This window comes from Homarus americanus, unplaced genomic scaffold (assembly GCF_018991925.1).
Source record: "Homarus americanus isolate GMGI-L3 unplaced genomic scaffold, GMGI_Hamer_2.0 scaffold45698, whole genome shotgun sequence".
Lineage (NCBI taxonomy): Eukaryota > Metazoa > Arthropoda > Malacostraca > Decapoda > Nephropidae > Homarus > Homarus americanus.
The window spans coordinates 4,448,805-4,554,330 of NW_024735554.1; the positions used below are offsets into that span (position 1 = coordinate 4,448,805).

The 105,526-nt window shown below is 39.5% G+C and overlaps 8 protein-coding genes and 1 long non-coding RNA gene across 14 annotated transcripts; 4 read left to right on the top strand and 5 right to left on the bottom strand.

Moving 5' to 3' along the window:
- Positions 1–387: 387 nt before the first annotated feature.
- On the bottom strand, positions 388–7,476 carry LOC121871420 (U3 small nucleolar RNA-associated protein 18 homolog). 4 transcript variants are annotated; one of them, XM_042373697.1, is made up of 9 exons: positions 7,420–7,476; positions 6,511–6,810; positions 5,842–6,057; positions 4,720–4,906; positions 3,808–4,008; positions 3,338–3,535; positions 2,542–2,710; positions 1,678–1,973; positions 388–677 (listed from the first exon to the last, which is right to left on the bottom strand). In XM_042373697.1, exons 2-9 carry the CDS (start codon positions 6,768–6,770, stop codon positions 513–515), a joined length of 1,692 nt encoding a protein of 563 aa, XP_042229631.1. In that variant the 5' UTR covers positions 6,771–6,810; positions 7,420–7,476; the 3' UTR covers positions 388–512. The 4 variants fall into 4 exon arrangements, with proteins under 4 accessions (XP_042229631.1, XP_042229632.1, XP_042229633.1 ...); XM_042373698.1 differs by having other exon boundaries at positions 7,411–7,462; XM_042373699.1 differs by having other exon boundaries at positions 6,511–6,793; positions 7,420–7,444.
- Positions 7,477–8,110: 634 nt separating this feature from the next.
- Positions 8,111–21,263, top strand: LOC121871317 (elongation factor 1-beta-like). The gene is made up of 5 exons (XM_042373537.1): positions 8,111–8,334; positions 12,228–12,442; positions 12,626–12,741; positions 18,603–18,660; positions 19,010–21,263. Exons 1-5 carry the CDS (start codon positions 8,149–8,151, stop codon positions 19,779–19,781), a joined length of 1,347 nt encoding a protein of 448 aa, XP_042229471.1. The 5' UTR covers positions 8,111–8,148; the 3' UTR covers positions 19,782–21,263.
- LOC121871422 (peroxisomal trans-2-enoyl-CoA reductase-like) lies at positions 20,396–28,796 on the bottom strand. 3 transcript variants are annotated; one of them, XM_042373703.1, is made up of 8 exons: positions 28,610–28,796; positions 26,914–27,023; positions 24,473–24,596; positions 24,017–24,177; positions 23,537–23,661; positions 23,218–23,379; positions 22,684–22,798; positions 20,396–20,597 (listed from the first exon to the last, which is right to left on the bottom strand). In XM_042373703.1, the coding sequence occupies exons 2-8, from the start codon at positions 27,014–27,016 to the stop codon at positions 20,509–20,511; spliced, it is 879 nt and encodes a 292-aa protein (XP_042229637.1). In that variant the 5' UTR covers positions 27,017–27,023; positions 28,610–28,796; the 3' UTR covers positions 20,396–20,508. The 3 variants fall into 3 exon arrangements, with proteins under 3 accessions (XP_042229637.1, XP_042229635.1, XP_042229636.1); XM_042373701.1 differs by lacking the exon at positions 28,610–28,796 and adding an exon at positions 28,098–28,251; XM_042373702.1 differs by lacking the exon at positions 28,610–28,796 and adding an exon at positions 28,077–28,251.
- Positions 28,797–37,195: 8,399 nt separating this feature from the next.
- LOC121871423 lies at positions 37,196–63,123 on the bottom strand. Its single transcript, XM_042373704.1, has 4 exons — positions 63,071–63,123; positions 56,331–56,720; positions 38,170–38,233; positions 37,196–37,381 (listed from the first exon to the last, which is right to left on the bottom strand). Exons 2-4 carry the CDS (start codon positions 56,487–56,489, stop codon positions 37,224–37,226), a joined length of 381 nt encoding a protein of 126 aa, XP_042229638.1. The 5' UTR covers positions 56,490–56,720; positions 63,071–63,123; the 3' UTR covers positions 37,196–37,223.
- A 2,947-nt stretch (positions 63,124–66,070) lies between these two features.
- Positions 66,071–68,765, bottom strand: LOC121871286. The gene is made up of 6 exons (XR_006089859.1): positions 68,701–68,765; positions 68,441–68,555; positions 67,976–68,141; positions 67,198–67,304; positions 66,920–67,054; positions 66,071–66,234 (listed from the first exon to the last, which is right to left on the bottom strand). It is a non-coding gene; the product is annotated as an uncharacterized LOC121871286 (long non-coding RNA).
- Positions 68,766–71,065: 2,300 nt separating this feature from the next.
- LOC121871287 lies at positions 71,066–72,893 on the top strand. Its single transcript, XM_042373505.1, has 4 exons — positions 71,066–71,224; positions 71,334–71,501; positions 71,623–71,729; positions 72,233–72,893. The coding sequence occupies exons 1-4, from the start codon at positions 71,134–71,136 to the stop codon at positions 72,533–72,535; spliced, it is 669 nt and encodes a 222-aa protein (XP_042229439.1). The 5' UTR covers positions 71,066–71,133; the 3' UTR covers positions 72,536–72,893.
- A 2,919-nt stretch (positions 72,894–75,812) lies between these two features.
- On the top strand, positions 75,813–79,148 carry LOC121871424. Its single transcript, XM_042373705.1, has 5 exons — positions 75,813–75,917; positions 76,158–76,243; positions 76,373–76,540; positions 77,192–77,298; positions 77,425–79,148. Exons 2-5 carry the CDS (start codon positions 76,159–76,161, stop codon positions 77,722–77,724), a joined length of 660 nt encoding a protein of 219 aa, XP_042229639.1. The 5' UTR covers positions 75,813–75,917; position 76,158; the 3' UTR covers positions 77,725–79,148.
- Positions 79,149–81,900: 2,752 nt separating this feature from the next.
- On the top strand, positions 81,901–98,444 carry LOC121871425 (lateral signaling target protein 2 homolog). The gene is made up of 12 exons (XM_042373706.1): positions 81,901–82,051; positions 84,380–84,526; positions 85,933–86,064; positions 86,533–86,649; positions 87,850–88,025; positions 88,346–88,517; positions 89,992–91,511; positions 91,827–92,062; positions 93,289–93,695; positions 94,061–94,165; positions 94,860–95,057; positions 95,174–98,444. Exons 1-12 carry the CDS (start codon positions 82,016–82,018, stop codon positions 95,306–95,308), a joined length of 3,381 nt encoding a protein of 1,126 aa, XP_042229640.1. The 5' UTR covers positions 81,901–82,015; the 3' UTR covers positions 95,309–98,444.
- A 5,089-nt stretch (positions 98,445–103,533) lies between these two features.
- On the bottom strand, positions 103,534–104,936 carry LOC121871318 (mucin-1-like). Its single transcript, XM_042373538.1, has 2 exons — positions 104,635–104,936; positions 103,534–104,230 (listed from the first exon to the last, which is right to left on the bottom strand). The coding sequence occupies exons 1-2, from the start codon at positions 104,934–104,936 to the stop codon at positions 103,534–103,536; spliced, it is 999 nt and encodes a 332-aa protein (XP_042229472.1).
- Between the last annotated feature and the right edge of the window lie 590 nt (positions 104,937–105,526).

Sequence of the window (105,526 nt, forward strand, 5' to 3'; positions counted from 1 at the left end):
AGACTTCTCACTACTGTACTGTACACCACTTCATCAAGCTCCAAACTTCCACATACAAAGGTAAATAGTATTTGGTGACTTAAGTTTCTAATACACAGTATACTGTAGGCATAAATCAGTGGACTAAGGTAGTATAAGTTGCTATTCGCGGTTTTGCCAATTTGTGCCATTCCTTGGAACCTACAATACTGTATTAATATTTTTAGTATACTGGTAGATTTATATTTTTTACCATTGCAATTCAATTTGGTCACTGAAGTGACTGTTATATCAGAATCTGATCAATTACCACAAAATATAGTGGAACTCTTAATCACTTTCTAATGCAGCAACTGGTATTCTGATGTATCAGCCACCTTGTTGTTTTGGAGAAACAAAATTCAGTAGTATTGAAAGACATGATTTTATTTTCATAAAATGAATCCGAACAAATGTATGTAATTGAAACAATCTGAAAAACTTTCAGAAATTGTCTCTAGTCTGACAACATTGAAGTTTAAAATTATATTTATCTAATAACTTGAGAAATGTTTCAGCCTGTACAAAGGAGCTGCTCCATTATTATTCCCTGCGGCTAAAAAGCCACCTTTAGGGGAGAAATTAAGAACTTGGACTCTTCGTAAAGGATATTGTCCTCCAGGGAAGTTATTGAAGTGTGTCATTGAGGGAAAATGTATCTGTAGAAGAAATGAAAGGGCATATTTTATTATAAACATCTGTACGTATCTTAAATAAGGGTGCTCATTGAAATCAATGTATATTTCTACCATAATTTATAAATGAAAAAGGGTCATAACTGTGGTGAATACCTGCAGACAATACTAATTATCAAACAACCAAGATGTTAATAATAAACAGGGCTCCAATAAAAAATACTAGCAGCCCAAAACCAAGCACCAAAGATATCAGCTAAAATACCTAGAATAACCTGTAGCTTCTTTCATATCTAAACACCTGCAAAACTTTGTATGAGAAGGAAAATATCTCCTTTTTCATTACAAACCACTAGTAACTATATGAATCAGCCCAACCTTAGTCCTGAGGAGGCATGCACACAGCTTATTCCTTGACTAAAAGAGGAGTTGGCTGGGTATATTTTTCCACAGGGAGGTTGGCATCCAGAATACAATGCAATATGCAGTGAAAATAATTAATTGTACAGCTTCAATACTTGATATTAAGTCTTAGGGGGCAAACTGTGACCTTTAATTTCATCTCGAGTGATTATTGGCAAAGGGAACTGAATGAGCTTTGGATTGCCTGGTCACACCTGGCCTATGGGTTTACCAGGAAAACACAGCAAGCTTTGGCATGTACATTCATGGGTCACTCTGAACAGGCTCCAATTTTCACAAATTCATAACACATAATAGGATTTGCTAGTCTACAGCCCAAGGTAGCTGTAACAGACTTGTAGACCTTCCTGAAACCATGTCAAGTATTTTACTCTTATTCAGATGATGGCTATATTTAGTGTTCACAGTTAAAATGAAGAGGAGGTATTTTTTTTTTATTTGCTATAAATATTTCAAGGGGAATTTATAGTACTGTACTGTATAAACTACTGCAAAAACATGGGGAAAATCAGAGGAAAAGAGTGAGGTTTAATAGTATTATATTAAAAATAAAGCCAGTAAACATCCCAAGTGGTATAAAATTAGGAGACAAAATTCTTACCAATTTCATGGCATTATCCACATAATCCGAAGCCATTGCTAAAATTTCTGAAGAAGGATTAAAGGCGAGGGAAGTCACGGGCGTTACCAGTTTATCCAAGATCTTCACTGGTCTTGGTGCTTTGCTCGAGATATTAGCCACGTCATATATGTTGACAATTCCAGATGATGATCCACACGCTAGAAACTGATTGCTCGGTGACACGGCTATACTTGTTCCATCAATACAACCATCATCATAGAACCTATGAACACAGGCACGTGAAGTCATGTCCCAAACAAAGACATCACCACCAACTGAAAAAATAGGTTAATGTAATCATTAAATCTTACAAGATACTGTATGACTTATCTAAATATAAGTCTATAAAGGTTTAATTCAACACATCTGAAAATGAACAAGAAAACTCCTCTCCCTTTTGTAATAACAAGGTGGTTCAAGAGCATTACCCATAGGTGTTTAATATTTCACAGACCACAAATAACATGGTACATAAAGAACTGATTCCATACAAATATGATAAGAATTTGTTTGATCATGAAAAGATTGATGGGTTTAGAGATATATTGCTTACTAGCAAATACTGTTAAACTGATCAACTTACTGTATTAACAAAGAAGCATAAGGGACATAAGTACAGTTTGATCCCCCTGCTTAACTTTGGCAAGGAAAAATAAATCCGAGTGGTAAAAAACAAAAACATTTGAGGATAACCAATTAGAAGTAATGGTGAGAGTAAACTAAAGAAAACAATTGATCAAATGTTTGGAACTACAAAAAGGAATCATTATATAAATTTTTGACTGCATTTGTTAGCAGTTTATCTCTGAACACAAAATTAAAATAAAATGTCTTTTCACTCACTTCCATGTGTATACATCTTGGATCCACTTTCATTAAATGCTGCTGCTTTAACCTCCTCTGGAGAATGAAAGGTATCAATGAGGGAGAGGGTTGTGGCATCAAAAACGTAGAGAAGTCCCTTTGTCCCTACGAACACGAGAAGCTCTCCGTCGGGTGACACAATAAAATTCTGCAACAAGATGATGAGGTACGGATTTAGAGACAATTAAATTGCCTGAGATTCATAAAGAATGGTTGTTTAGGTACAGGTATATATTAATCAGATCATTAGAAATACTGAAAAGTGAGCCACTAAAGAACACTGTACTGTATGTATTATTGCTAAGTCTTTAAAACAAGAAAAATTGTGATTAGCCAATGACAAAGTAATAATCTACACTTCATAAAAAATGGATTGGTTCTGAAACTTTTGTATAATGGGCCATGGAAATAATTAATTATGAACATATCCACTCGGCTTTGTCCTAACAGACACCTTACTCTATTGCCCTAAAAGGAACAACAGGACATCCTCACTGTTCTTAATATAACATAAGCAGGAGGTAAATGCAGTACTGTATGTAATTACAAAAAACCACCTAACCTAAGGGGAAAGAAGAGTTGTCTCCTGAAAAGTATTATCATGTGCAGTACCTAATTAGGGTATCAATGAAATTTCAGTAAACCAGCCGAGAAATTTTATTTTAGGGAAAATATTGTATGAGTACTGTACTGTGTGAAATGACATAAGTACAAGGAAAGGTTCCATCTTGTATAAGAAAATACACTGTTCAAATTTAAAATTATTATTACAAACCTTCATACTACTTCTTTCTTCCGTTTTACTACATGGTATCCTCATTTCTTTGGCTGCCTCCATATCATATACAAAGAAATGACCATATAAATTGGATCCAACAACAAATTTTTTGCCATCTTGCAAGAACTTTGCACATTTTATTGTAAATTTTGGGAACTTGATTGACTGAATTTTATGATTAAGTGAACCATCAACCTGTGGAAGAAAATATATTGCTATTTAATAAATTATTTTTGTAACAAAAAAATACGAGTATTTCAAACATCATTCAAGATACGGCTAGTTTATTACTTAATGCAGGAATATTTTGACAACTACACTTTCTTGATTATTACACAAATACTAATTTTCATATTTAACTTAAAAATCTCCTGCCTGATCCTCTTTATTATGAGACATACATGAATCTAACACTTTTCTCCAGCCAGTTCAACTACTGTATATACAGTTGTATATTTATTTCTTACCTGGAAGAGTGTGGCAGCTCCAAAACTGTTGTTGGAAAACCCAGCTACCAATCCCACCTGGAAGCGAGGGTTAAATTCAACAGCTTTCAACACAGCCCCCTCTGATCTTGATGTGTGGTTCAGATCGTGCAACTTCTTGTACTCTAAACTTGTCTTTGGAAGTTTGCCTGAGGACTCTGCAGATAAGTAATTCCCTGTTGTCTGAAGAATAAAATCAAACATACATGTATTAGTGTATTCATAAACCCCAACACAGTATTATGATCTTTAACAATACATACAGTAATACACCAAGTCACCACACACCTGTAAATCCAGAACATTGTAAGACTGGATTGGTGATTCACATGTAATTATTTTCACATTAAAATTAACCCTGACATAACAACAGTAAAGCAAACATTATATAAGTTAAGTGGTGAGGCTGTGCAGTGTTTGGGGATTTGAAGATACAGTATTCAGTTCAATGATGAACAGCTATTAAGCAGAATAATCTTACAAAAGTCACATAGAGTCACCATTATCAAAAACATCTTACAGATATTTTCCATGCTTGTGTGGGTTAGTCGTGATTACCTGATGGCAGCTCTCCATGCTGCACGGTCTATTGCACTCTCTCTCATCAGGTTCTTTGGAATGAATATCCAATTATATAATGTAAGTCCATGGGAAAACAGGTGTCACATTAAGGAATTTTAAATTACAAATATCTTAAAAGAATGTGACCCTTCTGTAACTCGAGGGATTCCTGTAATTCTTTGTGAAATGTAGGTCACATAAAAAATAGTAGAGTATGTTTGTTACGGACACCATGACATATAAGATGCCTTTACAAAATGAGAGATTAAATACTACAGTACAAGTATAAATAAAAGTGAAAATGCATCAATAACATTAAATCTACGAACTTACACGAGTCATTTCATCATCATCATCAGAGTCACCGGTGAGTTTGTTGTTAAGGTCGGCCCACTCAGGTGTGCTGCCAAAAACCTGACTAAACTTCTCTTGTAGTTTTAGCTCATATTTCACATTAGAGACTTCTCTGATGCCCCTCTTGCCTCGGGCCTTTGTCATGCTGGCACAAATATCCTTAACTCTGTTGGAAGATAACACATTTCATTTACAAGATTTTTATTTAATTGACAGAAGATACAGTATATGAAAAAATTTCCACGATAAAGGCAAAAATACATTAATAAAATTGTATTACCAATCCCATCTTATAATAATAATGCTACTGGAATCATTCTCAATCCCTGTTTTCCTTCCAAAGTTCAGTTTCAGGCTGGCCCTTGGTAATTATATGTCAACAAGGAATTATGTTACTTGTCAAGCATCATTTAAGTCCAACTACATTAGCCAACCATCCTTTTGGGGTGATATTCTTTACTGGTGTCATGATTGGATGACAGAGATAGAGGATAAATACTGGGTGATAAGTATGAAAAGTATAAATATCAGAGTTGTAATGAAGTAAATGTACGTATTTATAATTTATATTTTTTATGTCCTATACAGAAAACCCTTGATTTCCATATATGCTTCATCACAGGATTGGCTGATTTAAAGCAAATATTTTTTTACTCTATGCCCTTTTCTTGGCTTTAATATGTTTTTGATGTTTTTATTACTGTACTTAAAAAAATTTGGTTTTAATAATTTATAGTAGATTTGGAAAAGGCAAATGATAGGGTGATCAGGAAAGCATTGTGGGAGGTATAACAAGTGGGAGGAAGGCTATTAAATGCAGTAAAAGCATTCACTGAGAACAGCAGGGCAACAGTAGGGGGTAAATGAGGAAAAATTTGAAATATTTTAAATAAATGTCTCTTATAGTCTCTCTTGTCAGGTTCCTAGCTTTAAAATTATTTCTTACAACCTCTCCATAAAGTCTAGTCCAGTGGCCGGAACAGAGGACTGATGTGGGATATGATGGTTTGTAACTAAAGCTATATGAGGGTCACAGTGCATATGCCAGTGTAATGGTGAGACTCAATGCCTGGGAAAACAAAACATCCTCAAAAATGTTACCTGATATTATCATCGTCCTCATCTACCCAAGCTGGCTTTCTGGCATCTTTTGTGTCTGGTTGATGAACATCAAAGGGGTCATCAGGAATCATTTGTTGTTCTTCAGTGCTAATTGTGCTATCTGTGGATGCTGCAGGAAGATCTCTAGTCTGAGCCTCTTGGGGAACACTGTGTAGCAGCTCTGCATCCTCTCCAAACAAATCTTTGGCCAATTTCCTAGAAAATTAAGAAAGAAGTCACTGGAATTATCAATGAAGCATTGTTTATGCTTCATTGGTAGCATCCACGAAAATTTACTTTAAATAAAACAATTACGTATAAATCATCTTCCTACAAGCCCCCTCAAAAATTATTAATTTTGTTCAATAATAGACACACATCAACAACCAAAGTCTTTTCTAAAGATGCTGGCCTAGAGGTCTCCAATAATTCAATTGTAAAAGAAAAGGTCATTAGGCCTCAAAAGTTACTCCACACCTCAGCATCTCAAATCACTCTCCCTTCTACTTCCACCAAAGAAAGGCGAGACACTTTAATCTACAAGACCCATGTAAGTGAAATCAATGTGGCTAATCAACTTCACCTTCATTTCATTCTTAACTTCATAAGGTGACATCCTGACATTATAAATCCTGGCAAAACAAGAATAAGCAGTAACTGTAGTCTTACCTCTCCTGTTCCATCAGTTTATCATAACCCAACACGTTTGTTCTGGTTGAGTTTGACATTTTCTTGCGTCTCAACTGCTTCTGAAACTTTGACCTCTTGCTGCCACGTGTGTCCAAGATGAATTTATTTGATAGTAGAGAACGCCCTTTGTCTTTGTTTCTTTTCTGTTTGACACCTTTTGTTTTCTTCTTTGTCATCTTTTTTCCTGAGTTTCCCTTTGCTGGTATTTCCTTAGATGATTGTTGTTGTTTTTTCTTCATCTTTACACTCGAGTCTTAAACATCTGTATTACACAAAACCCTGAATACAAAAAACTTCCATTAGTAATATTCTGTACATGTGTGTGTGTGCATATATACTGTACATATATTAGGTAAGGCAAGAAGGTATTATTTTATTTGGTAATAGTTAAGACCATCTGCATGCCTTAGCTATCTACTATACAACATTTCACTGTAAAATATAAACACTTTACAGTATCTCATAAAATCAATGAAAAATGTACTGTCGACTTTGTGATTTTTGTCTTTCGTCTACAAACCCCAAAATTCACCTGCCTTGTTCATAGTACATTTCTATTAGGTTAGGTTAGGTATTATTTGTCAAGTTTAGTTCATTCATACATATTATACAACGTAAAACATATTGCTCATAATTTTTTTTCCTCACGAAGTACAGTAAGAAAACATTTAAGATCTATGGTGAAATGTTCAAACCTTTGTATTAAATTGAATATTGAGTCTTGTTAGTTTTTAATAATCTAGAGTGAAGATCATATCACCATCGTGTTAGCCATTAGCCAGTCTAAATTCAACTGTATATGGGACATAAGAATGACATCCATTGCTCTGCGAATAATTAAATATAAGCTATTTATCTTAGAAATATGTCTTTACTGACTGTACTCACTGCTGCCTCACATGTCTTCTGATGTACACACACAACACCTCGGACACTCACTGTTTAATTAACTTTAATTTGATACGAATTTCTAAATATTACACTTTTATTTGTTCTATGTGTGAATATTTATGGTAAATTGATCTTTCATATTTTATTAAACTTAAAAATAGATACATTATATGTATTTAATATTAGTTTCTTCATTTTCGAATTAAACCAAAATAATATTTACAGGCTTCATATTTAAGGGGCCATAACCCGCAGACATCTGGTGGTCTTAAGGACACTATAATATTTTTTTCCTAATCGATTTTGTTAAATTTTATTCTCTATATAAGCTTTAACTCAAATTAGATTCGTCACCAAAGCCGTGAGAATTAAACAGCCAACGTCACTTTTTTCAGTTTTTAAAAGCAGTACTCGACATAATATATAAAAGTGAATGAGCTATTACGTCCAAATAACCAATCTGTTAATAGTAATGACAGAAAAACACATGATACAATTTAGTATTAATTCTAAAGGTCATCGATACCGTTAAAATATATATATATTTTCCCTATACAAGAAATTCTAACATATCTGATATGTTTTTGTTTATTTATATATAATTACATACACATATATTATTATATTTGTATCTATGTAGAGTATTGTCATTAGGTTGAGGTAAGACAGGAGCTTAAGTTGTGAGAGTTAGTGTAGTAGACGGCCGCCCCCACGAGGTCTCTCCTTATGGTGGCCAGCTTGGTGTCTCTTCTCTCCCTGGTTGCACGTCAGCTCACACCTCTCTCCATCATGGTTCGTGAACGTACCTTTATTGCCGTGAAGCCTGATGGCGTCCAGCGAGGACTCGTTGGCGAGATCATCAAGAGGTTCGAGGCTAAAGGCTTCAAGCTGGCCGGCATGAAGTATATGCAGGTAAGCTTTTCGGTGCAGCAATGGCGCTAGACCGGCCGGCGAATATCACTTACCTTGTTAACTTTCTTATTTTGTTGTATCCACATGTTTTACAATGTTTCTTCACTATCTTTATATGTATGCCACTGGTTGCTTTAATTGTATATGAAATGCATAATTTAAAGTTATTTGTCAGGGCCTCGTGTGTTAGGGGAAGGAACACGAGGATAAACCTTCAATGAGGAGCTGTGTAGACATGGCCTTCAGTGTGTTGCCGGGGGGGGATGTGAGGCCCTACATGTGCTTGTTAAGCTTGTTGAACGTATAATGTTCGACACACAGAACAATAAGCATAAATTAAGTTGGGGAAAACTAGTCATTAAATTGATTAGTTTTTGTGTTACTTCTATTTTATGAAAGTTGTCACGAAACATTAAACTCTTACATCCTAGAGTATTTCTTAAAACATTTTGTCTGCAGGGCTGTGAAACGAAGAATTTTGGGTTAAAATTGTATACAAAGCTTTTTTTTTAATGCCATTCATCATATAACATGGTAATAATTTATCTTCTGGTACTGTACTTAACAGAATTAAAGTTTATCTACTCGGGTAATAGTGAACAGCAGCACGTGTTATAATGGCCAACTGTAGAATATAAAGGAAAAGAGTCGTGACCGATCGCCCAAGCGGCTAACAAGCCGATCAGTGGCGAAGAGGATAAAAGTAAAAAAAGTAAAAGTAAAATAAAGTTTGGAGACATTGTAACTTTCACTTTTGTTTTTGTATAATATTCCTTACAAGGAAATTCAGGTTGGACATGTCAAAAACAAGTTTAGGATTAAGCTGTTGATGAGCTTGCCAGTGAAAGGAGCCTAACTCTTAAGCAGTCTTCCCAGTGAACTTTTCATACAAACAGTTAACAAAATAATGCTAAGCAACCTGTCTCGCTTAACCAAAAATAATGTATTCCTAGCCTGGGATAGGAAGGTTAAGTTAGGTTAGGTTAGGTAAGGTAAAGTTTAGTTGTTCTGTTTCATGATAATTGATCACTAGCAAGTGTTCCTGGGGGTGAGGACTGAGGGGACACACTATGGGCAAGAAATGCAGTCTGGCAAAATCGCTAAACTAAATTGAGAATTGCAATGAAACCTTCCTGTTTGTTGCAATTTATTAAGAAACCCTTAAAAATCGTCTACAGAAGTGTGTTCAAACGTGGTAGTGTTTTGTTTTTTCCAGTGTATATACACCTAATGGAAGCATTTGTCATTTAGTGGTCGATTAAACAGCCGATAACAACAGCTAACCAGGGTAGCCGTTAATGGTCGGAAAAACAAAAGTACACTGGACCTTCACTTTATAAGAGCAACCCTATTTCTACCCACAACTCATTTTATGCCGAAAAGGTTCCCTATTATACGTTATGTAGAAGATACGATGCACTAGTTTTATATTATATTTCCAAGCCACATTAGTCATGTTCTGTTATCTCATACTGTGCTGTGTGAGATAACAGGACATGACTGGAGTGGTGAGTCACTTACCACACAAACACCCATGCTCTTCATGTCCTCGTTAATAGTTTTATATTTTCTTTATTTCTAACCCACATTCAAGTTTGAAATGAATTTTCCTCAACTTTTATAGCATTACTGTTGACTTTTAGTACCCGGTAGTTGTGGAACATACCCTAATTTTCCCCTTAAAATTAAGTATTCGCTATGTGCAGATTCCCATGATGCGGTGTTGTCGCAGAACGTAACCATAGCATAAAGCGAGAGTCAGGTGTAAAAAAGTTACATTTTCCTCTTTTATTGCCATTTGAAAGTAACAAATACATAAGACTTCACAATTGTTTTCCTAAAGAGTCCCATAACATGCACTGTTAACCTTCTCACTGTAACATTAGAGAGGAGTCGGGACAGATTAAAACATAAACAAATATTAGTGCATTGATTTTAAAGTAAACTCCAGAAAGTGTTCTTGGGCATTGCTTATTTTGTTCTATTAAAGGCCAGATCATAATGAGTTATAATAGATTTTTGAAATGTGGTGGTTTTAAGGAATTTGAAGAGCACAAGTACTATTGGCTTTACACTGCTGATGTTGGTTTGTTACCTGGTTGGAACTGGCTGCCAAGGATCAGTGTGTGTACAGTATCTCGCTATTATATCCTGTGACCCTAACCAACATGACGGGTTTCCTCTGGGTACTCCGGTATCCTCCTGTGTTAATACTGGACAAAGTAACATTGAAGTGATCAACCTCCTAGACTGCTGGCAAATTGATAAGAAAAAGTAATGCTGGAGTGGAGATAAAAACAAACAATCACAGAAGTTCAGATTTTTTATATATTTGTTTTACTATTATACTGTACATGTATTACAAAATATTTTACTCGTTCACTTTTTTCCTTTTGTTGAGGCAAGAAAGCTTTATCTTCAGTGGAGGAAAGTCTGAGAAAAGTCCTGAAGTTAATGTAGGTACACAACCATCTGTTCAGGTAAATGGTAGATCACTTCGTGTTGAGAGACAACCAGTATGGTAATGCAAAATGAATTACCTGGCACCAGGAAACTGGTTCATTCTTGGTCCCAAGGGTTCCAGATTTTAGGGTCTACCTGTATTGCCTATCAGTAGATACAAACAAAATTGGACATATATACTGTATTGATATTTTATCCTCTGATCTAAAGAAATTGGGTTTTGTACAATTTTACTGGGAATGGGGTCTTGTTAAGAAGTACTGTATACACAAGATTCACCTTCACTAGTTCCTATTTGTCAAGGTGTTGTACTGTAAATGTATCAAGAAACTCAGGGTGTACCTAATAGTTTGTAAAAAACTTCTTTTTGGGTTGAGAATTATCGTGAAACTGCACTGCATACTTTGAAGGAATTAATACCATGGTGGACAAAGTCAGGTCATACCATGACTTCTTGGTAGCAACATGCCCACTTCCATCAAACTTGGCATTATTCACAAGGGAAATTTTATTAGTGGATATGTATAGATAAACTTGTAGATCCCTCAATGGGTCCATAGTTGCACAAACAGATTTTCTGAGAAGTACGAATTACTGTACAAGAAGATAATATTTAGGCTTTTAGGGGCTCCGACAAAAAACAAAAGGAGTTTCTATAATTATTGCACATGAATAAATGGTTAACCTTTTCTGTTCTGTATGTGCTCAAATTCTTCCTGTTGCCAGTCAGATGCATAAATTCAGGACTGAAAAAACGTGTGGCATTCATCGGCTAGATTTCTGATGATTCAGTAATCTGGTTTTTAAAAAGTTTAATGCCTAGATTGAAAACTTCTCATTGCAACCCACGTCTACGTCTCAAACTAGGTGTGGTACATGAAGAAGTTACAACAAAAATAGGTGTTCAGCATTAAGCCTGTCTTTAAACAAAATATATGATTGTCTTTGTAATTTCTTGCATACAGTACTAAATCGTGAGTTCATATTAGTGTTAGTATACTGTATATGTATTTTGTATATTTACTATGAAACTAGTTTCACATAGTGTCACTAGCTACCAAGATATATTGTTAAAACTTTTGGACAATAGAAAGTCAACATTATTTTGATTTTTTCAGTATCAAACTTGGCAATCCTAGTTGAAGATGCCAGCTGTATGACTGCGTGTTAATAAAGGTCATTTTAAGTAGAGCTATAGTGCACTGCGTTTCTCTTGATATACTGTACTTGTTAATTTTAGCCCATGTTTGGCCACTACTGTATTATGGTTGAACAGTGTGGAGTTCAGTAATGTCATGTTGAGTTGTTCAGCTATTTGCTTCTGGAAATGGGCACAATACATTGGACACTTGGTATGGAGAAAGAAATTAATACCTAGGATAAACATGACTGAAGAATGTTGATGTACAATTGAAAAAGTTTATCGACAGGCAACAGAAGACCACCTGAAGAAACACTATGCCGATCTTGCCGACAAGCCTTTCTACCCAGGCTTGTGCAAGTACATGTCATCTGGCCCTCTGGTAGCTATGTGCTGGGAAGGTACTGGTGTTGTCACGACTGCCCGCAACATGATGGGAGAGACCCGCCCAGCCGATTCCAAGCCTGGTACCATCCGGGGAGACTTCTGCATTGAAGTTGGCAGGTAGGGTAACCTTTGATGCTGGATGTTGATTGAGTTTCTTTTGAGGGCATCTCATTGTACCCTTTTCTGGGGTTTATGTATGCAACCTATGCTGATTGGCAATTTAGTAAAGTAGTTTGGTGGATATGAATAAACCATACATATGAAAGTCCTTCAGTTGTATAAAAGTTTTCGTTTCCTCAGGAACATCATCCATGGCTCGGACTCAGTTGAATCTGCAAACAAGGAGATTGCTCTGTGGTTCAGTCCTGGGGAACTTGTTAGCTGGACACAGGCCAACGAGACCTGGATCTACGAGTAAGACGTGAGAACTAGACAAAGGGGAGGAAGGGACATTTCTAATTCCATGAGGTGATGTAAAATGGCACTATGTGGCTTAGCTCGCCTGCGACTTATACCCTTAGCCAGTGCCATTCACCCATTGGGACTAGTGCTGGGACCCTTCTTACTCGTGCTTATTTAATAATAAAATTCTTGATTTACTTGGCAGTTTTATTTTGCAAATACCACTCCTTTCGTAATCATCAGGGTGTTGTATTATGAAATGTATCTGACTGAGAAGGCAAGGTTTTTGTACTTGTTCAAATATACTAATGTTAACATGAATACGTACTGAAAATATAAATTTTTATAATTAAAATGAGGTAATGAAACCTCTGAAATTGCCGACATTTAAAAATTGGAGTGTCGGAACTACAGTTGTCCAGAGGATGGAAATGAATTTATGGAAATCCATCAAAATGTCTGCTTTAGCAGGATATCAGCATCAGGCAGTAAAGTACAGTACACTACAGCACTGTACATGTACAGTGTTAACATAAAAAAGATTAATTAATCAAGGTTTATTTAAAAGATTGAGTACTCACAATTTGTATTCAGACCAAGTATATTGAAGAATTTTGAGGTTCCTGTGCTTTCTGTGCAAGTGTATATTAAAACTGATTTTTTTGTACACTGGTGGTTGTGTATGAATAAATGTGCAGTGAAGTGATACAAATTTTGAATATCAAATTGGTTTGCAGGAAAGCCTTTTATCTAAGTTTAAACAGTTTCCAGTTTTGTGCACAATTCATTTACTGAATATTTGTTGATAGTGCATAACATTGGATATAAAAATTGTACAGGTATCCCCAACGTTGAGTGAAATTATCGCTAAACGATAGATAACGGCAAGGCACGAATGGCAAACTGGTCAAGTGGCAGGATGATAAACACGAAGTACAGTACCGTATTCCCTGATAATAATAGTTTGTTATAAAGGTTTCAAAGTTAATCTATTGACTTCTAACACCAAACACACATACTGTATTAACAGTGTGATTCAGAGTTAAATGATTTGGTCAGCCTAATTCAAACAAATTTCAAATTGCATACATCAAAAAAAAATAGCATCATATACAATAATTGATCCACACACACACACACCATCCTCTGGGCAACACAAAACAGTTCAGCCAGGCAGTCCCAGTTCACTCCGATGTGTGGTTGCTGCAATGGTGTGCCATGACCTCACATTGGGAGAGGAAGTGAGGAGCACAGCTGGGCTCATCAGTTATAGCCCACTGCCTCCACAACTACATTCACTTCACACACATAATCTTCATTTTTGTTTTTTATAGTTTAAATTATATTCTTTATTTCCAAGCCACATTAGAGTATTATAATCTTGACAACTTCATGGTTTTATTATATGTAACAGGCCAGCTCCTCCCCAGTTTTTTCCCCTTCCCTATAGAAGTCGAGCGATCATTAAACTTTGTTTACCTAACATCAATCGAGAAAGTGTCAAAAAATCACATGCTAAATTGAACCAAAGTTAAAGGATACCTGTACAGTATACATGCCCTTCAATACTTTGATTTAAGATCAGGCTTACCACTGTGGCCTAGATTTCATGAGAAACTTTGGTGTAAGAATGGATAATTGAGAAAACTTAGATTTAAACCTGTTTCAGAATTTATTTTGTATTGAAGGAAAATACCAACAAAAGAAAATAACCTTGCCTTCTGAGATGAACCCTGTATGCTTTTGGTGTGAAATGTTTTATTTTGCATGTCACATCCAATGAGTTAGTGTTTGACCCTTGTACCTGGCAGTGGCATGAGAGAATGTTGCCTTTGCTATCTTGCTGTCAGGAAGTGTGAAATCTACTCTTAGCTTGCACTGATATGGCTTCAGGTCCTCACAATGCAGCTTTCATTGTCCCCATAATCTAGTGTGACCTGTTGCTGGAACTATTTTTTATGGGGGCACAATTTTTAACCCATGAATGACACATGGAATTTAGATTCGGAAGCTGAATTAAGTTAGTGCTGCTGAGCTCTGTTAACTGCAGATAAGAACCTATCATTTTAAGTGATCCAAACAGGTTAGTTGTAGACCATCATATATTTGAGTTCTGTATATAGTGTCAACAAGTACTTGAAATTGCAATCACCAGAGTAATGGAACAGTATTTTATTTAAATAATTTTTGGCTGTATGCTTTTGGTTCACCTCATTGGAATGAGATATTAAGCAAGGGTGAGCACAAGGTGCTTTTGCAAATAAAAATAATGTATGTAGCTGTTACACTGATTGAAGTTTCAGGGTCTTTGGTTGAATTTGCTGTGCAGCCTTACTCAAGAAGACCGCATGTTCTCTGGTTCTACTAAACGAGGTAAAACCTGTGGCTAAAGATTCTTGAAGATAATACTGTTAATATGTTCAATATGAGGCCATTAAGCAGGAAGGCATGACCTCTTCATCCTGGTACAGAGGGTATGTAGCTTTTGCTTTTGAGTTCTTTAATATGAAGCTTGCTTTTGTTTTCAGTTGTGGAGTACTGTCCATTCCACAATGAAGATATTTATACTGTACAAGGAAATGGCATATCCAGTGGTGATGTTGATATAGTACAAGGCTTAATTTTAGACAAAGGAAGCATAATAATTTGCAATGACTAATTGGTTCATAAAACCACGGCAAAACCATTTCCACACATAGCAAACTAGTATGTCCCTTCACTTATTTCTAGTGCACAAGGTCCATGAAAATAGGTCGCTGGTCCCTCTAGCTGCAATGAAAATGTGTGCTTGACATTGCAAATTTTACTCCGTTCTTTAAAAAAATTCCATTTTATATTCAATGTTTGGTCCAATGGATGTAATCATGGTAGTATGGCAATTCAACCATAACAAAATTACTTCTTTGGTATCTGTATTTTACTGCCATTATCCACACTTGTGTATGTTTGCTGCAGTTACATGATGGCAGCTCTCCCCATTGAGCTGTCTTTTGTAGCCTCTTTATCAGGTTCTTGACTATATAATTTCTTAGTGTCTCTCCATGTCATTCACACATTCTTAACCTACCTCTAGCTGCTCTTCTCACCACATCTAAACTCCTCTCTTGACTCGATTGGTCTCCTCTTCTTTCCACATACCCAAACTTTCTCCATGCAAGGTTTTGTCATTACAGTATTCTCAATACCCTGTTACCCTCTTATCACTGAACAGGGCTTCTTATCTTTGTCACATTGCATATCCACCTCGCCTTTCTCATTTCAGCTCATTCAAACCTGTGTACAGTATGTTGGCCTCTTTACCTGCCAAGTTTCACACTCACACCACCACTAGGTGCATACATCATTCCTTGTTCAGCAACTTCCTAAATACTGTATCATAATTCATAAAAGCCCTCTGTGAATAAATACTGTCATTTTTAATGGTGCTTGGAGATGAGTACAGTACTTAAGACTTTTTTCTCAAGTTGAGTATGAACACTATACTGTACTTGAATGCCTTCAAAAACACCTTTGAAGTTTTGCTAGAGTTTTTATGAGACCCTTTACTTTCATGCACAAGCAGTCTGCATCTAAATATACAGCATACGGTAGTAGTAGTTAAGGCAGTTAATATTAATGATGAACAGGCAAACTGATGTGCAAGACATGTAGGTGGATTGTGACCAAGGCCCTGCCAAATTCCAAAATTTTTTTTTGCTTTGTCAAATAGGTATTGAAGTTATGTGAGTATATCACCCTGAGGTATAAAGATAAAAATTTTGCAGAATCAGACAAATTAAGTTGAAGTGCCAGATAATTTATTTTTTACTAGTGAGGATGCAAATATTGTCTTGTTGAATGTGTATATTTAATTGGTTCATGTCTGCCTTGTTTTAAAAGATGTCATCTCTCCAAAAGTATCGGGCTGTGCAGAGAGTAGAGGAGCAAGATTGATATATAGTACAGTATTGATCATTTTACAACATTACTTGGGTCTGTATCAAAACTTAGGTCTGGTGTTTGTTTATGCTGCAGTCTTTGTGAACGACAGTAAAGGTGAATTTTGCAATGACATTTTACATTACATTACTCTGATGGTTCATGTGTTAAATGGGAATTAATTATTTTTACATTATAAATAAAACTGAATGAGGTGCTGTCATATTCGTCATATCATTCTTTCTTAAAACTGATATATTACAGTATTTTGTATACAAGAAACTGCTTTGACCTTGAGCTTAAGTTACCCAAGTCTTATTTTGGTTTTAGTGCTGAAATATTTGCCAGCTTTTCCTCAAAATATCATTGGGTTTTCATTTCCATGTTTAGCCGTCTCTTATTTATGGCTGTGGTGACGTTTAATGGCACAAGTTATGGGAGCGTTGGTTGCGTGATTTGTATTTCCTGGAAGCTGCTAAACTCCTTAGCCAGATCCTCAGTATCTTCTCTCTCCATTTTCTTGAGTGTCTGTGTTTATCATGAGCTCTCAAACTTTCTCAACCCATTGTGATATTATTTACTTGTTAAATATCATAAAACAAAAATATTGCTCCCACAGCTAACCCACACAAGAGTGGAAAATGGCCATAAAATGGTGGTGATTACACAAGATTATCCTTTGAAAGAAATATTAATATTTAAACTATCGCACTGATTGCCAAAAAAATTAAAGGTCATAGAATACTCGACTTACGACTGGGTTAGGAACAGACGACCAGGTCGTAAGTTGAAAATGCAAAAATAATACATAGAAAATCTAAAATAGGTGTCTCTTTTTCTTCTCAGCACCTCGAGAACTCTCACTTTTACGCTTGCCAGCCATTTTAAAGGGAATTACAAACGAAAATTTTGTCAGTACACAGCTCGATCACTAACGTCGGGACTCTAAAATACGTAATTTGAAAAATATTTAATACGACTGCGGCGGTCGTATGTCCGGGTGGTCATAAGTCGAGAAGTGCCTGTACAGGAAAATAGTATACAGTAAAGTATTGTGTACAACTGACTTCCTACATGTAAACAATGCCACAAGACCAGTTTGTGTACCTGTGAAAGGCAGTGTGCTAGGAATGAAGTTTGATTATCATAAATAATATGACTGGTGATGTACGCCTCCATAATTTTTTTTATTTTTTATTATACAGATGTAGCCAAGTTATTTAGACAAGTAGAGAATCTTAAGTCTGAGAAGCATTACAGGAATGGGTGATGAGACTTAATGCTGCAAATTTTTAGAAAATATGCCTTAGTTGTACTAATACTGATGTAAGGAAACTTACGTCCCAGCCCAATGAAGACATTTCCCCAAGTGAAACTAGATGTTGATAGATTTGGTTGTTTGACAACACACTGAAGTTCTTAAATGACTGAGAAGCTGTATCTTGCCAACAAATTAGTAAAATAAATGTGTACTGTACATCTTAATACATACTGTACATGTATGGTCTGTCTCTTAAGGCTTTGCAAAAGCAATACTGCCTCATTTGAAGTTCTGCTTGGTCTCGATATGTCGATGACTCGGTGGATTGAGACTACAGTACTACAAGGGGCACCTACTTCACAAGCTTGTACTGGAACATTTAGGCAAGAGAGAGAACCTTTATGAATGTCCAGCACTATATTTCAAGCATTTTATGACTGAGCTTGAACCAAACAAATTGGTTACCCTCCCTCCTCTCAATGAGTAATGATGACATTAGTTACAAGTTAGGTGTGATGCATGTAAGAAGCTGGATATTCTGGGAAATTTAAAGGAAATGTAAAATAATGATATAAGTACTCGGTAAACAAATTTATTTTGGAAACGATGTAACAGGATAAATCCTTGATTGGCAGAGTTAACAGTACTCTAATAACTTGCTTTTCACATCATAATTTCTAGTATTTCTTGTTTTAGCAAAAGTAAAAAATAACCTTGATATTGAATATGAAAATGATTGTGGACATGTGTTATGGTGAACAAAGAAAAACACCGTCTAGCACAGTGGGATGACAGCTCAGTTGGTTAATGAAGTCAAAGGTTAAAGTTGATGGGACAAAAAACACTGCAGGTAATCAATGATTAGTCTGCGCCACTAAAATCAAGGGTTAACCTGGGTTTTTTTACCCACACACTTGGTGTGCAAATGCACAAGTTGCTTGGTCCAGGCTTGGTCACAATGTGGGATTTTAGGATCGCTAATCCTTTTCACTTCGTGTTAAAGAATATAGAGTACAATCATTCTTTTGGAGTCCTGCCTGAGTACATTAATGGTGCACATAACATAATATACCCTGAAATACTCGAGTGTAAAAATTTTTCAGGTTAATGGCGTTTTTTGGTGACAAGACTACAGCCTGTGGACTTCAGACTTTGAATGACTTCCTACAAGATCGTAGTTACATCCGCGGCTACACCCCATCACAGGTGGACGCTGAGGTGTTTTCTTCTTTGGCTAAAGCCCCTGAAGACGACTTTTGCCATGTTCTTAGATGGTACAACCATATTAAATCATTAGGTGTTGAGCTCAGGCTAACAGGAGAAAATCTTACAACTATCACTGCTTTACCTGAAAATATAACCAATGAAGATGAAGTGACAAAAATTTCAAATGATTCACTTTTGGAAGATAAAGAGATTACTTCCAAATCAATGAATGATGAATCGAAAGATACGGATGATGATGATGATAATGATGACGACGACGACGACGAGGAGATTGATTTGTTTGGTTCTTCTGATGAAGGGGATGATCGAGAAGCAGCACGAGTTCGAGAAGAACGGCTGAGAGCTTATGCTGAGAAGAAATCAAAGAAACCTGGTCCTATTGCTAAGTCTTCAATAATGTTGGATGTGAAGCCATGGGATGATGAGACCAACATGAGTACACTGGAGGAACTTGTACGTTCAATTAGGATGGATGGTCTCCAGTGGGGTGCTAGCAAACTAGCTCCTCTAGCTTTTGGCATTAATAAATTATCCATTTTGTGTACTGTAGAAGACGAGAAAGTCTCTGTTGATGATCTTACAGTAAAAATATGCGACTTTGAAGATACTGTGCAATCTGTTGATATAGCTGCTTTTAACAAAATATAGGGTTTAATTTTTATTGTAAAATTTTCGAACTTTGTGTTACTAGAATTTCTTTTCACAAACTACTTGTACTATACAATGACCTGGGAACACCAAAATGCATTGTTAGCCATGGAATGTCTTGTTAAAAATAATTTATTCGTGATGTGGACTTACAAATTACAACTGAAATAACAATATTAGCAAATCTTAAAGGCGTGATTTGTTAAAGTAAAAAAAATTATTAATTCTTTTGACAGATTCTGGACATTCATTTTATCTGCAAACTTTCCTTACCATATTTTGACCATTTCTTCTCACTTGAGCATACAGGTTTCTGACATTCTACTAAATACAGAAATTAAGTCCAAAGTGCAGTAATTTATACTAGTGCACAATATCTTTCATAGCTACGATATTATTCCTCTCGTAAAATCTTCCGACTACTGTACTTCTCAACATGAAAGCCTTGTTTTATATTTCTAGTTTTCAAAATAAAAAGAAGAGGTGGAGTATCTCAGACTTGGTAAATTAAACAAGTTCTTCAGCCAAATGTCCATGACAGGTGTGTGCTGTGTATGTATGACAATGCAATTACTTTGTACAGTACTCCAAGAGGTAAATAAGACAACCAGTAATTAATTGTGGTATCCCTTACTTGTTTATATGAATATTACAAAATAGTGACAATTAATGCAAATATAATCTAGAGGTGAGGAGCATCAATTATCTGTAGACCCACTTCAATACATTATAGTTTGCTCTTTGGTGGAACATCATCGCCATTGTCTTCCTCTGAAGGTTTATAGGTCCAGGAATATGCAGGTAACTTATCGTGTTCTGTTCGGGGAATGAGGGAAAATGTATAGAGCAGTGCATGTGAAAATTCTGTAAGCTTATAATATCAAATTTTATATATTTAATATATTTTATAAAGCAAATTACTTGGCACGTGATTTGCAGGGTAATGGAAAAGAACAAACACTGAATGAGATATTACAAAATGCATGTATCAGAAAAGTCACCCATTATATACAATGATTCTGCAATCTGAACAAATGAAGGAAATTACATAGTTTTATGTATTGAATGATTCTTTTACTGGTATATTGCGACGAAAACATATTAAGCATTTTCTCTTACCTTGGTAGTTATAACCTACTTGGTACACTCAACCATACAGGATGTGTAAAATTTTTAAGACCAGGTGTTATTTACCATTCAGATGAAACCTGATTTAAATGCAACATGAAACTTCCTGGAATGTTGATTGAATAATCTCGCAAGGTCGTACTTGCCAGGAAGGTGTGAATATGGGTAAGGATATAATTAAATGGAATGAGGTATTTGAGCAGCTTCATAAAGCTGTCTAATACAGTATTACTAATTAAAAAATTTTCATAACTTTAAACAGTACAGTACTTGTCTTTTTTCATTTATCTGTTTTGTAACAATGCAATCATATACAGATTAAATCATTTGGTATTCAATAAATTACAATCCAAAGCTAATGACTTATACTTTACCCACACTTAATAGCTGAGCTTTTGCTTTCTACTGTGATTGGTGGGTGGATATTATGATGTCCAACTGTCATATGCTAAAGGTATCAAAATTCTTACGTATTATCCTCAAATAACACCTTGTCATCTCGCAGGATATTGGTCAATGTAACCAATATTTTGGGGGGAAATAAGGGTCACATTAAGTTTATTGTTCAACTTGGGTTCTACACATTTTCAACAAGCAGACTTCAGAGGCATGATTATTATATAGCATCCAATTACTTCTGGATGAATCCCACATAACTTAAAATCTGTTGCAAATGTCATAAGAATACCAAAACCAACTAAGATGAAAGGGAGGAGGTAAAAAAAAAAAAAAAAATCTCCAAGTGATGCACCTCCTACGGGAGAACACATCATCCTTACCTGGCATAGAGGGACAACATCTCCACTAGTATACAGTTCAGAGTTCCTTAACCCTGCCTGAGTAATCTAGAAAGTGAACCACAGCTTGAAGATCCTGAGATATCAAGAATGAGGAATTCATATTTCCTCCAGCAAAGACAACCTAGCAGGTCTCAGACACGGTTGAACAACAGTAAAGTACCAAATGATAAAACGGTATCAAACTAAGTACTGTACAGTCGGCCCTTAACATAAGCGGGTTTAGCATACACGGATTTGCAAATACGCGGATTGCTCCGCCGGAGGAATATTCTGTACATTCAAAACGCGTGCCATTCAACCCGCGCGCGGCACAGGACACCTCGCACGCACGCATAGCGGATTTTTAACATCCATGGGTGTATCTGTTACATAACCCCCGCGTATGTTAAGGGCCAACTGTACAGGGAAAATCCATATCCAAAACACTACCCAACATACAACTTATAAAATCGGGGGATAAACACATTAACCTTAACCTTACACATCCTCTGACCCAAAAAAGAATGTAAATAGCTGGGGACAGCTGAAGGAGAGGAAACCAAATCTAATTACTGTAGGTCAGAAAGGTGTGATAAAAGCAGTTATCAATTTAATGTGTAACTTTGATACGAAATGACGTGTGGAAGCAAAACCCATCACAGGAATGGTGGGTAATGTTGGATATTGCAAGCAAATTTACCTCCGGATAGATTTCATGGAATAGTCCCATGAAAGCAAGTCGTCTAATGGAATGAGTTGAGATCTTTCGAAGCTGTACTATTTGAAGAATAATGTGTTGGAACCAACTTTTTATCCTTGAGAGAGAGGCCATATACAGTATTTTAAGTATAATAAACAAAATTTGGGTAGCCTACTTTACCTCTCTAACAAACGTGCAAATATTGCATGTTCACGCACAAAATACCCTTTAACTTCCAAGTGCTGTACAAAATAATCAAGCAGAAAACAACAATACTATCTATGTATTAACTCACCTGGAATTTGCCACATGAGATAGGAGTAGAGACTGCCACCTCCATCAACCTTCAATGTTTCACCCGTGATAAATGAGGCTCCGGGGGACAGCAAGAAACATACTGCACTTGACACCTACGTATAGAAAAAGAGTGATAAGGAAGTTACACAATAAAAACTTAACGAATATCCATAACTAGTTCTACATCATAGAGTAATACCTACTGAACTTCCTCAAACTTGATAGTCATTGTAAATTTATTATGCTGTAGCTACTGTATAAACAACTTAAGCTTTTGGGATTCGGGAACAGTTATCCATCAAATATTTTAAACATTTCTTCAGACTCTGTCAATACAACTGCATTTATTAAAAGGTGTGGAGATGGACAGTGACTGAAATGTTTGGGACAGTTTCTGCAGATGGACACTGTCATAAGAGGTTTGTGGAAATGCATGAGTACATGGACAAAAGAGTAGAATACTGTATCTTGATAACATATACAGTACAGTACTGTAGCATTCTATGGCTACAATTTGCTTTAAACTACAAACCTCCTGTGTTGTTCCAAGTCTTTTTGTTGGAATTCCTTCACGTGCTTTGCTGAAGATGTTTTTATCTTCATAATTTGCAGCTGCTGTAGGAGAGTATATGGAGCCTCCTGGTGCCACTGCATTTACACGCACCCCACTGGAGGCCCATTCCACTGCAAGACTCTGAGTCAAGTTGAATAAGAGAATTTGGAGTGATTTATGGTTAATAAATCACATGAATTCACTATGTTACATAATACAATACTTTACCATATTATTAGATGCATTTTGGGATGACTTCAAACAAATACTGTACACACAACAAAATACAGTACTTTACCTTGGTCAAGTTATCAACACCTGCACGAGCTGCTCCTGTATGAGCCATCATTGGAATGCCACGGAACATGTCAGCAATGATGTTGACAATTACACCACCATTGTCTTTCATCCATTGTTCATGAACTAGCAGAAGACAGACAAAGATTATATATATATATATATATATATATTTAAAAATAACTGTAGGGGCACATGATCCATGTACTGTATATGTATTCTTGTTTCCTGTGTGGTTATTAATGTTATAACTGAATGGTTCCATTTGAGGTAATACACGAGCCATTTTGGGGGTTAAGTGCAGGAGACTACCTCCTCACCCCTCCCTTCAGAAACCATCTTCCTTAAGGGGTAAGTCTACTGTTATACTCATAGATCTCTCAACACAGCTGGCATATTAACCTCTGCCTGGAGGAGGGTGTCAAGCTAAAGAACAATCATACATCTTACATTCCTTGGAAATACTGATAAGGAAACTCACCTTCCCTACACATTAAGAAGGTGCCAGTGAGGTTGGTGTCAATCACAGCATTCCAACCCTTGAGGCTCATGTTGGCTACAGGAGATGGAAACTGACCACCACCATTGTTTACAAGATAGTCTATCCTTCCCATTTCACTTAGTGTTGAGGTGATCAGGTTCCTGTAGATTACATGAGCTTCAGCACATCATATTAGGTTTTTGTAGATAATCAGGCACTAAAGAATTTGATCAAAGTTAAGTTATATTAATCTCAGTTCTGATTTTGTCCAACAGCTGCCATCAAGTAATCATGTGCCTCTGATATTACAGGGTGCTTATTCATGACATTGAACTGCCAAATTATGGTAGTAGGGTAAATACAACTACAGTACCTGAAAACAACACAGTTTTAGCTGTTAATGGTTATAAGATACTGAATTAATCATGAAGGTTTTATTATAATTTCCTCACTTACTTGACTTGGTCTTCTTTTCTGATGTTGCAAACTTTAGCAACAAGTCTACCGTTATTTGGACACAGCTCCTGAACTGCCTCCTTTAACTTCTCCTCTCTTCGAGATGCAATTACAACTTTACAACCTGAAAATATTGACATTTCAGTAAATGATATGCAATGATTTAAATTGTAGGTTTGTATATACAGTACAGTATTGTATTAAGCACAACTAGAACATACAATACCACTCTCATATAATGTTCATGTGATGCCGTCTCCACGAGTTGAAGAAAAGAGCGCCATCAATGTGTTGGCAACAGAAACATAAACCTGGCAGGGGATTGTCGGTGAACTTTTGAATTTGAATGGAATATATTCAGATTCAAAAGTTCACTGTATATTATAAGCATGATAAATTCTGCCATGATATTGGTGTTTATGTACAATGAAACTGTACAGTACTACTAAAAATCTGACAACTTGTGGAACTTTTAATACACTGTACTGTACTTGGAAATACAGTGGTCCCTAGGTTAACAAGCACAATCCGTTCCAGAAGGTTGCTCGTTAACCAAAAAATTCGTTAACCGAAACCATTGTTTCAATGGGTTTTTGGGTAATTGGTTCCAGCTCACCGAAAATTACATACAGTGGTCCCTCGGTTAACGAGCACAATCCGTTCTAGAAGGTTGCTCATTAACCGAAAAATTCGTTAACCAAAACCATTGTTTCAATGGGTTTTTGGGTAATTGGTTCCAGCTCACCGAAAATTGCCTAAATTCAACAAAAAAGGTAGAAAAGTACACTTACTTTGAGGTGTGTATGTAGAAGGCTCCTGGATGATGATGATGGGAATTAGAATGGGGGTGGAGGAAAAGGGAGAAGAGAAGGCATTGGGGTGGAAGAGAAGTCACCCCATGGTGCCATTTCACCCATAAAATTTTAGTTCTCTTGGTGTAATTCAAGATTATTTTCTTTAAATCAACACTGCATTGCATTATATATTGTCAAAATGTAAAATAAATTTCAAAATGACCAATAATTTGACTGGAAACACAGAAAATAAGTGTTTATGTTGAAGAGTCTCAAACAAGATGTTCCTTCCTCTGAACTGGTAAACAAACTGATGCCAAGCTTGGTGTGATGAGTGGCTGCTTGGCGTGCAAAAACTAGCTTCCTGTACTTTAATTATGTTCAATAATTGTTAAAATTACTAAAAAATTTAATATAAAACTTTTAAAATTATTGAATAGTACAACCTTCTTGATACCTGTATTTACTAAAATGGTAAGGAATTTAAGCCCTAAAACCGATTATTTTATTGGCGGACTAATACTACAGCAGGTGGGCAGCCAAATGCAGGCGAAAACATGTTGGGAAAAATTCGTAAGGAATTCGTTAACCGAGGGTTTGCTCGTTAACCGAAGTGAAGAATCTTATGGAAGGTAATTCGTTAACCGAAATTTCGTTAACTGAGGCACTCGTTAACCTAGGGATCACTGTATGGTACCTGTAATATATGCTCTGTAAAGTTAACACTATGGTATTTATTTAATTAATAGTTTCCCTGAATAAAATAAAGTGTTGTATGAGTTTAATGAAGATATTGAAGGCTTAATTAATTTGACCATTATATTAATATAGCTTGGTAACTTGACTGCTTTAAATCATTGTCAATATATACAGAAGTACTTATACACTTGACTACAATGTAAATACTGTACAGAACCATATAGTACAAGTATACACAAAATAAAGCTCTTAATGTTTAGTTAACCCCAAAAATGCTTTATTTTATTCAGTGAAACAGTATTTATTACAGAAATGGTATACTATATATAATTTTAACATTGGCTGTGCGTAAAGCCGGGGACGGTGAGGAAGGGAGATGGCAGCTAGTGTACTCCCTACCTACCTTACTGCTTTTAGCCTTACACATTCATGCTGTTCAATGGACTGTAAAACACCCCAATAGTTTGATTAACAGTCTCGCTGAATAAATAACAATGCAGTACTTATGGGAGGTATACAGGTCAGATTGAAGTTTTATTTTATGATGCAGTTTGAGAATAATGGCCTTGGGAATTTGGTCTCATTCCAACACACTGCAAAGATTACATATTGAGATTCCAGCATATGTGAAGTTGACAGGTTTAAATGCATTAACTTAGAACTAATGTGCAGTTACAGTATAAAATCATAAATTACATCAACTTTAACTTTTATCCTCTTCGCCACTGATCGACTTGTTAGCCGCTTGGGCAATCGGTCACGTCTCTGATTACTTTTCCTTTTCATTTATCTTCTTCACCAAAAGATTGGCTCGCTAGCCGCCCGGGTGATCGGTCACGTCTCTGTCACGCACTGTTGGCAAATACTGGGCATGCATCCTAATGTTGTTACACATCATAGGTCCACATTAACAATCCCTATTTGTAAATAACTGACAAAACAAGTTACCAAGAGTGAGTAGTTCCTCTGTGATGGCCTTCCCTATGCCTGTAGCCCCTCCTGTCACCATAGCCACTTTGCCCTTGAATACTCCTGGACGAAACATCGACATATTGTACCTGTAACACAAGGCAAGTCATTTGTAGTGTTTTGACTGTCTGTACTACAATTACAGTTTCCTGATGACAGAGTATTGGTACAAGAATACTATACATATATCAACACAATGAGTATCTTAAACACGAGGACTACTTTACTGTACATAATTTTTTTCTTCACTATTGGAGGAAAAACATCTTGGTAAATATTTGTGAGGTTAGGTTACTCTTTCTATGTTATTGTCAAGTAAAGATACAGTATACCGTAATGTAGAGGATATTTATAATGTGATATTGTCTAAATTGGAATGATGTATACTGGAGACATTGGCTCAAAGACAAAAAAGAATCATATTAATTATATATTTGGATCAAAATGACAACTATAATTAATAAATTACAATATGAAGGTTGTGGTAATGCGCCAAGTCAACTGTAGTCTGTGGTATATCTATAATGGTAACACTTGCTTACCAGAATTAAGTGTAAATAATATAGTACAATAAAATAATAGAGAATGACAGGATAAAAATGTCTATAGTAAGGCCCAATGCTTAAAACTGGTAGCCCAAATGGCCCTATGCCTAGGTCATTTGGGCATTTTCTTTGGTAAAACTATACAAGAGTGTTATTATGAGCCACTTTAGGAAAATATATCGATATTTTTTTTGCTAAACTTGGAGTTGCAATTCCTCCAAACTTTTGACAACATTCAATAAGTATGAAAAGATTTCTGCTATAGATTTTTTTCCTTTAGTGGCACATAATAACTTGCGCTTTTGTGAACTATTACCGAATTTACTTAACATACGGCAAGTACCGTGAGCTGTGGTGGGGATGAACCACCGAGTGATATACTGTACTGTATTCAAGACTTGGCACTACAGTAGTTCTATTCCCTTTAAAATCATAATTATCTTGTCATTTAGCACCGGGCCTTATTATGATGGTTTTGTTAGTGGTTTATTTTTGTTATACTGACACGTACAATATTACTTCAGTTAGGTTCTGTCATTTTTGCACAGGCCGACAACTCAACTGTTTAGAATATCAGGTAAACTGGCAGTATACTACCTGTAAAATTTAAGTAAATACCTCCGTTGCTTGTTGTTAATACAGTACGTATTTCTGTGTTTCAAACACTAATGTCTTCAAGCAAGTTCTCTGACCAGTTCTTACAGCAGAAGTTTGGAAAGTTCTGTTCCTTCCTGATCTTATCTTGGACCATCTACCAAGTCTCAGAGGTCCGTCATGTAAATTTATATTAAAAGTTTATGACGCCTCAACCAATTTTGGCTGTTAATACCTTAAATTTGTAATGTGTGGTTTGATCCTTCATTTTCTTTGATTATCCATTTATTTATTCGTTTAACTATGGAATTATTAGGGTTGTTATTACAAAAATATGTATTGAATACTATACCTTGACTTGAACTAAAGGATTCTAGTCTTTGTTTTAGACTTACACCATATTAAACATACCATTCGTTGAACTTTCTTAACTAGCTGGTCGTTAATCTTACTGCTGTTAAACTTGTTTAATTACTAAACTTAGTGTAACAACCGCGGAGGAAAGCATATTTGGGTAGTGTATACGCACCACTAACCTTGTTAGTACACCTCACTGAACGGTCTTCAGTGAACACGTCAATTCGCGTTGCTAAACACGTTAGTACTAGTCAACTAAACATGTTAGTACCCATCAGCCGTCACTAAATACATCAGTACACGTCAATACACACCACTAAACACGTTAGTGCACTTCACTAAACACGTCACTGAACGTGTTAGTAGACGTCACTGAACATGTTAGTAGACGTTACTGAACATGTTCGACCAGTACCTTCCTCCGTTATACCAGGAGCTTGGCTAAGATTCGACCCATTGACATTGATCAATAAAGCCACTTCCCCAGCTACTTACCCCTACCACTACGCCCTTTCCCATCACAACCACCCCTTAATGTATCTTTATTGCTCCTCTGAGTCTTTTAGTCCCCATGGAGGTATAATAGGATGACTAAACTTCAGCGGGAAGTGGACATTTCTATCTTCTAAACAGCTTAACTACACTTTGTATGAATACCAAATGTAATGAAAAATTCAATACGTAATTTACTAATACATTTATTGAATGAAAACAATGATATTTTATAGTTTTGAAGACAATTAAAATTAGATATAACATATAAGTTTCCCGCCATTTCACGGGTCAAGAGGGACGCCGGGAGACGAGCAAGGAAACGAGTACAGGCAACAAGCAACTTGGGAAGTGGACGTATTTCAATCTGGCGAGGATATCTACAATCCACTAAATGTCTTCTAGCAACTAATTAGTACATCTCAAGCTAAGAAACCCTTTTTACTTGTTATATCATGAAGTTTATTTAGGCTATCAAACCTGACTGTTGATTCAGGGGTCAAAATGCACGGACAATAGAGTCGGGATAATGTTAAGGCCATTATATTTATAGTGGTTTATTCTTGGATTGTTACATGTAGGAGGCAGGCGTCGAAATTATTATTAAATGCACAAAATGACAAAACTATTTATATAAGCAAAATACTAATTTCGAAAAAAGTGAAAATATTCTGTGAGTGAAATCACTGTTTACTGGGGCTGCTAATGGAGGTTGATAGGGGGGGGGGGGATACTGTACACCTCTGCTGCTTCAGTGTCCAGGGGGTCAGACATTGCTACAAACTGGGTTACGGTCACCACTGGGGCCGAATGGTTCCTGGTGATCTAGGGGGAAGGGGCAGCTGGTGACAATGGGGACGGAGTAGAGAACTATGATAGTGACGCGTGTGGAGGGAAAAAGGGGGTGATGCGGAGAGAAGAAGGAAGGGGAAATGATGGCCACTCTAGACTTTCCAGATCACTTGTGTGGGAGTGTGATCCAATAATACCATCCACCACTACCAACACCTCTCTCTCTCTCTCTCTCTCTCTCTCTCTCTCTCTCTCTCTCTCTCTTTTATCCTGTTTCTCTTGTCATTCTTTTATTTTGGAATATTCTTATTTTGTTACTCTTGTCTCAGTAATCAGTAACCTTTATGACCTTAATAAGATAAATAGGGGTGGATAATAGAAATTAATAAAATAATAAAAACAATATCACGATAAATAATTCCCTCCAAATCATATAGGATAAATGAAGTGAATAATGAATAATATCAGAAGAAAACAAACGTACAGAAATGTGGATAAAATGTACAAAAACCATATATTAGTACAGTCGATAAATGCAATAGTACAAGGCAGAACAATCTTCGAGCAATACTTCCATCTTGCGACTTTCATTTGATCTTTTTCACTGTTTATTCACACTAGCTCGTCGACAAAGTACCTCTAAAAAGTTCAATTTGCTGCCATTGGTTGGAACACGCTTGCTGCTATTGGCACGCTTTCTGTAACATTTTTTATTCATTTTCTTCTTTCTTTTATCCATTTCTGTATCTTATCCTATTTGCTGGTATAGACATATTTGTTACTGATGGCTTTTCAATCCCGCCTCACTCTCGACATTTTGACTAATATTAAGCTATTTTTTTTCCCAGTTTTCTATCATTATGTTTATTTTATTTATTGTCTGTATACTACCTCCCTGTCAATATCCTTCAATAATTAAACGTAGTGATCAAGAAATAAGAATTACCAGAGATATTCAAGGAACTGTAAAAAAAAAGCGGCTAATCTTGAAAACTTTCCACTGACGAACGCGCTTAACACTAGTATTATGTATTTAAGAGAAATTAACACAAATTTAACCTAATATATAATTATAGTGTTATTTTGGTTAGGTGAGATGAAGTTAAGTCTGTTTGTTTTTTCTGTAAAAGTAAATGATTTAGATGTACATATTTAAACATTAGCTATTCATGTTTTCTTGGTTGGTGACAGGTGCTACGTAACCATTTGAATATTGTTCCTCAACCACGCTGAATTTTGTGTCACCTTAAACAGATTACATAGAATAGTAACTGGAGAACTAGTGGACTTTATAGAATACCGTCGGTTGTTAAAGAAAAATCAGGAAAAACAACTTGACCATTTTACGTCAGAACTCGGGTCAAAACTTATGGTACGGCTATCAGTGGTAAGTGACGATAAACCTACTGCATTGAGGGTGTAATTCAGGGCGGAAAAGGTGTAAATATTTGAACGATATCGTCAGTCCACTCATTGTTATTTCCCAGATATTCACGTGATTGATAATTTTGAATTTTCGTCCATGAAACTGTTATATTGAATTACTTAATATTCTGTAGCGTATAGTATCGTAAAAAAAATACCCTCTTAAGGTTTGAATTACAGTAGACACCGTGCATTAGGTTATGTCAGAGATGAGATAACGACCAATTCTGAATTCCGAAATAGCACTACGGAGTTTGTCGTAATCCAAAATACTCAAATTGCTCTGCTTATGTCCGTTGGGTTCTGTTAAGTACGTGATCAGCAACTTTAACATTCCTAAGAGCAGATTATTATTATTATTATTATTATTATTATTATTATTATTATTATTATTATTAGAGTATTAGGCTATTCATTATGGCCTGGTTCCTGCTTTATGTTGTTACAAGTTCAGGTGACCTAGCTTAACAGGATTAAAACAATATAATATATATAAGCATTAGCATATTATGAATATTCAGGATCCCCCACAAACTTACAGGGAAGTCTAATAAGACCTATTTGCATAAAACTTCTTAAATGGTGGAAGCTACGCCGAGTTGAGTAGAATATCCCTAATACTGTACAGTGTCCGACGTCTACCCTAATAATGTGATTTCCTTATAAAGATACTTAACACATGTTTTCCTTCTTATTATGTATAATATATATTGCATTTACGTTTTTATAACCAATTAACGCACGATAAAGTGATTTAAATCGTTAACAGATAAATATTGTTAATGACGTGGTGGTCGCGATAGCCTAGCAGCGTATATATTAAAATTAAACCTGCACTTAAACACTTAAGGTAACGACCTTTCTAAACAACATTCTCGTAACTGTGGAGAAATGAGGTAAAAAGCCACTTAAAAGTTGTCCACGACTCATAAGATTTTGTTTGAGATAATGGATAATATTGTTATGAGGGTCACTACTCGCGCCTGGAGCTAAGTTAATTGTGACAGTATATTACCTAACCTAACCTACCCTACTGGACCACGTCAGGCATGTGGGACCTATTTCACTTTAATTCACAACAGGATTAAAGCTTAAATCCAGATTGCACAAACCTTACGATGGATTATTCCCGAGCCTTCCGTTAATCAAATCCTCCTCTGTCGTGTGCATAGTACTACAGCCGAGTAGTAGGCTGTGATGCATCTCATTGGTTGGTTCTGTCTGTAACGTTAGCATTGCGTCATAGTATATCAATGCTTATAAGACTAATCACAAACACATGCTATTAATTTATACATGTATACATTGGTATTCTGTATATAATTATCTTGCGGTTGTGAACAATTACCATTTTCTTTTACAGCTTACACTGATCCACAACTCTGTAAATGTTCATAGATTGGGAAATAAGGTTGTTGGATATAGTTTGTGTTAATAGTTGAAGCAGGTGTTATAAAGGGCAGGTGAGGAGGCGTGGACCATCCTCCTCAGTAATAATGCACCGGACACAACCCCACTGCCACACGCTATCCATCTTGTACACACATGCTGGCTTCCATGGCTACCTCCCTAACCTTTCTTGACCCCTGGCCCTTATTCCTGGCCCTCATTTATGGCCCTCACTCATGGCCCTCATCCGTAACTCTCATTCTTGATCATTAACCTAATCCATGACCCTCATCTTTAGCCCTGATCCTCCTCCCTGTCCTCTAATATTTGAGTGTGTGTGTGTGGTGATGTTGCCTGGTGATAATGGTGCCTGATTGTAAGGTTAGGTTAGCGTCAGGGTGGTTAATTTTAAGGTGAAATAAGAGAGGGGTTAATCTTCAGGTGATCCTTTTTGGATGTACAAGGGAAATGTTTTTAAGGTAATGGTGGAGATGAAAAGGTGTTCTGAAGTTTAGTGTTAGGCTCTCTCTCTCTCTCTCTCTCTCTCTCTCTCTCTCTCTCTCTCTCTCTCTGGTATCTCATTCCCACGGCCACACACCCACAATAACTCATCTTTATTCTGTGTGTGTATCTCTCTCTCCCTCTCTTCTTCTCTCTCTCTTCCTTCTCTCTCTCTCCTCTTCTCTTCTCTCCCAGCGTCTCCTTGACCATGGCCACCCACGGTTGTGTATCTTTTATATTCAATGTTTATTTCATCTCTCTCTCTCTCTCTCTCTCCCCCTCCTTTACTTTTCATTTTACTACTCTCCCTTTCCTTCTCTCTCCCCCATTCTCCTTGGCCACTCTCATCCTTTCACTTGTGTCCATTGTTTATCCTCCTCCGCCTCTCACTACATCTTCCTCCCCTCCTCCTCCTATTCACACCCCCCCTCCCCCATCTTCCAGCACACTCTCACCCTTGGTAGCTCCACTTCTTTACTCCTCGTTCATTTTTTGCTGAGTGGCCAACAACCAAATTACTGTCAGGGCTGTTATTGCATGACCGCCTCCACCATGGTACTCTCTCTCTCTCTCTCTCTCGTCTCTGTGTCTGGTTCTTCTACCTTCCCGGTTATTAAATTTGATTATCAAAGGCCAACTCAGATTTTGTTTTCATTCGTTAATTAATACACTTGTTGAGGATTGTGCATTAAGGTCTTTATGGATTGACTTTTATTGTACAGTAAAATGGGTTTGTTATAATATCTCTGAGCATTGCGGTATATCGTGTTTATGTTGTCTTCTCGTAAGAATCTTTTTATCTTGTCGAGTGAGGGAGATAAGACCCGAGGCGGTTATGTATGCAGGGGACAATAATTTACGTCCCGGCTGCTGGCAACACTGCAGATGCCGCGCCCCGCTGCCAGACACTGGAGAACGTCAGGCATTCTGAAATACAATACCGTCTCCTTCATGTTAGGGGATAGATAGTATATAGAGGAATATATTTTATTATTATAGCGCATAGGTTATGAAACAGCTTATACTTAAAGTTGGTCTGTTAAGGGCAGCGTGGATATAGTACACGTATAGTATTTGACCATCGAGCCTCAGTTCAAATTCCATTTTTTTTGGGTAGAATTCTTTTTTTATTTTTTATTTTTATTTATTTATTTTTTTAATTGATCTCAATATATCATCATTACTTTAAAATGACGTTGGGATTTCAGTTAATAGTGTAATATGTTGTGAAAAATTCGTATAGTATATATATTTATCAGTAGCCAGCCGTATCACTGTATCCAAGTTAGACTATTTCTCAAAACCAATAATACTTTTGTTTATGTTTCCTCTGTTTATAAAAAGGATTAATGAAATAAACTCTTTCTTCAGAACACAATGTTTATATGAAGCGTGACAACGTACAAACGGAGATATTGGAGTGAAATGGAAATATTGACCAGCTATTGCACCTGGATAGATAGTAACATTATTCATATATTAATTACTATACATTTCTGGGTTTTTTAGACGAATATTTACAAAGAAAAAAAATATATAACATTACATAGAGAGGTATATTACATGCATATAATTAGTGTATAATAACTAGTAATTAAGCTATCTTGAATGTAATAATACTTAACAAATAATGATACAAATTATGATCCTCTATAAAAACTTCAGTATAAAATGGTTAGATATGATTAGTAATTAGTGTTAAGTGAATATATATAAAGTTACTAAGAGAGGGTTCATAAAAATGGGTTACATAATAGATTTAATTGTCAAAGGTTCCTATGACACTGGCTGTAAATAAGCAGATTAAAAAAAGGTGAAACTAAAAATACCTAAGAATTAAAAAAAAAAATATTCCATAAACAATAAAAACAGCATTTGACTTAAAAATATTCAGTTAATGTAAGTTTAGATAATTTTGTCTTGGTAAACATCGATAATTCTTTTAGTTAGAAATATACAATGTAGAAAAATTAATGGAGGGGCGACAGGATTATTTATATACAAGTAACAACGCAAATGACGAGTTCTGCCATGCACTCTACTGTATTCTGGCAACACTGTTCTTTGTAAACATTTGGCACTGCTATAATCAGGATTTTAACACTGTTATTATAGGCATCGTGACACATAGGGGTTGTAACACTTATTATTGAGGTTGTAACAAGGCTATTAAGAGTTTTGTAACATGGTAATTACAGGAGTTGAAGTACAGGTATTACATAAAGCTGTATCTACTGTATTAGGATAATTTTCATTACAGTAAACTTCATCATTACAAAGTTTATTACAGGAAATCTTTATATATTACAGTAAAATTTGATCTTACAGTGTACAGCGAATCGAGTAATTACAGAGCTTATTACAGTAAACTTTTCCATTACAGTCTTTCAATACAGTAAATCGAATTATTACAAAGTTAATAACAGTAAACTTTATATATTACAGGAGCTATTACACAAAGCTATCATATTATTACAACATTGATTACACAATACATAATAATACAAATTCCTCAATAAGAAGGTCTGGGATAATAATTAGCGAACTAGTTTATATATAAAAAATTAAAGAATGATCGTAGTCTCATATATATCATATACATTAACTTCAACATTTTGGAATGGGGTGTCAGCTATTTGGGAAGTGGGTGTCAGCGAGAGGGTGTCAGCGAGAGGGTGTCAGCGAGTGGGTGTCAGCGAGAGGGTATCAGCGAGTGGGTATCAGCGAGTGGGTGTCAGCGAGAGGGTGTCAGCGAGAGGGTGTCAGCGAGAGGGTGTCAGCGAGAGGCAGAGGGTGTCAGCGAGAGGGTGTCAGCGAGAGGGTGTCAGCGAGAGGGTGTGTCAGCTAGAGGTGTCAGCGAGTGGGTATCAGCGAGAGGGTGTCAGCGAGTGGGTATCAGCGAGAGGGTGTCAAGGAGAGGGTGTCAGCGAGAGGGCATCAGCGAAGGGTGTCAGCAGTGGGTATCAGCGAGAGGGTGTCAGCGGAGGGTATCAGCGAAGGTGTCAGCGAGAGTGGGTGTCAGCGAGAGTGTCCAAGTGGGTGTCAGCGAGAGGGTATCAGCGAGAGGGTGTCAGCGAGTGGGTGTCAGCGAGTGGGTATCAGCGAGTGGGTATCAGCGAGGTGGGTGTCAGCGAGAGGTGTCAGAGGGTGTCAGCGAGTGGATGTCAGCGAAAGGGTATCAGCAAGAGGGTGTGTCAGCGAGAGGGTGTCAGCGAGAGGGTGTCAGCGAGAGGGTGTCAGCAGAAGTATAGTAAACCCTCGTTGGCCATAAAGAGCGAGGGATAGTCAGCAGTGGCAGCAGGAGGAGGCGTGTCCGCAGAAATAGGCGTGGCATCAGAAGTAGGCGTGGCAGCAGGAGTAGGCGTGGCAGCAGCAGGAGACAAGGAAGTGACTATACATATATTAAGTAGGAGAGAACTACACAACCTTGGGACATGAAGAGGGGAAAAGACCCAGTGAGTAGCAGGAGCAGGAACAACAGTAGCAGTAGCGACAGTAGCAGGAGCAGTAGCGACAGTAGCAGTAACGACAAGAACAGAGACAGGAATGGGGTGGGTCGGTGGTATGGTTGACAAATGACTAGTAAATTAACAGGGAACAGTAGCAACAGCAAGAACAACAGTAAGATCAACGGGAACTGTAGTAGTAGAAGGAGTAGGAACAACGGAAACACTTGGATTAACGGGAACAGTAGTAGTAGAAGGAATAGGAACAACGGGAAACAGTAGCAACACCAGGCACAACAGTAAGAACAACGGGAACAGTAGTAGTAGAAGGAATAGGAACAACGGGAAACAGTAGCAACACCAGGCACAACAGTAAGAACAACGGGAACAGTAGTAGTAGAAGGAATGGGAACAACGGGAACGGTAACAAACAATGGAAAGGTCAATAACAACAGTAAGGGAAACAGGAAGAAATAACTACAACAGGAGCAATAGGAAGGAGAGAGAGAGAGAGAGACAGAGAGAGAGAGAGAGAGAGACAGAGAGAGAGACAGAGAGATAGAGAGAGAGATGGCAGGTGCAGAAAGGACGGGTATACAGTACAACATTCTTCAACCCTTGCAACAAGCTGGCTGACGAAGACGCTGACGAAGAAGAAGAAGAATCACTCCACAACATAAACATTACACATTAGCAAGCAGATCCACCGCGGTGATTTAGGGGACGGGGAGGTACAGGTAATAAACAATCAACAGCTGAGCAGCAGAAGGCGAGGCATCACAGGAAGCAGGAACATCAACACCAGCAGGAGCAGGAGAGGAGGGGGTGACGCACTGGACGCCGGGTTACAGTTGTCTCCGGTACAGCAGGCGACTCCAGTGTACTTCGTCTTCAGTTTTGTCTCGCCTGTAGGAGGGAAGACAGGTCAATTGAGGTCGTTGCAGGTCATTTTAGGTCACTTGAAGTCGTTGAGGTTATTATAGGTCACTTTAAGTCGTTCAGGTCACTTAAGGTCATTACAGGTCACGTAAGGTAGTTACTGGTCCACTTGAGGTTATTATAGGTCACTTGAGGTCGTTGCAGGTCACTTGAGGTCGTTACAGGTCACTTGAGATCGTTGCAGGTTACTTGAGGTTTTTACAGGTCATTATATGTCACAAGAAAAAGTTGCAGGTCGATTGAGGTCATTATAGGTCACTACAGGTCAGTAGAAGTTGGCTTGCGTCGGTACAGGTGGTTATTATTATTATTATTGTTACTATTATTATTATTATTATTATTATTAGTATTATTATTATTATTATTACTATTATTATTATTATTGTTACTATTATTATTATTATTATTAGTATTATTATTATTATTATTAGTAGTAGTAGTCGTAGATATTTAATTTTAAGGTAATAAAATGGCGGCGAAGGTGTGGCTATTGGGGGAGGATGGAGGCCATTGATAGTAGTAGTAGTAGTAGTAGTAGTAGTATAAAAAAAATCCTCACACATAAACACTCAGCCTTGACAATTTAATCTTCCCGGAGAACCAAGATGGCGGGATGTTGACACTGCTCCCAACTTTTGATAGATGAGGGACCGGATATTTTTTTTTATGAATTTTTTGTTGAAAGGTTTCTTATTATTTTTGTTTTGGAAAGTTTTATTAATTTGTTGAGAGAGAGAGAGAGAGAGTTCACTTACTGTTGGTACACATGTCTTCCGTCCCACAGGCTCTCTTCACTTGGCCGGTTTCCATGTTCATTTTCTGAAAGCGGGAAAAAATTCAACACAAGAATATCAATTAATACAACAACACCTTTTGAAGACAATTAGCATAGGGAGAATATAAACAAGGAGCTTAATTAGACAATTTCGGGTAATATGTAAATCAGCTTCGATTAGAATTTAATTAAGATCTTGGGTCTGGTAGCAGCGTCGTCAGTTCAAAGTCTACGGTGTTTATTTATTTATTTATATCGTTTATTTATTTATTTATATATTTATTTGTTTATTTATTTATTTATATATATATTTGTTTATTTGTGTATTTATTTATTTGTCGTTATATTGACTGAGATGTTAATGGACTAGACAAGTAACTCTCTCTCCTCCGCCTTTGTCATCTTGGCCGACATTCAACTCTCTTGTCAGCTCCTTCACCCGATTTTTATTTTTGCTTCTTGTATTAATCCCCTCGACCAGCCTCCATGTGTGTCTGTCTGTGTCTGTCTGTCTTTGTCTGTCTCTCTGTCTGTCTGTCTCTCTGTCTGTCTCTCTCTGTCTGTCCTGTGTGTGTCTGTCTGTCTGTGTCTGTCTCTGTCTGTCTCTCTGTCTGTCCTTATGTGTGTGTGTGTCTGTCTGTGTCTGTCTGTCTGTCTCTGTCTGTCTCTCTGTCTGTCCTTATGTGTGTGTGTCTGTCTGTGTCTGTCTGTCTCTGTCTGTCTCTCTGTCTGTCCTTATGTGTGTGTCTGTCTGTCTGTCTCTGTCTGTCTCTGTTGTCCTTATGTGTGTGTGTCTGTTCTGTTCTGTTGTCTCTGTCTGTCTCTCTGTCTGTCCTATGTGTGTGTCTGTCTGTCTGTCTCTGTCTGTCCTATGTGTGTGTCTGTCTGTGTCTGTCTGTCTGTCTCTCTGTCTGTCCTTATGTGTGTGTGTCTGTCTGTGTCTGTCTGTCTGTCTCTGTCTGTCTCTCTGTCTGTCCTTATGTGTGTGTGTCTGTCTGTGTCTGTCTGTCTGTCTCTGTCTGTCTCTCTGTCTGTCCTTATGTGTGTCTGTCTGTCTGTCTTCGGTTTTATTTTGTTGAATTTTAAGATTGTTCTATGTCGCTGGTCGTGTGTGTGTGTGTGTGTGTGTGTGTGTGTGTGTGTGTGTCTGTCTTTTTACCGAATTTAATACTTAGTTTAAATCATCGTCGTCAAAGGGATGGGAGGGAGGGAAGGGAAGGGACAGAGAGGGAAAGGGGAGATGAATGGAGGAAAGAGGAGAGGGAGATACAGGAAGGGAAGGTATTATAGGAGAGAGAGATAGGAAAGGAAGGGAGATATGAAAGAGAATGAGGAAAAGAAGAGGGGAAGTAGAGAGAGAAACCAAAGATTAGGTCAGGAGGAAGGGGGAGAGATGGGAGAGACAGAGAGAATCCGATAGAACAAAAACATCACGATAAATAAGGAAATGGGAGGAAATTGCGAGGAAGGGAGGAACAGGGGAAAAATGGATAACTAAGCGGAGAATAAATACAATGAGGGGAGAGAGATAATGGTGATGAAAGTAGTAGATGGAGAGAGAGATGAGAATTAGAATGAGGGGTAGAGGAGAAAATGATGATGGTGGGAATGGTAGATAGAGAGAGAGAGAGACGAGAATTAAAATGATGATAAATGGAGGGAAAATGAAGTAAGGTGATGTGACAGACAGATAAAGAGAAAGATAAGAAGTCAGGCCTCCCGGTGGATGGTTTATTTGCTTAGATTAACATGATATCGTTTAGTGATGATGTGTGTGTGTGTGTGTGTGTGTGTGTGTGTGTTTGCTTGCATGTGTGTGTGTGTGTGTGTTTGCTTGCATGTGTGTGTGTGTGTGTGTGTGTGTGTGGTGTTTGTTTGCATGTGTGTGTGTTAGGTTAGGTTAGGGTAGGTTAAGTCATGAGGTCTTTTTAACAAGGGTTTAAAGCTCCTTCCCGTCTCTGTCTATCCTCCGTCTAGCCCCTGTCCCATCCGTTCCACCCTCAGCCGTCCCCCTACCGTCTTATCCTCACCCCCCTACCGTCCATCCTTCTGTCCCGTCCTATCCTTGCTCCCCTCTTCCATGTTGCTTCCTCTTACGTCCTATCCTTCTCCCTCTCCGCCCTCTCTTAATCCGCCCCTCTCCGCCCTCTCTTAATCCACCCCTCTCTTAATCCGCCCTCTCCGCCCCTCTCTAATCCGCTCTCTCTCTGCCCTCTCTTAATCCGCCCTTCCGTCTGTGCTCCGCCCGTTTCACATTGACTTGACGCCATTTGATTCAAGGCAGAGATGTATTTATTCTTGTAGAGGGAAGGGAAGGAAGGGGGAAGAAAGGGAAGGAAGGGGGAAGGGGGAAGGGGAAGAAAGGAGGGAAAGGGAAGGGGGAAGAAGGGGAGGGAAAGGGGAAGGGGGAAGAAGGGGAGGGAGGTGGAGGAAGGGAAGGGAGGGAGGTGGAGGAAGGGAAGGGAGGGTGTGGAGGGGAAGAGGGAGTGTGAAAGGAAGGGGTAGGGAAGGAGGGAGAGGAAGGGAGGAAGGAAGGAAGGAAGGGAGGGTAAGGAAAGGGTATCAAGTGGCTCCTCCGATCTATAACAATTTACTATAGCGACAACTACCATCTCTCTCTCTCTCTCTCTCTCTCACTGCAGGTATAAGTCCTAGGAAAGTGCTCTATACCCCTAGTCGAGATAAGTATTATGTATGACTCAATTATCCGTAGAGTCAGTATGATGATGGTATAGTCAGTATCATGGGTGAGTCATGATAATATAGTTTGCATCATGAGTCAGTATGATGATGGTATAGTCAGTATCATGGGTGAGTCAGTATGATGATGGTATAGTCAGTATCATGGGTGAGTCAGTATGATGATGGTATAGTCAGTATCATGGGTGAGTCAGTATGATGATGGTATAGTCAGTATCATGGGTGAGTCAGTATGATGATGGTATAGTCAGTATCATGGGTGAGTCAGTATGATAGTCAGTGTAGTACAGTATAGGAGAATATAATGTGAGTGGACAGTTTGGTTGTGTAAGCGACCAGATAACTAAATTATATACGGAGCTGACTAACCCCTTAAACTAGTGTATGAGGGTAAATGGCCCGTTTCCCACCATAGCATAAGGTTCACTTCCCCCTGTTGTCGTTTATTATCAAAGGCAATAAGCTAAATAATCCTTACGTACGCTTCTCCTAAGGTTTATTTCCCTTTGTGTGGGTTTGGGTACTGAGTGGATGTACGAAAATGGTCTTTATGTTGGTTATATACAAGGCTGAGTTTTCCCCGTCTATGAATTTACTATAGAGTGATGTAAAATGTCCCTTACGGTAGTTTTTCATAAGGTTGAATTTTCGCAGTTATTATTAAACTGTTCAGATGTCCTAAACGTACAGAATAATAACAATCACCCTTAAAGATCGATGCCACAAGGGTGAAAATACCGCGGTTATGATTTCATTAGCATATCCTCCCTGTGAAAAAGAGTAAAATAAAATAAAAATATCCATATATAGTTTATAAATGATAGCTAGTTAACATAGTGCTAAAAAATAATAAATATGTATGGGTTATAAGGACGGGAGGGACGAACTGGAGTGATAAAGTCTAGGGTGTTTGGGCGCCACGTTTCACTATCTCCCCACCCTTGTCTGGGTGTTGGGTGCGTGGCAACACCGCCCAGCTGGTCTTCTTGCCTTAGTGTGTGTGTGTCGTTCTTTTTTTGTGGGACAAATACTGATGATAAATAAGAATTGGAAGAGGAACAAGAAAATAAGTAAATAAGCTGCAACAGCACTGTAATAATTTTGGTAGTCACTAAATAGTCGATACAAATTAATTGGAAACAGAATATTTATGATTAAAAAGGAAAAACTCGGAATTATTCAATTAAAAAAGAAAAAAATGTTTATACATGCAAATTAAAGCACTAATAGTGTCTCACATTCACTTAGTGATGTCGCTGATACAAACTTTTATACTTTTACTCCAACTTTCTGGTCAAATTTCATACGAGACATTTTAAAAAGTACTTAGTTTTTAAAGGTTGTTAATATCATTGAATAACTGTTTGTTGTTGTTTATGTTCTTGTTTTTACAGTGTTTTGAAACTAATGTGTTGTATTCTGTTATTAATGCCTTGGTTCCACTCTTGCTTGTCTACACCAAAAATCGTACGTGATTAAGTTGGTTCTATAGGTATTAGTCTGTATTTATATTAATATTCTTGCCAGATTATGTACCATATGTTATCTCAAAGATCTTATTCGGTTTATATGAACAAAAACAAACAAGGTTTATGTCTCTCTTATGAACCGGGGACGGATTACTTCCGGATTATGGGTCACTGGTACAAAAACGGCAACAAGAAGTGACATACTACCAGGCGGAGGAAGATGGATGCTGGCTACAAGAACGCCACAGAGGGAAGCCTAACCATGTCTCCCACTGGTAGAAAACACTAGTTCCCGCGCCTTATCTCACCACTCACGGTTATTTTCAATTTATCCGATGGTCGCTTCTCCCTTTTTTTATTTTTGGATTTCGTGGAAGCTTTAAGTCGTAGAATTGATTTCATGGCTAATAAAACTGGATTTATGTTTATCTATCGGAGCTCTCTTGTATGAAATTTTGTTTTGTATTGGGAAATATTTTAGGTTTGGACATAATAATCGTTTATTTTGGTACAGCGATAAATTATTGTATACTACGCCATATCAAATGGTCTGGTGGGCGTTATTGGGGTTCATATTGGCTGTGCTTATATAATAATTACTTAATTACTTGTAAACTTTAATAAAATATATCACTCATTCATAACCGATTACAAACTCAGCCTTTATGCTTCCTTATCTTCCGTAAGAAAATAGTTTCCAAACGTCTCATGCTGAGTCATGTAATGGCGGCAGTGGCATCCTCAACTGGAACAATGTTGGGAATTTTATCTTCGGCCCAAGAAAGAAAATACCGAGTTGGGAGTGAACGTGACAGTTTGTTTCATGTACAATTGAATTTGATAACTTGACTGGCGGACACGGTACTATTATTAGGGACTATTATTAGGGAATCCATCACACCAACCCGAGATGGGATTGGGCGGGGAGGAGGGGGATGCGACAGGCTTTTTTTTTCTCTCCCAGGAAGATATTGTCATCGTCTCCATATCCCTGCGTTTATAGCCTCATAATGGGTAATTTTTTACTTATTAGTGGACGAGAATAAAGATAGTTTGTTTCCTCATGAATTTGACGTCAGCACGATGGTTTTATGAGCCTTAAAAGCATTCAGTAACAGTAAGTTTGGTTGAAGCGAATGTCTGGGTGTCGTCTGTCATTCCCGTCCAAACTCTGGGCGAATTTGTACCACTTTTTGAGATATGGTGTTTTTTCCCTCACATCGTTTATATATATTTTTGTCTTTATTATGAACTGTGAAAATAAAATACATTGTAAATATAGCCACGTTTATATATTCACATTATTTCCTACATGTACAAAAATCGTCCATGTACGTGCACCAAAAAATCCTCTGAATATGTGGACCAAAATCCTCTCAAATGTGTGCACCAAAATGATTAATGAATATGCATCAAACAAGTCAAATATATATATAGTTAAATCCTTCAAGCGCATGTCACTAAATCCTTTAAATTTATTCTCCAAAATCCTCCAATGTATGCACTGAAATCCTCGACATATATTCCCGCCAAGATTTCCCGAGTATGCGCGTCAAAATCCTTCGTCGACGATATGCAGCAAAATGTTAAGAATTTATGCCCTAAAACTAATTTCCACCATCACAAAAAAAAAAATACGATAAAATTACCCGCTCTCAGACGGCTAAGTGGCGCAGGCCCTGATACGTTCTAGCGGAGATAACGTGGATATGAACCTTATTTTACACCATGTTGTTTAATACTATATATGTGTTATTATTATTGTTATTGTTATTTTATTATTACTGCTATTGTTATTATTATTATTGCTATTATTATTTATGTTATTCATTCCATAACCACGCACTCTTGCCGGGGGTGAAAACAACAATAAAACAGACGCCTCGGGCAAGAGAGCCTTGAAAACAAGTTGCGTACATTATGTTGCTGGAGTCTGGCATATTATACTATATAGTAGAGAGAGAGAGAGTGTGGGTTTATCACACCAGTACTTCAGGCTTATTAGATTAAAGTACGTATAAAAAAATAATATAAAGTAGATGATTTGAATAATTTAGACACACACACACACACAGGGAGAAAATTTGTTGATCCAATATGTAATTTAAAATCATCTTTTTCCATAAGATTTAAAGTAAATGTGATCGTTCATTTCTGACAACATAACGTAATCTGGATATAAACCCATTTTCCCCTAATTCACTGTTATGAAGCATTGCCACACAAGAGTAATATGTAAATAATTTTATGCCTTTGTTACAGACTTACATCTCTGACCCGATATAAACTGTTAATTAATATTCTTTATGAGTTGATTTAGTATATAGAGCCATCGTTAATGTTTACCCTCATGTTAATATTCAACCAATTAAAATCTAGATATTGTTTAATTACATCTCTAATACGTTTATTCCCGTAACTTAGCCTCATACATAAAACAAACTGTAATTATTATATTTTCCTCTGAAAGTTTTTATACAATATGTTGTTTCTTACGGTGGTTGGGAATTTATGAGAGATTCTTAATTAGATTTTATTTCATCGTAATTCAAGATGTTGTGGACGCCATCTTGGGTTCGTTCTGTGAGGGAGTCGGTTGGTTAGATGGATTCACTTTACTTCTTTATTATTGTTATTATTATTGTCTTATTATTATTATTATTATTATTATTATTATTATTAGCGTTGTTGTATTGTTTTTGTTATAGTTTAATTAAATTTGGGTTTCTAATGATTTTGTGGTCGCTGGGTTGAAGGTCACGGGTCATTGTTGTGTAGCCGACCAAGGGAGCCACCGTAAATTTTTCAACTGTTACTAGATTCACCCCCTCTCCCCCCCGCCAGCCCCTCCCAGCTTATTTCACCTGAAGATAAACCACCCTGATGCTACCTGGAGGAATGAAGGTTAGGTTAGGTTATTGGATGATTTTGAAGTTAGTGACGCTTGAACCTGGATACTGTGTTATGGTTCAGTTCTTGTAGGATTTTACGCGCCAAAATGAATCCTTGTCTTAACACCTATCTTAAAATATCTTGTTATAATTAGGGTCTAGTAGGAGTGAGGAGGAGGGTCTAGTAGGCCTGGGGAGGGGTCTAGTAGGCCTGGGGAGGGGTCTAGTAGGTCTGTGGGAGGGTCTAATCGGCCTGGGGAGGGTCTAATAGGCATGGGAAAGGGGTCTAATATGACTGGGGGAGAGGGTCTAATAGGCCTGGGAAGGGGTCTAGTAGGCCTGGGGGACTGGCATAGGACCAGACGCGGTGAAGAACATTGGTTGTGAAGGTTAGTGCAGGCTACAGAGGTCACTACAGTTACATACATTAATAATAAGTCCTTTCTCCTCTAATAGCTGGGTGGGCGTGCGGGCGTGAGGGGACATAGCTTATTAGTATAATCTCCTCGGGTCATATTAATCGCTTAATTTCCATAACTTAAGTGACTCATTTGAGAACGATGACCTATTTACTGAGTAAGATAACACTGTAATCAAGCTAGGTTAAGTCATCGTACTCAAGGGGTTAATTCATCGTAATCAAGGTAGGTTAAGTCATCGTACTCAAGGGGTTAATAACCTTATAATTATAACGGAAACTACTACGTACACACACCCACACACACACACCCACACACACACACACACAAACACACACACCTACACACACACATCCATTATACTATTATTTTCTTCTATTTTATTATTCTTCCCTTATTATCTCATCCACCTCTCACTATCTCATCCATCTCTCACTATCTCATCCACCTCTCACTATCTCATCCATCTCTCACTATCTCATCCACCACCATCCATCATCACCCCCCACCCCTTTGTTCTTCTCCACCAAGAATATAGTTTTTTTTAAAGCCATTATACCGGACGATCATTAATTACTATCTCGGGATAAATTGGAAACTGTTTAGCGTTGTGGGATGGTTTTAGTGAATTATACATACATACAGACAGACGGACATACATACATACATACATACATACATACATACATACATACATACATACAGCACCACCACTACACAATATTCTCCTTCACAAAATCTTATAAATATACACTGTTCCCTCCAGCCAGCCAGATATATCGGTGGTGTCTTGAGGTGGACCGTGTGTGTGTGTGTGTGTGTGTGTGTGTGTGTGTGTGTGTGTGTGTGTGTGTGTGTGTGTCGTGTTGTTGTCACCCCACAAAGGCTTCAGGCATCATAAACCTCAGTGTTCCGACCATTACTGTCTTGGCAGGGGTCACAAGGGAGAGGTTCGTACGTTAACTTGTCCTTGTAATGTGTGTGTGTGTGTGTGTGTGTGTGTGTGGGGTAAGGTCATTTCTAGTTCTCTGGCTTATGATATATATCACCGAAATAAAGTATTAAAAATCTAAACTTAAACTTTTCTCGCTATATTTGTCCTTTAATGCTACTTAGGACACCAAATTATTGTATCTAAAGCCGAGTAAATCCGAGTGAATGTGAATGAATCCGAACCCTGGTGTCGTAGTTCCTTTCTCACTGTGATCTGAATCCGACTTGGTATCCTTGCTGGCTCAGATTCACCACGATTTCATGCGGTATTTTTTTTTATTCTATATTGTGATGTAAGAATGCTTCACTGAATCCGGATTTTCCTCATAAGTTGAGATCGAAGAACGCGTCAGGATTCTGCAGGATTTTGCACAGAGAATTTCCCACCAACTGGGAATGTTAAACTGCCTCATTTAAATCACAGTCGTCAAAGGGTTAAATCACCGTACTTCAAGATATAATGGCGTTGAAATCGTGCTGAGACTCTACCTTAACTCGAAGCATCCTCCTACCCTCTCTTATAAGGGTAAAGAAACGCAGCTGTAGAGGCGTCCGGTCGTGAACGTTTATCTGGTAACACTGTCCTACGGCTATGCTTCTTAGGTTTAATTAATTGATATTATAGTAACTTTTTAATTGTTTATGTAAAAAAAAAATGTAGATTTAGTTTGATGTTATAAATTATATATTGGTGGAAACGTAATTTTGAGCCTCGGTGAAATGTTTATTTTATCTCTGCGACCTGTAACTTGTACCTCTACAACCTGTAACTTGTACCTCTACGACCTGTAACTTGTACCTCTACGACCTGTAACTTGTACCTCTACGACCTGTAACTTGTACCTCTACGACCTGTAATTTGTACCTCTACGACCTGTAACTTGTACCTCTACGACCTGTAACTTGTACCTCTACGACCTGTAATTTGTATCTCTACGACCTGTAATTTGTAATCTACGACCTGTAACCACATCTACGACCTGTAACTTGTACCTCTACGACCTGTAATTTGTGCCTCTACGACCTGTAATTTGTACCTCTACGACCTGTAATTTGTACCTCTACGACCTGTAACTTGTACCTCTACGACCTGTAACTTGTACCTCTACGACCTGTAATTTGTACCTCTACGACCTGTAACTTGTACCTCTACGACCTGTAACTTGTACCTCTACGACCTGTAACTTGTACCTCAACGACCTGTAACTTGTACCTCTACGACCTGTAATTTGTATCTCTACGACCAATAAAATAACTGATGACTGGATTGATGGAGAAATATATGTAATTGAATAAGAATATTTTAATTAAAGACCATTTTCAAGTCATTCATTCATTCAGACATTTTCCTAAGTCAGCCAACAGTTTGAAAATGTTTTTATATTAAAGCGGCCGATAGAACTTTTTCACCAGACAGAAAGCCACTCAGTGAATTTGCACGTGTTAGAAAAATGGGATATTTCTTGTGATATATATAGGTTTCAGAAGGCGTCTGATTTATGTAGGGGAAACGGCCCGGAAAAGGAAAAAAAGGAAAAATATGTTAGAGATGTTGGTACACAAAAAAAGGCCGCCAAAACAGGGGAAATCCCCGTAAATATTGGACAGGAGGAGATGTGTTTGGTAGAGCTCGGCAGCTGTAGGTGGTGGTTCTGGTGGTGATATCATGGCGTGAAATATTATGACCATTTGTTGCAACACTCACAGTGACGTCAACCCAACAACCAGCCAATCAGCGTCTGGCTCTGATGCTATAGGGAGAGCGACGCTCCTGTTGACCAATCTCACGGCCAGTCAACCAATGTTTTGATCTTGTTCTCTTTAAGAGAGATAAAGACTTCTCTCCGTGACCCACATAACGACAGATCCGGCACAATTAGCAGTTTTTAATGAGTTTACTAGTATTTTATGTTTTTAAAAGTTATATTTACTTTTTATACCACTGGAAAAAATTATATATATATTCTGATTGGTATTTTTCATAAAAAACGGAAGCTGTTCAGATTGACGATGACGATAAATATCACGACAACGTGAATTCCCGCCAATATTTTCTCCTCGTTCCAATATTCTGAAGCCATCACAAGCAGGAACGAATTCACGTATTTCTTCTCACACAACTTCTAAAGCCGTCATCGTTGACTATATATTTTTGTACCCTAAATATATGAAGGTAGTACATCATAAAAAAAGACAACCCTGCAGGCTGGGTTATGAAGGTAGACTATTCATTTTGTTTCCCGGAGTGACAGAGAAAGGCCACAAGATTTTTGTAGACTCGTGAATATTACTGAACTAGTATTCGGAGGCGAGCGAGTGGCGCTGTCTGTCTCGTATGTCGCGCTTGCTTACGCCCCTCAACGACCTACACTCACACTCACACACTCTTACGTTTTATTTGTTTTTCCTTTAACTAGAATAGTGAACTAGTGACACAGATATGGCTTCTTAAACGCTCTTGATTATAAAACTTCCCGACCGTCGCCTGACTTGCTCATAACACTAGCAGATGGATTGTTAAAGATTTCGTCTATTTCATTTCCCCATACCTTTGTGAAGACTTGTACTTGACTAACTTTTAAACCTCACTCCAGATTCATTTTAAGTTGAGGAATATTTTAGATACTGTTCATAAATTGGGGTAAAGGCTTTGGGGTGAATTTCTTCCATATTAGAGTGTTGGTGAAGAAACCTTTAAACCTTTGACGAGAATTATTTAACCCTTTGAGGAAGATTTAACCCCTTGATTGTAATGATGATTTAACTCTTTAAGGACGACGATTTAACCCTCCAGGACTTAAAAGGGTTAATTTAAGCCATATTATAATTACCTCAACTAATGGAGCTTGATATTAAGAACTACCATTTATTCTAAAGGCGATCTGGGAGTGGCAGGGGGGGAGGTAGTGAGGGAGGGAGGCAGTGAGGGAGGGAGGCAGTGAGGGAGGAAGGCAGTGAGGGAGGGAGGCAGTGAGGGAGGAAGGCAGTGAGGGAGGGAGGCAGTGAGGGAGGCCGCTGCTTCAACACAAATGCCTCCTGTGACGTCATCTCCCACTTGAGCAATGTCGAGTAGGGACTTTTATTTATTTTTTTATAATGTCCCCAAAGTGACCTTGCGTTTCATGACTTCTTGTATTCAATATAACATTCATAAGAGAGTAAAAAGTTATTAATATCTGTTCAATAAGTAATAATATCACTTAACACTCACATAATGACACTAAAAATGGCCGACAAATTGAACTGAAACTCTACAAAAAAAAAATAAGTTACGGATATTTGAGAAGCCAGAATTATGAGCAACGTGCCTAGGCTTACACAATCATTTTCCTGCGCTAGGCCTATGTGGGTGCTAGTCCCTACGGAGATCCTAAGACATATTGTCGAGTGTGTGTGTGTGTGTGTTTAGGTTAAATTTAGTTAGATTAGATGATAGCTACTGGCCCATCACCAAACATTCCTACATTACGGATAGATACAATAATAAGCCACCACCACTATCACCACCACCACCACTATCACCACCACTATCACCACCACCGCTATCACCATCACCTCTCTTGAGCCTTAACTGCCCATTGACCTCTGACTCCAATGGCTCGAATGAATGGATATCGCCAGGGGTGTGTGTGTGTGTGTCTGTGTGTGTGTGGTGAGCCGTTATCCTGAAGCAGAGGCGAGGGTTGAGGAGTTGTATCATTTTCTTGTTTTTATTCTTATTATTGTAGTTTAATTATTATTTTAGGCTCTTAACCCCTTCTCTACTGGGACGCCATATTTGGTACTCAATTTACCCCGTTGATGAAGCCAGTGTTATTATTAGTGTTATTATTATTATTTCAAACGAATAAAAATAAAAAGAAAGAAAACGTGATAAAAGTCGGAAGAAATTGAAGGCAAAACATAATGTGAAGAAAACGATAAAAAAAAGTTGTCAAATAGAAAATGGGAAAAAAAGTTGGGAAATAAAAGAGAAAACGGAGGCGATATGAGCGTAAACTAATGAAAATACCAGACTTATATACGTCGGCGCGTCATATACCCAGGTCATAAAAAAATGGTCTGAAACAATACACGGAGATAAAACAGAGATGGACTAGAATGATGAGGGAGAAGAGAGAGAAGGAGGGAGGGGGGTAGAAAGAGGGGAGAAGAGAGAGAGGGGGGAGAGAAAGAGGGGGGGGGGGAGAGAGAGAGAGAGCAGAAAAAATCGAATTAATAATTGGGAGAAAGTAAAGAAAAAGTAAATTAGAAGAGAAAATATAAGAAAATAGAGATAGGTTAAGATAGAAGAGAGAGAAATAAGGGACGGTAAGACAGACGACAAACACTACTGACCAATATTGATAAGGTGTCGTAAAATGCATTTGTGAGTTTTATGGGTGGGTGGGTGTTCGCTGGGTAGGTGGTTCGCTGGGAGTGTTTGCTGGGAGGGTGGTTAGCTGGGAGGGTGGATCGCTGGGTAGGTGGTTCGCTGGGAGTGTTTGCTGGGGGGGTGGTTCGCTAGGAGGGTGGATCGCGGGAGGGTAGTTCACTAGGGTGGGTGGTTCGCTAGGGGGAGTGTTCGCTGGATGGTAGTGCCCATAAACACAGCTGTAAACCATCAAACACCTGCCAGCCAACGTTTACAGGAGACCATTGTTTTGAAATATCTTCCATCAGGAGAGAGAGAGAGAGAGAGAGAGAGTTTGCTCATCTCATTCCTTCGTCCATAACAACATGTTTGGGGTAGGCATTAGCGGGAGATCTCTGCTTTCATAGCCTGGGGGAAGAGGAGAGGGGAAGGGAGGTAGGAGGAAGAGGATAAAGAAGAGGGAGAGGAGAAGTGAGGAAGAAGAGGGGAGGAAGGAGGGGAAGAGGAGAAAGAGTAACAAAAACAGGAAAGGGAAAGGAAGGGAGGTAGATAAATAAGGAGGAGGAGCGAGAAAGGGGGAAGAAGATAAGGAGATGAGAAAGAGGGAATGAAGAAGATTGTGGAAGGGGCCGTTTGTCCAGGTGAGTTGCGGTAAATAACATTGGACAGGCAGGTGGAAAAGCCTTATGCTTGCCTCTTAAAGCTGTCCCCCCCACACCTCCTCCTTGCTCCTTGCTCCTTACTATCTCTTCTTCTTCCTCCTCCTCCTCCTCCTTGCTCCTTGCTCCTTACTATCTCTTCTTCCTCCTCCTCCTCCTTACTCCTTACCTGACACACCTACTCCACATTTCCTCACTCAGCACCCACACCTTCAGGTTCACTCAAGAGCCAGGTTAGGAATGTCAGGGTTAATAATAATAATAATAATAACAACAACAACAATATTACTACTACCACTAATACTACTACTACTACTACTACTTCTACTAATAATAATAATAATACAATCGAATTATCAAACAAAATAAAAATAAAAATAGGAATTAACTCTACAAAAATATACTATTAATAACTCTGTAAAATATCAATAATAATACAGTTTTTCCACCTTTACTCACATTACAGCAAGATACAGGACAAATACAGCGTCGGTGGATTAGATACTGTACCCAGATGACGAGGCGGTACAGTAATAGTAATAGCGAGTGTGGTAGGTGAGGTCTTTTAACATGGTGGGGTAACTAACGTAGGAAAAGTGAACTGAGAGACAGGTGAGAGATAGAGAAGTGAGAGACAAGTGAGAGATAGAGAAGTGAGACACAACTGAGAAATATAATCAATTCTGGTCTGAAAAAAAACCTTTCATAAATTTGTATTAATTAAAGTACGTTTCTGTCTGTCTGTCTAAGAATGACAAGGGCCCATTAGAACTACGGGTTTATTAAGGCTCCTATTTGAACTTGACCCTTTTTCCCGTATGATTAAGTTAGGGGTCTGTTAGGACTGGGGCCCATTTGACCAATCAGTCACCTTGGTACCACAACACCGTACCTCAGGCAACCCAAGAGCCTCCTGGGAGTCTCCATTATGCTCCACCTCGAGAAATCCATTAAGGCTCGTCTTATAGGAGCCAGCGGAGTCACTCTTACAGGGGCTCATACAGCACGCCAGAGCCTCTCCTCCCCCTTAACCCCAGAGTCTCTTCCCCCTTAAGCCAAGAACCTTCTCCCCCTTAACACCAGAATCTCCTCCCTAACTCCAGAATCTCCTCCCACCAGAATCTCCCTCCTCCCCTTAACAGAATCTCCTCCCTCCCCCTAATGACAGAATCTCCTCCTCCTTAACTCAACACCAATAACACACCCACCAAGTTAATGGGATTTTGAGATACAGTACAGTTACCCATCGAGAAAATGACGTCCAAATTAAACCGAGACTCTACCTTAACTAAATCTTGACTCGAGGATTAACTTGACGAAGGAACAAGTCAGGATGTGAACTAATGCTTGAGTGATAGTGTGTTAGATGCGTTTATTTATACAGGTGAATGACTGACTGACTGAATAACTGACTGACTGACTGAATTACAACTGACTGAATAACTGACTGACTGAATAACTGACTGACTGACTGACTGAATAACTGACTGACTGACTGAATAACTGACTGACTGACTGAATAACTGACTGACTGAATAACTGACTGACTGACTGACTGAATAACTGACTGACTGACTGACTGGCTGACTCCTCTGACACATCTTTTAAGCTGTAGTGGATGGAAGCTAGTTGGGGGGAACAGATACATTTATTGGAGTGGAATAATGGTAAAAGAAAATGGAGTCTGGTGGTTGTGTTGGAGGATAAGCGACCAAAAGTGACTTACGATTTGTTCATCATACCTGTGTGTGTGTGTGTGTGTGTGTGTGTGTGTGTGTGTGTGTGTGTGTGTGTGTGTGTGTGTGTGTGTGTGTGTGTGTGTGTGTGTGTGTGTGTGTGTGTGTGTGTGTGTGTGTGTGTGTGTGCGTGTGTGTGTGTGTGTGTGTGTGTGGTGTGTGTGTGTGTGTGTGTGTGTGTGTGTGTGTGTGTGTGTGTGTGTGTGTGTGTGTGTGTGTGTGTGTGTGTGTTACCTGGTGTTGACGAGGACCCACACACACTTAGCTGGCAGGTAATTACTCCTACGTACTAAGGTGTCTTGGTGTCATATTCAGGGGGAGTTTTCCTTTTCGTTAAGCATTTTGGTTTTGATGTTGATAATGTGTGGTGGGGGGTGTGTGGTGGGGCGGTGGTGTGTGTGGTGAGGTGTGGTTGGGTGTGGTGTGTGGTGTGGTGAGGTGGTGTGGGTGTGTGTGGTGTGGTGATGTGGTGTAGTGTGGTGCGTATGGTGTGGTGTGTAATCTCCCCCACCTCCCTATTTCCTCTATCTTTTATCTTCCATCACTTCTCTTTCTATTCTCTGTGTCCCGTGATCCTTAGCCTCTCTTTCTTCCCTCCATCTCCTCTCCTTCCGTTCCTTTTTACACCCTCGCTTTTCCTTTATCCTCGCTCCTTCGCTGTTCTCTCTTCATTAATCAACTTCATTGATGTTCAACGCTAATGGGTATCCGCTCCTGAAAGCCTCGGCGTTGATTGGTTGATGAAATGTTAGCTCAGGCGTTGATTGGTTGATGAAATGTTAGCTCAGGGGTTGATTGGTTGATGAAATGTTAGCTCAGGCGTTGATTGGTTGATTAAATGTTAGCTCAGGCGTTGATGAAATGTTAGCTCAGGCGTTTATTGGTTGATTAAATGTTAGCTCAGGCGTTGATGAAATGTTAACTCAGGCGTTGATTGGTTGATGAAATGTTAACTTAGGATATAAATGGTACAATAACTCTCTTAAGGTAGGATTCTCGGACTCTCTAAGGATTCCAACTCCTCTGGGTAAAACTCTCTCTTTATGGAAGTTCAGAGTTTAATTGTCCAGTTGATGAGTCTCTTAATGACGACAAGTATACCACTGTCTTCAAGCACCACTGTACAGAGGTCAAGCATCAGTCTTCACCCACCAGTAAAGTTGTCTTGAGTGGTCCCTAGTTGTCTTGAGTGGTCCCTAGTTGTCTTGAGTGGTCCCTAGTTGTCTTGAGTGGTCCCTAGTTGTCTTGAGTGGTCCCTCGTTGTCTTGAGTGGTCCCTAGTTGTCTTGAGTGGTCCCTAGTTGTCTTGAGTGGTCCCTAGTTGTCTTGAGTGGTCCCTAGTTGTCTTGAGTGGTCCCTAGTTGTCTTGAGTGGTCCCTAGTTGTCTTGAGTGCCGTGGCGTCCCTCCATCATCAAACAGGTGAGTTGCGTCACACTTCACACCAACAAACTTTAGTCGACTCTGTAGGAGTTCCTGTAATCTTGCTAAAACTTGGACGCGGAAATACCTCCTCCTCCTCCTCCTCCTCCCCCTCCCCTCCTTCTCTTCCCCGTCCCCCTCTCCTCCTTCTCATCCTCCTCCTCATCATCATCATCCCTCTCCACCTCCTCCTCCTGATCCTCCTCATCTCATCCTAGAAACTCCCCGCTGTTAGTTCAGTTTCCAAGAAGGATTATTCCCCAAAATCCTCCCAACTACCGCACCACCCACACCCATCACCTCCCGCGCCGTAATAGAGAACATTATCTTAAGGAGGTCCTCTTCTTCATCTCGGGGTCTTCCTCTCCACTAAATGGCCGGCCGCGTCAGTAGGGTTTCCGCCAGACACATGACCACCTGTGACCTCCTGATGGATGTTATCGGTTTAGAGTCATTAATTCTTTGGTAATAGGTGAGAGAATTGGGGCCGTAAATGAGCTCACCGAAGTAAACATTAAGTCAGCTCTGATCTTGGTGATTGTTGTGTTGTTTTCAGTCACAATCAACCCCCATCGACTCTGCCTTCACTGTCTTTCTATCGTAACTGTTCCATCTCGTATAGAAATGTCTCTCTTCCTTTCCTTTCCTCTCCTCTCTCTCAGTGACTTGCTGGACGCCATCACTAAACCTCAGCCTTGTGGTACTGACAGCGCCATCTCCTTGTACTTCAGTCAACCAAAAGGGGTATAATCTCCCTTCATCTCCTGGAAGACCAAGACCAATTTACCTCCTGTGTATGTATGTGGCAGTCAATTCTTGTAAGTCCACATCCAAGAGCATCGGCTTGTCTCTTCCTCCTGCTGGCGATCCATGGCATGTCTACTCCTGCTGGCGGTCTGTATCTGTATCCCTCCCCTCGCCAAGGGCACCGCAAGGAAGATAGGATGTTTTCTTCCCGCAGGACAAGGATATATGTACCACACCCTCTTACCTCCCGCCAGTGCCCACCTCAGATCACAACAGATGATGGAGTGGGGTGGTGGTGGTTCGTCATCAGGGTTACATATTCTTTACGCTGTATCCAAGGCCAGAGATCTCAATTAATCTTAACTAGTGATACTGAACCCTCCCCCCCCTTTTCCCCACCATACTGTGCCAGGCTATACCCTCCTCCCTCCCCCAGTAAAGTCACCCCCTCACCCCTACCCCCAAAAACAAAAACATTATTCCGCATTCTGTTGTCCCTCTAGTCTATACAACCTCAACCTAACTCTATTTAATTCTCCAGGAGCTGTATACTCCTTCCCTGTACCTCTTCTCATGTTAGGTTCCTCCATCTATATGTCGGCTCTACTGAAGGGTGGATATGGGCCCCGTCCCTTCCATATAAGAATCATGCGGTTGCTGCCTTAAACCCAGACACACACACACACACACACACACACACACACACACACACACACACACACACACACAGACCACTACCACCACTAGTACTTACCATACAATGTGTGTCTTGAGGGCCGCAGGTTTGGGATTGACTCAGTTCATATTTAATACAGTTGTTACACTTATAGCAGCGTAAAGACTCAGCCACGCCCGCCATAACCACCACTGTCATCACCATCGCCGCCCACCGCCACGCCCGCACGCCCATCATGGTTTATAGAAATCTCGTCTTTCCTTGTTTCGTTGTGGGGTTTTTTCTTCTTAATTCTATCCTGTTTTGGGTGTTTATTCTATCCTGTTAGTTGGTCTATTGTGTTATTCTATCGCTGTCTATCTTGGGGTTGCTTCTCATCTATCCTGGTTGCTGTTGTTGTCTATCCTGGTCTCTTGTGGTATATCCTGCCGGCTTCTGTTGTATCCTGGGGTTCTCTCGCCTTCTATCCTGCGGAAAATGAGAAAAAGAAAGAATTATTATACATTGAGGTGTGTGTGTGTGTGTGTGTGTGTGTGTGTGTGTGTGTGTGTGTGTGTGTGTGTGTGTGTGTGTGTGTGTGTGTGCTTGTGTGTGTGTGTGTGTGTGTGTGTGTGTGACGTCAACTTATTTATATATGCAGATTTTATTGAGAGAATTTGCCTCGTGTCGGATATGTGTGTGTCGTCCTGGAGGTGTTTTGTTTTGGTGAGGAGGAGAGAGAAGGAGAGGGAGGGAGAAACAAGGAGGAGGAGAAGAGAAGGAGGGGTGAAGAAGAAGAAGAAGGGGGAAGTAGGAGGAGGAGAAGCAGAGAGAATGAGGAAATAGATAAAAGGGAAATAAAAGATGTTGATCAGGAGGAAGATTTAGTAGAGAGAGAGTGTGTGTGTGTTTGTGTTTGTGTGTGTGTGTGTGTGTGTTAGGGTGTACACGACCTAGTTCTGAGGCAGAGTAATCTACTAAGGTTGTGAGCTGTCTGCCAATACTTGTCACCCTGTGCCTGCCTGAGACGGAGATAATATTACTGGTTCGTATAATATACATACATAACATACATACAGACATACATACATACATACACACACACAGACATACATACATACATACTTACATACATACACAGACATACACACATACTGTACATACATACATACATACATACATACATACAATGAAATGTTAATAATATGTTTAATATCTCTTTCAGCGATGAATTTTTTGTAGTGATGAAATAAATGAATAATTTTACACCAATTTGTGGAGGTCTCCCCACGACACTCTCTCTCAACTGTCTTCATTAATCCCTAAGTTCTCCTTCCTACCTCTCCCTCTCCACCCTCCCTACTTTCCTTCCTTCCCCTCAACTCTCCCTACATACCTTCTATCCTATCCCTCCTTCCCAACCTCACTTCTTCTCTCACTCCCTCACCTCCTCCCTCCCTAATCTAACCTTCACCAGCATACCACTCACTCCCCTACCACCGCCCCCCACCCTCCCCCACTTCTCCCACCTCCCTTACTTCTCTCCACGAAAAACAACATATATGTCAGACAGGTTTTACCCCAGGCGTCGCCAACCGGGGACACACAGCCTGATGTAGCAATTCCTTAAACAGTTTTAGTCCCTAAGTGATGTTAGAGAAGCGGCGTCTGTCTGTCTGTCTGTGTGTGTGTGTCTGTCTGTCTGTGCGTGTGTGCGTGGTTGGGCCTGTGTCTGTGTGTCTGCTTTGGATGTCTGTAGGTCTGTCTCTGTTAGTTCGTCTATCTGCCAGTCTGTCTGTCTGTCTGTGTGACTGTATATTTAAAAGTCGTATTATATTGAGTTAAATGTATGGTGTATATTTAAAAGTTGTATTATCTTAAGTTAAAGTCAATTATCAGTAGTGTGTATTGAAAAAGTCGTAATATATCGAGTTTTAGAAAGATTCACAGGGACCCGATACCCGTGTGTGTGTTTACCAGATAGTTTATTAAAAGTTTGCATAATTCAGTGGGATAGGAACTCCGGGTTAAATGGAGGTGTTGTGATTTTTTTCTGTTCTATAAATATTGGAATGATGAAAAAAATATCAGTTTTTTTTATTTATTTTTTAGTTTGATGTTTTTGTTATTATTATTATTACTATTATTATCTTCATTATTTTATTATTGTTATTTTTGTTTTGTTAATAATAATAATAATAATAATAATAATAATAATAATAATAATAATAATAATAATAATAATGACACGCCACACACCCACCTCTCACATACACCAAGCTCCACACCTCCGCCACTAGGGAACCACAAACCATTAAAACACCATTGAAACGCCACACAAGAGAACTACATCCCACTGAAACAATCCTCAAAGGAGCCACATCCCACTGAAACACCACCAAAAGCTACACCACCCTCACGACATAGGCACCACATCCCACTGAAACAATCCTCAAAGGAACCACATCCCACTGAAACACTTCTGGCAACACGAGAGAAGACCCACACCCCGTTGAAACTTTCCACCCGCCCGGCCATAACGTCAAACTAAAAGAATGAATGTGAGGGCCATTTGGGTTGGCTGTCCCCCTTGCTGTTATGTACAAGGTCGTATGTTGGCGTTCTTGGGAGGGGAGGGGGGGGGGAAATCCGCAGTTTAAACCAACACTTAGGAAAACGGATTTTTAAAGACAACAGACCATCACTGTCACATAAACTCCCACACGATACGTACGATAGTTGCTCTTCACTCAGGGCTACGATACTTTCTTTTGTGCATATGATACTTTCTTTTACACGTACGATACTTTCTTTAACACGTACGATACTTTATTTTACACGTACGATATTTTTATACGTTCTTTTGTCGGTTCTCGTGTGATTTTTGCCGGGAGAATTTATATTTGTTGTACGTGTGTGGGAATTATTTATTTGATTATATAGATAGATAAATGGAGAGATATTCCATAACATCTTCATACTAATTCACATTGGTTCAGTATGTATACATAGACTATGCATGGATACATTATACATAAAGAATTCGGGTATACATGGAACCTTCGCCAGAGGGAGTCGAGAGTGAGAGAAAGAGATAGTCAAGAGTGAACGAGAGATAGTCGAGAAAGAGATACTGTAGTTGAGTGAGAAAGAGAGATAGACCAACAGAGAAACGAAGACACGAAGAGAGAGAGAGAGAGAGAGAGAGAGAGAGAGAGAGAGAGAGAGAGAGACTAGTACCATAGGCTGTCCAAAACATTTCCCCCACACACACACACAGCCAACACACACACACACACACACACACACACACACACACACACACACACACACACACACACACACACACACTTCTTTGTTAGTATTGGTCACCTGGAATCTATCCGAGAAAAAGCAGCCAACATCCATGAGCCTCCAGGAAGCACTTATGTAACATACTGCAGGAGGTGGGCCAGAGGAAAAAATTACCGCAGGAGGTGGTGCTGGGGAGGGCATTTCACTGCAGGAGGTGGTGCTGGGGAGGGGCACCACTGCAGGAGGTGGGGCTGGGGGAGGGCACTACTGCAGGAGGTGGTGCTGGGGAGGGTACCACTGCAGGAGGTGGTGGTGCTGGGGAGGCACTACTGCAGGAGGTGGTGCTGGGGGAGGGGCCACTGCAGGAGGTGGTGCTGGGGAGGCACCACTGCAGGAGGTGGTGCTGGGGAGGGGCACTACTGCAGGAGGTGGTGCTGGGGGAGGGGCACTACGCAGGAGGTGGTGCTGGAGGAGGCACCACCGGCAGGAGGTGGGCTGGGGAGGGCACTGCAGGTGGTGGTGTTGGGGGAGGCACCACTGCAGGAGGTGGTGCTAAAGAGGGTACTACTGCAGGAGGTGGTGCTGGGGGAGGGGTAATACTGCAGGAGGTGGTGCTGGGGGAGGGGTACTACTGCAGGAGGTGGTGCTGGGGTGTACTAGGAGGTGATCTGTACTTGTGTTGGGGGGGAGGGAGCATCAACTTTTATATAGTGGTTTAATAACAGCTCATGGAGGGAGGCATTGATGTACTTGTATATATATGTTCTGGTAATAATAATAATAATGATAAAATAATAAAATAATAATACGAATAATAATGAAGGAGAAATTATGCAGATGGTGTTTCTTATATGAATAGCTAATGGTTATTTTAGTCAGGCTTTTATGATAATATTCCTAGAGTGTATAAGTGTAGGGGCGAGGAGAGAGAGAGAGAGAGAGAGAGAGAAATGGAAGAAAAACCAAGAGAATAGAAAAGATCAAGTAAAAAATAAGAGAAAAGGGAAAAGAGGAAGACTGAGACACTAATACCTATACAATTAATGGTGTTTGTGTGTACCAGTTCAGTTCAAAGTATTTCTCACAAGCATTAGGAGAAAAATCATGAACTCTGCTGTGAATTTAATGAACTCGATCGTTTAATGGGATTTTATAAGTTTACTCGGAATTTTGTTTGTATATTTGTATATTTGTTTTGTCTTAGTATATTAGATATCCGCATTGCATATACAGTATACATGCTGAGCCAATGTAATTTGTATGGCGATTTTAGTGAATAATTATGAATGTATATCTATGCATCTATTTATTCATATTTTTCTATCTATCTCTATCTATAGACTTATCTATATCCATCTATCTATCTATCCATCTATCCATCTATTTATCTCTCTATCTATCTATCTAGTTTATGAGTGGTATTAAGGATAATTCTTAAGGGTTCCAGTACAGTTGCCTTATCATTATATTTATTAACAATTAAAAAGAAATATACGATTCTTTTTTTTTTGTATATTAAACCTAAGCGTAAGTCCATATTGTATACTGTATTGTGGCGATGTTTATGTTGACAAAGACAATATGAATACAAACTTACCTCAGCTGGTCGTGGACAAAGCTTGAGAAACACCGCACTTAATTCACTTTCATCAAGACAACTGTATATTTGTGTCTTTAATCCTCTCTCTCTTGTCTTCAGCCACGCCCTTGTCTTTCACCTAGCCATTTGTCTTCAAGATGGCCTACTGTCTTTTGTTTTAACCTCAATTGTTTTAAGTTAGTTTAGTTAGTTCCACCTTTTGTTAAACGTCCAGGGAAAGATAAGATCACAAGGTTTGAATTAGTCATGTTATTATTGTTGTTATTTTTGTTAATGTGTTATCTTGTCATGGTTTGTGTACAGACAGACAGACACACACACACAGAAAAAGACAGACACGCACATAGAGAAAGAGACGCACACAGAAAGACACACACACACACAAAGGGACAGACACACTCAGAGTAAGAAGAAAGATTTGTGAATACCGCAAGAAACTCAACTGTGTTTTAGAGCCCCAAGAGTATAGTGAAACCCAGTCAGACCCAAGTGTAGCCAGACCCAAGTGTAGCCAGACCCAAGTGTAGCCAGACCCAAGTGTAGCCAAAACTAAGTGTAGCCAGACCCAAGTGTAGCCAAAACTAAGTGTAGTCAGACCCAAGTGTAGCCAGACCCAAGTGTAGCCAGACTCAAGTGTAGCCACAACTAAGTGTAGCCAGACCCAAGTGTAGCCAAAACTAAGTGTAGTCAGACCCAAGTGTAGCCAAAACTAAGTGTAGCCAGACCCAAGTGTAGCCAAAACTAAGTGTAGTCAGACCCAAGTGTAGCCAAAACTAAGTGTAGCCAGACCCAAGTGTAGCCAAAACTAAGTGTAGCCAGACCCAAGTGTAGCCAAAACTAAGTGTAGCCAGACCCAAGTGTAGCCAAACCCGTGTGTAGCCAGACCCAAGTGTAGCCAAACCCGTGTGTAGCCAAACCCGTGTGTAGCCAAACCCGTGTGTAATGTAGTGGCGTTGACTGCTGTGGTTGGCAATACAGTATGTGTCATGAGTGGTTGCTCTAGGGTGAGGGAATGGGAGGTAGAGGGAGGAGTGAGGGAAGACAGATGGTTGAAGGGAGGGAAGATGCTTGTGTGGGAGGGAGGAGGAAGTTGGGTGGATGGAGAGGAAGATAGATGTTTTCAGGGAGGAGGGAGGAAGACAGATGGTTGAAGGAGGGAAAGATGGATGTGTGGAGGAGGAGGGAAGATGGTGTGGAGGGGAGGGAGGAAGTTGGGTGATGGAGAGAGGGAAGATAGATGTTTGTGGAGGGAGGGAGGGAAGACAGGTGATGGTTGGAAGGGAGGTGAAGATGGATGTGTGGAGGGGAGGGAGGGAAGACAGATGGTTGAAGGGAGGGAAGATGGATGTGTGGAGGGAGGGAGGGAAGACAGATGATTGAAGGGAGGGAAGATGGATGTGTGGAGGGAGGGAGGGAAGACAGATGATTGAAGGGAGGGAAGATGGATGTGTGGAGGGAGGGAGGGAGGGAAGATGGTGTGGAGGGAGGGAGGGAGGGAAGGAATGTAGGTAGATGGGAGGGAACAAATAGTGATGTTGAATACACTAAATTTCATAATGTAAATCAACTGTATAAACTAGACCATCCGCTGTACTATATAAACGATCAATGAACAAACACCAAATAATAAATTAATAATTACTTTTTCGCGTCTTTTTTATATAAATTACAAAAAAATAATAAGTAATTGAAAGTTATTAACATATTTCTCTTGATTGATAAACCATAAAATTCGTTTAATTAAGTTACAATACAATAGGTCTGTTTTCCCACGATATTCACTTGTTTTATCGCCTTTGGAGTACAGTATTATAACTATTACAGCAATATTCGTGGTAATACTGGCCAGTTTTTTTGTAACACGGGGTCCTGGTGGTAATATTGTGAACGAGCAACACCACAGAGTCACCACTGAGGGAGGAATAAAGTTATTGGTAACACAGACCAGCAGATGTCCTCACCCCACGATGGTCGGCCACATACTGAGTCTTCTGGGAGAGTGGGAGACTGGGAGTGCAGTTTTTAGCGCTGCTGCCTCCCTCCCTCCCTCCTCCCACATCCTTTCTTCCCTCTCCCACGCCAGCATCACCCCCCTCCTCTCTCTCTCTCTCTCACCAAAACAAGTAAAGAAAATGAGACATCCTGCATTGTTATGGTCTTGAACTCCCCTCATTCCCATTCCCGCCCACAAGATTCCAAGTTCGGCTCTAGAAAGTAAAGAATTGTACCCCTCTTGGAATCTGCAGACATTTGGTTCATAAGTTGGTCAGTTATATAGTTTCAAAGTTTGTGTTACTTTTATCACTTCTCCCAACGGTAAGAGGAAGCTTAATGTTATAATAATCATAAGTGGAATATTTATTGTCACCAGGCAGCTTTTGTGTCGTTCTGAATTATAGAGAAAAATAAATTAGTTTTTTTTTTCAGTGTCCCACGTAAAATATTTCGGGGCTGACAGAGACGTCCGGGACAGAAGCCAGATTTAGGAGCTTCTTTGTCCGCGTCTTGACACATAATTATTTACCATTAACTTCCTATATGGAGAATGTGACTATTTTTTATTTACATGTTTAAATATATAACAGACCATAAACCTTAATAATGACTAAAAATGAGGAGTATTACACCTTATATAGTGAAGATATTCCTCTGTTTGAAAGTATACATGAGAAAGATTGACGAGTTGATATTTCCTGATCACTATGGGCATATAATCTTTCCTTATAAACTAAATAAAACTAAACTCCATAACGATAACCTCTAGTAATTAACGCTTTTATGGATGAATTACTGTGGGTTTTGTTTTTTAGTCGAGTATAGAATTAATCCGTTGAGAAGGGTCCAGTGAGGAGCGTCCCTAGCTAGCCGTTGGAGTCGAGTGATGGAGCCACTTGGTCCAAGAGCTGGGTGGCGGGGAATGGATAACACTGCCATTTACGCCCCATTGACCACCAGGAGGCACGGGTCTCTCTCTTCTCTCTCTCTCCTGCTACCAAATGGCCTCGATACTCTACTGAGACTGTATCGATGTATATATATATATATGCATTACGTTAAATCCACTTCAGGGTGTTAAGATGTGTGAAATGTATCGCTCGGAGCTTCATAACATTCGGCAGAGGAAAATGAAGCCAATGGGGGTGAAGTGAGCCAAAGAAAATGGGTATTATGTGAGGAGGGACTTATCGGTTACTGCCAGGTGGGGGTGTGGGGGTGGAGGAGAGAGGGTGAAGAGGAAGGAGGGGGGACAAAGAGAGGGAGGGAGAGAGAGTGGGGAATAGGAAGGGAAGGAGGAAAGAGAGAGAAGAGGGAAGGAGAGAGAGAGAAGCACAACAACACTGGCAGAACATAACTTGAGAACCGTTTGATGCTGAAAGTTGTCTTATGAGCTAACACTACCATGACAGCCACCACTATTGTTGGGGTGAGTGGGGGAGAGGGGAGGGGGGAGAGGGGTGAGTGGGGGAGAGGGGTGGGGGGGAGGGGTGAGTGGGGAGAGGGGTGGGGGGGAGGGGTGGGGGGAGAGGAGTGGGGAAATTGAGACTGAGACAGGGAGGAGAGGGAGAGAGACATAGAAGAGAGGTTGGGGGGGTGAGGTAAGATAGAAAAGGAGATGATAAGAGAGAAACGAAGAGAAGAGAAAGAAAACAGAAGGGCAGATGAATGTTAGTTGTCCGTAGGTGGCTACACTGTTATTGACACTCGTAACTTTACCCACCTCTCTCTCTCTTTCTCTTTATATCTGTCTTTCTTTCTTTATCTCTCCACTCTTCCTCTGTCTCCCTCCTTCTCTCACTAAACCTCATCGTGAGAAAGACTCCAGATCACAGACACTCGATACTGCTCTTAGCCATCTGATAACATAGCCAGTAGTTCTCACCACAATGGATACCTCACTCAGCAGATGGGGGGGGGAAGAGAGAGAGAGAGGGGGGGGGGGGTGAAGTAAACAAACCACGTATTATTACCATGAACGTCAAGAAACCACGTCCCACCACCACCACGCACTCACTACCACCACGTACCACTACTCACAATACGTCCCACCACCACCACGTACCACCACCACCACGTACCACTACCACCACGTACCACTACCACCACGTCCCACCACCACCACGTACCACCACCACTCACGTCCCACCACCACCACGTACCACCACCACCACGTCCCACCACCACCACGTACCACTACCACCACGTCCCACCACCACCACGTACCACTACCACCACGTACCACTCACCACCACGTACCACTCACCACCACGTCCCACCACCACCACGTACCACCACCTCCCACCACCACCCGTACCACTACCACCACGTCCCACCACCACCACGTACCACTACCACACGTCCCACCACCACCACGTACCACTACCAACGTCCCACCACCACCACGTACCACTACCACCACGTCCCACCACCACCACGTACCACCACCACCACGTCCCACCACCACCACGTCCCACCACCACCACCACGTCCCACCACCACCACGTACCACCACCACTACCACACATACTTTCATAACATTTGGAAAATCAAATTTATTCAGGAAAACAGCCAGAATTATTGTTTATTTATTAAATGACTCTTCAATTATAAACTCACATTCTTCATCATTATTTCAGATTTTTTTTAAAGCCTTTATTTCCGACATTGAATTCACGCCTCAGTTCTGTAAGCGATGTTACAGATGATAATTACAGTATATCATTATTACAGTCTATAGCTTCTTATATTAACACTTAAGATAATTATATTGTTAAGTTGATATATAATTATCGGGTAATAGTGTTATAAGTGTGTATTAATAACTAACTTTAAATTATAATGGTATTTACTAGAGCGAATAATTCATAAGACTATTTTAGAACTGCTAGACACAGATGAAATAAAATAATAATAATAATAATGTTTGGTTTTGATGCTTCGACTCTCTCTCTCGTCATCTGTTAGTGCTTCTTGCATTTCTTTCCCTTCTCTCTTCTTCTTGTGGTCATCATCATCGTCGTCGTCGCTGTAGGAGAAGATGGGGAGGTTGGCCACGTCAGGAGGCATCTGTTGTATACACGCTGACCGCACACACGTCAGGAAGCTCGCTATCTGAAGGAGGGAGAGGAACGTGTGTGTGTAGTGAGGACGATTTGGTTGTTTACAATGTGGTGGGTACTAACACACTCACTCTCGTTAATATACTCTGTAGCACACACTTAGTACAGGTACACCCTACAGGTAAATACTACAGGTACACACTGAGTAAATACTACAGGTACACACTAAGTACCACACACTACAGGTACACTACAGGTACACACACAACAGGTACACACTACGAGTTAAAATACTACAGGTACACCCTACAGGTAAATACTACAGGTACACACTACAGGTACACACTACAGGTACACACTACAGGTACACACAACAGGTACACTACAGGTAAATACTACAGGTACACCCTACAGGTAAACACCACAGGTATCCTTGGCTCTCGTCTCAATTAATTGCAAAAGAAAAATCATCGACCAGTTTTTATCAGATTTGGCGCAACACTCTTCCTCCTCTTCCCCCCTTCTCCTTGTCTCCTTCCTCTCTCTTCTCTTATTTTGTCCTTTCCTTCTCCTCCTCCCACCACCACTACTACCACCACCACCACCACCACTACTACCACTACAAACATCACCACCACCACTACTACCACTACTACCACTACAAACATCACCACCACCACTACTACCATCACCACTACTACTCTTGTGTCAGAACTCACCTGTGGCCAAGGACTCACCTGGAGGTTCTCTGGTTCAGGGCACTGGGTGACGGCGGCGGCGATGGTGTCGATCACGAGGGGGTGTGTTGAGAAGGTCTCCTGCTGCAGCCTAGTGACCATGGCTGCCCGGTCCAGCATCCCGTTCATTGTTACCTGAGGCGGCAGTGGCTCTTGTCAACACAGATATAACCTAACCTAACCAAACCTAACCTTTACGTGATACAGGTATTGATTTTAATGTTTCTGTGTACAAGTGTGTGTGTTTGTTGCTTCACTGACTGGTAAACATCACTCACCAGACCACCGGCAGTCAAGACACAGCGACGGAGCTTAAGAGTGGTGGCTGGGTCGCTTGTGATGCGGTCCACGATGGTCTCCGGGTGACCAGACGCGAAAGCCGGGCCTGCAATACGTATAACCTGAACTTGCAACACACGTAATGTAACCTGTACTTGCGTAACACTGACAACTCACCAAGCATGGGCCACTCACCAAGCCTAAACAACTCACCAAGCATGGGCCACTCACTAAACATGGGCGTTAACCAAGCTTGGGCCACTCACCTAGCATATTCCACTCGCTTAGCATGGGCCACTCACCAAGCCTAAACCACTCATCAAGCATGGGCCACTCACCAAGCCTAAACCACTCACCAAGCCTAAACCACTCACCAAGCATGGGCCACTCACCAAGCCTAAACCACTCATCAAGCATGGGCCACTCACCAAGCCTAAACCACTCATCAAGCATGGGCCACTCCAAGCCTAAACCACTCAAGCATGGGCCACTCACCAAGCCTAAACCTCACCAAGCATGGGCCACTCACCAAACTAACCCTCACCAGCATGGGCCACTCACCAAACCTAAACCACTCATCAAGCAATGGGCCACTCACCAAGCTAAACCACTCACAGAAGCTTGGCCCTCACCAGCCCTAAACCACTCACAAGCATGGGCCACTCACCAAGCCTAAACCACTCACGAAGCATGGGCCACTCCACCAGCCTAAACCACTCCCACCAAGCATGGGGCACTCACCAAGCCTAAACCACTCACGAAGCCTAAACCACTCACCGATCACAGGAACAATCTGGGTCTTCGGGATGCCAAGTGTTGTAGCACAGTCAGACACATCCTTCACGGGGCCGCTCTTGCCCTGGTAGCTCCTTCACCACTCCACACTTGGCGGCCCTGAACTGACATGATCCAGGGCCCAGGTTACCACACGCCGGGTCAGTACCTGTGTTGATTTATGTGATGACAGTGATTATAGGAACCTGTGGCCGGCCATATTGGATCCGTTCACTGGTGTAAAATTTGACTTTAATGTGGTTAATATATCCTGCCCATAACTCAATTACCCAACTGGACCATTTAAAAGGTTATTCATCAACAACAAAACGAGAAAGAGAGAGAGAATGTGAAAATAGAGAAAGCGAATGTTAAAAACGAGAGAGCGAGGAAAATAAATACGAAAAAAACTAAGGATGAAAGAAAGAGAGAGAGAAAAAGAGAGAGCTAAAGAAAGAAAGAATTTACCTGTTAAGACGAAAGCAGTAGAGCCTTGAAAGCAAGTCTCCATCATCATCATCCACAACATGACCCAAGTTGACCTCCCAGGCATGGTCGCCCTTCCCTGGGACGTGAAGGTCATCTGTGTGTAAACCAAAACACATTATCCTTTGACTCTTGTAGGTTAAATAGAATACTGTCCTTGAGGAATTGGGGCTTTTCACTTCAGTATTAATCTGTCTGTCATCACTATACAGGAACACGAAACAAAAGGTTAATATAGTTACCCAGAATATAACTTGTAGCGAGGGCCCAGAGGTGCGTCCGTCAGGTAACACAGTACACAGACAAATGACCCCGTGTAAGAACCTCCACTGTTTTATATCACTCGTGACTGCCTGTGACGTCAACACCCCGCCTTCCCCCCCTTACTCTCCGCCCCCCCACTCTCTCTCCTCTCTCCCTCAAAGATAAATTAAATATCTTATACATAATTTTTGTTCAGGTTCTTTCAGCTATATATTACCCCTTGACCCAACCTAAGTTAACCCTTTAAGTCCTGAAGGGTTAAATCATCGTCATCAAAGGGTTAAATAATCATCCTTAAAGGGTTAAACCATCGTCGTCAAAATATTAAACCATTGTCTTCAAAGGGTTAAACCATCATCCTTAAAGGGTTAAGTATGTTGGCCAAATTAATTTATATTTTCTCCATAACGACCATTATACTGGGATATTGTCTGGCAGTAGTTAGACAAATATACAATACAGCCTCAACTGACACACCCTAACTTACAATACCACAAAATACTCTTAATATCAACAACATTCAGTAGAGTGACTAATTAAAACACTCCAGATATGAATTAACGAAAAAACTAAATAAATATAGGTAGAAAATATCAGAAGACTTCACCATTATTTGCATTATCCTCTGTGTGTGTGAGCTGTCGTCAATACTGTTCAGATTTTTTGTTGTTAAGACGCATTTATGCCTCGTGAGACTCTTAAGCTCCACCTCTGGGTTTTAGTGAGTGTTCAGATAGGTGGTAGACGTGCCGGGAGATCACTCGTCAGGTTCACAGTCATTTGTGTCCCCGCGCATCAGGAGACTAACTTGTGCTTGGTGACTCGTTCGTTTACAAGTCAGGTTAGAGAGGGTCGTAGACTACCTGGATCATCTGACCTGACTTTATCCTTGTTTAGTTGTTTCATGTCCTTGTTTAGTTGTTATAGTCGGCTCTATGGTCGTCTTTCCTTACCGATTGATTTTGTTCCATCGAGAGTTTAGTTCCGTGACTAAAAGAAGTTCACTCCACACGTTCTTCACTCCACACGTTCTTCACTCCACTCGTTCTTCACTCCACACGTTCTTCACTCCACTCCACACGTTCTTCACTCCACACGTTCTTCACTCCACACGTTCTTCACTCCACACATTCTCCACTCCACACACTCTTCAGTCCACACAGACATCACCAAGCAGTCCTGGAAAACGCTAACCTTCCACACCCCTCCACCTCCACACCCTTCCCCCCTCCACACCCCCTTCCCCTCCACCCCCCCTCCCCCTCCACCTCCCCCCTCCACACCCTCCACAACCCCCCCTCCCCTCTAAAATATAATATAATGAGGTTGTTTGATGTACGCTAGTCTTTAATGAACTATGATACTAAAATCCCGTAGGTATATACACACTAACCTGCAGCGGCGGTTACACTACGGTTCGCTGACTAGACCCGGTGTAGCAGACGTCAAGCACTCTAGGTTGGCTGAGCTCTAGAGTGCACGGTGCCTGAGGGTGAAACACACTCTAGAATAATCTGCACCTAGGCATCGTTCACTCTAGTGTTTTCACCATAGTTGAGTGCATCTCGCTTGGTGGTAAAATGAACTGTAGTGCAAAATTCAGAACTCATCAATTTTTATTTCTGAGTATTAGAGTTTTATTTAGGCATAATATTGGTGAATGCAAAAAAAGTGTGTGTGTGTGTGTGTGTGTGTGTGTGTGTGTGTTAGGAAATATGTCATGTTAGGTTTACCTCATCCCTTTATTAACTCTACAGTATAATTGAACTTAATAAACTCCCTTGTTGAATATTCAGTAGAGTTAATATTTAATCCTAGTTGTTTAAGTCAATAGAGTTATTTCAGTTATTGAGGTAATATTACGTATAGTGAATAGATCATTTTCACGCCGAGAGTTCAGTATTCAATAGGAATTACCTTACAAAAGACACTATTACTAATTTTTCTTTTTTTCCTCTTAATTTCTTTCATCTGTAAACCTTCTGAGGAATCTACTGTTCCTTTATGACATATTGTGGTGGTCACGTTTTTTGATCCGATAAGGTGCCGTGTAACCCCTGTCAACACGCGCCAGTCACTAAGGCAAGACACACAAAGGAAGGCTTTACATATGATTGGTTTATATTTATGTCGAGAGGGGCGTGGTCACAGAAACTTCTACCAATAACAGAATGTGTACATCTTGACATGGCAGTTTCTCATTGGTTAGCTTGATATAGGCCACTCCCCGTCCAGCTTTGAGGTACTGTATATAGAACGAGTCTTGGGGTTTATTTTACTTGATGATTGCAAGCTCCAGGTGAAACTCTCTATAGTCTCTGTTATATATTGTGTAAATTTTATGTAAATAATGTTTTTATGGTGCCAGAAGGGGTTAAATACAGCGTTTGTTTTACAGGTGGTGGTGTAAGATGCAGGTATTGGTGTTAGCGATGGTGGTGGTGGGGGGGGGTGCGTCCTCCCTCACCCCTCCCGGCCCACCTGCCTCACCCTGGATGGACAGTGAGTATACCTTCCTCACCTTCCTCATCTCATTAACCTTCCCCATCTCACCTCACAGAACATGACCTCTTTACCAAGCCATTTTTTGACCTTCCCTGACCTCTTGCAGCGTCCTTGTGCCCGACGACGGACTCCTTGACCCTGTGCCAGATGAGGAAGGTCGAGTGTGGGGGTCTGAACCAGCTGTTGTCCCCGCCAGGTGGAGTACTTCATGCCATCACCACCTGTGCCAACGCTACCAGCCTCACACTCCCTCCACGCTTCTTCATGTCTATAGGTATGTGTACAGGTGTGTGTGTGTGTGTGTGAGTGAGGACAGTCTAATGACGATGGTGGAGAGAGAGAGAGAGAGAGAGAGAGCACCAACTACCCCATTCACCCTCCCTCACCCTCTTCAGGAATGGCGTTCGTACATGGTCAACCTGAGTCGCTGGCTGACCACGTCACCTCTGACCCCACAGACTCTACCGCCCTCCGCCGCTGTGTCCTCAACGCCACCGGATTAGTAAGTTACACGCCTCTCTCTTCATTCTTTCAACGCCAGCAGCCTGATCTTTCAACGATAACAGCATGACCTTTCAACGTTGACAAGCTTATATTTTGAACGTTGTTTTTATTATTGCTTCAACGCTGTTGCTCTGATTCATTCAACGCTGATTCCTTGACCTCTTCAATCTAACTTCCCTGACTTCTTTCAACGCCAATAGCCTTTTTTAATGCCGACTGTCTAGTCTTTCATAACTAGCAATCTGAATCTTCAACGCTATTATCTCGATGTTTGAACGTTAACTGGGTGAGTTTTCAACTCTAATAGCATGAAATCCAACGCTGATAACCAGAATTTCAATGCTAAAAGCTTTATTGCCAACGCTAAATGTCTTAACTTTCACCTTCAGCAGCCTGGACTTTCAACGCTAACAACCTATCTTGTTTAGTGCTACAAAAAAGCTCAAATATCAACGTTAAAAGCCAGACTTCTTAACCTTTGACCTGTCTTGACCTCGGCAGCTGGACCCGGAGACACTGACCCTCAACCGCAGCGCCGTGGCCACAAGTGCACGCGGTCTCCTGGCCTCCCCGGAGCTTGGAGACGCCGTGGCCTCCAGCGTACAGACTTGCCCTGAACCTGTGGCGTTCAGCGTGGAGAACTTCTTGTCGTGTGTGAAGGCAGCGTGTATTACCAACGCCGACAAGTCCCCCTTAGTGAGTCGAGCCAAGGGCGTCCTCTCCTCTTCCCCGACGAAGGATCCTGCCCCTGCCCATAAGTCACTCTTCAAGGCGCCCGTCCTCCTGCCCTTCTTGAGCCCTTAAGATCCTCCCTATGGCCCAGGCGTCACACCCTCGGCTCCGTCACACCCTCGGCTAAGACATACTCCATAAAGCTGCATTACGTTTTCTGTGGTGAAATAGAATCGGGCGCCAAGATGTCCCATTTCCTCTGACGTGGGTGACACCGCTATCAACTTTTCCTCAGGCGACACCATCCTCTCTTATGTCTGTCTGTCTGTCTGTAAACACGGACGACAATTGTGTTTACGTAAAATATTGTTTGTGAGTGTTGTTAAAGATGCCACTAATTCCTTTATATCCAGTTATTTTGTAATAAAGTTGTTATTATTATGTTGTTATTTTTTTTATTATTATTTTTTATTATTTTTATTATTGTTGTGGTTTTTGTTATTATTATTATTGTAGTTATTATTATTATTATTAGTAATAGTCGTTAAAAGAAGCAGTTACAGTAGTAGTAGTAGGATTAATAGTAGTAGTAGCCCCAATACTAATACAACAGTGATAGTAATAGTCCAATTTTAACCATTTGATGAAGATAAACCATTTATGTGTTGTGTTACCTTACATCACTCGCCACTGTCACGCCGTGTTGGCAAGTGTTCAACCTCGTGTACTGAATGACTTGAATACAAAAAATGAATATTAGGAAAATTATTGTTATTTTTTTACATTTATTCCCAGTTTTAACTTTCAAGGAGAGACAAAGTTATTTATTCCCAGTGTGAGTGTAATTTTGGAGGCCATCTTAATTAAATCAGTGATAATTTATTGTATATTAGGTGATTATTTGGCACCCCAGCTTATTTCACCTGATGATTAGGTACACCAGCTTATTTCACCTGGTTATTAGGTACCCCAGCTTATTTCACCTGATGATTAGGCACCCCAGCTTATTTCACCTGATTAGGCACCCCAGCTTATTTCACCTGGTTATTAGGTACCCCAGCTTATTTTACCTGGTTATTAGGTACCCCAGCTTATTTCACCTGGTTATTAGGTACCCCAGCTTATTTCACCTGATGATTAGGCACCCCAGCTTATTTCACCTGGTTATTAGGTACCCCAGCTTATTTCACCTGATGATTAGGCACCTCAGCTTATTTCACCTGATGATTAGGCACCCCAGCTTATTTCACATGCTGATTAGGTACCCCAGCTTATTTCACCTGATGATTAGGTACCCTAAAGCTATCCTAACCTAACCTAACCTAACCTTAGCTCCTTCAATATGCTGTCGCTTCTGTGTTGAATAAAATAGACGTTACCTAAATACTCTACTGAAGGTGGCGTGCCCGTACTGAAGGTGGCGTGCTCGTACTGAAGGTGGCGTGCTCCTGAAGGTGGCGTGCCCGTACTGAAGATGGCGTGCCCGTACTGAAGGTGGTACTGAAGGTGGCGTGCCTACTGAAGGTGGCGTGCCCGTACTGAAGGTGGCGTGCCCGTACTGAAGGTGGCGTGCCCGTACTGAAGGTGTTAATGGCGTAGTGGAGAGCCGAAATGATTCAGGCTGTGGTGTGAGGTCTTGTGGCAGTTAAGGATACCATTGTGGTTTGAGGAGGATGGGCGTGCACTGTGGTTTGAGGAGGATGGGCGTGCACTGTGGATCAAGAATGAGGATGGGCGTGCACTGTGGATCAAGAATGAGGATGGGCGTTCACTGTGGTTTCAGGAGGATGGGCGTGCACTCTGGATCAAGAATGAGGATGGGCGTGCACTGTGGATCAAAATTATGAGGATGGGCGTGCACTCTGGATCAAGAATGAGGATGGGCGTGCACTGTGGATCAAGAATGAGGATGGGCATGCACTCTGGATCAAATGAGGATGGGCGTGCTCTGGATCAAGAATGAGGATGGGCGTGCTCTGGATCAAATGAGGATGGGCATCTGGATCAGAATGAAGATGGGCGTGCACTCTGGATCAAGAATGAGGATGGGCGTGCACTGTGGATCAAGAATGAGGATGGGCGTGCACTGTGGATCAAGAATGAGGATGGGCGTGCACTGTTGATCAAGAATGAGGATGGGCGTGCACTGTGGATCAAGAATGAGGATGGGCGTGCACTCTGGATCAAGAATGAGGATGGGCGTGCACTCTGGATCAAGAATGAGGATGGGCGTGCACTGTGGATCAAGAATGAGGATGGGCGTGCACTGTGGATCAAGAATGAGGAGGACCATGCACTCACGATGAACCAGAAGAAATATCACAATACCATCTCTTAAATATACCATCTCTCCCCGTCATTACAGAATCAATCCAATACACAGTGGCTTTAGCAAGATCACCTCCCACTCATAGAAGAGACCAGTGACGGGGTATAAGTGTAAGTATAAGTATAGGTCTCCTTATTCTCCAGAACCTATTGATTCTACTAACTCAAGAAACCTATATCAGGGAGCTCGTAAGGTCCAGCCATGACACCGAACCTTTGCCGTCAGAGTGTGGATGACTGTCTAACACGCCCTAGGAGACACACTGGAGACGTTATTAACTTTGCTCGGTTCTCTTAATTAATATATCTTCCTGATCTTAATTTTGTATCATATTGTATTTTAAACCCGTGAAGATAAATTTTGGGGGTGAGTGTATACCTGTGTTGTATCCAGGTGTCAATAAGATTACCTCATCTCTCAGTTAACTTAACCTATCATGTCTGGTATTGAGGCAGAGATGAAAGAAGATAAAGAAAGGAATAGAGAGAAGCGAGAGTGAACAATGAATAGTAAATTGGGATTAGAATGAGGTAAGGTAGAGACATTGATAAAGAAACTGAGATTGTAGTAAAAAGATGAATAGGATGATTGAGAGAGAGAGAGAGAGAGAGAAAAGAAAGATAGATGGAAGGTGTGTTTTGTGTATGTATGTGTGTCACTACATTGTGTGTGTGTATGTGTGTGTGATTTGTTTGTGTGTGTCTGCATACGTGTATGTTTGTGTATTATGTAGGTGAGTGTAACTAAATTTTGTGTGTGATGTGTATGTATGAATTTACGTGTGTATGTGTATGTATGTGTTGTCCACTAGTGAGTGTGTTTGTGGTTCCTGTGTATGTATGTCTGTATGTGTAACTTAGTATGCCAACTTGTACAGGTATATACAGTATATGTATAAAATCTATGTATATTATTTAAGAACACTTAGTTATACATTTTTATATCACTTTAGTCCTACAGACATCTACTCACCATCTTACCTAACCTTCTGCAGCAGGTGACGGGACGCCTGCTTCGTGACGTTCAACACCTTCGTCAGATTATTGTTCCGCTGGGTGTTGAGGTCGGCCGCGTCATCAAACAAAGGACAATCGCTTGGCGCATCATGGCCGCCTGACTGACGGCTGGTATATAAACTTTCCCACTAGTTCAGCTTCTCTAGTTACTCATAGGTTCTCAGAGAAGGTGAGTTGGGTCCCTGTGTATTCTCTCGTTGATTCCCTAGTTTCAGTAATTAGTGTTTATATATTACTCACAAAACGTCATATCTAATTAGACGTCTATATTAACCTTGTGACGATACCAAATGGCTTTAATTATTTCATCAAGATGGTTCGTACCTACTGAATTACCCTCCTTGTTTATATTGTGTTGCAGTTAATGGTAGTGTTGCAAGATAGCTTATATTATCACCTTGTGTTGCAGGATGGAGCGAGTAGTGTTGTTGGTCCTGGCGCTGGTAGGGATGGTCAGCCCTATGCCCTCTGGCGCCTCCCCATGGGCGGTGCGGTGTAAGTACCTCCTAGCCTAACCTCACCTCCTACCCCCCTTATGGACAGTGTGTGTCTCAGTGTTCATATGTGATGTGTCTCAGTGTTCATGTGTTTTATATTTCTGTTCATGTATTATGTAATCCCTAGCGTCCCTGTGTAGCCCCGGTGACCCCCCTGCAGTGTGCCAGCTGAAGAAGAGTAAGTGTGTGCCCATCAGCAAGGCTCTGATAGGTCCTGCAGGTCCCGTTAACAGCGTCCTCACCTGCGCCAACACCACCGGCGTCGTCCCTGATCCCTTATTCTTCATGGGAATTGGTCAGTACCTTGTTCTCCTCGGGCATCACTCTACCCTTTTCTTGGGCGTCCCTCAGTACCCACTTCTAAGCATCGATCAGTAATTCTTGGGCTTATAATATAACATAAAGAGTTCAAGGCAGGTATAATGTTTTTAACTCTCAAATGTTTCAGAACTGTCAAACATAAGCAAAACTTTTCCAAGGCGGTAAACCATTCAGGGAAATATAATGTTTTAGGGAGGATCTGTTTTCTTCTAAATTATCTCAATATTCCCATAAGTTTTGAACCCTCTCTTAAATCTCACGTAAGAACTCATAACTTTACCAATAGTTTCAAATTTATTGAAGTTTCTTTCCAAATGCACCACTGCATGCTTGAGAGTTTCAGACATTCCCAAAACGCTCCAAGTCTTTCAGAATGTCCAAATCTGTACCTGTGTTTATATCTTTCTAAAAGTCTATATATTTGTTGGACATTCAAACTATTTATTCACATTTCAAATATTTTAGGAAGCATCAAAGTCATTCTCATATTCAGTCAAAATTTCCGGCTCTTTGACGGTCCAAAAATTTCCCATCCCATCGTAAGTTGTGACGTCCCAAGGTATCTATCTCCAAGCGTCACACCTTTATTATGTTCCTCACACATCTCCATCACTCTGCTCCCCAGGTATGGCCTTCGCACAAGGTAACCCTGAAACCCTGGTTGACCACGTGACCTCTGACCCCTCTGCCTCCATCGCCATCCGTCGCTGTGTCTTCAATGCTACCGGCTTAGTGAGTTAACCCCCACCCCTCACATCATGATCTTTACTGATCTAACAGTTTAATCGCCATACTTAATCACCTTAACCCTGCATCAAGCCATCGTACAACATAATCAAGACCCTTATCCATCTACAGGCTAATCCTGACCTAACCCTGAACCGGACCGCCGTTGCCGCTAGAGTGACTTCGGCCCTGGTGACTCCTACTATGGTTGCTGCTGTGGCCGCTGTTATTCCATTCTGCCCTGAACCAGTAGACTACAGACTTACTGACTTAATAACCTGCTTGGAGACGGCCTGCATGAACAGCGTTCCTGTGTCTCCGTTCATGGCCATGGGGGCCTCATTCGGTGCTGCCAAGACCCCCTCAGGATTTTCGCCTGTCTCACCAACAAGGACCAACATGCTCTCTATGGGGTACTTTGGAGCTCCTTAACTTGTATTTGTTGTTGGTAGTGCCTCCTTACTTACTCATAACCCCTTGCTAGTCACTAATAGCCCTTAGTCACTCACTACCTCTTGCTAGCCCCATTTTGCCTGCCTCACTCATAACACCTATGTTTATAGGCGTTACCTGCTTGTAGCCCCCCCCCCACCCACCTCCTTTTATATCCTCCTAACTGACTTATAGTTTTCTCCTCTGTACTTGTAACATTCTCATTTACTCAGAACCCCATTTTTGTTGTAGAATCGTCACCTCTTAGCCTCTGTCTCCTTGCTTACAACATTTTTTTTCTCTCGGCTTGTACTTCTACCTCTCTTTCTTTCCACTTCCTCCCTCCAAGCTTATACCCTACAATCTCCACCATTCCTTCCAGTTTGTAATAATTTGCGCCCTGTTAAAAAACCGTGAGATCAGTTCAACACTAAAATCAATAAGTATTGGAAATTATATATAAACAGTATCAATTCGGCTTCTTAAGTTCTTGAAATATCGCATCATCAATACAGAACATTGCTTCGTAGTCATAATTAATCATTCAAACACAGCAGGATAAAAAAAATAGATGGAAAACAGAGAAAATCGTAATACTGTGCATATATATTAATAAAAAAATCAAGTATATATAGGAATTAGTTTTTAAACCCGTTCATTGTCAATAGTCTCCAGAATTTGGTGGACGAGAGGTAATTGTGTATTTCCTCGTATGTCTGTAAATTATGAAGCGTTCCTTGCATATCTAACTATAGTATTGTGTTTTCTTCATCACAAACTATCAGTGATATAATACAATAAATCTATGGTGTTGATTGGCACAGTTGAGGAGTAAAAAAAAATAGAATGAATCTTCGCGCACTTTAGCTGTGGTCGTCAGCTCAGTAAACCATTGCCAACCGCTGAAAATTTCCTCAAGCTTCCCTAGCCTACACTCATACCACCAGCTTCTCTCTATAAACCTGCTACGCTCTGTTCATTAACGCAGCTCCTTGGTCACCCACCTTATTTATTGTTATAACATTAGACGGTTACGTTTTGATAACCTACAGAGTGAATATCTGAGTCATGGTGTATCTGGGTTATTCAGTTATTTCCACCTACCTGTGATCTATATTTGTTATTCTCAGATGATTGTTTACTCACTGACATAACGCACTGTAACATGTTGAGTCAGATTACTGAATACTGTATTATTAAACGTGTGAATAATGTTAAGAGGTGGTAACATCTAAAACACGAACAAAAGAATAACAATTGGTTTGTTTAAACATGATTGTATTTACTGTTTGTTTAGCGAGTGAGTGTATACATCAGTGAGCTGGGATAATGAACACACATCTTATTTGTACTTTTTGCTGGAAGATAAAGACATTGGTGACATCCTGTGAAACAATTGTTGTAATAAATCTTGATGGTGCATAGCTTTTGTGTGTATTTCTTTCATACTATAAAGGAGGTGAAGAGAAATAAAGAGAATGTTGGCAAGAATAAAACTTATTCATTAATGACAATCACTTGACATCATGACGTCAAAGGGTCAACAAAGCTTAAAGTCTGGTGGTCAAAACATCTCCCGACCACCACTAGCTCGACACACAAACCATAGGGTAGGTCGATTAGCCAAACAAAGAGCCTGTTTGTTTTTTAATCTATGCCTTGTTCTTGGTTTTAATAAGTTTTGGTGGTATTTATTACTTACAGATGGTTTTGATAATTTATAGTAGATTTGGAAAAGGCATATGATAGGGTGATCAGGAAAGCATTGTGGGAGGTATAACAAGTGGGAGGAAGGCTATTAAATGCAGTAAAAGCATTCACTGACAACAGTAGGAGTAAATGAGTAGTGAAACATTTGAAATAACTGTGGGTGTTAGACAGGGATGTGTTATGTCCCCATGGTGATAATAAGCTGTCTTACAGGGCTGCGCACATCTCACATCCTGATTATAAGGGAGCCAAGTTACCACTGGTGACTGCTTCTGTTTATGGTTGGGCTCTGAGCCTCTGATTCTAATGTGTTCAGACCACATATACGGGTCCAGGGGAGCCAAGGTGCCACTGCCTGTCTCTCTCACTTTGCTTAATGTTAATGAATTCTTCAAAACTTTCAATTGTAAAAGTAGAAAAGATTTCCATGCATTAAGATGAATTTAAACTTAGTTTTTGCCTTTAAGCATGAAGGATGTGTCTGGATCACTGATCAAAGCTTTTGTTTTTCAAGTTTGGCCTTTTTCACATTTATTTTTTTTAGGTTGAAAAGCGTCTAAGCGATTTCTAAATCATTCTGATTGTAATGTTTATTATTAATAGCATATTAAAAAGTTATATAAATGTCTAGAGATACCTAAAACATATTCAATTCAACAAGCATACTGCGAGGGGTAACCATTATAATAGCATTAAAAAATAAAAAAAAATGTTAAACCAGTGGTTTTTGCCATCGCTGCTTTAAAGCAAGATGTAAAACACTTTTCTGGATTTGAGTGTTACATTAGCGTTAGGGTGGTTAATCTTAAGGTGAAATAAGCTGGAGTGTCTAATCTTAGTGATCGAATTTCCTTAAGATTTTTTTATCTAAATAAAAAAGATAAAAACAAATTCTTCCTACAATGACTGGCTGTAAGAACTACCTATCAAAGTTGTAACTGCACGTTGCTGTAGCTTATTGTATTATGAAGCTTCAATACTGCATAAACAAGATAGAAATACTTACATTAAATTAGCTTATTTTAAGATATTTTTTTTGCTTGGATATAGTGAACTTATAATGTTATCATAATACAGTTCACTCAGAAGATATTGGTTTGTGCCATTATTCACTGTTTCTTTTTTTTTATAATTTATGTTTTCAATAGAATTTTTTTGAACCACCATGATTGTGTGTATTCCACTGATGAGTGATGACGCAGCTTATGCTTCCAAAGACAGGGCGCTGTACATTTAAATTTTGTCTTTGTCTTGAGAACGGTGTCTGGAGGGGGCGAGCGAGTAGGAAATAACTTGCAGGAGAGTTTACCATATCAAAGATTCCGTTCAAGAATACTCGTTATCTCAGAAGATTGTGTATACGATATCCAGATAATATATTTATGTTGTAAGTTTTACCATATTTAACTATAGAGTCTGACAGATAATAGGTGTGTAATAATAGCGCCAGAATAAAAGTAAAGTAAAAGGGTTAGTCGCAACATCGTAAAATATGTTTAAGCTTCCCCTAAATAATAAACGTTTTCTTTCGTAGCAGGAAATCCGACCTACATGACGTAATCATTATATTTATGGACTGTACTTAGCCTAAACAGATCCCACATCACAAACAAGATAGTTTTCACTGTGAATTCAGTAATTTATTAGTAATTAACTTTGCACACACAGGCAAATTTAAGGACGTAGGTGGTGACCCAGGGCATGTAAGCCCCTATACACTGATTCGATATCGGTGTCAGTGTTAGCGTGTGAGGTGTCGAGACTCACTACAGTTGAAGTAGCAGACAGAGTTCATAAGGACGTTAAAAAAAGTGAAACTGAGTACGTCGCTTTGAGATGCGCCAAGTTTAACATAGGAACAGTGAGTGGCTCTGGAAAAAAGACCTGGACAAAACAGTATCGTGCTGCTAACTTTGAAACTTCAATGTGACCCCTTAATCAAATGTCTTCTTTAACCAACATATATGGTTGCATATCAATTTACAGGACGAAAACTTTAATTTAATAAGATACCCTACTTCTTTCCTGGTGGATTATTCTATGAATTTGTCTTAGTTTGAAGACTATCACCCACCCATGAGACTTTTGATTCATGATTTCTCACTAAGCTTCCTCTCCTTCCTTCATTACCTCAAGTCGCTTATGACACACTCTACAAATTAAAGATGGACAGTTTTGAATTCTTTTACATCGTGAATTTTAAATGGAGTATATACAGTATATACACCAGCCGACTTGGTTAAATCTCTCCCTGGTTACACTTCTCGTGAATTTAAATTTGACGCCACGATTTCCATCACATCTTGAGTAAAAAGTATTTACTCAATATGTTTTCTTTTATAAACTCATGAATAGAATATTATTTTAGTTTATTAAATATTACATATTATAATGTAATATAATATTTGTCTACGGAGGTAATATAGGTTAGATTTACTCCTTGAAAAGCTGTAGGGGCGTGAGCTATCAACAAGACAGTGAGGGTCAACCCCAAGGGAGTTGTGTATTCTCGTAATATTGCCTTATTTTACCATATTATCGTACTCTTAGGACTTACTAAGCCTATGCATGGACTATAGCTATGAATTCTCTCCGGAAATGGTTCTACAGACCCCGGGTAAGTCGTGAAATAATGGAAAATAACGTTGTTTACATTGTCAGAGAAAGCAGGCAGCCAAGTGTGTCCTTGAGTCATGAGACGAACTCATTTCCGTGTCCACTAAAAAGTCTTTGTTGCATTATTATTTCTATTGATGTCCAGATGTCCACTTGTTCCCTCTCAATTGAACACCATTAAAGACCTGCCTATCACTTAATATCATCCACCAAGCTTTACTTATTAATTGTTGACGCTGCTGTCAGTAGGAAAAAAACCCAGGAGTAAACCTTATCAGTTGTGCAGATTCATTGCATAGATTATCACTATCATAATAAGTCTTCAAGATGACTTATACTCTTGTTATGAAAGGATTTACTTTAATACATAATTCAATTTTATCTTTAAATCTCAGGTGACATACAGAAGAAGGTTGAGGCTACAGTGTTTGGTAATGATGAACTTGTATGTCAATCTTATTCTTGTGACGGAACTTGATTTATAAAAGTGTTAGAAAGCTGTTTATGTGAAACACTCAGTATGTGTGTCTGTTTTGGTTGATCTTTGTAATATTGGAGTATAGGTGTATTCATTCTACTATGAATCAACAATTTCCTGTTTCAGTTTCAATATTTACTACTATGACTCAGCAAGTTCCTGTTCTTTCTTATGCAATGACCACAAGTCCAGACACAAACATTTTCAGCTCAGGTGTACAAAATTTTTAGTGGATTTCATCAGTTGAATCATCTAATTATTTACCATTGATATATTTTATTGTAAAGATACTATCACTTGTATATTTCACCATATGACGAATTATTTGAGCATAAGAGTGGGTATGTGACTGCATAAAGTACCATATCACTGGACCAAACTTTGTTTTTATCACTATTATACATGCTGCTACTGTATTAACAGCTCTGCCTTAACTAGACATGGTACTGTATTTAATATAATATATTTTTATATAAAATGCTATTTTACCTCTAGAGTAGCCCACATCTATTCTAGGTATTACACTTTATATACTGTATGCTCGTTTTTCTCCTGGTTTTCTTCCTGAGAAATATGTGTACTGTATTGTCAAACTGCTGCCACACTGGCAGTCATTTAATACAAAATTAAAAAGATACAGGTAGTATTCCCTGACTTATAAAAGGACTCTGTTTCTGAAAAAAAAATTATTAACTCGCTTCTTCATAGGTTGAGTCACATTTTCTGATAGATGCCTATTATAAAAGTTGAGATGAATTGCTACAAAAGAAAATCCTTCCTAAAACATCTTAAAATGTTACAAAACATGTTTTAATGAAAAAAAAATGGTGTACACAATGATTATAAACCAAAACTAAACATATAAAGTAAAATACATTCATTGGAGAACAAAATTTACCTGGTAACTGCACCAATGGTTGTAATTCAGGTGAGGCTCAGCCAAGACATACCAGTATGGTTTTAATTTTGGAGTGACATACCAACAGAGTCTGCTGTACTGTGCTGTACTGTGCACACACATTCTGAGGTAAATTTGCTTATTTTATATGGCTTTATTTGAAGAAGATATGCTACACTTATCCATTTAACATTGTATCCTTTCCTTTCACATGATGTCAAATTCTGGGGTACTAAACATATCAACATTCCCAGTCGAAATAATTTGAGTCAGTATCTTGCCACTGCTTCACATAGCGATCCTGTCTGCCATGATAACTAAATCACAACATGCATTTTATTTTCAGCTTAGTTAACATGTCGTCAGGATATTCACCAGTGGATCTGTAAACCTATACCGTATATACTAAATACAGAACAGAATGGGACTTACATATACATGTTTTTTATCATAGTCTTCACAATATAAGTAGCTAATCTTAGTTTGTTTTAAAACTTCATGAAGCAAAACCTTGTTAAAGTAGAATTTATTGATTTATAATTCATGATATTCATTTAAATAGTCAGGGAAGAGGGAAACCTGAAAACATACATAGTACAGTAGGTCAGTATAACAAATTTTACCAAATTGCAATGTATTTTTTTGTTCTTCAATTGAAGGTAAAAATAATGTCAGCAGACAAGTTATGATAATAATAGTTACCAGAACATTTCTGTTATAAATGACATTTTAAGCCAATTTTTAATCACATTAAATAAACAGTAGTGCAGTGGTGTAGCAGACTAATTATTCCTGGTGCAGTACAGTTGAATGATGTGTAATTGGATAAATCTACTTCATAATTAGATGAAGTTATCCCCCCCCCCCCCACTCCTTTCTCCCACTTACCCCATAACTGCATTGTGTTGGTGCCTTATGCTTGACTTAAGTGTTGGCTCTTATTTGTCTTACAGAAAGATGATCCTTCATTGATGGCACAGTTTTATTATGCTGACGATGAGTTGAACATGGTAGCTGCGGAGCTGGACAGTTTTGACGGCAGGAAGGACCCCGAGAGATGTACCGCTCTTGTCAACCAGCTCCGCCAGTGCCAGGATAGGGTGAGATTTAATTTTCATTTCAGTATTTATCTTTTTATGTTTTTTTTAGAATAATTACAGTATTACTTTTCAATGCTCCACCTTTATAAACCAGTTCTTCCAATCCAAGGATAGAGTGAGGTCTATATATACTGTATTGTTTTCTTTCATTAATACTTTAGTTATTTAATCCTGAGGTTTAACTCTTAGAGAATTATTCTTTAGTTGTATCGGCTATATCAGTAAGAATGATTTAATGACGGCATATGAAGGATAACTTGTGTGTGTGTGTGCATGCACACTTGATTCAAACCATCTGATTTTACAAATTAAACACTGATTATAACACATGTTAATATTCATGAACGTTAAGGGTGAATGAATTTTTGTTGATCAAAATCAACATCACTATAGAAGTTTGGAGATATATAATATTAATAATAAGATACATTATAATAAAAACCTGAGAGGTTGTCCCAATGAACACTTAACCCTCAGTATGACCACCACACTGTACCCTTTCCACACTAACCTGGACCATAAGCCACGCCTCTCTTCCATAGTAATAACAGATTGGTTCATAGAAAATTCAAACTAAATGGGTTCACAATTGATAACCTGACTTGTTATGATCTAAAATAATGTTAAATATCTGAACTATAAAAATTCAAATCATATCATGGCATTAGCACTTCAGAGAGGATGTTATAAAAATTTAGATATTTATTATAAAAGGTCAATATAAATACCTGTTTATACACACACAGTTTGGGGGGAGGTAAAATGCTCAGGGGAACCAACCAGATATTTGTAGCTATAGACGAGGGGTGTGGCTTATGGGCCAGGTTAGCGTGGAAATACTGTACTGTAGTAGGAAGGGCCAAGGTATTGTGGAGACACCACGGTGAGGATTTGGCTCAACCTGCAAATGTTGATGTCTTCTCAACTGATAAGGTTGGGTAGTCCAAGGTGGAAGAAGTTTCGGTTGTATGAGTATGGGATGTAGCTGCCAGGTGGGCTTCCCGCCAAATGACAGGTGTCGTCTAGTCTGTTGGTCAGTGTTGGGGTGTCCATAAGTGTGTAACCAAAACTAATGTGGCTGGAGTATGGATGATAAGTGGTTGCTTTTCTTTTGCTAACAGGCAATGTAAAAGAAAAGAAAGTCATAAATACTGTAATAGGAAACACTTAGAGAAGGTGGAGGATGAAATACCTGCATGTATTTACAGTATTGGAAGTACTGTACGGTACACCTGTGAGTGTGAAAATGGTGGTGGAATATCATCTGGTACAGGTGAGATGGAAGGGTGAGGACAGAGGATGATCTCGAAAAGAATCCCTAGCAAGAGAAGGTGAACTGACTTACCTTGTAGACAGCCATGTAACTTAGAGTTGGAGTTATGAGTGCTGTTTTTATGATATTTCAGGTCCTAAATATATGTATAGAGATGATGGATGAGATAATCCCTCGAGAACGGGCCAGTCGGGATTTTCGTGTGAAGTTCCCTGATGATGTCATGCAGGAGAACCTAGCAGGCCAGCTGTGGTTTGGTGCAGAGGTAAGGTACTGGGACACTTGTTCTTCTCTGTAGCACTGTACTGTGTTAACTATAATAACTACATATACAGTACTTTGACACTATACTATGTCATTATTGTGACAAGCACAACAAGTTCATTGCAGAAAATTAAAAACCTGGGAAGCAAGGATTATCAGCTGAGCTGTAGAGTTAGGAACTCCTTGTTGATAGATCACTGATGTCTACAAGAGTGTATTAACTTATGTTATAGGCATATATGTTCCTAATTGAAGTATGTAAAGTCATATACACTTTTAATGTGTTGATAATATTGTGTCTGAGTAATTCGAATGTTTCGTGTAATTAATGGAATAATGTTCAGATTTAGCTTTATTTGAGAACACATCAATGTATTTCTCATGTCATGGCTTTTAAAAGGATAATTGAAATAAATTGAAGGCTGGTTTAAGCGATACTTCAAATACTTACGGAGGATTATTGTTGCAGTGTTTGGCCGCTGGGAGCAGCATCATGAACCGTGAGGCTGAAAGTTCACGCATGAGACCGCTGGCCAAGGCTGTCACCAAGACCATTGAGACTGTCAGGAACCTCCTCAGAGAACAGGTACATAACATTGCTAGAGTTATGATTATTAATATTTATTTAATTATGTATTATTTAAGCTCTGGCCCTGACAGAGAGTCATGGGTGGATAAAAATATGTTTTTTCCCTCACTTTTATGATCAAAATCAGTTTTCACTATTTGCAGTAATAATGTTTTCAAAGAAAGTATGTGTCAGATATAGAAGGGTTTCTTCTTATTAGAAAAGGCATTAAAAAGTTCATATGAACACTTTCATTTATTGATGAAGGATTGACACTTATTGGGAACCGACATTGAAAGCTGATGATGCAATGAAAGGGTTTCCCAACAATGTTTTGTAATATGTAAACATAAGATGCAGGCTGTTTTTCTGGGGGAAAGTACATCTTATAAGCCAGCAAGTATGGTACTGTGATTTTTTTTTTTATTGATTTCCAAAGGTAAGAAAGTAGTGCTTATTTATATTCAGAATGCAGGGATTGTTTTAAAAGGCCTTTCATTGTCTGGGGGTCTAGGTGTCTTTCTAATCCTGCGCTTATTGTTAGTTACCTTCTGTACAGTGTATTTTAACCTGCTTTACACTTTCAAAACAAGAATTCAGTTTGCTGCTCTCACCCTTTTAAGTGAAAATACCCAACACTGTCTGAAATGTTTGCCAAAGAATTTCATGGGTGATGATCACATAAATGTAAGAGTCATCATTTCCTTTTTCTAAGTGATAAAAATAAGAACCCTTAAGAGTACAATACTGTCTAAGGTACATCATGGAGGACAAGTTTTAAGGAAATAGGAAATGATGACCAAAAGTAGAAAATAAAAAATTTCAGTAGTTTTATAAGAGAAAGAAGTAGTGGTGTAGCTCTCCCAGAAGTAACTGGAACATCTAAGAGGAAACTAAAGTCAGTCAAAGGGAGAATGTTTGTGGTACACCAGTTACCATAGTTGCACCAGCTATGAGAAAAAATGAGTTTGTTCCTCAAATAATGAAGGATGATTCTTTTCTCTTATAAAAGAACTTCTGTACCGGTAGTTCACTGGGCCAAGCTCAGATACTCATTGGGTTTCTGACATTTCAGTACTATTATTGTTTTTTGGGAAGTGTTGTACTTTTCTGCAGATTTAGTTGGAACTTCATGCTGTAGTATATACAATTTTTGTACTATGTAAGTATTGTATTGTTATGTGAATCAGGAATTAATTTTTCTCTCGTTTTTTGCAGTGCCTCAAACCTATGCCTGAGTACACAGAGAAGATTCGAGAATCTCTTAAGATTTTTGACAGATTTTTTGCTGATTTTGAGTTGAGTTATGTGAGCGCCATGGTGCCAGTCAAGAGTGTTGAGGAACACGACGTCCAACAGAATGTGGTTGTCCTGTTCTCGGAGACTGTTCAGAGGTGAGTTAAGTAATGAGACCAAACTAAATAATGTTTTATTTTATACTGAAAGACATTTATTTACAGCACTAGGCCTAAAGTTTATATATACCTGTCTTAATGGGAGGCATTGTCTGTCTGTTGGTCCATTAACTTCTGCTTCATAATAAAAGAGTTAACTTCAGTAGATGATTATTTTTTCATGAAGGAGACTCGATGGAAGTGAACCATATTCTCTGTCAAGGATCAAATGGACAAACTCAAAAACTCGCCTTAAAATTTCTAGACTCGACTTTCCTCATTAATTTTTTACTTTAACTTATGCTTTAATTCCTCCACAGGGCTCTCAAACTGGGCTTTACTTCCCAGGACCAGATTGATGATTATGACCCAGCGTTGATGTTTACAATTCCTCGCCTGGCCATTGTTGCTGGTCTGGTTATGTTTCCTGATGGCCCCTTGAACCTGGACCGGGAGCCCAGGAGTCTGTCAGAACTCTTCCGGCCGTTTAGAGTAAGTCTGTTGCTTTTGTCTTCATTCCTTTTTACCTGCTGATGGATTTCTCTCTCTGATCATCTGAGACTCCCATCATCTCGGCTGTCTTTTTTATTTATTTATTTTTTTGTATAATTTTATTATAAATTGGGGCATAATTGATGCCTACGGTAAAATAGATTTCTTTATTCATGCCAGTGAATTTAAGAGAAGTAAAAGTTTCAGGAATGCTTCTACAAGCATACCCTGCTTAACATAATACAGTACTGTCAGTACAGTACCTGCAATCCTGTAAAACATTTATTTATGTGAAATTACTTAATATGAAATAAAATTTACCACAGAAATAGATTTTTTGCTCTATAATGTAACAAATATAAGTAAAATGCACTTATTAACTATTTTTAATACTTTACATTTTAACGTACACTCGGTAAAAAACCGTCTTTACAATTGTTGTGAGAAACAAAATGACACAGTGAATGAAGTTTTTGATACAGGCCCATGAGGCATACTGTTATTGCAATGAACTAATTTTATACTACCTGTATTTCAATTGAAATAACTGAATTAGGCCTACATTAATAGGTAGGAAATATCTCTCAATCATGCCAACCAACCTTAGCAAGACAACACAATTGCTCATTTCCTTAAAATTGTTTTTTTTACCGAGTGTACCTGTGTGTACACTACAGTAGAAACAATAAAATGAACAGTTGAAACAAGTAAGCAGTGAAGATAAATATTAATATTAACTGTCAGTGGAGCAGACAAATTATTGGTATCCTTCACTTTATGAACCTTCAATATATGAAATTTTTTCATACAAATGTCCTAATTTAACACCTTTTTATTATTTAATGAAAGCTGCTCTCACTTACCTGTATATGTGTCGTGTAACCAAAAAAAAAAAACTTGTGAAGAGACCTTAGCTGGAGCTGATATTTAGTATTGCATTTAGCATATTGTACTTGTAATAATTGTTTTAGATACTGTGTCTTGAATGTTCTTCTTTGATTTATAAGACCTTATTTTTTCAAAACTCTGTCCTTGTAGTAGCAGGAAATTAGAAACTCATAGTTGTAACATACGACATATGACAGAGTTGTAGCTTAGAACGTTGGATGTTACGCTGTTTAATAACAGAATTAAACCTCCAGTAACTGCATTATTCCCTTGACTATAATATATGGTCCTGACTTAGTGAGACAGCACCTGTTGGTCATGTCCTTCAGTACTTGACACCTGAACTTAAAAAAAGTCACATGTGACTGCTGCAACCCCAGGTGACTCCAGCGACCCATAACCTCCATGCGACTTTATTAGGGGTAAAGACCCTGTGTCTGGGAACCGCTGTTTTACATATTTATAATCCCTTTCCTTTTATTTTTAATTTTTTCTAATATCTCTTAAGACATTGTTTTAGATCTAGCAAGAAATTTGATTCTCACAGCTGATAAGTTTAATGTATACTGTATACATCTTTTTCCAGACTCTCCTAAGCAAAATACGGGAACTTCTGTGGACGATGAGCACAAGTGAGTTGGCAGCACTGGAGAAAGCTTTATGCTCCATGGATGAACCTGATCCAAACACCTCACAGATTCCAAATGATGACAGCTTACCACCAAATGCATATGGACAGGCATCCTTTACCTCTGATTTTGTTCAAAAATTCTATGCTAGCTACCCATCATGTAAGTATCTCACTCCAGAATTGAGTACCCTTTACCAACCTGGAAAGAAACCCGAACGCTATGAACGAAAACGAGAACGGACTTCTGGAAAAAGTAGAGGATCACGCTCCAGAGCCAGACAAGAACGTCAGAGTGAGAAGTTTCTTGCTCGCCTTAATGCCACTGTAGATGAAAGGCCAAGAGCACGTCGCAGATCACGCCGTAGTCACTCCCACCGCCACCATCAAAATCCCCCTCCTCCTCCCCCACCAGATAGTGACAGTGGGGAAGAGAGTCATCATTCCCAGCGCAATCAGTCAAGAACGTCATCTCGTACTGAACGTCAGCAGCAGCCTCACCATCAAAACATTCCTCCCCCACCTCCACCCCCCTATGATCATCAACACCATTATCAGCAACACCAATCAGACCATCGCCACCAACACCAGCGACAACACGCTCACCGCCCCAGACGATCGAGACACCAGCCCGTTGATAGAATCAAAACCATCGCTTGCTCTTGTGGAACTGTTAATGAATATGAACATGGGTATTTTGATGAATCCCAGCAAGGACCCCATCAACCTGACACTCACTATAATGCTTCTCAGGTTCATTATGAAGTGACATCAGTTCAGTCTCCTATTGCTCATCCCCACTGTAGCACTGCCTCAACAAATTGTGATAGTCTGTGTGATAGCGTTCATGTAACTGTACAGGCCGACAGTAGATGGGGGGAGGCAGGACCTTCTTATGTTAGTGATTGTGTTAGTACTATAGAAGGGGTGGACCGGAGCACCCTCTCTCCTGGTTCTCTGTCTGAAATTCAAGATAATGAGAACAAGGATACTGAGGCTCTAGCAAGTGCCACAGCACAACTGTGTGTTTTTGATGACACTGGTTGCTGCATATTTTCTTGTTGTGAAATGTGTGGAACTACTCAAACATTTTCAGGTCATGACCAGAACATTTCTATAGACAGTTCAGGTAACCCAACTGTTGCAGACAAAATAAATCCCTGTGAATATGCTGAAAAAATATCAGAGATGGAGAAAAGAGAGTCTGTTCCATCTGAAGAGGTGCATGAACAAACAATAATAATTTGCAAAGAAATATCTTCTATATCTTGCACACGAGAAACTGGCCAAGGAAATTATCAAACTCCTGGTCAGACAACCACTTCAGCTCCTGTAGATCCTGTTAGCCCAGAGAGTCAGAGTGGACGTTATTCAAGTGGATCAACATCACCTTATAACTCTGGTGCTGAAGATGATGAAGAAGTAGCCTTGGCTCTTCAAGCAGCAGAAGTTGCTGCTACTTGGAGGCCTCGTGCAAGGTAAATTAGTTTATTGCTGAATACTTTCAATGTTGATTTACATATTAAATAGTTGGATAGTGATGGGAGTTACTGATAAAGTTTTTTACCAGAAATTTACTTAATTCAGAGTTAATGCAGACAAATGTAAATATAAAAGAAATTGTAAAAGTAGAAAGCATTTTATGTCTTGCAAGCATAAAGGACGCTAATACTTGTTGGGACTATTAGTTTATAAATAGATAATCAAATATACTTTTTAAAGGAAGGAGATCATTGGATATGAATACTTAAAATGGTATAGATAAAAGAAAAATTGGTGATATTGTTTTTCAGATTTTCTGATGCTCAGGATTTGATTCATCGTCTATTTGTGTGCATCTCTGGTGTTGCTGATCAGCTGCAAACAAACTATGCCAGTGACTTGAGGAAAATTCTTAAATGTGTGTTCCTGATGAACCAAAGTCCCCCAGAGGAGCCACCGAAGAGTGAGGAACCCGAATGGTCTGCGTCTTCCCCAATACATTCCTATGAAGATGATGAAATTGCCGAGAACTCCATTGGTGGCAATGGTTTGTTGAATGATTCATCACTTCGCTTTATTTTTATCAAGTTTCCAATTTCACATACGCATGGCAGCCAGAAAGGAGAAAACACATACGTATTCTCCTTCATACATCATCGTTTGCTCAGTCTTAGTGTTGTGAAGGTTGTCATCTTACAAGTTACTCTGCTTCTACAGCAATACCCCAAATCTGGTGTACCCCTGTTGCTTCACCCACCAGCAACATGTCCTTTCCAAAAAATCTCTTGAAACCATGTTGTCTTCTCATTTGTGGTCACTGCTGCTTCTTTGATGTCCATCCCATTCACTTCCATCTCCTTGGTCTTTCTCTCATCCACCACTTGAGTAGACGCCTGATACCTCGTAGTTTTCCTCATCATATTTCTTCATTTCCTTTTCCCTGCATCCAATTTACTCCATTTATTGCTCTTGCACATCTTATCTATTAATTCTTATTTGCTCCTTCTTCTTGCATCTCCATGCTTCATATTTATATAATGATGTTGGCTCAACCATTTCCTTGCTGAACCCAATCTTTGTTTTCTTTTAACACAATTTTTTCTCTTAGTCAAATATAATATTAAGTGGCATCCCATAGTGAAAGAGTTAATACCCAACTGGTCCCTTAGCTCGGAGTAGGTTCTCCTATCCCTCAACATCACAACATCACACATCCATCTTACCATTGTCATTTCAGCTTGGTCAAGACTGTGTATGTTATCCTCTTTAGCTGCTCATGCTTCACTGCCTTATAGCAGCTCCCTTAACTTAATCCATTTAATTTTGATTCAAAAGAATTTCTGTAAATAAATAATTATTTTTAGATAGTTTTCTCCCCATAGACTTCAGGTTAATCAGAGTTGCTCAGACCTCGCTTTATTATAAAAAAAGGGAATTTAGGAATTATGGTAATCCTTCATTTATATCTTGGCCATTCTCTGTTGAGGTGCAAACAGTTTGAGAAATGCATTGTGGATTTTTGGTAAATGTTTACAACAATTATGGCCCCAGTTTGACTTGAATATTTTATTGGGTGCTAAAATCACATTTAGTGATTGTTTATTCTTGCTACTTATCACCCAGTTACCCCAAGATGTCCACTATCTGGATTTTTTCATGGACCTTTTACTTGCCTATGTTCTTATGGTACTGAGCATGTCATTTTTATTATCATAATGGGAAACTGAAAATCCCATATATCATATTTAACGAGTTGTTCTTTTGTTTCCACAGACTCGGAACGGCTAAGTGTTGAGAGTGCTGAGGATGCCCTTGTTGTTATAGGGACTCCTGAACATCGCTGCAACTCACCTGTAGAAACTACAGAGGATCGGCCCATGGGGGATTCCCCTCATTCATCTTCTCATTCATCACCACACTCGTCCCCACCATCATCCCCATCAGCTATTACCTCCTCAATATCTCCTCTTGCTGCACCCCCAATATCTACCTCGGCTTCATCCATAGTATTACCCCCACGGGTGATGCAGTCATCTCACATTTCTCCAGCAGACATCCCCTTATCTCCGACAGATACATTTCCAGCATCAACATCTCCACCTATGTGTCCTCCGTCCATACAAGTCCCAGCTGCCATCTTTAATGATCATGCTCTCATGCAATTTTCAGAAGTTACTCAGGTAGGAGTAAGGTCAATATAGTACTGAGAATATGTGTGTGTGTGTGTTATTTTTTATAAATTCTGTACAGCATAGAGCAAGTTTGGTAAAGAAGAATACAGGATTCAAATGGTAGATAAGGCAGTTGCTGTTTGCAGATGGTACTGCCCTTGTAGGTAATTTAGAAGGGAAGTTTCAAATGTGAGTGAATGAATTTGGAAGAGAAAGGTGATGGGGAGAAATATATAGTTCCCTTGATGTCCCACACATTAATAAGAATGGAGGAAAGATAATTGAATAGATGATAAGATGTATATTATTGAAGAAGGAAAAGGAATGCTCATACTGAAGTGAGTTCTATATACTCATTAACACTTATTTTGCAGGCATCCATCCCTCCAAATGTTGAGCTGCTTCCTCCCACACAAGTGCAGCATGCCGAGTCTTTTGGTATCACTCCTGACTCCTTCACTCTGTCCCCACAGGAGCAGGTAACAATCACCAACTCGTATATACTTCTTTGTTTTGCGTGGAGGTGCCATAGTTGCAAGCTTATCAGTACTACCCATGGTATTATATCATTATAGTACATCTTTGTAAGAGTCCCAGAATTTTTTATTAATTGCTGGTTATTTTAAGATGGACTGTATTTACACCTGGTAGATTCATGTCTCAGGGAATAAGCTTTAAAGATATACTTACAGATCACAGATTATTTTGGCTTGCAAGCATGGTTTTGATCCCTTCCTTAGGTACTTAGTCCAGGTGAGAATTCTGTATAACTTTGATTTAGAGTTGGTGTAATTGTGAGTCAGGTTTAGTTGAGGCCAGATAGCTGATGTATAAATGTGTGTCAGAACCACTGTAATATGAAGCCTTAGAATAGGTGTAATTCAAAGCCTTAGGGTTGGAGTAATTAAAATCCTTTGTCAGTGTAATTCAGATCCATAGTCAATCCAATTCAGATCTGCAATCATTGTAATTCATATCAAACACCTTAAAATGATTTTCTATCATGAGATGCAAGTTAGATTGAGTGATACAGTACTCATAGGTCCACACGTTAATAGATGTGTGCATTCTGATTAGCTGACAGTTTCATCTTGGAAATTTAATTTTCTTGCTGTGGTCATACTCCAACAGAGCAATACCTGTACATGCTTTCTTGCAAACATTTCCTTGCAGTCAATGGGGTCTCGGGATGGCGTTGAACTAGTTTCACCGAGCAGTCCTAGAGAACGAAGCAATGAGTCAGGTCGCCGCCGCCGCAGGGTTCAGGAACCTCCAGCTTGGGTACCTGACCAGCAAGCCCCAAGATGTATGGCCTGTGGAGCAGCATTCACCATGGTTCGCAGACGTCACCACTGTAGAAATTGCGGAAAGGTTTGTATATACAAACTTTGTTCATAAAAACAATGCAATTGATTATACCTTCCTTCCAGGGTGTTTTGAAGTTAGACACAAAAATGTGATATAAATTAGAAAATAATTTGTTGCAGGTATTCTGTGCACACTGCAGCCAGCACGCTGTGCCTCTGCCTCACTACGGGATCTGGAAGGCTGTACGCGTGTGTAATGTCTGCTTCCTCTACTATGTCACCTTTACCACAGAAACTGCAACGCCCTCTTCTTGACCCAACCACCAAAGCAACGATGATCCCCATCGCCATTACTGCCAATTTCACAGCCACCGGCACGGTAGACAGCATCACCAGTATGAAAGACAGCAGTACCAGTATGACAGACAACACTCTCACCATCATCTCCATCACTACAACTATTACCAACACTAACATTGACCAATATGATCACCGTTGTGGTTACCCTTAACCATAGTGAAACGTACAGAGGCTGTCTATGGAGACTTCCAACTAATTAGCTCAATCAGTAGAATCAACAGATACCCAACTGATAGACTCTGCACTTTAATTTTAGCACAGTTACTAACTAATAAAGCCTCAAATGATTGCCTTACTGTTTGACTGTTAATGTTACCAAAGGTGTCTTGCAGTTCATTATGAAAATTTTTAATGTAGTTGTCCACAGTGAAGAGGATTTTGACTTAGTCTAAGTGTATTAGTAGGTGTGTGGTAGAGGATATGCTGTACATTGGATACCATGTATCTCACAATTTAGAATTCAAACTGTTGTTAATAAAATGTTAGCGAGTCCCACTGGCTGGGTCACTGCCATGTGTATAGGTTACTTAGGTTTGTGGCACAACAGCACTAAGACAGGAATTTGTTTTTTAGTTGCAAAATAGACTAACAATTTTATACTTAGTAAGTGCACTTGATCACTTTTTTGTATTTTCTTTTTCTAGTTGTGTATGGTCTGTAAGTACTGTAGTAAGGTGTGAGACTCCTGCCTATGCTGTAGTTAGTTATTTTTTCTTCAAATTGTTATTAATAAATTACAAGCAGGACTGATTTGAGGGTTTTAAGAAAACCACATTGCCATTATCAAACATAGCTTATTCATCATTTTATTAATGTTGGCAGGTTGTCCTAGTCATAAACCAGTTTAAATAGTCATACTTGTGACATAAACAATGGGTTAAATTAAAAGGTGTATTTTCTTAACTTGGATAGTGCATGTCCACTGTCCTGCTGTGCTTCTGAATAGAATTGGTGGGGGCTAAATTTTGAATGTACAAGGATATTTGCATGAGCCACCCTTTTGTGTAGTGGTGTAGTGGAAGACTTAATCATGTATCTATAGATTAACAAATATAACAGAACAGTGTTGAAGTGGTTCTGACCAGTTGTAACTCGACTGCAGTCGTATCTTAATTTTGCTAAGCTTACATTTCCTGTAAATAAGTCACCATTTCTTATTTTTTTAAAATGTCATTATTTTGGGGGAATTTTGGAGCCTTTTAATAATCATCTTGGGGTATTTTCTGAGTAAGAAAGAATAATAATACAAGCTCTTCAAAAGATTTATTATGAGATGATTAAAGTTAAATGGCCTATTTTGCTGTATGCCAAAGCAAATCAAATGAAGGCAATAGACTGTAGTGTGAACATTCTTAAGACACTTTCTTACAAAGGAAAAGCTAGACAGCTAATGCCTTTTATAGGTAGTACAGTTTCTCTCTCCACAATTTCTCTTAAGTCCCTCTGCTACTAGTTTAGTTTGGGATGGAATTATTCTCTGTCTTTGTGGTTTGGTCTTCATTTTTGCCCTCAATATTTATCAGAAAAAGCAAAAATTTCTTTTATTTTATTAATACACATTTAATATATTTTACCGGTGGGTGCATAAAAGTGTATAATACATCAATTAAAGAAAATTATCAGAATAGGTGAAGGGGAATTTAAAAGTCAAAGTTAAATTAATTTGGCTCATGCATAGAAGATGAGGACAGACACTGTCTTCCCACTTCTGTTCTAAATACTTTTCTTTATTTTATGTACTGTAAATTCTCATTCTTGTGGGGGTTAAATTCCTGGAGAATACCTGGTAATTAGTTTAAAAATCTTGAGAAAAATGGGATACATTCCAGGACCTGTATTTCTTCACTCCAGCTCACTAAATTTTATAATAAAACCCAACTGTCCTTAACATGAACATTTTTGAGGTTATTGTGTATATTTTCAATGTTTCAGAATGAGAATGTGGTCCAGGCCAGCCTTGTTTGGTAGTCTCTCATGGTAGTGTTTGTCTACCTCACACTTCCAGGTCTTCTTCACATATCACATATAGTACTCTCCTAGTGTTTTTGATATTGTGTGATTATAATAGCTTCTGTTTTTACATATTCATTACTAAATGAAACTAACATGGCTGTCAGTGATGACACTTGATCACTCATGGGAAACTAGTTTTATTAAATTTATTGCTGTACCATATTTACACCTGATGCTATATTTTTTTTTCATGATTTATGTAAATACCTAATTTTAGTTTGGCTTCATTCAGGACAGAATCCCCCATTAGTAACCTTGACAGTATTACATTTTTCACTCATAACTCCTAGCATTATGTACAGTATAGCAAAGCAGTATGAATGGATATTACAATCATTGGTTAGTCACAGCTTTTCAAATTGTGATTTTGGGGTGTATTGTATACAGTACAGTACTCCATGTACTGTATATTGAATAATCTTTATGTTGAGAAAGAGTTTACAGAAACCTTTCCTATAAAAAGTTAATTGCTAATTTGAGAAATTTTGCAAATTATAAGGAAAGTCGAAATTCTATACTGTAGTAGGTAGCGATTTAGTAAACATGTTGGCTGTGATTCAAGTTTGGAAATTAGGAACACACTTTTACTCCGAGGATGAAGAACTTACACTATTTTGTATAATTATCTCTTGGAATTTTATGTTGTAGATGGTACAGTGTGTGGATAAGTACACATTTGCCACTACAGTGATGGCACCGAGTGTTCTTATCTTTGCTAATACTGTACTGTATCCTGTTTGCATTATCATTAATAGATTTAACAATTCTACACAAACCATGAATGATAATTTCCTTTACGGTATTTATTATTTTTAACATTACTAAATACTGTAAGGAGAAAGTCACCCTACTATGGTGTTGTCAGTACGGGCATTCACAGTTGAGTTTCATAATTGGATGTGTACTCTCTTAAATTTAGGATATGATTAAGAATGTATATGGAATATTTTAATTTGTCTTCCCCCTTTACCTGTTGTTTTTACTATATTATTGTACCACTATTCTTCCTCTCTCTCTTTGACATTTCTCTGCCCCACACAATTTGTTAAAGAAGTACTGAAGAGATAACTAGAACCTGGTTATTGTTTCTTTCCAAAATTCCAGACCACAAAGTAGGTTACTGTACATCATTATTGAAAGACCAATGCCATTAAAAAAAGAAATGGTAACGTGATAGTGTACTAAAGAAAATGTCAAGCTGTATACTGTACTGTACAAATATGCATATCTATCTCAGTATCCAGAGTAATATTATTGTGATGGGTAGAGGGAGGGAGTGAGTGCAACTCCTTGAATTTTAGAATTATTAAATTGAACTTATTAGCATCATTTATGCCGTAGTTTGTAGTCATTTCAATCACACAGCAATACCATCACTTATTATTCTGTAGCTACATCAATAACATGATATACTACACTTTTTCACATATCCGTTGAGACATTGTTACATAACTATTTGACAAATTTCATAACCGAATGACAGAACACATATCGAATGACAATCTAAAATAACAGTTGGTCGTATGTCATTCTCCAATTGTTACATTCTCAAACTATATGTAGACTGTCGGTTTATTGTTCACATCTGTCAACTTCATAACTTATGTCAATCACTTCTGTTAGCATGAACGAACAGTTATTTTAGATTATCATTTGATATGTGTTCTGTCATTCGGTTATGAAATTTGTCAAATAGTTATGTAACAATATCTCAACGGATATGTGAAAAGGTGTATTTAGGGCAATAAGTACTTTTTTTTTCCTTTTTTTATAGAATCATTTTTGATTCATATTACTGAACTCTGTTAATCTTGTTGAGAATTTCTATGGCACCATCTAGGTGCAGAAGTTTGGACTTTCTTTGGATTTGGTTTACTTAAGGAAAACTTTGCTTCACTATCATTACCTTTCTCAGATGTGATGTAGCTTTCTTTATCAGGATATCAGTGTGAGGATAGGTCAGGTCATTTTAGAGAGATATGATATTAGTAATTGATTCTTTTCTTTAAAGCTGAAATTTGTGGTATGTTTGCATAAGAGTGTGTACAGTACTGTATATGATGCAGGTTTAGTTTACGACTGTTTTGTCACTAGTGGAATAGTTCATTTGGTTTATGAGATTGTTTATAGTGAACATAAGTTGTCATCATGGCACTTATAAGGACTGTACGTATTATATTATGACCATTGGCCTGGGAATACTAGTAACCTTTTCCTCTGCAGAAGAATATCCCATGTTCATAAATACAGGGAAACAATATGTACATTTAAAAAAGTAAATTCACATTTTTTTTATGTTGAAAAATGCATACCTGTATGGGGATTGTTAAGTACAGTACTATTTTTATGTTTGGGATGAAAGATCATAGATAATGGCACAATCCTATGTATACATTTGTTTTAACATGTGTATTTTTCCATTCTGCACAGTACTGTACAGTATAGCAGGATTATGTTCCTGGGTTCTCCATCAACCTGATGGCTGGCTACCACTTTGTGGAAGTTGCCCAGCAACAACTGAGGGATTTTCATAAAGGACATGCATATGGTTGTCAGGCATACTATTCATGCACAAGGAGTATATTCTGACGACTTTAACCTTTGCATACCACCTCACTAGTCACAAAGATCACAGGTCATATAGACGTTGCACAGCACAGCACACGCAGGACATGCGTGTTTCTCTGAACGCAAATATAGTTATCTCAAATTAAAATGTTTTATGTTACTGCCTTGTATATTTGACAAATATTTCATATTTGAAGATATTAGCAATATTTGCTTGGCAGAATTCTCATAATGTTTTTGTTGTACAATAGTTGTCATCTCATTTTGATTTGTAGTTGTGTAAGATTTAAAACTTTTTTTTTTTTTTAGAGATGGCACAGATAATAATTGCTTGGGTTAAGAATTTAAACCATTAGCTTCCACTGGAAGAAGTCATTCATGATTTCCATCTTTGTCATAGTCCATTTCAAAGTGCTGTTCTTGCTCATTATTATATATTACTGTAATACAAATTTAAACAATGCCTTTGGATATTTATAAGTCAGTTTTTACTTTGGATTTTGTTAGCTTCCAGTTATGATGGTAACTTTTAACCTATTTTTGTTTACCTGCCAGTCATGTGACACACTGGCCAAGCTCAACACTTCAGCAACTGGTCAGAAATAATTTTGGCTGTGCCCAACTCTTTAGTTGTTGGCTACAAGACAAAATTTATATAGCTTAAGCCTTTTGCCTGTTAACTACCTACTGTATTAATATTGTAAAACACTGCTCAGTACCCATTAGTTGCCATGTTAATTTAGCTCCGTATGGATGGTCTTTGTTCTTATTCATTCATGTATGATGAATGTGGTTGCTGGATGTACAGTAATTATTTTTCTGTCCTTTTTTTCTCCCAAATATGTGATGCAGGATGGAATATCTAGTATGTATCAAGGAGCCAGTTGGAATATGATAAAAAATCACTCGAGCAACATCAGTGGATTCCCTTGTGTGTTTGTACTGTATGTACTTCATCATCTTAACCCTCTTACTTGGACTCTTTATAAGAGAAAGATAAAATAAGCCCCAGAGACCCATGACAAACTGATGTATGTGAATATTTTTGTCTCTTTTATAGGAAGGAATAAGTTGTTCAAAGGATATTTTTAATTGCAGTTCTGGGATATGCTTTGCTTTTTTTTTCTAAATAATTAAGGCTGATATGTGGTTGTATGAAGGTCATTGCAATGCACAAATATAATTAGTTGTATATATATATTTGTATACATTTATCTCTGTATATCTTAGTCTTTGATATTAGAATATGGAATTACATTGATGGTTATGTTGGATGTAGCAATATGTTTTTTAAGTTGAAATATATAATTATTAAAACAGGTTAACTAGTTTATGTAAGTGTACATACAGACTTTGTGATAACAGATTAGTTCAACTTCTTATAGGTGGCTAATATAAGAAATCTGGAACACTTAGATGTGCAATAGATAGCCCATATGGTGTACAGTACTATAGTGGTGCAATGTCTTGTAAACCTTTAATGAAAAGAAATATATATATATGTCTTGGGACAGTAGATGAAGAATTATCTGCCTGGTATGTCATTTAATTTGGGAAGGAACATGTATAAGTTTTTGGTCAGCTACTGCTCTTGGTAAGTTTCCAGAAGCAGATGTGTAATAATCTTATTACTGTTGTTCCATAAGGAAAGTTCTCATTGGGTCTTCATTAGCCTCTATTGTTATGGATAGGAGAACTGAAGCTTATTTGTCTGATTGTTACCATGAAGACCAACTTGTAAACAGTAACATAATGACCACCTTCTGCTTACTACCACAAAAACAAAATTATTATTTTCTTTAAAAATGCAAACTTGTATTATGTTTTCAGGCATCAACTTTGATTAAGGGAAGAACATTATAAACTTGGAAGGCATTTGATATTGAAGTTTGTTATTGTACATCCTTTGTGTTCCAAAATACAGTACTGTTTATTGTATCACAAAAGTTTTTTAAGTTTAGTCGACAGCTGTGATGTATTAATTCTAGCTTGTTTTATTGTCTTAGTTTTCCATTTTGTAATTAAATGGTCAACAAATTATATTGGACATTCCATTTTCTTTCTTTTTTTTTTTTCATCATTATCATAAAACTGTAATGGTTCTCTCATTTACTTTTTTATGATGGTGATTTCCTTATCTTCAAGTTTTATTGCAGTGAGGTGACCTTTTTAACCTTCAGGCTCCTCTTTATTTCAGTGACTACTGTCTTGATTTTGTTCACTAAGAACTGCCAAAAGATCATATTAAGTGTCAGTGGGATTTCACTTCATTAAGTCCTTCCTTGATCTTTGTCACAGTTATCTCACTAGTCAGAACTGCTGTGAGGCATTTTCTTGTCCTCCAGGACCCCACTGTTTATATGACTACCACCATCCTGGAACCTTAATGTATTGCCCACTGCAGCTCATAATACTGTAGTATGTGCACATTAAAGAGAGAGCATAAATAGTTACTTGAGCATATTTGAGTTAACTTTCATGCAACTGTCCCTTAAATACCATATAACAAGGTTCAAACACAAATATGGAAACTTTTTCCATAAATTCGTGATTTTCCATTAAATTTCTATTATTACTGTACAGTACTATGGAAAAAGACAAAAGTTGGATCTGTACTGATACATACTGACTAATGCAGTAGAAAAGATAACTAATGTATATTGAGGGTGTTGGTGCTAGTGGCCACCTTTTACACATCTAATCCCCAAACATTTTATTTTTAAGACTAATTTATACACCGATTTTTGCAGTACATAAAGTAGCTTCAACTCATACGGTACGTATTGTACGTATATAAATTCAGTGCAGTTTTAAAAGCGACTTGAAATTTGCTGGGCTAGAGGATTAACAGTCTTTGTATATGTTGTGTGCACCCTCGTTTTGCGCGGATTTTTTATTTGTGGTTTTGACTATTGGCGGATTTTCATCAGAAATATATCTTCATTGCAATGGGTATTACTGACTTCATATGTGGTTGAATTTTGCTTGAAATTTTGCTTCTCTGTCTGTGTTTTGTGCTCGAAAATCCCATTTCTCCAAAACATCCTTCGAGAAGTGGTGACAAGGGCGGTAACACACCAAAAAAGCCTAAGATATAAAGAAAAGTGTTGACTTCAGTAGAGAAAGTCAAAATAATAAAGAAAATTTAAGGCGAAATGCGCTAGGGCGTATGGGATGAACGAATCAACAGTTCGCTGCATTGAAAAACGAGACAAGACATTGTGGTGCCCCCAGGGAACCTGGTAAGGGCGCTGGCGCCCGCAGAAGCACTCCCACAGTCAGTGGCGCCCCCAGGGGCCCTGCAAGACAGAGGGGGGGCAGCGGTTCTCCCAGGGACAGCGGCACTTGCAGAGGCTCTCTCAGGGACTATTCATTTTCCCGCCAAATTACAGCCAATAGGAGCAGAGAACAGTCAGTCAGCACAACACACCAACTAATGTTTTCCTGTTGGATATTATTCTCCATTACCTACTTCAGAATGCAATGACACTGGAAATGTGGTGGGCGGTGGTGTATTTATTTAACCTAGAGCTGTAAATAGCGCCAAAATACTGCAACCAGAAGCATTCCCAGGGACAGTGGAGCTCACAAGGGCCCTTCTAGGGGCCATGGCGCCCCCACGGGCCTTGCCAGGGGACGGTTGGTCCCCCAGGGGTGGAGGCGCCCCGGGGGGCTCTCCTGGGGAAAGAGGCAATCCCAGGGACCATCCAAAGGACGGCAGCGCCCTCAGGGACCTTTCCAGGTAGGGTGGCACCCCCAGAGGCCCTGCCAGGAGCGCTGGAGCCCACAGCGGCCCTCCCAAGGACAGGGGCGACCCCAGTGGCTCTCCCAGGGGCCCTCCCGGGGATGGTGGTGCCCTCAGGCGCTCTGCCAGGTTTAGTGGCACTCCCAGGGACAGCCGAGCGCCCAGGAGCCCTTACAGGGACCGTTGTGCCCCAAAGAGCCCTCCCAGAATATGCAGCGCTACCAGGGGCCCAGCCAGGGGTACTGGTGCCCTCAGGGGCCCTACCATGGATGCTGGCTCCCCCAAGGGACCTCCCAGGGGTGCTCGCGCCCTCAGGGGCTCTCTCAGGGACATCTGCACTCACAGAGGCCCTCCCTGGGACAGCGGTGCTCCCAGGGTCCCTCTCGGGGGTGGTGGTGCTCCCATGGGCTCTCCCAGGGACAGCAGCGCTCCCAGGGTCCCTCTCAGGGGCGGTGGCGAACCCAGGGGCAATGCCAAAGACAGCAGAGCTCTTGGGGGACCTCTCAGGGTCGTCGCCGATCCCAGGGACCGTACCAAGGGTCTCAAGGGCCCTATGGCATGCTTGTCCATCGTGCCATATATTACATACTTCCAGCTTTTCCTTACTTAACTGTGATTGGTGGACTATTCATTTTCCCGCCAAATTACAGCCAATAGGAGCAGAGAACAGTCAGTCAGCACAACACCCCAACTTATGTTTTCCTGTTGGATATTATTCTCCATTACCTAATTCAGAATGCGATGACACTGGAAATGTGGTGGGTGGCGGTGTATTTACTTAACGTTGCTTCTCCCAGAGCTCTAAATAGCGCCAAAACTACTGCAACCAGGGGCCTTCCCAGGGAATGGCAGCGCTCCCACGGGACGTGATAGGGGCTGTGACATCCCCAGTGGCTCTCCCAGGGACATTGGCGCTTTCAGTAGCCCCCCCAGGGATGGCAGCGCCCGCAGATACCCTGCCAGGGATGATGACCCAAGAACATCAGCACTCACAGGGGCCCTCCCAGGGACAGCAGCGCTCTCAGGGGTCCTGACAGGGACGGCAACGCCCCCAGGGGCTCTCCTAGGGATATTAGCGCTCCCAGGGTCCCTCTCAGGGTCATTGGCGCCCCCAGGGGCACTGCCAAGGTCCGTACCAAAGGTCTCCAGGGGCCCTCCCAGGGATGGTGGTGCCCTCAGGGGCCCTAGCAGGGATGCTGGCTCCCCCAAGGGCCCTCCCAGGGGTGCTCGCGCCCTCAGAGGTTCTCTCAGGGACATCTGCAATCACAGAGGCCCTCCCAGGGACAGCAGTGCTCCCAGGGTCCCTCGCAGGGGTGGTGGTGCTCCCATGGGCTCTCCCAGGGACAGCAGCGCTCCCAGGGTCCCACTCAGGGGCGGTGGCGCCCCCAGGGGCAATGCCAAAGACAGCAGAGTTCCTGGGGGCCCTCTCAGGGTTGTCGCCGATCCCAGGGATCGTACCAAGTGTCTCAGGGGCTCTATGGCATGCTTGTCCGCCATGTCATATATATTACATACTTCCAGCTTTTCCTTACTTAACTGTGATTGGTGGACTATTCATTTTCCCGCCAAATTACAGCCAATAGGAGCAGAGAACAGTCAGTCAGCACAACACCCCAACTTATGTTTTCCTGTTGGATATTATTCTCCATTACCTAATTCAGAATGCGATGACACTGGAAATGTGGTGGGTGGCGGTGTATTTACTTAACGTTGCTTCTCCCAGAGCTCTAAATAGCGCCAAAACTACTGCAACCAGGGGCCTTCCCAAGGAATGGCAGCGCTCCCACGGGACGTGATAGGGGCTGTGACATTCCCAGTGGCTCTCCCAGGGACAATGGCGCTTTCAG

Excerpts from the sequence above, each read along its gene's own strand:
- LOC121871318 (XM_042373538.1), bottom strand. The coding sequence starts at position 104,936 with ATGTCCCTGAGAGAACCTCTGAGGGCGCGAGCACCCCTGGGAGGGCCC. Across the intron at positions 104,231-104,634 it reads GGGTCATCATCCCTGGCAGG|GGCCCTTGAGACCCTTGGTA; the intron begins GTATCTGCGGGC and ends AGCATGCCATAG.
- LOC121871317 (XM_042373537.1), top strand. The coding sequence starts at position 8,149 with ATGGTGGCCAGCTTGGTGTCTCTTCTCTCCCTGGTTGCACGTCAGCTC. Across the intron at positions 12,443-12,625 it reads TTCTGCATTGAAGTTGGCAG|GAACATCATCCATGGCTCGG; the intron begins GTAGGGTAACCT and ends TCGTTTCCTCAG. Across the intron at positions 12,742-18,602 it reads CGAGACCTGGATCTACGAGT|CAAAAGTAAAAAATAACCTT; the intron begins AAGACGTGAGAA and ends TTCTTGTTTTAG.
- LOC121871422 (XM_042373703.1), bottom strand. The coding sequence starts at position 27,016 with ATGTCGATGTTTCGTCCAGGAGTATTCAAGGGCAAAGTGGCTATGGTG. Across the intron at positions 23,662-24,016 it reads CTTCTTAATGTGTAGGGAAG|TTCATGAACAATGGATGAAA; the intron begins GTGAGTTTCCTT and ends GTCTTCTGCTAG. Across the intron at positions 23,380-23,536 it reads GTGTTGATAACTTGACCAAG|AGTCTTGCAGTGGAATGGGC; the intron begins GTAAAGTACTGT and ends AACTTGACTCAG.
- LOC121871425 (XM_042373706.1), top strand. The coding sequence starts at position 82,016 with ATGAATTCTCTCCGGAAATGGTTCTACAGACCCCGG. Across the intron at positions 86,650-87,849 it reads GGAACCTCCTCAGAGAACAG|TGCCTCAAACCTATGCCTGA; the intron begins GTACATAACATT and ends CGTTTTTTGCAG. Across the intron at positions 94,166-94,859 it reads CTCTGTCCCCACAGGAGCAG|TCAATGGGGTCTCGGGATGG; the intron begins GTAACAATCACC and ends ATTTCCTTGCAG.
- LOC121871424 (XM_042373705.1), top strand. The coding sequence starts at position 76,159 with ATGGAGCGAGTAGTGTTGTTGGTCCTGGCGCTGGTAGGGATGGTCAGC. Across the intron at positions 76,541-77,191 it reads CTTATTCTTCATGGGAATTG|GTATGGCCTTCGCACAAGGT; the intron begins GTCAGTACCTTG and ends TCTGCTCCCCAG. Across the intron at positions 77,299-77,424 it reads TCTTCAATGCTACCGGCTTA|GCTAATCCTGACCTAACCCT; the intron begins GTGAGTTAACCC and ends ATCCATCTACAG.
- LOC121871287 (XM_042373505.1), top strand. The coding sequence starts at position 71,134 with ATGCAGGTATTGGTGTTAGCGATGGTGGTGGTGGGGGGGGGTGCGTCC. Across the intron at positions 71,225-71,333 it reads TGCCTCACCCTGGATGGACA|CGTCCTTGTGCCCGACGACG; the intron begins GTGAGTATACCT and ends GACCTCTTGCAG. Across the intron at positions 71,502-71,622 it reads ACGCTTCTTCATGTCTATAG|GAATGGCGTTCGTACATGGT; the intron begins GTATGTGTACAG and ends CACCCTCTTCAG.
- LOC121871420 (XM_042373697.1), bottom strand. The coding sequence starts at position 6,770 with ATGAAGAAAAAACAACAACAATCATCTAAGGAAATACCAGCAAAGGGA. Across the intron at positions 2,711-3,337 it reads AAGAAAGAAGTAGTATGAAG|AATTTTATTGTGTCACCCGA; the intron begins GTTTGTAATAAT and ends ATCTTGTTGCAG. Across the intron at positions 1,974-2,541 it reads CAAGATGTATACACATGGAA|TTGGTGGTGATGTCTTTGTT; the intron begins GTGAGTGAAAAG and ends CTATTTTTTCAG.
- LOC121871423 (XM_042373704.1), bottom strand. The coding sequence starts at position 56,489 with ATGATGGGCGTGCGGGCGTGGCGGTGGGCGGCGATGGTGATGACAGTG. Across the intron at positions 38,234-56,330 it reads CTCAAGACACACATTGTATG|AAAATGAACATGGAAACCGG; the intron begins GTAAGTACTAGT and ends TCCCGCTTTCAG. Across the intron at positions 37,382-38,169 it reads GGAAGACATGTGTACCAACA|GCGAGACAAAACTGAAGACG; the intron begins GTAAGTGAACTC and ends TCCCTCCTACAG.